At 48.8% G+C, this 121,896-nt stretch overlaps 1 protein-coding gene, 1 long non-coding RNA gene and 1 other non-coding gene across 4 annotated transcripts; 2 read left to right on the top strand and 1 right to left on the bottom strand.

Annotated features, from left to right (window-relative positions):
- Nucleotides 1–286: 286 nt before the first annotated feature.
- On the bottom strand, nt 287–64,759 carry FAM53B (family with sequence similarity 53 member B). Of its 2 annotated transcripts, none has more exons than XM_074232222.1 (4): nt 64,669–64,759; nt 56,563–56,617; nt 43,675–44,465; nt 287–5,070 (listed from the first exon to the last, which is right to left on the bottom strand). In XM_074232222.1, the coding sequence occupies exons 1-4, from the start codon at nt 64,747–64,749 to the stop codon at nt 4,723–4,725; spliced, it is 1,275 nt and encodes a 424-aa protein (XP_074088323.1). In that variant the 5' UTR covers nt 64,750–64,759; the 3' UTR covers nt 287–4,722. The 2 variants fall into 2 exon arrangements, with proteins under 2 accessions (XP_074088323.1, XP_074088324.1); XM_074232223.1 differs by lacking the exon at nt 64,669–64,759 and adding an exon at nt 59,650–63,220.
- Nucleotides 49,025–51,975, top strand: LOC141520589 (uncharacterized). Its single transcript, XR_012477671.1, has 3 exons — nt 49,025–49,072; nt 50,294–50,375; nt 51,737–51,975. It is a non-coding gene; the product is annotated as an uncharacterized LOC141520589 (long non-coding RNA).
- A 5,140-nt stretch (nt 64,760–69,899) lies between the features above and the next one.
- LOC141523265 (U6 spliceosomal RNA) lies at nt 69,900–70,005 on the top strand. The gene has a single exon (XR_012478447.1). It is a non-coding gene; the product is annotated as a U6 spliceosomal RNA (small nuclear RNA).
- Nucleotides 70,006–121,896: the final 51,891 nt, after the last annotated feature.

The raw sequence follows: 121,896 nt of genomic DNA, 5'->3' as shown, positions 1-121,896 counted from the left end.
CAGGTCCTGACTCTCCCACCTGGTCAGTAGTTTGCGTTTCCGAGGCCTTCTCAGTCTCACCTAGGGTTCATGGAAGCCTAATATATAGGGACTCATAGGTCTCTCATCACAGGAAATTTGCAGCTTGGCCTTTGTGGGAGCAAGCCCACCCCAGACTATTGGACCTGGTGATGTCTTCCGAGTCATCTCCCCCACCTTCTTCCCCCCAAATCCCCCCCCCCAGCAGCCCACTATCTTTGGAGACAGACGAAATGAAGCTTGTAGGCTTGGCGAGGGTCATCTTGTCTGGAGGAAGAGAGCACCCTGGCCTCGGTGCCTCCTGGAGATGACCACCCAATCCCCAGACACACAGAACCAGGACAGGGCCTTGCGGGATTGAACCAGGAGGCTTTATTTACATAGTAAAAGTAACAAGCAAATTCCTGAGAGAGGGGCTGCTCTAGTGCAAGTCAACTGGGAGAGCATGAGGCAGCCTTGGCGACCTGCAGGCGAGATGACCAAGAGCCATCCCAGCCCTCCCACGTGGGCCCGACTGGACCTTGGGCTCTGGTTTCTGTGGTTCTGAGTTTCCCCCAAGGGCTTTGTGACCATCACACCTCTCACTGTTCTCAAACATCAGAAACACGATTTGGCAAGGCACCGCTACAGCGCCAAGAAAAGCCGCTCTGGTCCGCCATGCTGCTCCTTGGGATGTGAAACCCCTGTGCCAAACAGACTTGGCCAGAATGTGAAGAACTACAAATACTTGACTTTGGGGTGGATTTTTTTCCATTTCTTTTCCTTTTAAAAAAAACAAAAGGATGCACTGGTGACTGATGCCAACACCAGCTCGAGGAGCCAGGTCACACCAGAGACCGGACAAACTGTGCATGTGAACATGTGGGTGTCCACCCTCTAGAGCTAGTCTGAGGTGCTGGGGCTCCAGACCCCAACTGAGCCGAGTGAAGCAGGGCTTTTGATTTATTTGGGAATGGTTAGCAACTGTCTTAAATATAAAACAATTTGCCACGCCCATACCTGCAACGTCCTCAAGTCAGAAAGTATTCCCAGAGGATGAGTAAAATGCAATAATACCTCACCGGGGTGGGGGATGTCAAATGGTGGTGCCCCCCAACTTTCTTTGTGCAAGTGGGGGATCTCAACATAACGCTCAATTTCTAACACAGTGTTTCCCAAAGCTGAGACCCATTGGCAACTTCAGGGTGGATTTTTTTATTCTTTATTATTATTTTCTTTTTTTATTTATATATACAAATTCACAAAAGTTTACCAACTACAAAAAATTTGTTTGAAAAGTAAGGCTTTTGAAAACTGAAAATTGGTACACAAATCCCAGACCAGGAATGCCCCAATGGCCCTGAAATCTCCGTTTCTGTCACTGTGGTTTGGATTCAAGATGGCAGACCCTCGGGTCGATGACCACGGCACCGGCTTTTTGAGTAAGGCAAAAGGGTTGTTGTCGTGTAAACTGGACGTGTATGTGATCTCCTGTGGCAGGCCTGGGGTCAGCCCCCTGGGGGAAAGAAACCCTTCTTCAGGTGTAGGGGGTGTATGTATATGAGCGTGTGTGTGAGTATGTGGGTAAGAAGCCCTTTGGAATTCCAAGTAGAGGATGCATAAAGGAGATGATGCCTCTTTAGCAGGGACCTCCCCCCAAAACCCACCAAGTTGTCTTGAGGTCTGCTTCTCCCAAGCTCCCTTAGGTGTTTGGAGGTGGGTTCGCCAAATTCCAGCTCTCTACCTTGACCAGGAGCTCTGGCTGGTGGTATTTGGGATAGTGGAGAACTGGTGTCCTTCAGAGAGAAGCCTTATCCCCCCATCTGAAATCCAAATTCCTCCCTCTGTTGGGAAGGAAAGGGAAAGGAAGATTTCACTAGCCATGGCCCTGCGACATCGCCACTGGTGACCAGGCAGGACAAGGACTTGCTGACGGGCTGTGTTCTAGAGGGTTCCTGGAAGGGCAGGGAAGGGACAGAGCGGCTGGGCTCAGGCCCAGGGGAGAGTGTCCCCGCTGGTACTGGGGGACACATGTAAGCCCAGCTGAGAGCTCTGAAAGGGGAGGGAGGGACAAGGGTGTTCTGGCAAATCCCTGGCCCTGGAGCTGGGGGTGGGGGTTGCTGCCCGGGTGGGACAGGCCAAGAGCTCCTTCCCCTTGCTTTGGAGGAAACCCTTTCATCAGCAGAGAACAAAAGAGCCCGGGCCATCGGCACCAGGGCATGCTCCGCTTCCTCGGGTTGGGTCTTTGATAAAACAGAAGGTGAGGCCCAGCACCAAGCCCCCGGCCGGGCAGGCACCCACACCTCCCCAGCCCTTCACCTGGGATATCCATCAGCCCAACGAGGGGCTTGTGGCAAGGTTCGTCTCGCCACTGTCCCATCCCCATCAGGGTCTCCAGCAGCTGAGGCTTTGCCAGGGCTTGGAGACAGCTTCCTGATTGCCATCGGACCTGAACACCCCAAAGGCAGAGCTGGGAGACCCTGAGAAGTGGCTTCTGGCAGAAGCTGACCTTTCTTCCGAACAGGGGAGGCCTTGTCCCAGCCCCGCCAGGCGGACCTCGATCCTTTGGCTTCCCCAGCATCTCTCCGGGTCCTTTTATAAAAATAACAATCCTCTGGACTTGCATTGCACTAATCCTTCACAAACAACCTTAAAGATGCCCAGATGCTCCCTAACATTGGAAAAGGGGACACTGGTTCTCACTTCCCAAAGACTAAGAAGGAAGAGGGAAGGGGAAAGGAGGCATGGGGGGGGGGGGGGTCCTGGGGCCAGTCCACCATCACCAGCCCACTGGCTCTCTGTACCTCCCTGGGCACAGCTAGGACCACCACCCTGGGACCCACTCAACCAAAGTGCCGCCAGAGGTACCGACATGAGTCAAAAAACTGGTCTCAATCTCTGCATGTTCCCCAGGTTTGAGAGGAAGACCCCTGGCACTTAACTGGGGAAAGGAGCTGGTCAGCCTCCAGTGGAAAGAGAGGAGCAGCAGAATGGCCCCCACGGTCCCTTCATCCTGGGGGAACAGGAGATTGGGGTGCGGTCAGCTGGGGATTCATGAAGAGAAAAGCCCCCACCTTCGGGGGTCTCACCTGCTGAATACTGAGAAGAAGGAAGGAGGGAGAGCAGACAGCATGAAGAGGGAGGGAGGAGGCAGAGGGGGGGAGGGCGAGCAAGGAGAAAAGCAGGAAGAAAAAGGGGGATGAAGAGGGGGAGGAGGAGGAGGAGGGAGGATGAAGAGGGGGAGAAAGAGGACCAGAGAAGAACTTGAGGATTTGAAAGACTGAGGCGGGGTGGAGTCTCCCCCCATCATTTCCTAACTGGATGGCCTTGGGCACGTGCTCCGGTCCCTGGGACCGGGGTCTCATTGCATCCAGGCCAGAACCTCTAGGGATCTCAGCGTTGCCATTTGTAAAATGGGAATAATAGCTGTATTTGTGTGCTGCCTCCACGATGCCAGGGCTGCAGGGCAGACAAGGGGGAGGCAGGCTCTGGAGTCCTGGCCTGACTAGCGGATGGGTCCAGTGTGAGAGAGCCAAGGAGACAAGAGGAGGGAAGAGGGCAGGGGAGAGAGGCAGAGACGAGAGCAGGGAGCGGTGCTTCCTATGGTGCGACCAGAGTGGGGGGCAGGTGGGGGGCGGCCGGCCGTGCGTGTGCAGGGGAGGACCAGAACTGGACAGCACTCCCCCAGCCAGATGCTCCCAGTCCTGGCTCCTGGGGCCAGCAGGGAAGGAGCACTGGTCCACCCCCAAGCTAGAATTCTCCCAGTTTTCTGGCTGAAGGGGGGCCTCCACCGAGTCTGGGGGCAGCCACACATGAAGGGAAATGTTTTGGGGTTCCCCCGGATGCTTGAATTTCCTGCCTGGCCTGGTCACCGCAGTCACCCCCGTGCAGGCTGGGAGTCACGGCAAGGCACAGTTGTTCAAGTCAGGACCCTCCTGCACCGCCGGCTCCTACGCTGGCTGGGGGGGGGGGGGCTCCCATCTGGCACCCCCTCCCAGCCTGAAGCAGCCAATTGCTTAAGGCTGTGACCAGCCCCCCCAGAATCCTGGAGGCCGGGCCATCTGCTGCCAGCACTGGGACAACTCGGGCATGGGGTGAATGGGCCCCCCCAGGACCTGCACAGCATCGAGGAACGTGCCAGGGACCCTCTGAAGACCCAGCCAGGGGCTTCCGAGAGCTTCTTGCCATGGCTGCCTAACGAGGGTCCGGGGCCTCTGACGGCCCTCCCTGACCCCGTGTGGCCCATTCTGAGACAAGAGCTGGGAGACTTGTTACAGACTGGACATCCCCAGGAGAAGAGCGGGGCTGGGCCCCACCCAGCCCCCCACCTTCCCCTTCAGATCCCTGCATGCATCCCAAAAGGGGCCTTCCTCCAGGGCCTGAGAGAGACCCCCAAGCCTGCGGGGCTGGGGATATCCGGTCACTCTTGTTTTCAAGTCCCAGGAGGATATGAAGAGGAAAATGAGCTGCTCTATGGCTACAGTAGTCGGCCAGGACTCCAAGGGAGGAGATGCCAGGCATACCTGAAGACGTTTGGCGAGAGGTTCCCCGCTCTGGGGGCTGCTGGTCAAGGAGAGACCTGGCGTGGCCAGGACGGGAGGGGCCACTCCGGAGTAAGGCCACCCCCCATCGAAGCCCAGGGCCATCAAAGCCCAGGGGCATAGGAGCCCAGGGCCACGGCCGGCTCCCATGCAGATGGGAGGTGAGTCACGTCTTTGTCCTCCCCTAGTTGTTCTCTATCTGTTCAATGTCCAATTCGCCGTCCAAGGGGAAGATGCCAGCCCCAGCCAGGTCCCCGCTCCGCCAGGCCGAGGCCCGCTCCTCTTCCCGCCGGCCGCCGCTCTCCGACTCCTCAAAGGCCAGCTCTTCTTTGCCACTTGGACACTCTTCAGCCACGGGAGGAGGGTCCGGCCCAGGGGTCCCCGCAGGCCCCCCGCCCTCTGTGCTGGTGGAGGCAGAGAGCAAGGCTGTCCAGGACTTGGGGTCATTCACCCCGGCAGCAAAGGGGCTCTGCCGGCAGCAGTCATCCCCCGGGGTGCTAAGGCAGCTGAGGCTGTTGAAGGTTTGACAGTTCTGCAAGACAAGAACAAAGAAATGGGGGGTGCTGCAGAGGCAACACCCCGACCCCACCCCACTCCCCACCGTGGAAGGGAGCTGGCCAGTGTGCCATGAGCCACTGGGCCCACTGGGGAGGGGGCACCATGGATGACAGCCATGTCTGGGCCTGAACACACACCAACAGATGGTATCAGGGACACTGGCCCTTCTCAAACCCTTCTCCACCCCATAGCCATGTCTGCTCCTCAGAGGCCCCATCAAGGCCCCACTGTCATCCAGGATGGCTCCGAATTTCAGGCTGGATTAACCCAGTGGTAAAGCTAGCTTCCAGGCCTGCCTTGGAGACCAATCAATCAATCCATCAACTCATCAATCAACACGCATTTAGTATTCTCCCTGGGTCTGGTGATGGGTTGGGGGGGGGCAGTTGGGGAGACAACGGATCCACAGACACATAATAGAGACACAAGTTGCCGTGGGCCGGGAAAGGCCTCACTCCCCACCACTGACCCTCAGTCCTCATCTGTGAAACGGGGGCCTCTCATTCTAGTGAGGACCAAATGAGCTTGCCCATGGGAAGACACTTGCCACAGAGGACACGTGACCTCCAGATGACAGGGGACAGACAACATGAACTTCCTGCTCAGGACAGATGCGTTAGATTATCACTTTGCAAATTATATGACCAAAGGATGATGGTCCAGGCTTTGAGTTTCCTGCTGAGAACAATTTTCCCATCGGCCTGTATAGGAGGCCACTGGCCCCTCTCTTAAATACCCCAATGTTGGGAGCCACCAGCGCCATCTCTTCTTTGGCAGGAGATGCTCCCTGGTCTCTTGCTGCCATCCATGGGGAGGTCTTGCCAGCCACTTTCCTTGAGAACAAAACGTCTTTGTCCCCCTTGAGCCCAGAGCCTGGGGGTCTTTGAAGCCCCAGAGGTCCAGAGGGAAAGGCCAGAGCTCTTTCACCTCTGACCTCCATCATCTCACTGTCCCTCTAGGGGAAACCCCAGGTTTCTCTCAGAAGCTGGGGTGAACTAGGGAATTCCAACAGCTCCTGACCCTCTGGGAGCCCCACTCCTCCTCCAGGATGGAGGCAGAGCCCCACTTTGTAGACAGGACCTCACCGGAACCTCCCCCAACCCCTAGAGGCAGAGCTGAGAAGGCAAGAGGAGGGTGAGTGACTCCCCCAGGGTCACACAGCTCCAAGTGTAAGAGGCTAAATTTGAACCTGGGTCTTCCTGACTGCAGGTCCAGGGATGATGTACATGGCCCGGGGCCTCTAATGCAGAGAAGTCAGAGCCACAACCCAGCCAGGCCTCGAAACCTGGTCAGGTCACTGGAAACACACAGAAATGGGGTCTTGTGGGCCTGAGCATGTGGAGGGCTGCCTGCTTCTTGGTCTGTCCCAGATCCCCAACCTCCAGCCCCACTTCTCCTACCTGGGGCCCCCAAATTCAGAAGTCATCCCCATGGACTGACCTCACTTAGGAGTTTTTCAATCCCAAGTCTCCTGAGTAGTATAACTTTGCAATATTCCTACAACACCAAATGGTGTATGTATCTTTGTATGAGGGAATAGTATTTAAATAAGAGATTAATAGAGTTGTACCCATCTCCTAGAAAAAGACAATGCAGGGAGAAATGCCCTTTACCTCCAGAGTTTGCAGAAATCAACCCTTCATCTGGGGAACCTCAAGATTTCATTCTGCTAACCAAATAATCTCTAAAGACACCAGAATTGAGGAAGCGTTAGAACTGCCTCCTAGCAGGCTGGCATCCCCAGAACCTAATGCCTAGAAAACTTCTGAGAAGCATCCACTGAAACAGATCTCCTCCACGTGAGTGTTCTGACGCACAGTCCTGTTCTACTTTGCATATGCTAACAAAGAGCATCATAAATTTTTTTAAATTTATTATATTGGAGATGTGGGAAAACCGGGACACCTATACATTATTGGTGGAGCTGCGACCTCATCCAGCCTTTCTGGAGAGCAGTCTGGAACTATGCCCAAAGGACACAAAACTGTGCATACCTTTGACCCAGCAATACCACCACTGGGTCTGTATCCTGAAGAGAGCATGAAAAAGGGGAGAAGACCCACACGTACAAGAATTGGGAATTGAGGGGGTGCCCACCTATGTGGGGATGACTGAGCAGCTGTGGTATAGGAATGCGATGGAATATTAGTGTTCCATAAGAAATGATGATTTTCATGAACTGATACCAAGGGAAGCCGGCAGAACCAGGAGGATGTCGTAGACAGCCGCACTGAGATATTTCAGCAATATGACGACCAAAGACAATTTCAAGACTCATGGTGGAAAATCCCATTCACATCCAGAGAAAGAACTATGGAGTCTGAATGCAGATCCAAGTACACTTTTTTTCACTTTGGGGTTTTTTTTTTGTATTTTTTTAACTGGGGTTTTCCCCTTTTGTTCCAATTCTTCTTGCATAATATGATCAGTATGGAAATATGTTTAACAAGGTTATGCATGTGTAAGCTCTATTCCATTGCTTGATGCCTTGGGAATGGGGAGAAGGGGAGAAAAAAATTGGAACTCAAAACCTTGTGAAAGTGAACGTTGAAAACTATCTTTAGATGTAATTCAAAAAAAAATAGTATTAATTGGGGAAAAAATAAAAGAAATAAAAGAACATTACTGAATCGAGTGGCCCTTGGTTTCCCCCAGGGGAATGTAAGGTCCATGAAGGCAGGGCCTGCTCTCATCTCTGTATACACATAACTGCTTCATAAATCAGTTCATCTATGGGCATTTATCAATCATTTACTGGGTACCAGATACTATGGGGGCTCAAATAAAGTCAAAACCGTTCTCTTGAGGAGTTGCTTTTTTTTAAATGGAGGAACAACTTGGCACTGACCCGACTCAATCAGAAGAGAGAGATGGTGATCTGAAGGGGCAGGGGGAGGAGGAGTGAGAATGCCAAACAGGAGAAAGAGCCTGGCAAGGCGGAAGGGCGCTCCATGCCAATCAGGATTGGGCACTTGAGCCTAGAAGTAATGAGGTAATGGGGGGATCAGAAGTCCATCAATAAATGCCAATTAAGGACCTACTGTGTGCCAGCTAGGCAACAGGCAGCCCCTGCCCTCAGGAAGCCCAATTGGAAGACGGTCCCAATGAGTCAGCTCCCAGGAAGTCAGTCTTATGGCTCCCAGTGGTTTGGGGCCATGCCAGTGGATGACGTGGCTTTTTCCATTTTCCCAATGGGAAGAAGAAACTTTGTTCTTGTCCCCTTTCCTCAGAGACTGGTTTGGAGCCCTAGACTTAGCACCTGAGTGGCTCTGGTTCTCCCATCTTTTTCTAGATTCTTCCCACAGAGGCTCCAGAGCCTGATCCAGCAGACCCCTGGCTCCTCCCCACCCCCACCACTTCTGATAGCCTTGAGGGTGTCTGCAAGCCTGCCATCTGACCTCCTGTACTCTGAACTTCTCCCAAGAACTCTGCTGTCCAAGCCCAGGTCATAAAAGTAGATTGATCTTGTCAGCCCAAGCGGAGGAATGGTCTGATAGACCCTTATCAACCAAGGTTCAGCCAAGGAAGAAATGCAACAACCGCACATGGCTGAACCCTGACCTTGATTGAGAAAGCAAATCGACAGAGGCCTGAAAGCTGAAATAAGATGTTCCTTATCCAGGCTCCCTGACCTTGGCTTGGGATTGCTGGGGAGACCGCCCCGAGTCCCATGAGCGTTCTGAGTCTGCCAGCCTGACTCTGTGGCTCCTGTCTTCATCACAAGAGACTGAAATGAAGCACAATGCCCGCCTGGTTATCTTTCTACAGGGCAAAGGATATCTCTGCGAGACAAACTGAAGGAATTACTGGGTAGTCAGTGCCCCATAGTCATCTGATGGGGCTGCTCAAGCATATGGTTATCTGGGTGTGGGAGCAGAGGCCAATCCAAAGGCGCCCCAACAAGCCCTCGCCTCTGGTCTCTGGCACCAGAATGTCTAATGACACCAATGAGCCTAACGGTCACTATAGGCCAAAGAAGGGAGATCTCCTACCTACCGGAGGCCAGACCCCAAGCCAAGCCCTGGCCAGACTTCCCAGTCCAGGCTTCCCAGGCGGTCCGGGAAGGCTTTGTTCTCTGCAGTGTCGTACTCAGGCAGGTATCACCGCTGAGCCGACCATTAACAGGACATACCACGATGCCCAGCAACCAAAGGTGTGTCCACTGACTCCAAAGGCCTCTTTTGCCCTTTCACAATCGATAAACAAACACCAGCTCTCTGTGGTTGGCATTCCAGCATGAATGCCAGCCCAAAAGGGGTGAGGAAGGGACGGCACCTCTCCTTTCCTCTCCCATGAATGGAATTCTTCACGTCACCAAAGCCAAGATACACAACCTGCTGGCCCAAAGCCAGGATGGACCCAGGAGACCCAGCAGAGCCAGAATGCCCCACGGGAAGGTCCTGGGTCACACGGCCAGTGAAGGATGTCTACTCCACCCATTCCAACCTGTGGCTCTGCTGCTGTTATTGTGGAGGGTGATGGGGTTGGGGAGGAACTGAGGCCGAAGCCAAAGCTGACAGTGCGTGGGCCGCTGGTGCCCATCAAGACTGTCAGGGCATGCAATTCATATGGTCCTCCAAGTTCTAGCCAGAATCCCCCCTACAGAGTTGGGGGTGCGCCGTCTGAAGACAGGGAAGGTCGCCCGCCTCATGCATCTGGAGGCAGCTCACTCTCTTTTTGTGACAATACTGCGTATTTATGAGTGAGGAAATGCATCTACAGGTCACTGAAACTGAAGCCAGGGGGACCCAGAGGCCAGACCATTTATCTAATGCTCACTTGCATTTCTTTTAAAGGAGGGGACCCCCCCAACTTCTATCATAAAGGCTCCTCTTCAACCAGTTCTCCCTGTCTGACTTTCCTTTTGGATTCATTAGTGGAATGGAGTGAATGTAGCTCTAAAAAGAACATTACAGTTTATTGGGGCTTTATAAAGAAATGGGGACAACCACCCCGCCCTACCCCACCCCCACCCCAGCCTGGAGCCCCTGCACTTAATAATCACCAAATGAAGGCCGAGGTTTGTTAGCACCGAAGGAGAAGCCATCGGGCAAGGCAAACCACCCAAAATGGCAAATGGCATCCACATCTGCCAAGCATCTGGAGGTGGGACGCAAAAACAGTCTGGCCTTTTTATATGGCTCTATTAGGCCTTTTACAGAACCCGAAGGGGGCGGGAAATTCCCTGGAAAACATTTCCCTTATTGTGAGATGGTTGGAATGGCCGTGTCAGGGTTTGATTTAGGGACTTGAGTTTAAAGAGAATACTAGCCTGCTTTCTAGGGGTCCCAAAACAGAATGGAATGACCCCCCCAAACACAGCTGCTCCTCCAACCTGGGCCCAAGAGCAGCCCAAGGAAGGATGTGGCCCAGACCGGTGTCTGCCAGGCTCCTCGGGGCCAAGCTTCACAGACTAGTCAGGGAGGAATGTCCATGTGTGTGTGTGTGTGTGTGTGTGTGTGTGTGTGTGTGTGTGTGTAAGTGTGAGCGAGTCTATTTGGTCTCAGATGACTTCCAGGACCCTCATGGCAGCTCCGTTAGGTTCCCTGCACCCCTTGAGTCCTTGGGCCATGCCAGGAGGTCCTTTGGGTGAGTCCTGAGAACTCCCAGAGCCTTCATTTCCTCCTGTCACCAAGGGCCCAGGTCTGGCCTCCAAAGGAGAGGCCCTGGGACTCCGGGGGAGGTCCGTGAGGCCCAAGGCCTAGCCTGTTTTAGCATCCTTGCTGCTGCATAGGAAACTAAAGCCCTGCATCTTCCCTTCTATTCCCACAGTCCAAGAGGAGGCTCTGCCCCAAACCCAGGGGCCAGACGTCAGACTCGGGGAGAGGCCTCCCTCTTGAACCAGCTCAATGACAACTCAAGAGTGGAAGGTTGCCGAGCCAGGCTGGCAAAACTCCCCCTTGAATCTGACTGTGATGGTCCAGAGAAGAATCCCAGGTCTGAAAAGACTGGCCTGGGGAGCCCCAAGTTCGAGCCCTGAGCCAGCCGTGCTTCCTGTCCAGTGACCAGCTGACCTCTTTCTCTCTGGGGGGGTCCTGTGCCCTTGGGAGTGACCCTAGGTGCCAAGGATGGGGGCAGAGTCAGCCAGGCCCAGCCGCCTAGCCCCAGCTTCCCCTGAAGATCCGGTCAGCTGGCCGGGGGCTCGCCCAGATAGCAAGCAACAGCTGCAGGCGAACGTGCTGCTATCCCACGGAGGACAAGGGTGACTGGAAGATGAACCTCAAACCAGGCACGCTGAGCCAGCAGAGATGTCCTTCTTTCCATCTTTAACTCCCTGGCGTGCCCAGGCAGGCCTGGCCACCCCAACTGGCCACAGCTATTCTGTGCCCATTTGTTTGTCACCGCATTCTTGGGCAGGGATGGTGTCAGTTGGCCTGGGCACCATCCCCACTCCACCCAGGTCACAATCCCACTGGAATGTCACCCAAGAAGAGCCCAGAGGCTGTGCAGGGTCCACCATGAGACCCCAGAGCTGAGTGGGAATGAAAGGGGGAAGAAAGCCGGCCCAGCCTGGCCCCATACAGTCTGGGGGTGGGGGACCAGACCAAGTGCTCCTGGGGTGAATCCTACCCAGGCCTGTGTCTTGGAGCTTGGAGAAGCTGGGTTTGTAGAGGTTCCCCCACAGCTCCTGTCCAACCTCCTCTTTGCCCAACTCAGCTCTTTGGTATGTGAGCTGAACCCTTCCATAGTCATGACTTGTGGCTCCTCGGTGAGACTGGATGTGCCCTGAAGTAGGGCCCAGGTTGTGGCCTCCTGGCTCACTCCTCCAGTGCCAACCACAGCCATCACCAAATTCAGTCCCTTTGCTTTGGTGGATGCCCTTGGCCCAGACTTCAGAGGCCAAGAACCTAAGATGAGGAACCTGGGACCCCAAGAGGACTCCCCCAAGGGCAGCCAGGGACTAAAGGGTAGATTTAAACCAGGGGTGGGGAACCTCCAGCCTGCAGGTGGTATTGTTTGGCATTGTCATGGCAACAAAGACGGGACTTGAAATTCAATAAATCTAGGAGCTTTTTAGAGGTGAATTAAGTGGTTGACTCAGTACAGGCCGTGAAGCTCTACAAATGGAGGCCCTTGGCAGAAAAAAAGGCTCCCCATTCTGATAAACTCACCCGCCTTCGATGATGCCCACTCTCCTGGACAGTGTCCCTGCCTTAGAAGGTAGGTTAGTCCTTCTGCAGAAGGCAGGGCCCCATGCCTGAACATGTTGGGAGGTCCCTCTTTCTGCATCTAGGTGAGTATTCTGTTAAGCCCCTGCCCGACAGGTCTTCCCTGACCCCAACATTGATTCCAGAAGCCTCTAAAGCCTGGGTAGATGGACAGCTGGTTCTAACTCACTTCGGGCAGCTGGGGGGCAGGATCAGGTCTTGGTTACCCCAGCTCTCCTAGTCTAGAACACACCTCAACACCTGGGGACATCCTGCCAGGTCCTTGGGCTTTCCTTTTACCCTTTCTGTTTATTGCTGGGCTATACTGACCCAGCCCCCACATTCTCAGCCCCCGCAGAGCCAGAGGGCCCTAGCTTGGTGTACTAACTGGACTGCCTTCAGCTTCCATCTGGTCAAGCACCCAGAACCTTTGGCTAACCGAAGGAGGCCTGATAGTGCTTGGAATGGCTTCAGGCAGACCCGGCCATGCTGTGCCATGCCATTCAGAGAATGGACCCCAGGAGCCCCTATGCCCAGGTGGATGCCTGAGGTCTCTCCTGCAATGCTCAGAGCGCTTTGGTGCACATCCCCAAACGTACCCTCTGTCTCCCCCACAGTGGGTGCTGTGTTTGCTGATGGAAGATGTGCCACCACACAACAGTCCCTCTGCCCCCTCTTCACTATCAGTACCTCCTGGTGGCACTTAGCACCATCGATCCAAATCACCAAAAATGACTCGGTGTGAGAAGAAAGCTGGGAACAAAGGACAGGGTGAGGAAGGTGTCTGATGTCGTGGCTGGCAGATGATCCTGCTCAGGGTTCTAGCCTGAAGGGCCATTACTGTCATTGGTTCTTTGTCATCAAAGAAGACCAAGTCATCAGGGAGGTGATGCCAGGACAAGCATGTGAACTGGACTGGAGTGAGGGGTGCTGGGCTAAGTCCCTAGCCTCACTTTTCCCTCAGTCCGGTAGCTAGATATGGACAGGATGACTGGAGATGGCCTTGGATGTGAGGCAATCCAGGTTAAGTGACTTGCCTAAGATCACACAGCTAGTATGTGTCTGAGGCTGGATTTGAACTCAGGTCCTCCTAACTTCAGGGATGGTGCTCTACTCACTGTACCATCTAGACTAGGGAGAGGCCCCTGTTACATGGGCACCTGAAGGTCCCAAGTGACTGCCCACCTCAGCCCACACTCACTAATACCTTCATTTCATCCAGTGTCTCACCTGTCACAAGGCAATTCAATCTGCCCCCCAAGGGGAAGAAAAGGAAAGAAGGTCAATGAAAGAAATGGGGCCCCGAGACCCCACAGGGCCCTTGACCATCTGTCTAAATATGGGGCGCAGCGTCTCTCTCTATTGGAGCCCATGGGCCATGGGTCAGCTGTGGAGCCGGACAGGGAGATGCTAAAAGACAGACCCGGGAGCTCCTGCCCAGAGCCCCCAGATAGTTCCCAGCCAAAGTCAACCCGGCTATTTGGGGGAGAAGATACAACGGTGGTCCTGGCCTGGGAGCCAGCTTCTGGGGTGACTCCTGAGGGTGGCAAGGAGCCCCGCTGCCCCAGGAGTGGTCAGCAAGTGTGGCGGGCAGCCATCGATGGTGGATGATGAAGCTCCCCCCCGCCTTGAGCCCATATGCATATGATACACATGTTCTCATACACACGCCCATTTACAACACGTGCACGCATGTTCACACACAGATACACTGTGACATGCGGAGACACGCAAGTGCACACACGCACATATCCTTACACAATCCACACCTGGTGCGCGCGCACACACACACACACACACACACACACACACGCGCCCTCCACCTTTTCCTTGCCCCACGTGAATCATTCCAAGATGCCGTACATTCCTCTGCTGATGTGTGATAATAGGGTCGCCACTGCACCCTGACCTCCACGCAGCCCTCCCAGTTCCAGATGTGCGCTGCGTCTGCAGGTCAATGAGGAAGGGGCAGAAATGGAGCCGCGAGGCCTTCAAGGAAACAGGGCAGGGGTCGGGGGTGGAGGGGGGTCAATGTGGGCACCTAACAACTACTCGGGGCCTAAATCTGCCAACAAAGGTCATTTCTCTTTTCGCAAGATTTCCAACAATAGCCAGAAAATTTGGAAGCAGGGATGCTGACAGAGGTGCAGCTGAAGATGAGGCCGTGGAGGGTCTCCACCACCATGGGGGGGGGTGCTCTGCTAGCACCTGGGAGGAAATCAGGAGGGTCGAGACCCCTCCCTCCCATGACCGGGTCAAGGAGTCACAGCCCCAGCTAGGGGCTGGAAAACCCAAGGACTTCTCTAATCACCATCGGGTGCCAGGCCCTTAGATGACACTGGCCTCTGGGAGTCAGTTGGCCCTCTGTTAGCAGAGAATGGCCAGTCCGGGGAGCCAGGGGAGGGGTCAGGGGCATTTACACTCCTGTGCAAGCACAACAACTGGCCCCCCACCCCCACATCCAAAGTGCCCTTCCTACAAACTGATGATGAAGCCACGTCCCCGGAAGGGATGAAGGGCCTCCAGTCCTAGAACGTCTGGCCCTAAGAAGAGGGGCAACCACTACTCATGCCCCAAGACCTGAAGACACAGCGGGCACCCCCTTTCTTTTTTTTTTTTTAGTTTTTGCAAGGCAAATGGGGTTAAGTGACTTGCCCAAGGCCACATGGCTAGGTAATTACTAAGTGTCTGAAGCCGGATTTGAACCCAGGTATTCCTGACTCCAGGGCCAGGGCTCTATCCACTGTGCCACCTAGCTGCCACCTAGCCACCCCCTTTCTTTCAACCACTGCAAAGAGGAAAGCAATCTGTCATGCAACAGCTTGGAGACGTTAATGAGCCCCCCACCCCACAAGGAAATGAGGGCCAAAGCTCGCCCAACACAGGTCAATCATTGTCCACTGCTCCAGTGTCCCTTGGGATAGGGCACCTTAGGAAGAAGTCTACAGGTTCAGGACAAAGAGGCCAGGCTGTGGGCATGTGCAGATGGTGTTAGAATCCTTAGCCTTCTCTTCCTGCCCCCCCCCCCCCGGCCCCAGGTCTAGGGATGGGCCTGAACTTGGCCTTTGGCAATTAAGAAAAGAATTTATTTCCTGGGCCTCACCTGCCCAGGTAGGGAGACCTCCACCCCAACAAGGATGAGAAGGCCGCAGCCTTAGAGTGAGTGAGGCTCCTATACCCCAGGGACCAAAAACTGAGGCTTTTGGAGTCACCATCACTTTGAACAACAGAAACCATGTCAGGGAAAGGCAGGGTGGCGCAACAGCCAGTGACGGACCCAACGTCGGAACAACCAGACCGCTCCTGACTGCATGACCTGGGCACAGTCACCGAACCTCTCAGCACCTTAGGTAACTCTGTGATGATCAATGAGGGGACAGGGGAGTCCCCTCATCAGCGAGCTCAAGAGACTGGTGGGTTCAGACCCACCTGGTGACAGTGTTAAGAGTGACGGTGAAGCAGGGCAGTGGGGTTGGGGTGGCTTGCATGTCACACGGCTGGGTGATTATTGGGTGTATGGGGCCAGATATGGGCTCGGGTGCTCCTGGCTCCAGGGTTGGGGCTCCATCCATTGCGCCACCTGGCCATACCTACAATTATTACTATTTTTTATTTTAATTTTTTTTCTCCCCTTTATCACTCAAGCGAGTCTGTATTTTGAGGGGGGAGGGGTATTCTGTTTACTCTTAAACAAGAATATTTTATTAATGTATAAAAAAACATTATTTGTACAAAAAGAGAATAAATAAATATCAAAAATCAAAAATAAAAACATAAGAAGTGGCGGGGAAGAGGTGGCAGTCCTGTCTTGCTAAGGAGGGTCACAGTCGCCAGGCTCAAGACCTCTACTCTTGGAGGCTGAAGCAGAGAGAGGCCTTGAGAGATCAGTTGCTCCCACTGAACAGAGACGTAAACTGAGGCCCAGGGAAAAGCCCCCAGGTAGGGGTGTCTGAGTCTCGAACCCAAGTCCCTAGACTCCAACACTAACCCTCTGTTCATGGCATCAGATGACTTTGTTACAACAAAGACTTAAACCAAGTATAAAAGGATGGTGGTCTGGCTGGCTCTGTCTCTTCCCTCTCCCCCCACCCCGGTCTCTCCCCACTCCAGATCTCCCCTTCCCCAAGTATCTCAGTCTCTTCTCTCCCTCTCTTGGTCTCTTTCTCTTCCCGTCTTCTCTTTGGAGGCTTGTCTCCATCTTTCTCACCATTGCTTGGGGTCCAAGGATTCTAGGGAGCTCAGAGCCACACCACCATGAATCTATTGTGAGGATCATGTCCAATGATATATGAAGGTGCTGTAATGCTTGTTCCCCAGCCCCCCTTGTGGTCAGTGAGTGTCCTGGGGATAGGGACCCAAACTGTAGGGAAAGCTTTTCCCCAGTTCACAGAGATAGGCTCCTGGACAAGTCACTTCAACCTGTCTCATATCCATCTCCAGTCCTCCTGATTCATATCTGGTCACTGGACCCAGATGACTCTGGAGGAGAAAGTGAGGCTGGGGACTTAGCCCAGCCCTCCTCACTCCAATCTAATTCATGAGCTTGTCATGGTGTCACCTCCCTGATGTCATGATCTTCTTCAAAAAAACAAAAGACAAACAGTGTGAAAGCCCGGCATGTGGCTCATGGGAGGCCAGCAGAGGCTGGTCATTTCAATAAGAGTGACCAGAAATTAGGGGAAAGTTGTAAAATTCAAAATAAATAAATTTTTTAAAAGGGAAAAACCTAAGAGTGACCAGACCCAATCAGAGCATGGTGGGCAGGGAAGGTTCTCCTTTACCAACCTCATCTTCCTGTGCTTTATTAACTCATTTTATCCTGAGGAGGAGCTATTGTGATTATCCCCATTTTACATATAAAGACAATGAAGCAGACTCAGGTTGGGTGACTTGTCCAAGGTCAGACACCACTACGTGTCACCTGAGGCCACATTTGAGTCCAGACCTTCCTGATTCCAGGCTGAGCACCCTGTGCACCATGAGCACCCTTTAGCAGAAAATCTTGCCATTTCCCCCACTCTCATCACTGAGGCCTTGACCACTCTTCCAGGACCAGAACTCTGGTGATCGGCATTCCTAAATCTCAGACTGCCCACAGAAAGAGAGACGCCAGATCCTAAGATGGCCAGGCTCCAAACCTGCTAAGCCTTGGGAACATGAAGGAGGCACAATGGAAGAGCACATCGAGGTCCCCCAGCTTGCCAGCCTCACTTCCAGGGCTCCAGGTGCTGCCCAATGATGAATGAAGGGTGGTCTGGGATTGAGAATCCCACCCTAAGCTCTTCCATGAAATGCACATTCCTTCCAGCTGACCTGCTCCCATTAAACTACTCTGCAAATTAACAGTGTCCAAGGTTGGGCCACTCTGACTAATCACTGTCAACCCTTCTACCGGCATTGCTTGGCACCCCAACAGTTGTTTCCCAAAGGCTCACAACTGGCTAATGGAAGCTCCCCAAGCCACTTTGGATGATTTGCTCCCCAGTAGATGCTCAGATCATAGTGAGTTGATGCCCTCTTGATCCTTGGCTAGGTATTGGAGGGAGAAGGAGATGCAGAGATTGCATTAGGCTCATTAGCCCCATCTTCTTTTCCATCTCTTGAGGAAGGGGAGGGAACCCCTACAGAAAGAGTCAGACCTCTGTCTCTCCATGCCCAGTCTCTGGCTTCCCCTCCAGAGATGCCTGTTCCCTTCAGGGTAGGCAGAAGGTGGCACCTCAACAATGGGAGGAGGCAGTACCTCTCTTTCCCCCTGGAATGCCCAAGGGAGCTGGTGGTGTTCAGAGAAGGTCCAAAAATAAGAAAAAGTAGGGGGGGAGAGGGCATATCTCTCTCTCCCATGCATTTGGTTTTTTTTTTTTTCTTTTAGGTTTTTTTGCAAGGTAATGGGGCTCTGTGCCTCTTCTCTGATCAGGAGAGAAGGATTTTCTTAGATTTTTTTTGCAAGGCAATGGGGTTAAGTGGCTTGCCCAAGGCCACACAGCTATTTAATTATTAAGTGTCTGAGGTCAGATTTGAACTCAGGTGCTCCCGACTCCAGGGCTGGTGCTCTATCCACTGCACCACCTAGCCACCCCCCCATGCATTTGTGAATGTCCAGGCTGCCCAACTGGTATTTCTGAGAAGGGTAGTGAGTCAGCAGGGATAATAATGGTTCCCTTCGCTGACAAAGGATAAAGGCCCATCTGGATGTTCCTGGGAGGGCAGAAATATCCACCATAGCTGCCCCCCTCAGTCCTTCCATACCCTTACCCTTACATGAAAGGTACCAAGGAGTAATGATCTAAACAATGAAAAAGAATGAAAATCGTTTCCAGGAACCCCAGAGAAACCCAAGGCTTTATCCCTGAAACATTCTCCAGAAACCATAAATTTGGCCTGGTCGGAAAGGGGACAATCCCCCAGATTCCACTAAAACTTTCCCAGCCTTGAAGGAGACAGGTCCTGAAGGAAGACCGACGGTGCTAAATTAAATCTGACTTTTGAAGGGGGTTGCTAAGATCTCTCCAAGAATCTCAAACTCCTGATTAATGAGCAAGATGGCTTTCCTGCTTTGGCAAAGAGGCTCAGGCATCCTTTTTCTCATGCAAAATAACAAGGTGTGCCCTTCTCAGTGCTTCTGGCAAGCCTCCTGTTGGCCCAGGATCCCAAAGGTACTCAAGAGGGATCCAAGAATGTGACCAAAGAATGTGCTACAGAATTGGCCCATGAAGTCATCCAAGCTTCAGCTCCCCTCCATGTCTTTCATGGAGCCTTTGACCTAATCATTCTCCTCCAAATCTGTGCTTAAAAATCCATTTTCTTTCAGGTACTTTCAAAGGTCCACCAGACGGGGCTTCCACAAGGATCTGCTGGTGAGACTCAAGGCATCCGTCCCATTGTCCGCTGGCCAGGCCGGACCTCCCACAGAACTCTTGTAAAACTTTAAGATGAATGGCAAAACCCTGGGTCCACTCTTCCAAACCCTCCAAAACCCAAAGCTCCAAAGCTTTCTGAAACTTCACAGAAAGACAATTTCATCCTCTAACAGATCCTTCCATTTCCTTCCTCTTACCTTATGTCTAGCCCCCAGAAATCCTCTCTGATCACTAATATCCTGGCTAGGCAGACCACTCAAGGGTGCCATTTTCCTATAGGCAGTATGGGAACCATCAGTCCCAGAGCAAGAAGGGGCCCTCCCAAGAATAGTGTTCCCAAGTCCAAGGGCCCCTGGGTTATCATGGAGGGCTCATCACCCAAATATTCAGTAAAATAAGTGTGTTCGTATTGGGCTAAATGGACTTCCTTTCTGGATCAAGGAGACCTTCAAATTCCTAAAGCAATGATCTCATTTCCTAAAGAATCTAGACCCAGGAAAATAAGGCTGGCTTGCCTAGGGTCACACAAAACCTAACCAGAGGGGGGGGGGCAGCACTGCCCAGGCATAGTCTGGGGGTGGGGTTCCCTGGAGACCCCCTCAGCATGCCTAAGGAATACTGATGGTGTAGTAGAGGAGCTCTCCTCCAAAGGAGGCCCTGTTACCCAAAGCATCCTCTGCCCCAGCAGGGAGAGCTTGTGTTGGTTGCCTAGCACCATCACCAATTATCCCTTTCAAGTTTCTTAGGGGATGAGTACAAATAAAGTTTCCATTTCGGTTCTCCATCTTCTTAGGACAAAGCATTCACCAGTTATGGGGGCATGTCAGCCTATCACCGATAACATGGTGCCCTCACAGAGCCACTGGTGACAATACTGAGGGAGGGGATTTCATGACTCCCACACAAGGTAGGGAGGACAAAGAGCCCTGCGCAGTCTCAGGAAGGAGACCAAAGTAATCACCCAAGTCAAGTCACTGGCTTCAGGGGCGCAACCTGTGTTGATGCTGAGTGTAGCTGCCTGAAGGGGCCCTGAAACCCAGCCCAGGGAGCAGAGAAGGGTTGTTCCAAAGTGGCCATGAGCTCCATCGGAGCTCACAGTGATCACCTGCAGATCCCTCTCCTGGATGCCCAGGTTTGGTCCACTGAGGACAGAGCACACACAGTTCCTGTCCTTTCAGACCTAGCATCCTCTATTCCACCCTCACACGTTTCTGCCACCTACAATAATTTTGAACAAATAACGTCGCTTCCCTGAGACTCAGTTTCCTCACTTGTAAATGAGGTAGAAGAGCTCCAGGTTCCCAATTCCCTCTTGAGGTTCAAGGGTTCCGAAAGGGTTTTCTTCAAACCCTGTCCCAAGCTGTACTAGCCATCTGTCCAGGGTCTGGCCAGGAGGAAGGACTCAGCAATGGATTTTACATTTGTCCATCCCTTCAGCATTGTTAGAGCAATGGCGAGAAGCACTTTCTGCTGACAAATCTAGGAAGGTTGGAAGGTTGGCGCCCTGCCTGGTAAATCCAACATGCACCTCATGCTAAAAAGAGGTGCTCCCATCGCCTCCTGTAGGAATTCACAATCCAAAGTCCCAATGTAGGTTCCCCATCACCCATCAGCAGCCACCAGAAGGTGACACATGATGGCATCAGCCGTGTCTAATCAAAGCCCCTACCAACAATGGCTAATGGTAGTTTGCCTTCCTCATCCCCTGAGGGAGTCAGCCCTGGGAAGTCAAGCTGGACTACCCCCAGTCCCCAGGGATTCCTCCCTTCTCTGGGCAGGCTATGCACAGATTGCCATCTGGCACCTGAGGATATCCAGGATCCCTCTTTTCTCCAAGTGGGGTTAGTAGGGTTCCCTGGGCAGAATAGAAGCTCCTGGAGGACAGGGCCCATTAGCTGCTTCTGTTTGGTCCTCCCAGAACCTTGGACAGCTCTAACCAAAGAGTAGACACTTGATAAAATCTCTACCACTGACAAATGGGAGATTGGGTGATGAACTGAATATATGCATGTTCCTTGAAAATACCCAAGATACTGATACAGGAACCACAGACAAAATTCACATCAATATTATATCAATGAAAACAGGAGGGGAAACAGGCATTTCAGTATATTTATGGTCCACCATTTATGGACATACCTCACTTTGTTGTATATCATAGAATATTTTTGTTGGGTTTTTTTTTTTTTTGCAAATTGACATAGGGTTGCCATGAATTTCAATTTTGTGGCAAATTAAAGCTTGTGACATCAAGTAAGTTGAACAGCATCAATTTTCCATCATGTCCCCATGTGACATTTTGGTAATTTTCACAATATTTCCAACTTTTTATATCTGTAATGGTGAGCAGTGGTCTTTGAGGGAACTATTGGCATTGTCTTGGGGTTCCACAAGCCACCCCACATAAAATGACCACTCAGTCAATGTTGTTTGTGTTCTGACTGTCCCACCCCTTGGCCATTCCCCTATCTCTCTCTCTTTGCCATCACCTCCCTATTTCCTGAATCACAATATCAAAGAATCTGATATAAACTAACTTGCCAAGGCAGCAGCAGCAGGGTTTGAGAGGATTGACTACAATTTTGAAGGCGTTCTACTGTAGGTAAAAATTCTATCAAACAGCACTGCATTCTGCAGAGAAATCTTTCCTGAAAAGTTCATCGATGCAGCCAACGTCATGGTTATCTTATTATAAGAAATTGCCATAGCCACCCCAATCATTAGCAGCCAGCCCCTGCCCCGATCAGTCAGCAGCCATCAACATCGAGGTGAGACTCTAGATCAGCAAATGATGAAGAATTACCAAAGGTTCAGAAGATGGCTTGCATTTGGGGGGGAGGGGAATAAAGTCTTTTTATAGGTGAGTGAATTCGGTGTTTAGACATAGAATCATTGTATTCTTAATAGACATAATAAAATAAATATAGCTTGGGCATGCACTGGGAAGCCAAAAAACTGGCGGTGACTTGCTTTAACTACAATATTCGCAGTGATCTGGAACCAAACCCACATCATCTCCGCGGTATGCCTGTATTTAGCCATTCCACTCCCCACTCAGAAGTCACCTGCCCTGTTTGAATTCTATGCTACCACAAGAAGTGATGATGCTATGCATATATCCTCATCAATGACCATTTTAGTCACCTAATAGGCCTCATTCCAAACTGTTCTCCAAAATGCTGATCCTGGATCACTGCTCTAACCACCTGGTGCTAATGGTCCTGGACACAAATAGAAAGGGCAGGCCAGTGAGAATGGAAATGCCACTTCTTCCTCTGCCAATCATTTGCCCCATGTTGGTCCTGCTCATCATTTCATTTAGCGGATGTCTGAAGACTTCTTCCCTGAAAGGTGCCTGGCCTAGAAGCTGTGGGGAAATAGGAGCAGAGACAAGCCTATCCAAGCCCCCGACGTGATGTGGCCCCACTGTCCTCAGCAAGCGCCCATCACTGGCAAGGTCTGCAGCCAACAGGTTGGTGTGGGCATCACATGGGCCATTTACTAGGCTCTACTCCTCTCGCTGGGCCTGAGGCACCACCAGCCATGATCACATTCACACAGAAATTGTCCATGATCAGTTCTGCTTGGAACTTTTCATTTTTCTTTTTTAAATGCTCCTTACTATATGCTGTGGCTCTTTGGAAGAGAGAAATATTGAGACACATTTTGCTGATGTAAAAACACTAAAAATTCATTTTTTTCAAAGAGAAGATGAAAGTTGGGAATTACAAACAAGCTCAGCCGCAAAGGAGAGAAGAGCAGGCAGCATCTCTGTTCCTTTGCAGAGGTGGGGGTCCACAGGCAGGAAGCAGTGCATATAACAATATGTTGAGTGGTTTTATTGAATGTTTTTTCTCTTCCTCCTCTGAAAGTTAATGCAGTGGTTGCAGTCCTGGAGACCTGAGATCCAATTCAGCTTTCCCAGTTGCGTGATCTAGGCAAGTCTCTTCATGTTGGTGTGTCCCCATTTCCTCTTCTATCACAATCAGAATAGCATCAACTTTCCAGGGGTGCGGCAGGGAAAGATGAGATCTCATTTGCAAAATGCTTTGCTAGGTAAATAAGAGACAGGATGCTAGGAAGAAGGGGAAGGGGTGGGGGGGGATGTAAATGAGAGTATCACAAAAGAGATCAATAAACGCTTTTTTTCAGCAATGGGCCTTTCTGCCCCTGGTCTTCAGATGCCTCTTCTTCATCAGGAAGAGGGTCACCCAGGAGGCAGAACAGCCATGGGCATCCCAGGAGGCTTTGCTCCTGACGTGCCAGGTGACTGGGGTAGGTCCTCTGAACTCCTCATCCTTCTGTAGTCTCATCTGTGAACAAGGTTCTCAGCCTCCCTACCTCACATAGTTGAGACAGAAGGGGGGACCCAAGGGAAGATGGCATCACAAGCTACAAGAGGTCACGGCAGCGACAGGTCTCATTTATGGATTACCTTCTCTGCCAATACCCTGGGGGAGGGGAGTAAACTGAGGCCCAGGGAGGGAAGTGACTTGCTTCAGGTGTCACGGGTAAGTTTCAAGCAGCAGGGATTTGAACTCAGCTCCCCTGCCTCCAAATCCACTCTGCCCCGGGACCAAAAGGAGACCTCTTCCCGGAGCCTGGAGGAGCTGATGGGGTCACACCCAAAAGGTCCTCTCAAAGCATCAAGTCAGGAGGTATGTGACTGACCCTCTAGGAGCAGATCCCCCCAAGCGAAGGAAGGTTGCCATGCCCTTAAATCCTCCAGGCCATTTATAGATAGCTCTGCTTGAGGAAAGTCTCCCGCTGCCCAAGGCGTTAGCCTGGAGGACTCAGGGCTGTGATGAGGTCGGACAGCCTAGGAAGCCTCCCCATCTCCCCGGGGCAGATGGCCCGGCTCTCTCATGAAGCTGGGAGCTGCCTCCTCCCCCATGATCTGAGTTCTTAGAAAATATTATCAACTGGCCCATCTGCGCAGCCCTGGTAGAAGCCGCAGCAGTGGGGCCTCCACTAGCTGCTATGGGAATGGAACCACACACACACACACACACACACACACTCTCACACAGACACACACACTCACACACACACACACACACACACACACACACACACACACACACACACACACACACACACACACACACTCACACTCACACACACTCACTCACACACACACTCACACACACTCACACACACACACACACACACACACACACACACTCACACACACACTCACACACACTCACACTCACACACTCACACACACACTCACACACACACACACACACACACTCACACACACACTCACACACACACTCACACACACACTCACACACACTCACACACACACACTCACACACACACACACACACACACACACACACACTCACACACACTCACACACACTCACACACACTCACACACACACACACACACACACACACACACACACACACACTCACACACTCACACACACTCACACACACTCACACACACACTCACACACTCACACACACACTCACACACACACACACACACACACACACACACACACACACTCACACACCTACTCTCACACATCAGTGAGTGGTGACCGCATGCTTCTGGTGACCGCATGCTTCGGGTGAAGCTGTCCAGGCCAAGGGAGGCCCCTGCTCCTGGGATGAGAAAGAAGAAAATGAATGCTGGGCTGTGAACCGTCTTCCCAAGGTGTCAAGACAGATTCCCATCCTGCTCTTTGGTTGCCACAGGCTAAGCTTGCTTGCCAGATACAAAGAATGAGTAGAAGAGGTTCAAAACAGAGAGACCTAGACAAGTAAGAGGATGGCGAGGAGGAGTGGGGGCAACAGTGCCTAGCACACCAGATACGGAGTTGGAAGAACTGGTCTTCCCAAGTTCAAATCTAGCCTCAGACACTTACTAGTTCTGTGACCCTGGGCAAGTCACTTAACCCCATTGGCCTCAGTTTCCTCATCTGTAAAGTGGGCAAGAAGGAAGCGACTAAACCACTCCAGTGTCTTTGCCAAGAAATCCCCAAAGGAGATCAAGAAGAGTCAGACACAACTGAAGTGACTGAACAACACATAGGAAGCAAGTGCAAGCTGGACATCCTACTGCGATGTCCAGATGAAGACTCTGGAATCCAAGGCCCAGGTTCTCCCAAGTGACCTCCCTGGGTCTGAAGGAATTGAGAGGCAACTGCCTCTAAATCTGTGGCTGTCTAATGGGTTCATGAATGTTCATGGCCAGAACAGAATGAGGCAAACAGTTCAGAATCAGTGACCTCACCAGTCCCCAGGACAAAAGTTCCCAGAGATGCGTCCTGGGGAGCCAGCCTTCACACTCCATTTGCTTCATCCATAAGCTGCTGAGACACGGGGAGCTTTAGCAGCTCAACCCAGAATCAGAGGATCACAGGGCAGGGGTAGTCTGGATAATTAACCGCCAGATGACTCTTTTCCTGATGGCTGAAGAATATTTGAGAATTGTGGGCATAATTCACTGTTGCCTTATTAAAGGAGCCTCTCCATGATACAATGAATGGAGGCAGGGGGAGGATGGCTGCCCCCCCAGACTATATTAGGGGACCATTACCCCAGGCCTGAAATCCTTCCTTGGGTGGGTGATTTCATTCCTTTCAGAAGCTCCATCTCCCCAGAGCTTGTGCCCCTCATTGGAGCCCCACATTAGAGCCCCCATGATCCCCGGGACATTAGAGAGGTGCCTCTTTATTGAAGCAGCCGAGTTAATCCCCTGAGTTGAGTTACTATGGTGGGAGCTCTGAAATCCAGTCCATTCCCTCTCTGCTTGGCTTCTCTTCAGACAATAGAAGCTGAAACCAAATCCTTTAGGAGCCAGTGAGGTCAAGGCCTGATGAACAATTCAGAGCATTGACAGAGGCTGGCGACAGCCAGAGAGAGGCATGGTGTGCCTTCCGAGAACATGGCTCTCAGTGTGCCCCTTGTAGGACGGCCACAGGCACAGATGACCACTCTCCAAAGTCTTCAGCAAACCAAGGGTCATGGGTTATAGCAAATTCCCAGTGTCTATATAGCTCTCCCCAAACCTCCCCAAAGCCAAACACTATAGGACATTTGAAGAGAATTTACTATGGGGAAAAACCTGGACCTGCATGACTCAAGTTCTGGCTTGGTTTCTGCTTGAGTTTCCTCCTCTGAAATGGAAGATCATCAAGGTCCTTCCAGTTCCAGAATCCTTTGATGTCATGATCCAACCCAGTGTTTCCAGATGTGACATCAATTATTCTTGTCCTGTGTTCTCTAGTCCCATGTGGGCACCAAAGGGTTTCCACGGTCTGGTTGCCATCTTGCTCAGTCCTATGGTCTAACACTGCCCAGACATGACTCAACAGGAGAGACAAGGTGTTTTCCTGGAACTCCTAAAGGAATCACCCTCTTTCCACAACCCCATCCACCCTAGGGCAGCAGTGTCTAAGTGACTCTGAAGGGATTAAACTCAAGGAAAATGGTGGCTTTGGCTTTCTCACCAGAGCCACCATTGCTATTATTACTCATGTTCATGGAGGAGCAGCGTGGGGATTCCTTTCTGGAATACCTAATATGAGTGTTAGCTATCCAAGATGGGCTAAAGCCCTCTGGGTGCTTACAACACAGCAAATTAGAAAGTAGGGTGTAAAAGTGTGTCAGAACCCCACCCCACTCCATTTCTATGGCACTCTAGGATTCACAAAGTATGACACCAGGAGGTGTTTTACAGATGAGGAAACAGAGTCTCAGAGAACCAGGATCATACAGAATTAGAAGCCAAGCCTCTCAACTCAAGCCTAACACAGCTTCCATCATCTAACCATAAATGCTCCAAGAAGAGGGCATAAAAGGATAAAGGGTGGAGAAAGGAAAGCATAAAAAAACCCGCCATCCTTGAGTCTGGTTGGTGGATGGATGGCACATTCTTTCTCTCATTGGAAGGTAGGAAATGCATGCCTTTATCTGTAAAGCAATTTTTACTATCAAAAAACCAGAAGCTCAGAAGGGTCAAGAGATTTGATGTCACCCTGGTGCTTATGTTTTTGTTAAGTCTTTGCAAGGCAAATGGGGTTAAGTGGCTTGCCCAAGGCCACACAACTGGGTTGTTATCAAGTGTCTGAGACCAGATTTGAATTCAGGTACTCCTGACTCCAGGGCCGGTGCTCTATCCATTGAGGCGCATAGCTGCCCCTACCCTGGTGCTTTTGATTTCAAATACCAAGCATCTTCTCCTTGGAAAGACAAGACTGGGATAGAAGGTAGCCTGGAGACCACTGGGTCCAACCACCTCACTGACAGAATTAGAAACTGAGGTTTTAGGAAATTATGTGACTATGATTACCAGGTCAAGGAATTCAGACTTCATCTCAGTCTCCAAGTGCACATGTCATGACCAGGCAAACTTCAGGAAGATTCCTTACTGACTGATGGGGGGGGGGCAGTGATGCTGAAGAGAGAAGCCAGAATGAGCAGGGATGAGGGAATGGGCCACCCAAGCTGGAAACAGTAGGGCCCATGCTAAAATGGCCACAGTCAGGATAAAAAAGAAGGAATGACCAACTGTAAGAGGTCATGCAAAGGAAGGACAAAGGGAAGGTCTCATTGGCCACTCATTCAAAGATAGGGAGAGAAGAGCCCTAGGAAATGGAGGTTTGTAACACAAGTGACCTGAGGGAGCACGTGGTGGGATGTGGGGACAACAGTGTTTACAGAGGACTTTGAACTAGACCCAGCCCTTCATATACATTATCTTCAAACCAATTCCACAAGCTTTCCTTCTTAATCACCTCTAATGTGCCAGGAAGTGGGGTCACATCTCCTGCCTCTGCTATCTAGTCACACCCTGTGTGACTTTGGGCAAGTCCCCCAACTTTCCTGAGGCTGTTTCCTCCACTGAAATATGAGGGGCTTTGGCTGTATGGTCACTGAGGTCCTTGCTGATTTAGAAGCCAATAGTCTTTGAAAACTTGTCCTTGTCTTCAAGAACCACATAGCCTCCTGGAGAATCATTCATGCTTTCATATAATTCTGGAAGAGATAAGAAACTCATGTCTCCATCCATCTCAAGGATCTTATGGGTCAGCGTCCAAGTTGGTGGCAGGTCTTCCAAGAAGCTGCATTGGGGTGCTCCAGCAGAAGAGTCCATGGGAAGACCAATAGAGGGTATGGAAGTCTGGGCCACCCCTGCCTGAATCCCCATGGACAGCTAAGGAAGAATCTTCCATCTTGCCTTTGGATGAGAGAACCACCTACCACCCAGAGAAGCTTTCAGGAGGTTCTAACCTGACCCTGGGGAATTCAACAGCCTCAGTTTTGCCTTGTTCTCCTATTGCTGGGCCAATCAGCCTTACGAAAGGACCATACCCCAAGACAATTAGGATCCCAGGTTGGTTTATGAAAGTGTACCTTCCAACTTCTTGGGCACCAAGGGAGGGGCCCTGGCCTTGGGAGGAGAGCTGTCAACAGGCACTGGAGGCAAAAGCCCACTCATTCTGATAAACTGGGTCAGATCTGTTTCACAGACTTAAGCAAAGGATATTTTTTAATTGCCAAACAGGAGTTAATTAGTAACCTGAACTAAAGTTTAGTGGGTGGGAAGAGAATAACCACATTCATGCATAAGGGAAAGGCACAGTTAATCCAAACCTTGCTAACCAGTTCACCCCCTCACCAGTTCATTAATCGCAGTGCTTCCCATGAAACAGATAAGAATAATATTAGGCTTAGGAATCATAGATTACAGACCCAAATGATGCCTAAGATCCCTGGGAAAGAAACAGGGCAGGGATGATTCTCTCCATTTTATGGAGAGAGAAACTGAGGCTGAGAGCAAGGTCTTTCCAGGTCTTTTTTCAGATTCTTGAGTTTGCTGCCTGTCTCTGACACCTGGGTCCAGCAGAGGTTCCCAAGTCGAACCATGTGCCCACCCTCTTCCCTCTCTGAATGATGTGGGAGTCACCAAAATAAAAAAGAAGAGGAGGTGGGATGGTCTGGATCTTCAGCCCCAGTACAATTCCCTACCTCACAAGACAAAAGGCAAAGAGTCCTTGGAGTCAGCTCTTTTGGGTGACCGGAGGTGAGGAGGAGAGCTGGAGAGAGATTGGGAGGAGTCAACATAGAGAATCGCTCCAAAAGATGGAAGCCTCAGTATAACCTGAGCTGCCACTGAATGGGATGGAGAAGAGCACAGTCTGTCTTGGCTCCTGTCCCAAGGGGTTCCGTTACTAGGAAAGAGTTCACTGGGTCAGTCTCACCGACAGCCTGCTCCAAAGACAAGAATCAGGTTATCTCTATTCAAAAGAATCAGGCAATAAAATCTGCCTGGGCCCCATGTGCACGGGTCCAAGGGCATATTACACAAGGCCTCCCTCCTATGAGAGGAGAAAGGAAAAGAGGAACGAAAAGCAACGTCTGAAGTCCTGATAGGCTGGTAATTTCAAAATATAGCCAATATCTGACCCCCAATTACAGCAAAGTATAATCACCACATGATGGCTTCAGGGAGAGGGTGAAGAAGAAGGTGAAGGGAATAAGGCGTGCTGAGGTCACAGACCCGTACACAGTTATACCAGCTCTTTGTTTTTTTAAATTTCAGAACAAAGTACAGCTTGGTTGCCTCTGCCCACCTGGTCACAAACTAACCATGACTGCCTCTTATTTGCATTTATCTTAAAAAGCTGAACCCCATGGAGTTGTGAACTGATCCAACTTTACTGAAGAGTAATTTGGAATTATGCCCAAGGGGCAATAAAAATATGCAGACCCTTTGATCCAGCCAAACCACTACTGGGTCTGTATCCTGAAGAGATCATTTAAAAAAGGATAAAAATATCGCATGTACAAAAATATTCAGAGCAGCTCTGTTTGTGGTGGCAAAGAACTGGAAATTGAGGGGATGCCCATCCACTGGGAAATGGCTCAAGAAACTATGATATATGTATGTGATGGAACACCATTGTTCTATTAGAAACCAGGAGGGATGGAAATTCAGAAAAGCCTGGAAGGACTTCCATGAACTGATGCTGAGAAAGATGAGCAGAACCAGAAGAATATTGTACACATTAACAACAGCATGAGGTGATGGTCAACCCTGATGGATTTGTTCACCCCATCAGTACAATAATCAAGGACAATTTTAGGGGATCTCAGATGGAGAACATCATTTATATCTAGAGAAGGAACTACAGAGTTTAAAAGAAGGTCCAAGATTATTATCTTCAATTTTTAAAAATTGTCATTTTTTCCTGTTTTCTTCCTTTTTGGATTTGATTCTTCTCACAACACATTCCATTTCAATCTATGCTTATCATGGATGCACATGTAAAGGCTATATCCAATTGCCTACTGTTGGGGGGGGAGGGAAGCAAGGAAGGGAGAAAAATTAGAAAATTCAAATCTTTGCAAAAAATGATTGGTAGAAACTACCATTGTATGTAATTGGAAAAGAAATGAGATATTTGTATAATAGGAAAAAAAGCTGAACCCCCAACTTGCAGAAGGTATTAGAAGCAAAGCCATTCCTTGGAATCCTTCTGGAATTAAAACTGTGATTTTTCCTGCTTTGCTAGTGATCTGAGGTGGGGCATTCCAGAAGGTGGAGGTTTTGGAAACCGACCATCACCCCCGACTCAAGTTGCAAAAAACTGAAGATCAGAGCTGTGAAGATTCCCAGTGAAAAACAGGGCTGAAATCCCCCCCATGGACACAGGGGTCTGGTCTCTGTGTAGAAGGGACTTCTACCTAGGAAGAGATCCATTGGTAGAGAATGAAAGAAGCTCTAGGTTCTTTATAAAAATAGGATCAAGGGGTGGCTAGGTGGTACAGTGGATAGAGCACCAGTGGAGTCAGGAGGACCTGAGTTCAAATCCAGCATCAGACACTTAATAATGACCTAGCTGTGTGGCCTTGGGCAAGCCCCATTTGCCTTGCAAAAAAACTAAAAAAAATAGGATCAAAACAGTTTTCATGGCTCCTTATGACATTCTTGTAAACTGAGAGACAAAAAATCAGGACTTTCTAGAGTCAGATCTTCCGTGGACACTAGTTGTATAACCCTAACCAAGTCACTTACATGTATGTAAGATGAACTGACTGGTCTAAGAGTTCCTCCAGGGTTTGATCCAGTTCTACATCACTGATCTTGGGTTGGGAACCATGCCATAGACATTTGAGTCTCTTTGAAATCTCTGCTCTTCACCTTGTTCTTTGCTTCCCTTTTAGTTTTTCTTGATTTCAAAATGGTGGCCAAAAAGCCAAGCCCACATGGTTCTTATCCATGTGAATGCCCAACCTCTATTCCAATTGGGAGATTAAAACTTAGCTTGACTTACTAAATGGTAATCCTCTAGATCTCTCAAATGTAAGGTCCAAGAAAATCCACATTCAACTGATCAATTTATTGTCCCATTAATCAATCAAGAGGCATTTCTTAAGCATCTACTATGGCCCAGGACAATAAGAGATTCTGTGGCCACCAACACACAGGATTCAGAGCCAGGGCAAGGAAAAATAGCAACCACTACCAATGGGTACCCGAGAGCTTTCATGATTTTAACAAAATGTTTCCTCCTTCAGTTCCCAAGGAGAGGCTGATTCCCCTTTCTGGAGCTGGGAGCTGTGGATTTTTCTTGTAGCCACTTTCAATGTAGAACAAGACTCAAGGTGGGGCTCAGGGGGAAATGCTCTGGGTTCCAGCCAGGCTCAATTCTGGGAGATTTGTCCCACACTAAAGGAGATCCCAGATGTGTCCTAGTGTTAGCCTTGAATTTTGACCTTGGACACTGGGTGGGATTGCAGCAAGGTAGCAGCCACTATGGAATGCACAAAAGAGAAGATAAGGTAAAGACAAAGGACACTCGAGTACGGGGGCTTCCACAGGAAATGTGGCAAAGAATGTCATGATCCACAAGTTCATCACACTTGAGCACAAGTTGCCTTGCGGCATTTCCAATGCAATATCCCGATGACAAAGAGGTTTCCATCATCAAAAGCTTCAACCTATGTGGTCTGAGATGGGCTAGGGCTCCCCCTCAGAGGAGCCAACATTCCCCCTCAGACTGCCTCTTCTTGGACCCCAGACCCAAGACCAAAAATAAGAGGCTGTTCTGGGCCAAAGTCCCAATGACTGGGTGACCCTTCACAGAAACAATGCTCCACTGGATGATGTCCACATCGTGGCCAAAATTCTCTCCTTGACAGGCAAATGAGGAAACAGGATCTTAAGCTTAGAGCTGGGAAGGACCTTTGACGTCATTGAGTCCAAATGAAAACTCTGGATCCCCTCATTTCAGAGAAGGAAACTGAAGCAGAGAAGTTACCTGAGTTATCCAATGTGGCATAGTCAAATATGGTCTAATGCGGGATTCTAACCTAGCTCTTCCCAATTTCTAGTACAGCCTTTGGTGAGTGTGACAATGATGAAGATGAGGATGAAGATGGCAATGATGAAGGTGATGAGGAGGAAGGGGAGGATCATGATTAACACTGAGGATGATGATAAGGATAGGAAGAGGACAATGAGGAGGAAGATGATGATGAAAAGAAAAATGATGAAGGTGATAAAGATCACAAGAACAAGGAAGAAAATGATGAAGAGGAAGAGGATGACAAGGCTGAGGAAGGCACTGTTAAAACTATTGAAGGCTTGCAAAGCACTTTACACAGTATTTTCTCATTGGACCCACAACCCAACCCTGTAAAGTAAGTGTCCCTGTGTTCATCACCCTTGGACAGAGAAGGAAACTTAACAGTCCCAGGCTGTGTGGACCCCCCAGAGTCAGCTAGCCAATTAAAGGCTACAGGGGCAGCTAGGTGGCATAGTGGATAAAGCACCAGCCTTGGAGTCAGGAATGCCTGGGTTCAAATCCAGTCTCAGACACTTAATAATTACCTAGCTGTGTGGCCTTGGGCAAGCCACTTAACCCCATTTGCCTTGCAAAAACCCCCCCAAAAAAAACCCAACAAAAAGAGTTAACATTCCTAGTGAAGTCCTCTCAGGGTCAAAAATCATTAAAACAAAGACGGACTATAGGGGGTGGCTAGGTGGCGCAGTGGATAAAGCATCAGCCCTGGAGTCAGGAGTACCTGGGTTCAAATCTGGTCTCATACACTTATTACCTAGCTGTGTGGCCTTGGGCAAGCCATTTAACCCCATCTGCCTTGCAAGAAAAAAAAATTAAAGGATACAGAAAGGGCCTGAGGCTCTCCCCAAAGGTGTCCCACCTTTTTACCTTAGAGATTCATTTGTATCACACTTCATATTTAATTCCATAACCTTCACACTCCAGTGAACCGTAAGTGCCTGAGGATAGAAATTGTTTCCTTTTTCTTTTTGATGACATAAAAATGAGCAATTCTGACCTTGCTCATTAGTAGAATCACAACTGGGGAAGGGGGAAAGAGGAAGAGGGAAAATGGGGTGGAGGAAGAAGAAGGAAGAAGAGGAAAAAGGAGGAAGGGGAAGAAGAGAAGGAGGCAGAGAAGAAGACATGGAAGAGAGCTGCTGCTTTCAGCAAAGCTGGGTTTCCTCATTTTCACAGCTCCTTTCCATCTGCATAGCAGACCAGGAGGGCAGAGAGAAAAGAATCCAGCACCCAGGAATCATCAGAAGCTTCACACCAACACTAAAAACATTTGAAAATAAAGGTGAGGACAGAACTAAGACTCTCATGTTGGGTTTGTCTGCGTCTGACCCAAGGGCACCTGAGGGCTCCACAATGCTTGCTGTCCACTTATGCCTGGGGACCAAGGTCAGGAGAACCTCCTTGGCCACCCCCGCTCCAAGGCTGCTCGGGTCCATTTCAGATGTCACACACACCTGGGGTCCATGTGTCCAGGTTACTGTAATTTCATCAAGCTGCTGTGGGCCCTGCTCCACGAACTCTGTGGAGTCCAGTTTCAGATTTCAGCTGAAGCCCAAATAGACCTGGCATCCCCCAGGAAAAGGGACAGACCATCACCTCAGCCTGTCTAGACAGCTCAGTGACTTCTAGCTGAACCCAGACCAGATCATCTGTACCAATGTAATGCCACATGAGATGCCCATCGGGGTCTTGTGATTGGGCATTAATCACCCAGACTGATGCTTGGCTGCCATTCATTCTAAGCTGAACCACCACAACATGGGTCAGACAGAAGCTGAAGAAGCCTGGGGACCTGTAGTGTGGGACTGTGGTCTGGAGAAGGACAGGGTCAGGTGCTGGCTCTGTGTGCCTGCAGTCTAGACCCTCTCTTCTGTGAGCCTCAGTTTCCTCCCCTGTTCAAAAAGAGACCAATCACCAGTCTCTTTCCCTAGGTCTAGCTATGCCTCTAGACATTTTTTGTTTCTAGTAAATTCTGGTCTCCCTGGGGCAATTTTTCAGAGTTGTGCTGGCTCCCACCTCAATCGGCAGCCACCATGTTCATCAGCCCACTCTGTCAGTGGCTGCTCATGTGCTGTCCCTGTCCTGGAGAGTGGTCAGCCTAGGACAATTCTGAAAACCAATGTCTTCCATCTCACAACATCACTACATTTAAAGTTTTCCCCATTTTACATATAATAAGGAAACTGAGGCCCACAGAGCTTGACCAATGATGCTTTGTGTTACATTCTCAACTGGTCACTCACCGAAGCAAGGCAATCCTTCTCCCCTCCCTAACTGCTGACCTCATTCTTCCATTCACCATGATGATTTTTCCAGTCCCTTGATGGCTCCTCCAACTTTCCTTGACTTCCCTTCACTCTCTAGTTACTGACCTGATAGAGTGTAAGCTGCTTGAGGACAGGCCCACTCCCCTCTTGTCTTGGTATGTCACACACTTATTAAATGTTTGTAGATTTGAATTCAATAAAAATACAATATTTTTGGGGGGGGTGAGCACCAGCTCCCTGTGCCTCAGTGTATTGTGTGATGGTCCAACTGAGGCATTATGTGTGCACAAGTCCCCGAGTTTTCATTAAGTGTCTGGCACTATGGGGGAAGTTTAAGGACAAAATCCACCCTCAGGTTCATGTGTCTATTCATCTGCCAACATCCAGGAACAGGCAGGAGAATCCAGGAGAAGATGGAGAGCCTCCTCTCCTAGGGAGGCCTCAGCCTGGGGGGCCCCCTCCACCCCACCCATGACCCTCCAGGGTTCTGCCCCTCTTCTTCTGCTCATCAAATGCTCTCCCATCCTCAGAAACGGCCCCACCAAAACCAAGAATGTTTGCTGAAGCTTGCCTCATCTTGCTGTTGCCTGGTGCCAGCTCCCAAACCCCTCCCATGAGACATGATACCACACTTGAGTCTGAAACCTGGCAAGCCTCACTCCTCTGAGAGGAGCGCCAATAATGGGGGTGCAGCCCAGACACGTGCGGTGTGTGGACAGACCAATGTGATGGCCAGTCTCTCCACTGCAGCCACTCCTGGACCTGGCCTTGGACCTTGGGAAGCCTGGCTAGTGTTTCTTCATCTCAAAGGTGAAGGGACTGGCTACCCTGGGAGGACCAGGTGTCCCAACATCTCCTTCCCATATCTAGGATTGTGTTTCTAGATGAGGATCTTGACTTGAGATCTCAGTGTGGGGAGTCCCAAATCACCCCAAAGCTCAGAATAGTTTTCCTGGGAGATGGGGTAGGGGTCCTGTCTGGGACAAAAGGGAGATCTTGCTGGAGCGGGAGAGAAGGTGGGGGTGACCAGTCTCCTCTTGGTGGGGAGACGGCAAAGGGGATGTAGGAATAAGCTTGAAGGAAGACCTGAGTTTGAATCTAGTCTCAGATACTTCCTTAGCAGAGTGACCCTGGGTATGTCACTGAACTTCTCAATCTCAGTTTTCTCATCTATATAATGAGATAAAAAGGGATGCTAAAAAAGATGTAAGTGTCTGAAAGATGGGGAGAGGGAATCAAGGCTGACTCCACTTCTCTAGAAACCTCAGGATCCTGACCCTCCACACATGGAATGTTTACTAAGGCTGATAGCAGCCCAAATATAGATTGCCTGAAAGATGTAACCTTGACCTGGCTTAATGAAGGGGCAGGGGGGTGAGCCTACCACACTGCAACCAGGTTCACCTCTGGTTGCTGTGTTGGGATATATTTAGAAGCCAGTTATCTCTTTTTAAAAACAGCCCCCTCCCCCAAATCATGGAAGAGTTCAACTCTAACTTTCAAAAGCTGCATTATTCATTTTTTGGCCATAAATAGGTCATTAACACCCACTTTGAGTCTAATCAAAGGAAGGTCTTGACTGCCAGGAAATTTCAGCAAAGGGTTTGTTCTGCACAGAATTTATGTCTGCAGTTCTTAACTGTTGCTTCTCATGGCAGGGAAAGGGTGTCATTGAGGAAGGCCATAGGCTTTGTTGAACCTGCCTCTGCCTAGGCTATGAATAGGGCAAAGACAGAGGGGAGCAGCCCCATGGGGAGCCAGGGTTTGGCTTCATGGCGAGAAGGGGTCATTAGGAGTCGACCAATTCATCCTTGGCTGACTCATTCATTCTTCTCTCTCTCTCTCCTCTGTGACAACTATCTGTATTTCCCTTTCTCCAACCATGCAAAAATGAATAGTCATTAATGAATTAAATGTTTTGGGGGAACTGAATAGTACCTGCCTAGCTCAAACCAAAACCCATGTTTAACACCAACATTCTGGGATTACCACAGTCTTTGACAAATTAAAACTAAACATTTTCTTGCCAAATTTAAATTAGGGTGAGGTCAATATGGTGGGGATAGATAGGCTGCTGCATATCACCAACAAAGAATTTCATACAAGAAGATGAGACTAGAAAAGAAACTGGGTTGGTCCTGTACGGAGGGTAAGGTCTAGATAGATGTTCAGTGGGTTGGTCTCACTGGTAGCCACAACACGTTGGGAAGACCCTTCCCTCCCTGGTCCCCAACCATGAGGTATTTTTACAGGAAGCCATGGGCAAGAGTTGTACAAAATGGGCCAGTATGGACAGGTCATGGTTCAGGTGCCTCCATTAGTGAGCTCAAAATCTAATCAACTAAAGAATATAGCAATGCTTAAAAAATTATATCATTTCAACCTGGATGGGAGCTCAGAAGTTACCCAATCTAAGTGTGACCTTAACAGGATCCCTGTAAATCTGTCTCCTTCTAACATCCATCTTTCTGTCCCTGGTTGTGACCTCTAAGGTCAAGGCCAATTCATCTTCTGAAAAATATATCCTAGCCAGACGCCAAATGAAGGTGAAAAATTCTTATCCTCCATACTGCTAAGGGACTAGAAATCCAAAAGGGAAAAGCTTCTGACCGGGTCCACCAAAGTTTAGTGTGGAAGAGTGTGGCTAGGCATCATTCAACTTCATTAGTGGAGCCCATTCACTCAGCATTGCCAATCTCCTCACACCCTATCTCCAGCTGTTATAAACTGACCAGATGTGGCCCAGCTGTACAAAGAGCTCTAGTGGGATCTAGAACATATTGGAACTGTGAAAGAAGCCAGCTAGGCTACCCAGACATCCAAAGCTTCCCACAGCACCAGGGTCCTAGCTGAGCTTGGAGAAGCTCCAGAGAATAGGGAGTAGAAATCCCTGATTCTTGTCAGGGAAGGTAAGAAGAGGACAAGGTGTATGGGCAGAGCTGGGGGGGATGACATGGACAATCTACCATATCTGGCAGCACAGAGTCCTGGTTCCATGGCTGAGCTAGCTGGGGGCAAGCTGCCAGGATGCTCTGAACACAAATTTATTGCCTACAAAATGGTAGTGGGAGAAGCCCTGAAGGTTCCTTCTGGCTCTAACATCTAAAATACAGGATCCATTCTCAAACGATGAGCCATTCCTTCCACCAACCCAGATTAAAAACTATCTATACTTAGGCAGAGGACTCTTTGGGAGTGATTGAAGTCATAAAGGGTCATCCATGATAGTCAACATCAGAACTCAACGAGGCTGAGAAGTTGTGAAGTCAGACAGGTCCAGTCTCTCAGTCTGCCCTCAGAACTGTACATACAATCTCCAGCTGGTAGAACCTGCCCAAGCTTCTGCCTGGTCGTTAGGAGCCCAAGATCACCTCTACAACCCCTCATTTGGCACCAGTCAGGAGGGGCCTTTGGTGGAAGCTCTCCATTCAAGAGCTACACACTTTTGAAGCTCCCCACATCCTCAGAACTAGCACAGATTCAACATGGCACAAGCTGATGCTGCTCTAGTCTCTCAAATAAAAGATCAGTCTCCACTATTCATAACTAGAAGTCAGGTCGGTGCTGGGCTACACCTGGCAGATTCAAGTTCCAATGTTCTTGCAAGTAATTAAATTGTTCCATTGAAAACAGTGAGCAATTCAGACCCCTTCCTAATTTAAACTTGGGGGCTCTTCCTCATTGCCAAGATCCATCGTAAAGAAAATGAATTCTCAGGGGCAGCTAGGTGGTGCAGTGGATAAAGCACTGGCCCTGGAGTCAGGAGGACCTGGGTTCAAATCCGGTCTCAGACACTTGATAATTACCTAGCTGTGTGGCCTTGGGCAAGTCATTTAACCCCATTTGCCTTGCAACAAAAATGAATTCTCATGTCACTGTGACAAGACTCATCTGCCTTTGATCTTCTCAAAAGGAATGCCCTCTAACTGGCTTGTTTGACCTCGATAAGTCCAAGTCTGGTGATACTGAAAAGGGGAAAATTGGTAGGCAGCTTCCTGGTCACTTCAAGAAAGGAAGAAGCTGGGTTAGCTAGGTGGCACAGTGGATAGAGTACCGGCCTGCAGTCAAGAGGACCAAATGCAGCCTCAGACACTTAATAATTGCCTAGCTGTGTGGCCTTGGGCAAGTCACTTAACTCCACTGCCTTGCAAAAACCAAAAATAAATAAATAAATGGATTTTTTTTTTAATTACTCCCATTGGCTCTGTCTACACTGCAAACATGTCCCCAAATACTGACTTTGGAAACTGGGTCTCAGGGATGTTGATTTAGGCCTTGGTGGCACTTCCTCCAGTTTGGGAGTTAGCCACCCTTAATGAGAGAGAAGATGAAGAAGGGTCGAGGGCTGAGAGGTCACATCTAGTCCAGCAAAATGGCACCTGACCATATGAGTCCACTCCACTCGATTCAGTTCCCCAAGCACCTACAAAATGGTGCAGCACCAGAGTCTGAGGTCCAACTGGCCCCACTCCCAGCTCTGCACTTTCTTCTTCCCTGACCGGAGATCTTGGGGAAGTCATTCAACACTTTGAACCTTAATGAGAGGGTCGAACCAAAAGAAAGCTCAGCCAGTGGTTTGGACTAAAGGGCATTTTCAGCTCTGTCTTGGCCTTGTCAGAAAGACCCCATGAATTCCAGGATTGGGACATTGCCCCTAAGTTATAGTGAAATGTTATTCTCTACCTCATGGGGTTATTTTGTGGGGGGGGAGTGAACGTGACTTTGCTTTTTCAAAAAATGCCCCCTGGTTAGCTTTTGAAGGGTCCTTTAGGCATCTACAAACACCCCAGTCTGTGTTTTAGGCCAGGCAGCTGCAACCAATTACCCTTCGGGTGGGGTGTTTTCTTTTCCCCCTGAAATGTCTTGCTCCTTTCTGATGGACTGCTGAGAAATCCAATTTGTTGCTCTTTGAGCTGTCCCACTCCAAGTCAGAAATACAGCCAGGGCCACGATACCCAGGGACATGGTCATGAGCGGGTAATATTTATAATTGTCACTTTTTCCAAAGTTGAGGCGAGACATGTATCATCTGTCTCTGAATCCCTGTGATGGCTGAAGGCGTCCAGGAAGCTGAATGATGTACGGCGGTCAGAGGCGCAACCACCAAAGAATACAAAATAAATAAAGTCACTGACAGAACCATCCGGAGGCCTGTTGACAATGAGCGTGCCCAAGATCAGCCACTGGAAAGGCAGCAGGATTGTTTGGCAAGAAGCAGGGTGCAACTGTCAAACCTCATAAAAGAGGACCAAGCTTGAACAGCCTTCCAAAGAGTGGGTCAAAGAGGAAAGTTGCTCCAGGGTCACTGAGTCAGGAGGATATGGGCACCAAGGCAACCCAAGCTTGGCCGGGCACAGAAGCCCAGCCTGGGCAAACAAGTAGTTCTGATTGCAATAACAGGGCAAGGCAGCTATCTCATGAATGAGTCCCTGGTTGGTCCACCATGTTAGGATTACACATTGGAATCATCCCTGTTTCTAAAAACATTTGTTCATTCTCTCCCCAGATGGCTCCTATCACCTGACTTCTTCCTCTGTGTCCCAGATTGAGATTTTGGCAGTTAGAGAGATAGACAGACAGAGAGTGAGTGAGTGTGTACACGTGTGTGTGTGTGTGTGTGTGTGTGTGTGTGTGTGTGTGTGTGTGTTTAATGAAGGTAATGTAGAGCCAAACCTATCCATCATATCATCATGTTCCCCTGGATCTTGGCACAGATAGGCAACTGGTGGGCAGGGGAGGTGAGGGGTTGGGGTTTGTAGGACAAATCTCCCCAACACTTGAAGAGACTATGTTTTGACATGTGGATATCTTCCTTTAGAACTGGAAGGGACCTCAGAGGTCACTGAGTCCAAGTGAGCTCTGAGGCCCAAGGACAGCAGTGACTGGCTCAAGACTATACAGGCTGGGAGGGGGCAGACCAGGCACCCACTGCCCCATGGAAAGCACCCATTAAGCACCCACCCCCTTTTTCCTTTAAGCAGCAAATTTCATCCTGGGTCCTCACACATTCTCAGAGAGCCAGCTTACCAACATTTCCTCTTCCATCTTAAAAGAGGAAGAAAAATAAAATTAAGAGAAGGAGGCAGAAGAACAGAAAGGAGGAGGAAAAAAGAAGAAAAATAAAGGAGATTCTCCTTGCTTGGGGCAGGCAAAAACATCCTGACTGGGTTGATATTCAGCCCTGGAAGCTCATTGCCTGGGTGACCTTTGACAAGTCCCTTCCCCTCCCCTTCCTTCTATTTTCTGAGTTCAATATAACAGCCATCCACCCCCAAAACAAAGACACTAGAAGGGAGCCTGGGGGCCCCTCATTTACTCTGCAAGATGAAGAGCTCTGCCCTATCCTCCCCAGGGCCTACCTCCCCCCCCCACCTGTATCTCCCATTTCTCCCTTCTAGAGCTTGTCCCCCATTCGACTGTAAGCCTCCTGAGGGCAGGAACCATTTTTGCATTTCTTTGTGTTCCCAGAACATGATGATGGACTATCAGCAGATTGGTCTCTTCCATGCTGACCTCAAAGACTTCACCAGGCCCTTCTCACAGAAGTGGGATCTGCCCATGTTTCCTGGCCAACATTTCCCAGATTCCACCAAGAAATGAAGGTCTATCCATCATTTCATCACAAATTCAGGAGGATCACAGCCATGTGGAGAAAAGTTGTGGCTGGAGGTCTGGGGAATGGCTTGGTGATCCTCATGTCTTGGGGTCCTCAAGTGTCTCTTGAAAGGATCCAGAAGTCAATTCTAGAGCAGTTCCCTTGGGCAGTAGCTTGTTGTGGAAGTGGCAAAGGGGCTGAGGCCTTCTCTCCTCTACCTTGTAGTGTCTTTGACCAACCCAGGGCCTGGCTGGTGAGGATACACCCTTGGCCATGAGACACCTGTTTACATTCATGGCAGCCTCCTTTGGCCTTCTCCCAAAACCACCCTCCTCTCACCCACCCACTCCCCTTCGGAGAGGCCTGCTTGGAGCCAATGAAGCAATCTTCCTCTAGACCTGGGCCTGGTGAGGCTCACCAATATGTGTTAAAAATCATCCTCATTCCACACCTCCAAGGACGCCAGTGGTGTTAGTTCAATTTGTGGCCAATAAAACATCATCACGTGTGTGAGAATCATCTTTGCTGCCTCTCTAGCCTAACAACTAGTAAAGAAGCGTGGCATTTAAGATGACGCAGAACCATGCAGAGAAGGCCAGACCCTGGGTTTCTTCAGAAGTCATCATAAGGAGGTTCTCCAGCCTTTGGCTGATGACAGTCTAGACTGCCCTGGGAAAGGGGAAGATGACTCCCTCATTTCTGCCCCAGTGAATGGATTCAATCACCATTTGGTTAGATGGTCAGAAATGGAGAAAGTAAAAACAGAAACAAGGACGATGAGACACCAGCTCCCAGGAAAGCAAGCTGGCCTCTTGGCTTAGCTGGCCCAGTGGACTTTAGAGGCAAGCATCAATGGAGCCGGCATCGCCTTGCAAGGACAAGCTTCTCAGATGGGCCAACCTCAACCCAGCCTGGCCTAAGAACTTGGGGCTACCATCAAGACAATTCCTCCCATCCCTAAGAGCCAGACCAAGATGGGGGGGGGCACCTGAAAGAATGGACTGGCCCAAACCAAAGCATTCAGCAACAAAAACAGCTTCCACATTCAGGACTGAAATGCAGTCACCCTACAGCCTAAAAGCATTTTCCAGAGACCCCTCCCAAACAGTGAGGAAGGGAGGAAGGTGGTACAATTCGCCTGAAACAGGGGCATTGAGGGAAGGAGGGAAGATCTTCCCATTCTGGAATTCAGCTCCCCAGAATGAGTGGGCAACCCCCCCCCTCTCCAGAAGGTCTTCTAGGAACTTTAAATTCAAGATGATGTCAAAGTTGTCCAAACTACAATTATCTATTACACCTTCCCAAAACTGGAAACACAGAACTGTCTAAAGGAGGCCCTGAGAAATGTGATTTGGGCAGGTCTTTGGGCAGGGCCCTCTGATGGTCGCCCTTTCCTTCTCCCGAAGTTCCCTCCAGATCCTGGCTCCCACCACCAGGCTTTCAATCTACTTGAACATTACAGAACCCTCAAGAAACAGTCGCCACATAGCCTTGGGTTCCAACTCCCTAAAAAATTAACATGGTGGTCTTTGTGCAGGTAATTATTTTGAGGCTAGAATATCATTCAAGGCTCCCATTATTCCATCACTAGTCTAAAGTACCCATCAGTGATGACAATGGCAGGACACCTAGACAAAAGAGTCAGCTAAGGAAGATGCTTAGGTCTACAAGGATTTTGTTTCAAGGTCACTGTTAAACAATTCTAGGAGGTGAGGATAGTCATCAGACTTTCTTGTCATAGAGAATAACCCAAGGAATCATGGGGCTTCCTCTCTCCCACCTTGATTGCTGAGCCCCCACAATCACACTCAACAGAATGTGGGGGGCGCCCACCCAAGTCTCACTGATCTGGAGCCTTTCCATAGCTAAAGACTGAATTTCCTAGGGAAGACTTGCTGAAGGGAGGGTGACTCAAAGACATTTTAAGAGTCCTGTTGGTTGCCATCTCCCTCCTGGCTCAGTGTCCTTCACTGCCAGGCCATTCTGGTCGGCAAAGCAAGGTTCTTAAAGGGCAATGGTGTTTCAGATTTCGAGTGATCAGGGCTGACTTGGAGGAGGCTGGGAATCCCCAAGCTGCCACAATGGCCCTAGATGGAATTTCACTTTTCAAAGGAATTCTAGGCTTATTTTAAGAACATAAACAAGCTAGGTTTTGGGAAATCAGCTTCCCTGGAAGAGAGTCTCCCTCACCCAGCATCACCACCTCTGCCCAAGTTATGGCAACTTCTCTTGGGAGGGGCAGGGGGTAGGAGGTCATAAGGGAGCGAAGCTCTGGGCTCAGCCCCAGCAAAACAATGTGGCTTGGAAAAACAGGTGGCCACTAGCAGTCAGGTACCTGGGCTCCCACAGGTGACCACTCGGGGGAGAGAAGGCCTTACCTGTGTCATCTTGGCAAGGTCAAGGGAGGGCCTTAGCTCCTGAGGGTCTTCAGGCCGCCTTCGTTTAACTCCCACTTTCTTGTCATTGAGGACACATGGCTGGGATCGGCTTCGGGACAGGCCACTGGAGCGTCTCGCCAGCTCGGGGGTGGAGGCAGGTGTGCTGTTGGCAGAGGGGGGGCAATATTCCGAAAAGGAGAACTGCTCATGGGAACAGGAAAGGGAGCGCTGGATGTCCACCCTGTGCCTGTCAGCTGAACCTGAATCACTACCCCACGTGTCTCCAGCCCGTCTGTAGGTGGCCGACCCCAGGACCCCATGGCAGGGCTGTCCTCCAAATCTGCCATGAAAGCCAGTCTGATCAGAGAAGGAGGAAGAAGAGGAGGAAAGCGCGTTGGCACGGGAGGGTAGGCTGAAGCTGGAACTCCTCTGCATGGGGCAGGAGCTGCCAGAGTAGCGTTGCACGCTCCCACCACTGTAGCATCGCCTCTTCTCCACGGGAGTCCAGACCTTGGATCCCATGGGCTTCCAGGCTGTCCGGCAGCTGGACATCTCATCCGAAAAAGACAGGGAGCGACACTGCCGCTTGCTGGGGGGCGCCGACGGATTGCCGTTGTGATCACTAAGGCTGAGGTCTTTGATCAGGTTGGTCACCGAGCAGGTGGTGGCTGAGTCTCTTGACCAGAGGGCGCTATCCGGACCCTTCTCAGGCAGGCAGTCCCAGATACTAGGGCCAGGCTGGTCCAGCTGAAGGGGGCACTTCCTGTCCAGGTCTCTCCATCGGCCATTTTCTGGTTCACAAATAACAACAAATAAACAAGCATTAAGAAGACCTCCAGACCTAGCTCATCTTCCTAGTTAGCATTAAAACCCAAAGCCATCGCTGAGAATGTTACATCCGGAAAGTGGCTTGACCCAATTGGACTCAGATCCAGAACCTTTGGGGCCTAAAAAGGAGGTCCTCAGAGCATCACAGTAGTGGTTGTGGAAGAACTCCATGGCCACTGATCTAACCCCCTCCTTTGACAGACGAAAACACTGAGGCCCAGAGAGGGGAACATCTGCCCATGGGGATGCAGATGGCTCCCAGCAGCCAGAGACATCCAAGGGATCCCTTCCTCTGGGCTCGGCCTACCCTGCACCCCTCTATGCATGGGCTCGGGGCCCTCCTAGGCCAGCACAGGAGATGACTCACCCGGTCCAGGGCCGACATCAGACAGCTCCCAGCAAAGGATCCCCCTGAGGCTGCTGTGGCCCTCCCACCCCAGAAGGCCCTGTCAGGGGTATCAGTGGAGACCAGGACAGCCAGGGCCGGCAGGAGCAGAGGCCCCTAGACAAAACACCTGGGACCCTGGGCTGCCAGCACCCAGGCCTGCCCATGAGGACAGGGGTGGTGAGCTCCTGGGTGCTGGTGATGGAGAAGGGGCAGGAGAACCACCCGGAGTAGCAGCTGAGATCTACTCCAGGCCAGGAGCAGTCACTGGAAAGTGGACATTACCGGAATGGTGGCCACTCTTTCTAAGACTCCCTCCCAGAAGCTCTCTCCTCCTGGCCCTGGGGTAGTGGGGTACTCGAAAGGACGAGGGAGCCAGAGGCTCACAGACCCCAATGAATCTGGACCAGAACCCATTAAAAACCAAGTCAAAATAACTTCCTTTAGGCCATTCTAAGGACCTCCCTGCACCATCTCACCTGATTCCTAGAACAACCCAAGGTGTCTGTGAAATTGTCTGCCTCCCTGAGAGAATCAGCTGGGCCAGGGGGCAGCTGAGCCCACTCACTCCCTCCCAAGGATGCCTTGCTTTGCTCAGTATCTGTCTGCCCCCCCATACACACACATACACACACACACACACACACACACACACACACACACACACACACACATTCTACAGGCTTCCTGAGGGCAGACCCTGTGCTTCAGATATGTTTGCAGAAATTCTTCCCACTTTACAGATGAGGAGAACAAAGGCTCTGCCAGACATTTGCCCACGAGATGTCAGAGGATGCCTGGCCTGGCCAGCTCATCATGGTAGAGCTGATCCTATAGCTGGGTCCTCAGACTGAAACCAAAAGTCATCTCTTCTTTCCCTGTTTTATGGTTTCTGGAACCCAGGCCAAGGATGTGTAGGGGACTAGCCCAAGGTCACCTAGCTCTTCAGTGAAAGAACCCAGATCACCAAGTTTGGAGCTAGGAGGGACCAAAGAGGGCATTGCTTATCAATTCACATTTTACAGAGGAGGAAACTGAGGCCAAAGATTCAGGGCCTTGCCTGTAATCACAAAGGTAGTCAGTGACAGAGGCAGGACCTGGGTCTTTGGGTTCCAAGTACCATCTCCTTCCCATTCCACCTCCCAAGATTCCCAGAGACAAGACCTGCCCAGGACAAGCCAGTGGTGTGGTGGGGGTGACTCCTACTCATTGACTTCCTTGGGTAAAGGATCAGACCCTCCATTGAAGGGTGGGGGACACTCCAGACCCCTCCAGATCCATACAGAAGGGTTGGGATCATTCTCCCAGACCCCAACTCATCCTGAAAGAAGAGCGCAGCAGAGGTGGCAGAGAGAGCACGGCAGGGCTGGGGCAGTGACCATCTGCGGGAAAGGCAGCAAGAGGGAACTCCTGGCCAAAGTGCATGTCTGAGGACAAGCCAGCCAAGTGCAGGAGGCTTATCACCTGAGACATGGAACATAGAGTCAGGAGGGTCCTCAGATGTCATCTCTCTCGTCGAATCCCTTCAAATGACAGAGCAGGAAACAGGCTAAGGGAAGCGAGTACCCCAGGTCAGAGAGAGAGAGAGAGAGAGAGAGAGAGAGAGAGAGACTGTGCCAAGTCATCCAGACCCTGCATCCTGGACTGAGGCAAAGACCAGCCCTCTGCCCCTCTGGTGGTTAAGAACACCAGACAAGGAAAGGTCCACGAGGAAACAACGTGGATCTCAGACACGCTGCCACACACCAGTAACAAATGGGCAGCACCCATGAGTGGACTCTCCAATCCCTCCCCCAGATCCTTTCTGAGGCGAGACTGGAATTCAAATCTTCCCACCTGCATGTCCAGGACCCTACAGCCAAGGCCAGGCCTTGAGCAGATTAGCTTGCTTGTGTCAGGAACAGTACTTATTAAGGCAATTGCTCCACTGGCCTTTGAAAATGCACGTGGCTGCTGTGGGCCGGCCCCAGCAGCTGCGTTTCTGTCTGAAGCTAGATAACATTGTCGTTGTTTCTACCTTTATCTTGGTAGAGCGCCCAATATAAGAAGAATTAAGTCAGTTTTAGACTCCGGCTCCCCCCTCACTTTAGTGAACACAGAGATCCCTTGGGTCAGGTCGCCAGACAAAAGAAACAAAAATAGTCACTAATGGGGAATGGCCAACTGCCTGCCCTCAGGCCCAGATCCACAGTCTACAAAGGGCCTCGGTGGGGCCTGGAGAGGATGGGAGCCACCTCTGCCCTGCCCCCAGTCCCTCACCCACCCGCTGCCCAAGCAGACCCCCCAGGGCAGGGGCTCTGAACTCCTGGGCCAGCTGTAGCCTGTACTACAATAACAAGGACTAACATTTATACTTCACCTATGAGCCACATCTCACACTTTATAGAGCACCAACTATACAACCCTCACAGCATCCAGGGCTTTTTATCCATCAGCTGAGAATAAAAAGGAGCTGACAGATGCTAGACGAGGAATTTGGGGTCCTGGGTGGCTCCACCTTGGGTCCTCAGCACGCCCCTTCCCCTTCTCAGCTCACTTTCCTCATCTGTAAACTAGAAGGTCCAACCCAATGACACCCCAGAATCCAATCAGGCCCATAATTCTGGTGTGCTGGTTTCTGCCTTTAGTTTTCCCCACATGCAAAATGGGAGAGCTCTTTTGGGGTCATCTAGAAAAGTTCAGGTAGAAACAGGGCTCTCCAGAGCAAGGGCCACACGGTTCTCCAGGAATTTCCTTTTCAAAGGGCCCAGCTAGGGTCCAAGAGCAGGGGAGGTCCTCACAAGACTCCAATGAGACAGACCTGTTGTCTTCTCACAGATGAGGAAATTGAGGATCAGAAAATTTCAGTGATTTCTCCAGTAACCAGAAAGTTGGTCCTATAGAGGGTAGGATTTGAATCCAGCTCTTTCTAATGATCAGTTAGTCAAGGTCTATGGTGATCCCTTGGGCAAGTCACTGAACCCTGACTGCCCCACATCCAGGGCCATCTCCAGTCGTCCTGATCTATATCTAGCCACTGGATCAGAGGAGGAGAAAGTGAACCTGATGACAGAGCCCAGACCCCTCCACTCTCCCTCCCCCCACCCCCACCTCACTCAAATCCAATTCATGTGTTTGTCATGGCATCACCTCCCTGATGTCATGGCTTTCTTCAAGACCAAGAAACAAATATCATCCTCCTCCTCCTCCTCCCCCTCCTGGTGAGGAACACAACAATTAATCACAAAACATTTCAATGGCCTTTTAAGGTTTGTAAGGTACTTTCCATTATTATCTCATTTGATCCTCCCAAGATTCAAAATGAGTGTCACAGATATTCATGTCTTCCACAAAAGTAACCCATGGTTACTGAGATTTGATAAAATTCAGTCATTTCCCAACTTCCTGGTCAGCGCCAGGTCTTGCTGCCCACACTCTGGCACTCTGGGTGCTTGGACACCCCGGGGATGCTGGGCTTGGACTGGTCAGTGGGGGGGGGCTTTATTTCTTCCGCTCAGGTCTCTCATGCCTCTTCGCGGTCATCTCGACACGGGGCTCCCCAATGGGAAACCCTTTCCCTCTGGTTCTCCATTTCTTACTCCCTTCTTTGTATCTTCTTTCTTGATTAGAATGTTATTCTTCAAAGGCAGGAGCATCCAAAAGTCTTGTTGCTTGTATCATCGATGGCCATTTCATCCCTTGATTCATTCAATTTGATTTCATTTCTGGGAGATGCTATTGTGCTGTTTGGTCCAGAGAGACACCTGTGGGGCCTGATCACTTAAGGGCGCAATATGGGATCACCCTTCAGCTGAGTCCGAGGCTGTCGGATCTGGCAAAGAACCCAAGGCCCTTTGTTAGCCACTCCTTATCATGAACTTGCAGAAGTGACCCAAAGGGGTCCACTGTCTTTGGTGGATCTATATGTGTAGCCATATCTATATATGTGTATATGGTTATATAGATTTACATACACACATGGAGAAAGGCACAAAGAGAGAAACAAAGAAAGAGGGGGGGAGGGAGGGAGAAGAAACAAGCAGATACAGTAGGAATTCCATTCTGAAGGTCGAGTCCTGAGCCTGGCATCTCCCACCATTGTGACCAACTGTGGGCTAGCCACTTACCCTGCATTGCCTCAATGACCTCATCTGGACAATAAGGAGGCCCATTGAGATGACCCCAAAGGGCTCTTCCTTCTCTAGGGTAGGATCCTAAGCATCTGGCTTACCTCTCAGGGCCTCAGTTTCCTCACCTGTAAAAATGAGAGGGCTGGTCTAGATGGCCTGTGGCCCTTCCTTCTCCCTTTAGGATTTGAATAACTTACTTCTCTCCTTGGGTGGGTTATGACTCCTACTCATTGACTTCCTTGGGTAAAGGACCAGACCCTCCATTGAACAGTGAGAAAGTACAAGGACTAGAGAATTTAAAAGCAATTAGAAAAGATTTTTAAAGTATGTCAACCTTTGCAAGATTTAAGACTTCCTCATGGTTCTTTGTATCCCAAATGTAAAGCCAATCTGGAAGGGATTTGGAGGAGATGGCAAGTCTCTCATCCACAAGCCTGAGGAAGGTCCCAGAATCCAGTCAAGATGACCTGCAATGGCCCAATGATGGGTGGCTTTGGTGTCTGACCAAGCTCTCCGCGTGCCTACATCAGTTGCTGGAATACAGCATCTTTATATAACTGCAGGGCAAGTCTTCACATGCTTGGAGTAGACAAGGGAAAGAAGAGGGGCCAGGCTAGAACCCTCTGTACTGAGAGGGTGTGATGTGAAGGAGATTGAGGACACGGTTCAGAGAGGAAGGGGAACTGGGGAGGGGCAGCCCAATAACCTAGAGAGCAGAGAGGATCAAGGAAGAGACGGACTCACCATGTCCAAGGCTGCAGAGAGGTCCAGGAGACTGGAGACAGACTAAAGGACCTGGATTTATCAGTTAAAAGATCATTAGTGTCTTTGGAGAGAGTGGGTTTGGTGGAATGAGAAGAATAGAAGCCAGACTGTAAAGGGTTAAGGAGAGAGAGAGAGAGAGAGAGAGAGAGAGAGAGAGAGAGAGAGAGAAGTGAGATGCCTTTTTTGAAGAGATTCTTCAGAAAAGGCAGAAGAGACACAGATGCTAGTTAGTGGGGATGGAAGGATCAAGTAAGAGCTTTGTGAAGATGGGGGAGCCATGGATTTGTTTGTAGAGACTAAGGAATGAGCCAGTAGAGAAGAGATTGAAAACAAATGAGTGAGTGGGATGACCACGGAGTCAGTTCCTTGAGGGCCCAGGCTGGAATGGGATCAGTTGAGTAGGCATAGGGATAGCCTTGGTGAGGAGTAAGGCTGCCTCTTCATGTGAGATGAGGTGAAGGAAGAGAGGGGCAGAAGGTCCCAAGTGATGGGAGATTGGTGAACAAGAGCCTTCCGTTCTTCTGTAAACTAGGAGGTAGAGTCCTCAGCTGAGAGAGTGGAGGGGAAGAGGAGAGACATGAAGTTGGATGAGATGATCTGGATGAACTGCTATGGTGAGTGGGAAAGAAAGCTGCTAAGGGAGGTAGAATAAGGTCACCAAGCAGCAGGGAGGGCCCAGGTGAGGCTGGGGAACAGATGTGTTTAGTGGACCCAGGAGCAGGTGTGTGGGAGCAAAGGTAGGAGATGGTTCAGCAGGGCGTAATTAGTGATGATATGAGACACAATATGATGTGTGCTATGCATGACCGACATGACATAGCAGTTTTACAACCTCCGCCACCCCACCCCTTTCCAAAAGATATCTAGGGAAAGAAAAGAGGGATTTGAAGTCCAGTGTCAACTTTCCATCATACCTCAAATTCTTATTGCAAAACTCAGAAAGGACAAACTCCCGAGAATGCTGTGCCTCTTGGGAGGGCTAGTTCTTATAAACACCTTTGATTGAGCAAGAGAGTCCCCTGCACTGGTCCCCTCCCTCCTGAGTCTGGGGGAGGGGGTATAGTATGGCATTGTGAGGCCATTTTACAGATGAAGGAACAGAGCCAGTTGAGCACACAGAGAGGTGGAGAGGTTCCCTAAGCCAATTCCAAGGGGCCCCAAGAGGATCTCTGATGGGAATCTCCTCTAAAGGACCGGCCGCCTCACTTCCAACCGTCTTGGGTTCCATGCCTCCAAGCCCACGAGCACTGAGTCATAGCTGGCCTCAGCTGCCCTTCCAGGCCTTTTTGAGGGCCTGCCATGAGCTCATTCTACTCCCTTCCCCCCTTCTGTTTCCAGGCTTCCTCTAAGGCAGGAGGCCTCCCCCCCACCACCTTCCCTCCCTGGGGCTTGCCTAGTCATTTGGAGGTGGTCTGGGCCCCAGGACAAAGGGATCTGGGAAAGGTGGGGGCTGTTTCTGCCTTTTTCTGTTATTTCCCATCCCCCACCCTCACTCCCACCTCCCCTACAATAAAAGCTGGCTGGTTGACCCCCCCCCCCCCCCAGTCAGCCCATTCCTCCCTGGGAAGGCTCCAAGGCCTAGGAGGAGGCTGCTTCTAGCTCTGCCCTCTCCAGCCAACTACCCCAAACCCGGTCTTCTTCCAGCCAAAGGTGTAAATCAAGTTTGATAATGGCCATCATGGAATCTTTTATTAGGAAACAATTTAACTAAATCCCTTTAAATTGGATTCCCTCCACCTTAGGAAAGACCAGGAGAAATAATAACCAAGTGGGATGCTCCCCTTTAATTTCTCTTTGCAAACAGCAATTATGTGTGATTTTCATTTTAATTGTTTCCATTTCTGTCTGCAATGCATGGGGGGAGGCTTAAAATAGAGAAATCCTCCCAGAAGACTGGGTAAAGATAAATGCAGAATTGTTTTAAAGACACATTATTTATATTCTTTTGAAAATGAAGTTCATTTTATTGTTTCAGTAAAAAAGGAACAAATCTGATCTCAGAGGCTTTCTTAACCGAGTTCTACGTTCACACTGAAATAGCCACCTGAGTGCCAAGGAAGATTCATTCAATTGTTCACTCCCAGAAGCCGCCGAAACCTGAAGACACAGAGAGGCCAGAAACTTGTTTTGGGAAAGACCTCAGAAGTTACAAACAGGCGGGTGCTGAGTGGTGGCCCCCAAGTTGGGCCTGGGTCTTCTCTACCCACTCCTAACTAGAGCTGCATAGTAGCCCTCAAACCAGCCTGGACCCCTCTCTACCCACTCCCAGCTAGAGCTGCGTGGTGGTCCCCAAGTTGGGCCTGGGCCTTCTCTACCCACTCCCAGAGAGAGCTGCATGGTAGCCCCCAAGTTGGGCCTTGGCCTTCTCTACCCACTCCCAGAGAGAGCTGCATGGTGGCCCCCAAGTTGGGCCTGGGCCTTCTCTACCCACTCCCAGCTAGAGCTGCATGGTGGCCCCCAAGTTGGGCCTGGGCCTTCTCTACCCACTCCCAGAGAGCTGCATGGTGGCCCCCAAGTTGGGCCTGGGCCTTCTCTACCCACTCCCAGCTACAGCTGCGTGGTGGTCCCCAAGTTGGGCCTGGGCCTTCTCTACCCACTCCCAGAGAGCTGCATGGTGGCCCCCAAGTTGGGTCTGGGCCTTCTCTACCCACTCCCAGAGAGAGCTGCATGGTGGCCCCCAAGTTGGGCCTTGGCCTTCTCTACCCACTCCCAGCTACAGCTGCGTGGTGGTCCCCAAGTTGGGCCTGGGCCTTCTCTACCCACTCCCAGAGAGCTGCATGGTGGCCCCCAAGTTGGGCTAGGTCTTTTCTACCCACTCCCACCTACAGCTGTGTGGCAATCCCCAAGTCAGCCTGGGCCCCTCTCTACCCACTCTCAGCTGATGCTGAATGGTGGCCCCCAAGTTAGGCCTGGGCCCTTCTCTTCCCATGAGTTCCCAGTTGCCTTCCCTTCTAGAAATTAATCCAGAAAATGCCCCCAGCCGCAACCCCTTTTATACATGGAGAGTAGGCTTTAAGGACAAAGTAATTAAACACTGAAAACAAGGGTTTATAATTAAAATGCTGACACCAACTGAACCACGAATGGACTGCCGTAATATTTTTACAGTCCCTTTTATACATAATGTATGATCCTTCTGCTCAAGTTTCCTCCATGTTCTTTTCCTGTGAAATAATTTACAATAATAAATAATTTATTACAGCAACTGCAAAAGGTAATTATGGTTTTCCATCCTCCCCCTAACCTTTTTTTAAAAAATATGAATTCTATTTTGTCCTCAGTCCTCTGACTCTCCAGGGCAAGTTGATGGGACTTAATTGGTTTTCTTGGGCATCCCTTCATTTCCAGGTCTTCTCAAGAGGTTGGACCAAAGGGGAAACAGAGCCCAACACACCCCTTGTCCTCAGTGGCTGTGCACGATAGGACACAACTCCCAGGGTGGCAGAGGTCTGAGGGCTGCGGCTCCTCCCTTTCACCAAAAAGATTTGACTATCATGGATGTGGCCATGCTCCAGGGCCAGGTAAAAGAAGATCAGCCCAGGGTCTCCACCATCAATGGGCCTGGAAACCGAGGAATTCCCCCCAATCTCATCCATTTTTCTACAGCTTGAAAAACTAAAGAGAAGCTGTTTTCAGAACAATATTTCCTGTTGCAAGAACACAATAATTAGTCATGTAAATGGAAGTGTGTAGAGGAAATTCCAGTTCAGAAATAGAAGGTTTGCTGAGGATGGGCCAGGAGAGAGAATGGGAAATGGAGCACAGAAAAAAAAATGGAGCATCTCTCCTTCAAAGGATGGCAGCAGATTTTCCATCCCCTCTGGAAAGCTCTGGGGGAGAGAGCCTTGGCCAGATCTTCTCCAGTCTTCCCTCGATTTAGGAAAGTTTCCCTTCTGCCTCTGATTGGAGCAGGGTCCACATAAGGTTCCCAAGTGGGGTCCTCCCCAATGGGACTCTGGGAAGCAAGCTATTCATTATCAAAGCTCCGAATACCTTTGTCTTTCATTGTTCTGAGCACTCACAAGTTCTGGTCTAGTGTGTCCAGGGGAGGCCAGGGGCTTGAAAGGGGCCGTCCGATGAAGAATCCAGCATACCCCAACAATCTTTATCCTAACTCCATGGCAGGACATTCTTGGGGTTTGGGGGGGGGTTGTATTTTTTTAGATTTTTTTCAAGGCAATGGGGTTAAGTGGCTTGCCCAAGGCCACACAGCTAGAAAATTATTAAGTGTCTGAGACCGGATTTGAACCCAGGTACTCCTGACTCCAAGGCCGGTGCTTTATCCACTGCACCACCTAGCCACCCCTATGGCAGGACATTCTTAAAGGTGTTTATGTGAGTCAGACTCTTTTTCACTCCCTGCTGGATCATCCATTTGGAGCCTTCAGAGGAGACCCAAGGGGCCAAGCTGACCCTGAGTCTCACAGGAAGATTCCAGTGATTATGGACAGAATGCTAGCTCTCTCTCTCTCCCCAAGAGACAAGCAGGGCTTTGGAGGTGCTTATAACGGGAAGGCCAAGCATCGTCACCTTGTAAAGACCTAAATGCCTCTTGTAAAGCTGAAGCATTGGCTTCCAAGTCCTGAAACACAGGCATCTAAGGGGGAGGTGACCACACTGCCAGGACCTGACCTTGATTCTCCTTGGATGCTCCAGGCCTGGGCCTGGAGAGCCTGGCCACATCTACCTTGACCTGACACCCAACACCCGGGTCTCTGGGCAATGAATCCCTGATTCTACCCTCTACTTTCTTGAGACTTGCCCTCTTCCCCCCTGAAGACAAGTGGAGAAAGAGATTGAGTCTGAATAACTGAGGTCTAGGAGACCTGGGCTCTGTTTAATTGAGTTCTTCCTGAATTAAGTCAGCACAATTTCCTCCCACCCCAGGGAAGCCAAGAGAACATGCACATGCTCAGGCAGACAAAATACCTCCCATGGACTCTTGGTTCTGTTGTGGAGAGATAAAAAAAGAAGGTGATCGGGCCAGGCAGGAAGGGCAAGGAAAGGATGACTCAACAGACTCCCTGGCCTTACTTCCTCCCTCCTTCCTCACTGGGCAGCCCCTCCAAAAGGGTAGCTCTAGTTGACTCCCTGGGAAGTCAGTGCCAAGGAGACTGGGATAAAAATGATTTCGTCCTCAGGCAGAAGGGCCTGTGGCCTGCCTCCCCCACCTCCCAAGCTTCAAGGCAGAAGAGCTTCCCCTGCTAGGGCCGTCTTCCTCAAAATCTGAGACCAGGATGCAGAGGGAGAAGTGGTGATTCTCCCACTTCCCTTTCCAATGGAAACCCAGGCTACCCTTTGTGTTTCGTCATGGCGGCCTCTTGTAAGACAGCCAAAACCCAGGGGAGCTGGGTTACCCCCAGATTCGGCTGGTTGAGATGCTCTGATGGGGCAATTTATGGACACTGGGGCCTGACCATTGCCAAGGAGCTCAGCACCTTCCACCTCCCTCTAGGAGGGAAAGACGTGGCCAATTTAAAATTCTGATAATAACTGGTCTTCCTAAAATAAAGAAGCTATTGGATACTAAGTAGGCTGAATACCAAGTAGGCTGATGATCAGGCCCAAACCGAAGTTAGCAAAACAAAACAAAAAACCTCCCAACACATCAATAAACAAAAAAAGAAAGGAAAAAACCCAAGCCCAGTTGGCAATGCCAAGAAGACTGGGGATGACAAAGACAATTATGGAGGGAAGGATTCCCTTACAAGCAGCTCCTGGGCAGCAGCAGAGAGGCTCGGTGGCCTCCCAGAAGCCCAGTCTCACCGACTGGGTACTTTTTGCAGAGGGAGCACCAGAGTCCCTGGGAACACCCTCCTTCGGGACTCTGGAACTGAACTTACATCAGATCACACAACAAGGGAAGTAAGGTAGGGAAGAAGGCCCCTCTGAATGCATGTGTCTTTGCTAATTAAAGGAGAAACTGAGGCTACCAAAGAGCCAAGACAGTTGCGTCTAGATGACTATATGATCAGAGACCATGGGATCTTGAACCAAGAGCAGGAAGGGACCTTAGGGATCATCTGGTCCAACCCTCTCAATTCACAGAAGAGGAAAATGAGTTCCAGAGAATTGCTAAAACTGGTCCAAGGGGACTTGGTAGCAAGTCGCATAGTGGGAAATTAAGTCCGGGCCCCATGGGGGTCCAATGGGTCACTGGTCTAGATACAGCAGCTAGAGTGGAAGGGAGTCCAGTCAACTAACTCCTTATGGAACAAGAGAGGAAACTGAAGACCGCCAAGGGTGGGTGATTCGTCCAAGGTCACACAGGTGATAAGGATCAGACTCTACACTGGGGCTCTTGGCAGCATACTGCCCCCCTCTACAGAAGGGTCTTCTCAAAGCCAAGGAGCCTTCATGAAGACTAAATAAAACCAGTCCCAGTGCTTCCTTCCCCCAAGCTTTTGTCCAGTCCAGGAAGTCCCAAGGATCACCCGTTCCTGACCCAGTTCCCCCAATAGAGTACTTGCCACCTCTGGCAAGACAGGGACCCCCCACATCCACAGGAGTGAGACCTTCTCATGGGCATAGAAGCAAGCCAACAGAAGGCATGCCCCCAGGAGCCCCTGACTCCCTACACCTTGAAGGAAACTGAACTTCTCAAGAAGGTCCTCTTGAAACCTCTCATCCCATCTCTTCGGCTTCATCTTCCCAGCCACCCATGGGGCAGGAAGCTAACCCCCCCCAGGTATATGGCCAGCAGCTGTCCCCACAAGCCATGGGCCTCTGTGGAATCCCTGGGGACACACACCTGCCCGGCAGCAAACGGGGACGGATGGCCAGACAGCCCCGGTCACTTACCCATCATTCCGCAGGAGAAAAGTGTGGGTCCTTGACTCATCTTCTTGGGAGTGTGCTGAAAACAACCAGAGAAGCGGATGATGTCTCGCGGTCTTAGTGCGGAGGCCGTCTCCCTGAGCCCTCCCCAACACCACCCCCAAAGGGGTGATGGCCTTCTGCAACTTCAGCTGGGGGAAAGGGACAGCCCCTCCGGGTGCGGAGCAGAGGGCAGGGCACTTTGTCCACCACCTCCCAGGAGTTGTGGATCCCATCATTTTAATGGGCTTAACAACAGCAACAACAAAAAAAACCAAAAAGGCACGACATCTGACATGAAGGGATTTTTCCATGTGAGGATGTGGAGGAGGTGTCATCGGAAACAGTTGAACAAATTCCACCAGGAGCTCTGAAATGGCACCCTGGGCCAGCAGAGGGAGGCCAGGGCCAGTGGGGCAAGGGGACCCAGCTGGGCATGGGGTCCCAGCAGGAGCCTCTGACCACAGCCAAGGGACCCCTTGATTGCCTCTGAGGAAACAACAGACACAACGTTTTAAAGTCGGCCCCAGCCGGGCTATGCTGTTTCCTGTTCTTCTTCAGGCCACTGCTCTAGGGACGGAGCCAGGAAAACAAAGGCTGCATGGAGAAGCAACCTGCCCCCGACTGGCACCTCTGGGCACCCCATTGCCACCATGCTTCCCTTTCTGCTTCACTGTTCCTGTCATCCATCGCCCAGTCTGAAGGCTCCTAAGACGGGAGGGCCACACCAAGGGCAGCCCGACCTCATTCCACCTCACCCCCCCCATTTTCCAGATGAGGAAGCTCTGGAGCCCCTCACTCTGAGTGGGTTTGCTCCAGGTCCCACAGGAAGCATCTGAGCCAGATTAGAACTCCGTTCCCTCTGACTCTCCAGACAGTTGGAATCAGGAGAGCCCCGCATCATCTAGCATCCGACACTCTCCCCTGCCCAGGCCGGACACTCCCCCTTTCTGAGCCTCAGTTTCTTCATTTGCAAAACAGGAGCAGGAGACCCCAAGGACCCACTGCTCAGAGTTGTAGAAGGGGTGTAAACCTCCAAAGACCAAACCAAGGGGAAGGGCTATCATTAAGCTTTCTTATTATCCCTCCTTCCTCCTTCCTCTCATTCTTTTGGATGGAGTTCAGAGAGAAATGGTTCTGGGGCAGATTCTGGACATCTAATATTGTGGTTTCTGGGCAGGGGATAAAAAGGCAATAATAATAACTGATGAAAATTCTGAGGGTCTGAGTCGGCTTCTGCTGGCTCCCAGTGCTCTCCGGGCCACCCCTTCTCCCTGGAGGATGGATCCCCTCATCGCTCTGACTCTTGCACCACCATCACCAGCTATTGTCCCTCCCCAGACTCAGAAAGCTGGCCCAGGTCTCGACTGGGCTCCAAGTTCACTGTCCAGAACCTCTAGTCCATACGAGGCCAGAGGACCCAGATCGAACCCAGAACTGACTGGGAGACTTGAGGACTAAACCTTCCCAGTCTTCTCCGAGCCCTCTCCCACCTTACAAGGCACTCCCCTTCCCCCACCTTACAAGAAGGTGGTGCTCCCCCAAAGCCGGGGGCTCCATTGACAGGCAGACATGGCTGGGCCTCCCCAAGCCTATCTGCACCTGCCCACCCCTCTCCTGGTCCCCATTCTGGGGCTGCCCACTTAGGGAACAATAGCGGGCTGCCTGCTGACAACCACTAGTCACCTAATGAGACCGATGCTGATAAATATGCATCGGGTCCATAAACGTCTCTGGAAGGGGGCCAGGGCGGCCCGGGCAGCTGCACTGAGAAAGGAGGCTGCCAGGGAAACCCACCTGCCCGGCCGGGCCGGGCACAGCCAGCGCTGCGGGCCTTGGTTTCCCTAGAAGCACCCGAGGGAGGAGGGCCACTGAGATCAGAGCTGGCAGGGGAAAGGTCCTGCAAAGTCAACTCCTTCGTGAGGAGAGGCTAAATAAATGACTCACTCAAGGTCACACAGCAAGACAAGGAGCAAAGAAAGCAGACTGGGGGGGGGGGGCTCTCCTCGCAGCTGCCGGGCACAGGACAAAGCCAGGAAGCCGAGCCGGGAACTCACCCACTATTCTGATAAGTGAAACTCACCCAGCTAAAATTGTCCACTTTTCCTCAAACCCAAGGACTCTGCGTCTGAAGGAAGCCTTGGTTCAAACCAGGAGTCGGAGCCTCTACTGGATGTCCAACCCTCTCTGCCGGGAGGCCCCTCACTGCTTCTAAGAGGGGGGCTAGCCCAGAGAGCAAGCCCAGGTGTGGGCAGGCCCTGGAGGGACCGTTGACCTATGTTCCCAAACCATTTTCACAAGCTTCCCCCATACACCCTACATGCCAGACAGACTGGCAGGCCACCCCATCTCCCACCTCCGGGCCTTGGTGCGGGCTGTGACCCATGCCAGGGATGCTGTTCCTCTCAGGTCTCCTCTCCAAGGCCTCCACACGGTCTCTCCTGATCCCCTAGGTGCTAATGCTCCTGCCTCTGAAATTATTTGCTCCTTCCTTTGTATTTGGGATTCCCCATGCCAGAATGTTCTCCCTCTCATCTCCATCTGCTTCGGGTCCCAGCCCCCCTTCATGCTGGAGCCTCCCTGTCTTGGTTATTCTCCTTAGCCTGTGGGCAGCTGGTCTGCAGCTGCTGGCTTCTAGGCCGTCTCCCCATCACACCGTGCACTCTCGGAGGTCGGGTCTGGCTTCAGGGGCTACCCTACCAGCCCTTTCAAATGTGCTGGGCAGACAGACAGAGAGCCCAGTTTTGCTCTGGACCAGCTCGGGGATTCATGCCATGCCACCTCAGGAAACCAGTCCCATTCAGTGGGTCCCCAAAGCCTGAGGGTCGACGAACATGGAATAAGAGTCTCCAGAGCTGGGGGAGGGGTCATCCTGATGCTAAGAGAGTCACTTTTAGGGCCCCAGAGCAAAGTCACCTCTTCCTGCCAGTTATCTCTACAGCCCCTTCAATTTACCAAAGACTTTCTAAGTGTCAGCTGCCAAGCCTCACAGCAAGTTCATGAGGTAGGTCCTGTTATTATTCTCATTTTAGAAATGAGGAAACTGACACTGAGAATGGCTAAGGGACTCACCCAGGACAATACAGCTGGCAAGTATCCCGGGCAGGATTTGAACTCAGGTCTTCCTGATTCCACACCTAGTCATCTGTCTCCTGCTCCTCCTGGGTGCCTCGTAAGGTAGAGAGCTCCCTGTGACGGAGGGAATCCAAGCCCCATCAGCCTCACTTTCCAGGTAAGGATGTGTTTAATTCAAGCCTTGTGGGATGGAGGGCCAGAAGTGGACCCCTGGACTCTGCCCACCTCACCAAGTTCATTGCCTCTGGGACCTATTCCCAGAGTGTTATAATGAGGTGGGGTGGGGGGAGTCAGGGAATAGTGAGAAAAATCCATTTGCTGAACGTTTCTCCCCAGAACTGATGGTCTATTTAAGTAAGGTCTTCTTTCTTACCCCAAGGCCACTCTGGCACAAGTTTATTTGTTCTGAAACACCGAGGCCGTTGAGTCTGGCTCCATGATGCGAACAGCAGGACTTGGGGGTGCTCACCAGCCCCACCGGGAAAGAAGCTGGATGGGGTTTATGAACTGTCTGTCCTCCAGAGCAGCCGCTACCCGGGACCACCATATAGGACTTTTCATAACTGGTTTCCTGGAGGCCAATTCCTCCAACCATAATGTAATCTTTCTACTCACCTAAGTCTGCAGGGAAGCCTTCCCGAAGCAAAAGGGAGAAAATGAGAATCTCACATTTTCAGGCTGACAGACAAGAGCATGAGAACAGAAAATAATGAATTCATAGTACCTAAAAGAAGGAAGACCCTGGACTCTGGGGAAGAGCAGAAGTGGCTGAAAGCCAAAAAGAGTGAGGGGCTCAGGGGCTTTTAAGAGAAGTCTCATCTGGGAGAGGGAGAGCAGGTTGGGGGAAGAAGGGAATGGGAGGGGGAGAGCAGATTGGAAGAAGGGGAATGGAAGGGAGGGGAAGGATGGGAGAGAATGGATTGGGAGGAGAGGGCTTCCTGACAGCCCAGGAAATGCACAGGGTCCTCTGCACACTATTGAAAAGGCCTCTCTCCTTGGTCTTAGGGCTGAGTCCTTTGGACTTCACTGTGAACCTGGGTTCTAGGTTCAACTCAGAGCAGAGACCTTTCATCTCTCATTGCAGGGGTTGTTTTCATTCACAGAATTGTCACACTGAAGGGGCGGCTAGGTGGCGCAGTAGATAAAGCACAGGCCCTGGAGCCAGGAGGACTTGAGTTCAAATCCAGCCTCAGACACTCAATAATGACCTAGCTGTGTGGCCTTGGGCAAATCACTTAATCCCACTGCCTTGCAAAAACTAAAAAAAAAAAAAAAAAAAATTGTCACACCGGGCTAATGAAAGGTAGACTGGAACTAAGAGACCCAGGATCTCAGTCCTGGCTCCAGGCCAACCAGCTGTAGGAGGATCTACCAACCCTATAAGAGGCTTGTGCCTCAGTTTCCTTGTGCATCCCCTGGAGATATTGATACCCGCTCAGCCTACACTCAGGAGAGATCTGAACAAGACAAGTGATCGACAGGGAACACTTCTCTGGAGGAAGCACCCCAATCTTGTGGTTGGCTCTCAGTGTTTGGTAGTTGAGGAATGAGGCAAATAAGAAATAAGAAGAGTCTGAGAAGTGAACGTTGCTCCAAACGTGAATGAAGGATTTATTTGATGTGCTTGCTCTCTGCACGGGGTGGGCTCTGCCCTTGAGAAGTTCCCACTCTAAAGGGGGTGGGGGATAGAGCTAGCCACTAGGGGAGGTTTCAGCTTCAGATCCCATGGGAAGATCCCAAAGCAGAGGGTCTGATCACTTCATTCACATCATTTCCACTGATAAAAATCCCACTGGTTTCTGATGTTGAGCCCTGCAATAGGGTCAAAGGCTTTGATGAGGAGACGTTTCTTTTCTGGGTCTTCTGGGCAGATAGGAAGCCTGGCTGTTCCTAGTACTCTTGGGCTCAGGGTCCATCTGGGTCAAGATAGTGGGGGGGGGGGGTCTGATTGCTGGGCCTTTCTGCCTCCTCTCCCACTTCAAGTGCCTCACCATGTCAACCAAGTTGGCTGCCCATGGGCGGCGGGTGGTTGGCAGTTGGTGTGGATGGCTGGTTCCCTCTCCCCTGGAGTTGCTTCCCCAGATAATGCTGTCAGGGCTGAGCTAGCCACAAGGCTAGGGATCCAGGGACAGCTCCCGGTGGTAGGGATGATGAAAGTGGGCTCCTCTCAGTTTGGTAGTTTGGGGGCATTGCCATTCCCCAGACTCTGAGGCTAAGAGTCCCGGGGAAGATGGTGGCCAAAGCGTCAGTGGTGATAGGCTGACAAGTGAGACTAAGTAAAAAAAGACCCATCCAGGGAAAGGGGCAGGGGTCCCACGCCCAGCCGGGGAAGCAGTCAGCTCCCAGCTCGCTCTGCTCTCAGGACAGGAGCTAGCCTGGCACTAGATGGAAGCCTTGCCTGGGACAGGCTCCTGAAGCCGGCCCGAGGAAGGCAGTCACTATGGAAATGAGAGAACAGGCCCTTGAACTCAGCGTGGGCGGCAGAAAGAAGATGGCGGGAAGCAGGCCCTCCAAGGTCAAATGTCTGGGCCGCCTTCCAAGTGCAGCAGTTCAAGTGAGAATACTTGGAAGAAAGAGGGAGAGGGAGAAGAGCCGGGCAGAGGTGGGGCAGGGCAGGAAAGGGCCTGTCACTGGTCACTGCTAGGATGGGCAAGGGAAGGACCGGGGTTCGGTCTTAGGCCACCAAGGACAAAGACAGCCAGATATCCATGTGGTCAGCGGCCATCCCCTCAAGAAGACTGCCCCTCCTTGGGACTGCCATGGGCCGGGGAGGGAAATCAAATCAATGGCCATCCAAGGCTGATCAAAGGCTAGGGAATGAGAGAGTCAATGGCAAATCACAGGACACGAGGAACCAAAGCCAGGCGAAGCCTCCTCCAGAACCCCCAAATCCACGCCTTCCACAAGATCGAGACCATCCTCCGGGGCCTCACAATTCCTCAAAGGGCTTAGAACAAGGAAGGACTTGTCATTATTTCTGTAATTGTCCTCATGCTGTTCCCACAAAAGATCTCATCTGTTCCTAAAGACAAGCAGGGTGCACGGCCACGTGGGCCGCCACGGGAGGACGACTCGGCCAAAGATGGGGGTGGGGTGGGGGCTGGAGTCTAAGAAAAGAAAAATGACCTTTCCCCATTACTGTTACTTTGATGGTATTTCTGGGCAGGATAATCTTACCACCCCCCCCCCTTGACTTCCTCCACCTCTGGGCACCTCTAGGGGTCTGGCGCAGCTGTTTGCCTTCTCAGCTGTGTGGTTGGGGGGGGAGGAAGAGGAGAAGGAGAAGGAGAAGGATGGGTGGGCCCAGCAAGAAAAGGCTGGGGCCCAAAGCCCAGTGTTTGGGTGGTACAGTCTGGGAGGAACAGATAAGCGGCCAAGATCAAGGTCGCAGTGGGGCTGATGCTGCCCTAGGGAAGGGAGGAAGGGACCCCGGCAGGGAGGAAAGAATCCCCAGCAGGCACCCAATGCCCCCTATTTCTGCCTTCCTTTTTTGGGTCTCTTCCCTAAAATTCCTTCTCTGAGTCAATGAGGAAACGGCCCTGCCCTTCTCCCCCAGGAAAGGGACGCACCCCACCTGGCCCCTCTGTCTTCCCCCCGACTCGTCTGCCCCAGAACCTGCTCTGAGTCACTGCAAGCACATGGGCCATTTAAAAGCCAGGACTGATGACCCTGACACCTTTCCTCCCAGGGGGCGCAGTGGGAGGAGGGGAAGGGGAGGCCAAGAGGACAATCCTCGTGGCCTTAGGAAGTACCCCCTAGGAAGGCCAGCCGGACACCCAAGCAATGTAAGGCAGGAACAGGCCAAAGAGGTCATCTCCTGCTGCCACCCCCCTTGTTTTACAGATGAGGAAACTGAGGGATGGAGAAGTGAAGTATCTAACTCAGCCTCTCCCAGGTAATTAAGCTTCAGAGGGGGGATCTGAACCCAGGTCCTCTGGCACCAGAGCCAGCACACTTTCCAGGGTGCACAATGTTCAGAAATTCCCTTTCAGTTTCAAACTGAGAAGGAAAAAGTTTGCAATGGAGAGCAGCAGGGATCTAGACGAGCCTCTAACAACAGGGTGGGGGGACTGGGGGTTGGAGTCCTCCAAGGTGAGTGGAGGGGGAGGCTCCCCCCATTCTGGAGCAAGCCCCACCTGGGCAGTCACCTCATCTGTAAAATGAGAAGGCTGAACTCCAGTGGCCTCTAGTTCCCCCCATCACCCAGTCAAAGTCCCTCACTGCACATCAGACAGAACCAAGATCTGGGGGCAGAGGCCCCGGTTCAAGTCCTGGCTCTGCCAGTTATCACCTCTCTGCAGCTAGCTGTCTCCTGGGCCCCAGCTTCCTCCTCGATATAAGGATGGGGTGGCCCTTGGAGAGGTTGGACGCTTCCAATCAGTCCACAAACATTTCACAGAGAAGGAAGCAGCCTCTGGGGAGCAGAGACTTGAAGCCAGGACTCCAGACACCTTGTCCCGGGCACTCCCTCTACCCTAGGCCAACCAGGCTGACCACATCTAAGTCCCAGGTCTTTCTTGTCCTTTTGCAAACCAGTAACTGCCCCTCCTCTGCAACCAATGGTGCCCCGTGACTTTCTCCAGAGGAAGCCAGGGTCTGGTCCCAGTCTGGACAGGCCACCTGGGTTCCCTCTGGCCTCAGGACTCTCCTCAGCTTCACAGAAACCTTGAGGCAGGCCTACCTACCCAGCCCCAATCATGGCTAGTGCCACATCCTAGCCCCTCTCTGGTGGTGGCCGGCCCATCTCCCCCCATCTCCCCGGGAGGCCCGAGTCTCCGCCGGCTCTGCCCCAGGCATACATCTCCGGAATCCCACTTCTTCTATTTACCCTCCTTGTCTCTGGCCAAACAAGTCCTAATCTGGGCCCAGTTGTTTACATCTCCTTTGTGTTTACCCAAACTTCTGGAAAGTTTGTGCTATGGCCCAGTTTGGAATTCCTGGCCAGGCTCAGTGGACACGACCCTCTGTGGGCTCCTGCTCTCCCCTCGGCCGGGCAGGGCCCGCCCAGGCTCTTACCAGCTCAGGATGGAGAGTCTTGCATGCTATGGAGTCAGCGGCACCTTTGTTTTCGAGAGGCCGGGTCAGGATCATCGCCATGGCAATGCAGTCAGGCGCTGGGCTCCATCACAGGGCAGAGCAACTTTCTAGCGCCAGGGCATCTTGGGGGACCAGCTCTCCATCAACAGCCACCCTCAGGGTGCTCGGCATGGAATGTGGGCCAAGCGAGGTTAGGGACCTACAACAACAAAGAAGAGAGAGCCCCCGCTGAATACGTGTGCTCCTCACCAGAGTCCAAGCCCAAATGACCCTGCTTAAGGCCAAGGGTCATTCTGAAGCCTAGACACATCTGGCCCAAGGTCCTCAAGATAGGGCAGCAGGGTCCCATTGTCGGGGTCCCCACCCCCACCTCCCATCTCCACCTTGGGGAATCACATCCATGACCAGCACAGGAATGAACACAGGTACAGCTGATGAATATATATTCTGCCTCGACCATCTACCAAAATCTGGATTCCAGACCATCTGATGTCCTTAGGCACCTACTCCATGGGGGGACTCTCCATTCAGCCTTGGTATAGACCGTGCCAATCCCATGGAGGCGAGATCCCAATGTTGGGCACCTTCCCTAGCGCAGCCCTTTGACAGTGACCTGGTCAAATTCCCTCTGGATGGATGGAGTTGGGGGTAGGCACTGCCCCAGAGAGAAGGACAGCTTTTTTATTAATCCTCATAGAACCAAACCATGCCAAGCCCCACTGACTTTGAGATCACAGAGCTTTCTGCAACGTCGGCCCATCCACACACAAGCCTCAAGGCCCTCGAGGCCCAGTCCATAGCCAGCCCAGGGTCCCATCCAGCTCCATGGTCTAGGGTCCTCTGACCCGGTTCTCTATTCCTATTGGCCTCTTTGTTCTGCCCCCTGCCCTGACTGCAGACATCAGGTCTGATTTGAACAGGACCATTTTCAAAGTCATTGCCCTAGAGCTGGTCCCCTCCACCCTGGGGGCTCCACCAGTCACCTCCACCCAGTGCAAGGGCATCTCCCAATCCATCAATAAGGCAAATTTCTGGATGGGAGATGGGGGATGGTTGGAAAGCTTGAGGATCCCTGCCCCGGGAGTCAAGGCCAACAGCAAACTTCTTTATTTGTGTTCTGCAGATGTAAATCGTTTTCCTGTTTACTCGTGTAGCCTCTACAGCGGGTGATCCTGGGATTGCGCAGTTGTGGGCCAGCTGGCTAACGGGGAAATTACCTTCTACTGTTCTTGAAAAATCAGGTTCATCCAAAGTGCAGAATGGGGAAGGGAAATAGGCTCATTTCTCCAGGATCTTCCACTGATGGAGGATGGGACGAAGGAAGGGACAGAGGAAAGGATGGAGGCTGGTGGAGCCAGCAGGACTGACATCATATTTGGAGACAAACCACCACTGACCAGAACAGACGGATGCCCCCAAAGGTGCCAGGGCTGGAAGTCCTCGAACCCACCCCTCCTCCTCCTTCTGGATGAATTCATGCTCAAGTCTCATGGAAGGCCGACAATGGTCATGATTCCAAAAGAGGCCATGGAAGGAAAGGAGATGAGAAAGAGCATCCCTCCTTTTTGGGCAGGGGGGGAGGAAGGGATATATATAGTCAGGAAATCCCTGGGTTCAAATCCCTGATTTGCCACTAATATAGGGTCTCTGACCTGAGCAAACCTGGCCCCTTTTCTGGGCCACTTTCCTGTGTTTAACAAACTGAAGATATCAGAGCAAGGGTCAACAGCAGTCCCCCACCTCCTCCACTGACTTCCCAAAGACCCAGAAACCATCATGTTCCATATAGAGGGAACTGAAGCCCAGAGAGAAGGCAGTTTGTAGGATCCTAGGTCCTGGGCCGGAAGGAATCGTTGGCAGTCATGGAGTCCAACCCCATTTAACAGATGGGGAAACTGAGACTCAGACAGGCACCATGACTGGATCACCACAGCTACCCAGCTGGGAGTTGTCAAAAGAAACACTTGAACCCAAGTCTTTCTGCCTCTCAATCTGACACTCCATCCTCTCTATGTGACTCCTTTCTCAGAGGGAAAAGCAGCATTTGAATCCAGATCTTATGACTCCAGATCACAGCTTTTTCCTATATATTCCCTGGTCCAGTGTGCCCTGGATATTCTCCTACAGAGCATCAGGGCAGTCACAGGCACGTCTAATCAATTTATTAGAAACAGGGCAACACCTCACCTGAAAGGCCATTGCAGCCATAAAGGGACCTGACTTCCCATTACCAAAATCTTCTTTTCTCAGAGAAGGAAGGACACTAGGCAAGCAGGCAACATTCCCTAATGAATACACTTTCCCATGAGAAGGGCACCACCCTCATCTTGAGGAATACCCTCTGGGTGCTAGATAATGGGGGCCCCTTCTCCAAGCAGCACCTTCCCCAAGTCCTTCCCCCACTGGCTGACCTGGGCCCTCTTCTCTCCTCCCACCATACTCCTTCCCTTAGCCTCCCTTAGGGAGGCTCATCAGCCCTGAGCAGATGGTTCTTGAAGGAAATCCATCCATCTGATCTCACCTCTCCAACTTTCTGATGGACATTTCAGACCCACACCTGAAGGCATGACCTCTTCCCCAACATCCTGTTCTCTTCCTGCCTTTCTCATCCCCCCAGAACCTCCACTGCCTCCTCATGTTCTCCTTTCCCTCCACATCTTGTTTCCCTCTCAGACCCACCTCTCCTCTCCTAAGAAGATGCCACCACCAGGCCCCTATCACTTCCCACCCCCCATTGCCTCCTGCTGGACTCTAGCTGGGGCTGCTGGTCTCTGGGCTCTCCACTCAGCTATCAAACTGTCCTTCCTAAAACACATCACCTCCCAATTAATCAATTCCAATGGCTTCCGATCTGCTCCAGATTCAAAAGTAAAATCTTGGGCTTTTCAAGGTTTTCAAGTACTCCTGAACCCGGCCCCTTCCTATCCTTCCATTCTTCTTACTCCTTTCCTGACTCCCTGCCATGTTCAGGATGCAGGGCCATCGGCCTCCTGCTTGTTCCTGACACTAGATACTCCAGTTTCCCAACCCAGGCATTTCCACAGGCAGGTCCCCCTGCCTGGGATGCTTTCCTTTCTCATCTCCACCTCTTCGCTTCCCTGGCTTCCTCCAAGATTCAGCTAAAATCTGACCTTCAGCAAGGAGCCTTTCTGAATCCTCAATCCCAGGCCCTTCCCCTGTCGATTATTTCCAACATATCCACAACCATGGTTTCTCTCCTTAGACTGCGAACTCCCCAAAAGCTTCTCTTTCTCAAGTTTTTGGAATCACACTTAGCACACAGTAGGTACTAAATAAAGTTGGCATTCCCTTAATCCCATGAACTATTCCTTTTCACAGAAAACCAGAAAGCTCACGGGCCCAGAGACCTAGGTTCAGATCTTCTCTCTGCCCTACTACTTGGGTAACTTCTGGCACGTTGCTCAGCTTCTGTGAGCCTCAGTTTCCTCATCTGTAAGATGATGGGGTCTTTCCTAATGCAATCTAGAAGCTGGAAGGGCAGGTAATGCAGACTACCATGGGCAGAGGGGAGATCCTGGATCTTGGCCCACCTTCCTGCATAAACCCCAAGGCCTAGAGCAGAAAGTCTGGGGCTGGGGCTGAGCACAACAGGCATCTGTCCCAGTGGCTTTTGGAGGATTCCCTGGCACTGCCCCCCAGACTTTCTAAAGGCTCTCCAGTTTTCGGACTCCGGGGCAAATCCGCAAGAAACAACTATCTCTAAGGAAGGATATCCCCGGGGCAGGCACTCCTTGAGACCCCATTGGTGGCCGAGAGCCACAAACAGTCAGCTCCTGGGTCAGAGCAAGGCAGAGCCATGCTCCCGGCCTCGGCCAACTAGCCTCTTGGGACAGATGAGCCTCAGCTCTTCTCTAGGTAGAGTCCTGACAGAGAAGAAAATGAGGCCATGGTTACAGGATGCTCTTCTTCTATGCATGAAGATGAAAGAAGGGCCCAGAGGAGCAAAAGGAGCATGCCAGAGTCTCTACGGCTAGGAGCAAAGCAAGAGTTTAGGAGGTCAAGGAGAGAAGTGGGGGCCACGTGGGTTCTTCTTCGGTCCTACCATCCTAGTGAATGTGGCATGGTAGGCCCACCCTCAGCAGAGGATGCCTTGTCAGGCTCTGACCCATCACACTAGGAAAAAGATCTCAGGCTCATACATCCTGTGCCTTGGAGGCACAGAGCCACAAACGTGGAAGACTCATTTTTATTAAAAGATCCCAAATACTCCGAACTCCAAACTTCTTGGAATCTGGTAATGGGGCAGCCATTCTCCCTGTTTTCCTCCATCCCCAGATGGGGACATTTACAAAGAGCTGTCATCCATCTACCAGCAAACTATTTGACAGGTGACTTGTCCTGGGATCCATTTTCTCTGAGCTCTATACAACATCCAAAGAAGAACAAAAGCTAAATAATAGCAGCAGTAATTATGACGACAGCAAAAGCAATGAGGTCTGTGCTCACAGCACCAAGGGAGGAAAGGAAGGCAACGGCTCACTGGTCAGGGCCAATCATTGGAGTCTGCCATCTAGTCAAAGGACAACAAAAGCCGCCATGCCAAACTCACCAAGGGTAGATGCTAGCTTCGAGAAAGCTCCATCTGAGGCTCATGGTGTGCCAGCCTCTAATAAGCAATGGAGATAAAAAATAAAAAGGAAGCCAGGCTGTCTCTGCCCTCAAGTACTTATACTCTAAGGAGGGAATAGTTACCATATAGAGGACTCAGAGAAGGTCGCTGCGGGGCCAGGGCCACAGAAGTAGCCAGAAGTGGCCGAGGATCAGGCCAAAGCTCACTTCTAAGATGGATCGAACCTAGAGATGGAGTCCAAATCTCCAGGGAGGCGGGAAGAAGGAGACATGAAGATGCTGGCCAGAATGAAGGCAACATGACTGGATGACCTTCCCAAGCTGAAGTTTGGGGTACTCCTACCCCTATTTGTCCCTCCAAGTGTCTAGATGTCACATTCTCTTTGGCTTCAGCTTTGAAGACATGCCAGTGCACGACTCGCCTTCCCAAAAGTCCAACTTTTCCCTTTGAAATATAACCCATTGACCATTGTAGCTGGGGTGCTAATACAAACTCTGGCCCTTCACATCCAATTGTCCAAACAAATCCTGCAATCACCTAAGAAATAGTAAGTTCTCCAGACCATCTGAAGAATGTCTTGGAATGCTGTCCTTCCTTGTTGGTTTAGAGTGGTGAAGGGGTGTTCGCTTCGGCAGCACATATACTAAAATTGGAATGATACAGAGAAGATAGCATGGCCCCTGCGCAAGGATGACACGCAAATTCGTGAAGCATAGAGTGGTGAGGGGGCACAGTGATGCAGGGCAGTATCCAAATTCTCAACTCTTTGGCAGAGGGCACCATGGAAAATACCTTGGACTTGCAGGCTTGAGTTTGCTTCCTGCCTAGGGCAGTACCAACTGGGAGAATGTGGGCAGGTGACTCTGTTGGACGAGACTGCCTCCTAAGGTCCCTTTGGGCTGGAATATTATGTGCCTCTCCACTACCTTGATTTCCTAGTTTGTACTTTCTTGCCATCCTATCTAGACAACATTAGGCAACAATCCTCACTGTCTCCTTCCTCTAATCTGCCTACCCACGCCTGGAAAGTCTTCTCACAAGCCACACCCTGGAGCTGGAATGCCCGTCCCCCCACCCCCTCCCCCTGCCTCTCTTATTCACCAGGTCTGGAGCCAGGCCTCTCCCAGGAAGCCTCCTGGGGCTAAGGGGAAGAGGACTCCGCCTGATCCTGCACCACCACACCAACTTCTTGTGAGATTGCCGCAGGTCCAGGTCAATGCTAGATCTAAGGCAGGTGCCCAGAATAATGCCTCCTGGTAATCCAAGCTTGGAGGTATTCTGGGGTAGGGGGAAGAAGACTGGACTGGACTGTACCAGCATTGGTAAGTCAAGTCATGGAGCCTCAGCTTCTTTCATAATAACAATTTAGAATCAAAGGATCCCAAAGCATTTTGTGTATCTCATCTCATTGGAACCTTACAACAACCCTGAGAAAGACCTCTTAAGGATGAGGAAACTAAGGAACAGGAAAGATCACCCAACAAGTAAGACACAGAGGCAAACTGCCAACCATAGTTCACCTCTCAGTCTCCAGTGCCACTGACCATTCTCATGGTATCTCTCCAGCCATGAGGGTCTCTACCCCTGCCTGTGTCAGAGCCAAGGTGGAATTAAACACAAGATTGCATGAAAAAGCCCCCAGAAAACTAAAATGCCTGTGGAGGTTTTATTAGACTTTGAAAGTCAAAATTCATTTTTAAAAATCAAATCCATCTTTGTGAGGAATTCATTATTTATCCATTCCACTTTACTTCTGGAAAAAGTTAGTCTTGGGTCTCCCTAGGAGGGCAATCATGGGCTATACTTCCATCAGTTTCCCCTCTGTAAACTATGGAGGTTGAAGGCAAGGCCCCAGAGTGCCAGCTGTCCAGCTGGTCTTCCTCATATGGAGGAGAGAAGTGTTACTTAATGGCTACTCCATGCAAGGCCACCTTGTGCCCTCTGAAGCCCCCCCAATGTCCCAGCAATCTTCCTGAATCTCTAATGCCCAAAAATGTGGGTGAAAGCCAGAATAAAACCCTTGACACTGACCAATAACAGATTCCTGATTTGTGATAGTTTGTGACAAAGGCAGAGGGAGTTAAGCAACTCTGGCCATGAATTTTCATAAAACCTGGGATAGATAACTCGGACAAACAGCATGCTGGAAATAATTCACAAATTTCATCCAAATCTCTCATGGGGTTTTGTCCACTAGGTCACTGTTGCCTCTGGGGGACCACAGGCCTTCACAATTACCTGAGGGCTCACTAGGGAGCTTTTCACCAAGTAGTCCATGGACATCGGTAACTGTCATTTGGGTGATGGAGTTAGAGCCCCAATCAACAGAGACCCCAAAATTCTTATCTTGCCCATAAATGCCACTAACGACCTGTTTCCACCATCTCTACAACCTAAACCAAAACCTATAAATATGACCAAAGGACTTTGTCAAGACCTGGGATGTTTGTAAATGAGGTAGATTCTTATTAGAGAAAGGATATAAAAGTTTGAAATATGGGATGTTCAGGCATGTTCAATGGGAAGAGCATTGGAATCAGCTCCTGATTCTGAATTCTGGCTGGAACTGATTCATTCTATCACAGAGGCGAGTCCTACTGTGCCTCAGTTTCCTCATGTGTAATGGGAAAGTCAAATTCTGAGATCAGCAAAGCCCAGACTATCTCCTCATTGAGAATCCCAAGATCCCAGATTACCTGTAGTACAGAAGACTAGAGAAATCATTTCCATAAACCAACTAGATTCATAAAATCCATTCCTGAACAAAAACCCAACTGGATTCACAAAATCCATTCATAAGCAAAATCCTTCAGAATTAGAACAGGCAAAAAGAAGGAGGCAAAAATATTTCCATATCTAGATAATCCAGAGATTGAATGGAAAAAGAAATATTTAAAACAGTAACTTCAGTAAAGTAGCAGGATGTTAAATAAGCCAGGAAAATACTATTAGCCAAAACCAGTGACAAATAAACAGCAAGAAGAGATAGAACCAATCAATCAATCAACATTTCAGTACTGTGCTAAGTGCTGGGGTCACAAAAAGGGCCAAAAGACGATCTCTGTCCTCAAAGATCGAAAAATAGATTCCATTTTTAAAAAATTGTCATAAATATCTAAGAATGAACAACCTAAGACATACTTAAAACTTATGTGATCAAGGTTAAGGCAGCTAACGATAATCTAGAATTTATATAGAACTTTCAGGTTTACGAGACACAATCCATCTGTTATCTCATCTGCACCTTTAAACAACTCTATGATATAAATATTATTGTTATCTCCAACTGACAGATGAGGAAACAGAGGTAAAGTGGCTCATCCAGGTCCTCCAACTCATAAATATAAGGTAGAATTTGAACTCATGTCTTCCTGAAGGTTCAATACTATCTCTATAATGTCACTTAGCTGCCTCTACAAAACATTCTCCAGAGAAATAATGAAATAATAGGGAAAATATTCATTGTTCATGGTTAGACTGTGCCAATATAAATAATATTAACACAGTAAGTTATAAATTTATGGCCTCATTATGTAAGTCCCTTCAAACTTCACACAGGATCTTGAACATAATACTAAGAATAATGGCAGCAAGGTGGCACAGTGGATAGAACTTGGAACTTGGAGTCAAGAAAACCCAAGTTCAAATCCCACCTCAGACACTTACTGGCTAGGTGACCCTCATCAAGTCATTCCATTTCTGTCAGCCTCAGTTTCCTCATCTGGAAAAAAGGGATAATCATAATACCTATGACCCAGGGTTGTCATGAGGATAAAAATGACATATTTGTAAGTACTTTGGAAACCTTTAAATGCTACATAAATGCTATTGTTAATATTTTTATGTCGAACAACTAGGGATTTATTTTATCAACCTAAACTAAATAATAACTTTTTTCTTAAGGAACAAAAGGACAAGAAAGAATTACAAAGTAAAAAAAAAATCTGAACAGGGTGGCTCGCACCTGTAGCTTCTTTGAGGAAAGGTTGAGGTTGGTAGCTGGCTGGAATTTGGAGGTGTTTGAGCAACAATAGAACTCAAGATGTTTGAGCTAAGTGTAGTATGTGAAGTAGGAAGAGCACCAAAGCAAGGGTGAGCTGGCCCAAAGCGGACAAATAGATTAAGGTAAAGTATTGAGATCAGTTTAAGAGTGGCTGCTGTACTTTCAGCCTGGAGAGACTCAGTCTCTAAAAGAAAAAAAAATGTAGGATTGAAAGGAGGCTGCCCTTACTAGATCTGAAATGATTTGATATTGTACTAGTTATCAAACTATTTTGTAATGACTGAAAACTAGGCAAGGTGATCAATAGAAATGAAGAGTAAGCCAATCCTAGAGGCAATCAGAACAGTCTTGTGTTCAAAACTCAAGAACACATTTCTAAGTCAGATAGCCCATTCAGCAATAACTACTGGGAAAATAGAAGTTTGCCAGAAATTTGGATGAGAAACATCTTATTTTCTATGCAAAAATAATTCCCAAATGGATCCACAACCTCCAGATAAAAGGTCACAGCTTTTTAAAAAAATCAAAGGACAATAGAAGGAGGTGTCTTTCACCACTAGAGTTAGGGAGGGAATAATTAAACAAACAATTTTGTTGGTTTAAACAAAGAATTGTTTTGTTTTCAAAATGGACCCATGATTTCATTTTTATGGGGAGCTCCAGTGAGGAAACACCCTCTGTTGATGCAGATTGTAGCCTGCTCTAGAGTCTAAAAGACTTGGTGATCAGAAAAGATAAAAGAGGCAATTCCTGATGGATAAAGTTAAACAAGCTTAGCAAAAACAAAATAAACTCAGCTAGAATAGGAAGAGAAGGAATCTTCCATCAATTATGACTGCTAAAGATTTGATAACCAAGATCTGTGGGAAACTGAGATAAATGTCCAAGAACAAAAGCCATTTCCCAAGAGATAAGGACATAAACAAATGTAAGGTATAAAAAAAGTCATATAAGGAATGCTTTCAATCATGAACCAAGAAGAGAAATTCAGATTCAAGCAAGTGTGAGGTTCCATCTCACACATGTCACCTTGGTGAAGATGACAAAGGACAAAAATGATCAATGTTGGAGGGGTTGCGGGAAACAGATCCTCTAATAACCTGCTGGTGGAGCTGTGAACGGGTCCCAATCTAGTTGAAATTAGACACACTCAGCATCCTCGCCACATCACTGATGGGCATACATCCATGGAGGCCAATGACAGAAGGAAAAGGCCCAAAGGCACCAAGATATTCAAAAATATTTTTTTCATAGGAAAAAAAGAAAGCAAGAAAAGAATCATATCTCAGGGAGGACAGTAACTATGATACAAATAACTATGGTACAAAGGGAAATGAAGGAAACACAAAGAATTTAGGCAGAAGAGAATAAGAAATTTCAGCTAGAAGTGCTAAGTGTACTTCTAAGTGCTAGAAGTGCAAAGAGACATAAGGTGATATAAAGGACAGAGCATCACCTTTGGAGCCAGAGAATTCCAAGCTCAGCTCTACTCTCACTACTGTGTCCTTGACTGAGTCATTGCCCCTGACCAGACCTCAGTATCCCCCTCTCCACAGCAAGCAGACTGAAAGAGCTTTAAATCCTATGATCTTGTTGAGATATAGAGTCCCTTGCTGGCCTCCAAGAGCTTAGTCTACTGGAGACGAAGAAGGAAGATAAACATGGCAGCCACCATCTGGGAGTGAGTACCCATACATTCACATACCCGTTCATCATTCATGTGTGGTTTGAAGTGAATCAGCTCTGCATTGCTCTCTGAGTTGCTTTTCAATAGCAGGGAGGGAAGCATCTGCCTTGATTCATCCATACTCCTTAGGCCCGTCAAGACCTCAAAAGGATGGTTAGGTTAGGAGTTCGAGTTTCTTTGTGAAAGGATAACTGAGCAGTCAGTGATCTGGCCCACTAGAGTCATTTTTTTTCCTATGTTCTAAGTAAACCAACTCAAATTCACATAGGAGAAAGAGAAGAGAGAAAAAGGGGCTGGTGAATCAAATGGACCTTTTCCACAATAACCAAGTGTTGGTTGGTTTTTTTTTAAGCAAATAGCATTGCAAGGGGAAGAAAATGACTGGGATAGGAAGCCAAAATAAATCTGATCAATGAGTACAGAGACAGACCATGTTGTTTCTTGCAACTGATGCCAACTTCATGCATGGCTTGTGAAAAGCTTATCAATGAAAAGCAATGGACCCAAGAGTCCTCCAGTAGAGACTGGGTGTTTCTGCTTTTTGCTGATCTCAACCCCTGAGCCATCACCATTAGGAACAGGAGACAATAACAACCCTTCACACTCCACAGAGTGGGATGGGGCTTAAGGCACTTCGATTTCCCTCCTTCCCCTGCCCCTCCCCATCCTATGATGCCCCTTCTCCATACTCAGCTTGGTCCCAGACACCACTGATGATCACCTGCTCTCTCCAGTACAAGAGGCCTGTGATACTTCTGCAAGCTGGCCAAGACTTGGATAACCCAGAAATCCTTCCACATCACATTGGAGGAGGTCATACGTCCAGAAAATGGTCATAGTACTAATAATAGCATTACTGCCCTTTATTAATGTAGCTCAGTAAGATTCTCCATCAGAATGAATGAATTAAGAGCCACTGTCTGCCTTTTGATATCTTTAAGGAAAGGGGGTTAACTTAGATCATTTCTAAGGTTTCTTCCAGTCCTGGATCCCATGAACCTACCAGGTCTTGAAAAAATAGTTTTGCCCAAGTAAAAAAAAATCTCAGTTACTCTGTTTTGTTGTATGACTCTCTGAGAGGACTTCATGAAGAACCTTCCTAGACCCCCTACTACCACTTAGATATATCTTATCATAACCAAGTTATTTAATATAACAACCAGTGAAGGAAGAGGGAAAGAGGTGTTTATCCCCATTTTACAGATGAGTAAATGGATCCTCAGTGAAGCACTGTGACTAGTCTAAGTATACAACAGCCTACAAGTGAAAGATGGTGGAGCAGAGAAGATCTGCCTCATTCATCATCATCAAGAATTTGTTTTTGATGAAAACAGGAGCCATGTTCCATGGCTAGATCTTTCTCCTCCAAAATGGAGCAAGTGAGTGAAGGGAGAGGTGCTACTGGGGAAAAGCAGAAGATAATGAGAAGGGCAGTCCCAGGCCCTGGCAAGGGAACTGTGGTCAGTGTTAAGGAGACAGTACCTAGATTCCAGGGAGGTGTTTCCCAGGGAAGAAAGCTTAATACTACCATAATACCATCATTTAAAACTGAACCAGAGAAGAATGCAGAGTAAAGACAGATGGCAGGAAAGTTAAGTAGGTCTGGGTCTCCCAACCCAGCCATCAGAAGAATGCCAGAATCTTAGACATGGAAGGGACTCCAGAGGCCATCTCAGACTAGTGCAATCTGCACCAGAACATAAACCTCCCAAGACTTCAGAGTCCTGTGCTTCCTGGCACTGTGGGAGCTCCCTCACCTACAAAGGTCAGAAACTCTGTCATTTCTTCGTGGAGATGTCCTGTCCTTCTGTCAGCTAGTGGTCCCCCGAGAAGGTCCTGCCTGTCTCTGGTGGGTACCTATTCACCAACATGCTGCCTCCCCCATTCGTCTGGGAGTTCCCTGAAGGCAGGCTCTATTCTGCTCTCTCTCTGCAGCCCTTGGCACAGTGCCTACCTAATAAGTGCTTGTAAATTGACTGATTGAATGGAAAATGATCTGGACTTTGGAAAGGCTGAGTGACCAATCCACCAATCAGTTATACCATTAGTAAAAGGTTCAGAGATGAAAGCGGAAGCTGAACCTTCTGGACTCTATCCGCTACATTCTCTCCCTCTTGAACCTGCTACAATTTTGAATACCTGTTACAAAACTCCAGATATTACTAAAGTCATCAGCCCGGTTTCACTTGAATACTTCAAGTGACAAGAAGCTCACTACATTATGAGGCAACCCAATATCCCTTGGAATAGTGACATGGGATCTGTCTCTCTGAATCCCCCCCACCCCACCCCTCCACCCAGCTCTGGAACTAATCAAAGGTCTAAAAATCCCCAAGGCTTCCCTTCTCCCAGGTGAGCACTCCTCCTTTGTTCAGCCAATTCTCTTCCTCACCTCCACACCTCCAAGGCTCAAATGGTGCCGTCAACTGTTCGTTTTCCTGGATCAAGTGTGAGATCCTTGAGGGCAGGGCCTAAATATCTGTTGACTATGTCATCTCATATGGCTTCAGTTTGCTCGGCTGTAAAATAATGAGGCTAGGTTCTGCTTCTTAGGACAAATGGAGCACATGCCACCCTCCTTCCAAAGTCTCAAGGACAGGCAGCTCCATTCTGGCAAGACTGGGCACAGCAGCACTTACTGAAGGTGGTGCATTGAATAGAAGGGAAGGAATAAGCAATCTTAGGGCACCAGACACTGTGTTCAGTATTTTACAAAAATTATCTCAATGTAGGGAGGTAGGAGCTCCTACTATCCCAACTTTACAGCAAGGAAACTGAGGCAAATAGAAATGACTCGCCCAGGGTCACATGGCGAATAAGTATCTGAGGTTGGATTTGAACTCTGGCCTTCTGACTCCAGGCCCAGAGTCCTATCTGCTGCCACCACCCAGATGCTTGGCAGTTCTCTCCCTCACCTACCAGAGAGCTGCAAGCAGCAGAAACATGAATCCAGACCAGCTCGTGCTTGTATGAACTCACCATCACGCCCAGAAGCAAGGCCGAGACAAGCCTCCCTCCAAAGCTGATTTTGCCGGCACTTGCCGAGTAGCAGGTGTCTTCCCTATAAGAGGGCTGGGTGGGACTGATCACTCTTGTATTTGCATCAACTTGGCTTAGGCACAAGGAAGGCATGTGGATGCAAAGGCTTGGTGGTTGGTTATTGACGGGTGGACTGATGGATAAGAACTGCCCTCGGAGCCTACTGAAATGTCTGTGAAGGACTGAACCCAAAGGGAATCTCACCGGAACTTCCTGACAACAAACTGTAAGGAAGCTACCAGAAGTATTGTTAGTCCTATTTTCCACATGAGGAAGTAGAGGCTTCCCTACGTCACAAGGCTACCAAATAGGCCTCAAACCTGATTCCCCATACTGTATCCTGAATCCAGGAAGCTCATAGTCTACGAGAAGAGATGAAGCACACTCACAGAAGTCAAGAAGACATGGGTTCAAATCCTGATTCCACCACGAACCCACCACATGGCCTTTATCGACCTCAGTTTTCCTCATCTATACTAAAATAGAATTATTAGTGGATCTCAAAGGTCTGACCCAGCTCCAAATCCTAAATCCTTATGAATTAAACTTTAAATTACTGGCTTCTAGGATCTCAAGTGGTTGGAGCACTGGGCCTGGAGTCAGGGAGACCTGAGTTCAAATCTGTCCCCAGACACTTGGGCAAGTCACTTAACCTCTTAATCCCCTGGAACAGGAAGTGGCAAACCACTCCAGTATATTTACCAAGAAAGTTCCATGGACAGTATTGGTGTGCTCTGGTCCCTGGGACACAACTGAACAAACCAACAGGATTGTCAATCTGAAGGGGTCTCAGAAGCCCCCTAATCCAAGCCCCTCCTTTAACAGAAGAGGAAACCAAGGCCCAGAGTAAGGAAAAGTTACCCAAAGTCACACAGGCAGGAACAGAAACTGCATTTGAACCCAGGGCTGCACCTTGCAGGGAGGAAATCTAATCTATTTGCAGAAGACAAAGCCCAGACAGACACATTTTAGGGGGACAGTTTTGTAACTAAAGTGTGTATTTTGTTAAAAGCTGAATATAATAGAGATGCCCAATTTCACATGTTCTATTTGTGGGCTCATGGATCACTACAGACAGCGACCATAGCCTTGTGGAAGGCAAATCAGGACAGGGTCCCAAAAAAAGTGGAGGCATCACCTCGCCAACAAAGGTCTTCACAGGCAAAACTCTGGTTCTTCCATTCACAATGAAGGGTTACAAGAGGTGAACCAATTGTGGTGCTCAAGAAGACTTCTGAATGACCCCTGGGCAGCAAGGAGATCAAATCAGTCAATACTTACAAAATTGAATGCAAAGTATTTATGGGAAGGTCAAATACTGAGACTGAAGCTTAAATACTTTGGCTACATAATGAAGTAGAAGGAAAAGCCCCTAATGTTGGGAAAGATTGAAGTCAAAAAGAGAAGGGGATGGCAGAGGATGAGATAAAGAGTTTCATAGAAGCCATGTGCATGAGCTTGGACAGACTAGGAGAGATGGTGGAGGACATAAGGCATTCTATCCTTCATTAAATGCCCTCCACGTGACATAGACTCAAGGTAGCCCAGGATCCCACCAGCTTTACAGGTCATTACACCATATTCCATTGCTGATGCTTCCATCTCCAAAAGGCTCCAGCTAGGCCCTGCATCACCAAGGGGTTCTCCTGCCTTGGCCACCATCACCGCCAAAGATGTTGCAGACACTCAGGAAGGCCTTATCAGGGAAACAGAATTAGCTCATCTTAGGTCAGCTGCTACATTCTACCCAAGATTGTCCATCTAAAAGAAAACCCACTTGAGATAAGATATTCCTAACACTATAGCTAATGACCAGAGCCACAGTTGGAAGAGAGGGAGGGATCTGAGGTAATCACACATGGCTGGCTATTAAAGAGACACCTAATCAACATAGATTCATTCAGTTTCGACACTAATTTCAACACTACTAATAATCCAAGGCTACCTGCCTTGATGGGGGCCATAGCAGATGTTGAACCAGAAGCTAGGATGGAAGTAGGTTCTTCTCCAAAACTGTTCTGGTTTTCCAAGTGTGTCCAACCTGATCCCAGTCCCAAGAATAAATAGAAAACATTTGGAAGATCAAGAGATTCATCTCGGGGTCTCCTAAAAGTCTGATCACACACATGCATACACACATATACACACCCCTGGAGTGAGTCCCCAATTCTCCATTCTAATCGTGGGGAGGAGGCAGGCATCCCAGGCAGACAGAAAGGTAATTTGTCTACAGCTTTTTCTTGCACTTGGCCCCCGTGTCTCAGATCTACACATCTCTCCATTGCCTTTGTGACTGGCTCCTGGCCAGACTCTGGGTGTGCTGACTCACAGTCCAATTAGATAGTGAGCTCCAGCTGGTGAAGGCCTCAGGTCATCCCAGAGAAGCAAATTATCAATTTGGTTACCCAGCACAACTGGGAACTGGACATGTGTCTGTGTCTATATATAGAACCCCTTCTCAGTCCTCCAACCCTTCAATTATGGATGTGTGTGTATGTAGCATTGTCCTTTGTATTCAAAGATCAGTTTGTTAAGGGGACTGGGTGTCCTGGGATATGGTCAAAGGGGCCTTAAAAAGTTTTATGTATTGTGGCTGAACAAAGCCTCCTCCTTTAGTGCCTCAGCATGGAGATAAGCTTAGATCTCCTGTGGCAAACCAGAATGCCAGGCCCAAGACGTAAGTTTGGGCCCAAGTGACTGGGTCTCACTGAACCAGTCTAGCTAAGTCTGAAGAGCCAGCTCACCAAGCTGACCACAAGGGAAAGATCCCCTTAAATCCAGTAGCCCTTCTGAGCCAGAAAGGGGCTAGGACTCATGGTTATACACATGGATGAAGTTGTGAGGTCTTGAGGGCCATGCTTGGGTTGGCACCCAGTGCTCTTCTCGAGCTGTTCTAGGGGCCAGGGGACAGCGAGACAATGAACCAAGCAGAATCCTCCTGCTCCCTTTCCCAGACTTAGGCTAGACAAGCATCTTCTGCCTTTACTTCCAGGGGCCATACAGCACAGGCTTTACTGACCACTGTCCCTCTTAATCCCCATTCTTCTCGATGGTAGAGGAATAACATTCCAGGATCCCTCACTTTACCACTGGGGTAACAATCAATTGCTAGATGGGACTGTCACATGTTGCTCCTGGGTCACACCCCCCAAAATCATTCAAAGAAGTGACTAGTCCAAGCCTCATTGCCCCAAAAAACTACCCTTGACCTGGTCCAGAGCTTTGATCTGTCTATCAGGTCTGAGATTGCATTTTCTATTTCTGCCTTGCCAACTTGAGATGAGAAGTAGTTTGCCAGTCACCAATGGGACTTGGTAACAATTACTGGTAATAGAACTTGGTAAGAGTTTTCACATGATATCAGGAGTACAGAATATTGGGGCAAGAAAGAAAGCCCCCTAAATAGGAGTCCTTAGTCTTTCCATGTGTCAGAGTCTCTCTGGTGAAGTCCCTGAACCAATTCTCAGAAAGAGGTTTTTAAATAATTGAAGGAAATGCTAAGTTTCGGTTCGAATCTGGGAAAATAAGGATATAATTTTTTTCCCATGCAACATGGGAAAAAGACTCCCCTGAAATCTATCCACAGACCCCAAATTGAACTATACCAATCCCTTCATGGATGGAAAAAGGAAAGCTCATTGAAATTGGGAGGATTTCTTAAGGTTACACAGCTAGTGAGTTAGCTAGATGGTACAACAGATAAGAGAGCTGGACCTGGAATCAGGAAGACCCTTATGAACTAGGGCAAGTCACTTAATTTCTGTAAAATGGCGATAATAACACGTACCTCCTGGGGCTGTTAGGAGGATCAAATGAGATATCATGCCTGAGCCTAGTCGATAGTTAATAAATTTATGTTTCCTTCCTTTCTGTCTTCTTTCCTTCCTTCCAGAAGACCTGGGATTTGAATTCATCTGTCAGTGATTTTTCTTCTACTAGGCCTAAAACTCAGGTTTCCTGACTCATCATTCCACTCCCTCACGAATTGCTGAGTCTAGAAGGAATTTCTTTTCCTGAAGGGTGGAGGAGACTCCTTCATGCTTATCCCACCAACCCCAAGCATCATACTGGCACAACAAAACGTCCTATCTGCAGCCTAGGGCACAACATTGCACCTCCAGATGAACTTCCTGCACCCACTCAGTCATCAGGACACTGAGGGGACCCCGCCTCAGTCAGACACTTTCTGGTAAACTCCACCTGATGAAAATTTTTACCCGGACACACCTCATACAAGGATACTCTTTCCAGATGATTAACTCATTCTAACTTCTTCATCCAATCTGACACCTGAACTTCCAGGGATCCAGGCTAAGGGCGTTCATCTTCTTGATTCCGATGACTGCCAACATGCTTCACAGAACTGTCCTAAATTCTCAGGCGGCAGGAAAAGTGCCATCCAGGGTATAAGGAGTGACTAGAAGAACAAGGCCAATCCTTTCTGAAGTCACTGATGGCATGCTCCAACAAAGACGTCAGAATTAGAGCCATTTCCAAGCTTGACTAACTCACCAAATAAATATCACTCTCCAACTTGGCTGGGACCACTCCCAAGCTTTTCAGTGATCAAGGAGTAACTTGCTCCAATGTGCTAAGACCACCAAGCCTTGCCTACTGCCCTGCTGCAAAGTCCCCCAAACATCCTGAGGTTTTCTATACACCCTGAAACAGAATTCTTCTCCAGGAGTTGTTTCCCCCAATGAGAAGTGAAGCTGTGTGGGGAGTTTTTCTATTTGTATCCCCAGAGTTGAGCTCAATGGAACCCCAATCTATTCCTATGGGCTCTCTGGAATTCAGTTTCCTCACTCAGTAAATGTAAAGATTGTGACCTTGAAGAGTCTCTTCCACAACTCTCTGACAATGGAGATAGGAAGGGTCCTGGAAGATTCTAGAGTATCCTCAACCTTAGCACAATGACTTAGATAGAGCTTGAGCTTAATAAATGTTTATTGAATGAAGTGAATCAATTAGCAAGTATTTATTAAGTGTCCATTTTTGGCCAGCTAGGGATACAAAGACAAAATGAAAGTAGACCTGTCCTCGAGGGGCTTACACTCTATCAGAGGTCAAGGAAATGGAAATAGAAGGCAGGGGTGAGACAGGAGTGCACTTAAGAGCCAGAAAGGACTTTAGAGGCAGAGATTATCCCTTCACTTAACAGTTGGGGAAACTGAGGTCCCTAGAAGTGGAAATGACTTGTCCATGGTCTTTATATGGGAACAAACCATAACTAGAGTAACAATCAAAGGAATCAGCAATGACCATAGCCTTAACCTGGCAGAATCCCAAGGCGAATCCACCTGCCCCAACCCAACAGAGAAGCACATAGTCTAAGCTCTAAAGTCAACAGTGAATTTCTTAGTTTGGTTTAGCGATCATATCTGCAAACAGTCTTTTTCAAACTCAGTGCACACAAATGATTTTCACCTGTTACCCATGAAATCACAGACTCTCAAGGTAGAAGGAGCTGGTGTCTAAGTAGGAAACCCCTTTAGGATATCGGTGACAAGTGGGTATCCAGGGAAGGGGACCTCACTCTCCCTGGAGATAACCCATTATCCTTCCAGAAGGTTCTCTTTGTTATAAAGTCTTTCCCTACATTGAATAGTCATCTTGTCTCTCTTCAAATTCCAACCCATCTGCCACAATCTGGAGTCAAGTAAAAGATACTGAAGCCCATTCCCATGGGGCAGTCCTTCAAATACTTGAAGGATAAGATTGGATTTCCCCTAAACCTTGGCTTCTTCAGAGAACAGTTTCTTTTGTTTTTTTAAATAAATTTATTTATTTAAATGTTCCAATTGTATGTAAAGATAATTTTCAATATTCATTTTTGTAAATAAATAGTAAAGAATTTGATATAGGTCATTCATGCACAATCAGGTTATACATATTTCCATATTATTGACTAGTTCTTATAAGCCTCTTTGGGGTCCCTTCTCCAACTGGTTGCTCTCCACTGTTTATGCTCCAGTTTATCTACCTCCTTCCTAAACATGGAGCACCCACCAGGACTCAAGTAAAGACATTTGGGTCACTATGCTTTTTATTCATGAAGACAAAGATTGCTCCACTCCTTTTGGCTCCTATAAACACTGTCGTCTGCCTCATCTTGAACTTGCAGTTCAATCAAATCTCATTTTACAGAGTGCTGTATCCACACATCCCTTATTCCCTATGTTTTTATACCATTGATTTTTTGAACCTTAGCTTTACATTTACCTCCATTAATTAATCCCATCATTCTATCTAATTAGTTCATATAATTTTAGATCACAATTCCGTCAACTATCACAAAAACAAACTAAGGGTTATTTGAAAATTTAAGGAGGATGATATCTATGTTTTTCATTCAGGTTCCTGATGAGACTATTTAAAAGAAGACAAACAAAGAGAGATTTCGGAGATGCTCTAAAATCCTTCCAGGCTGACATTAATTAATCACCAGTTTCTGACTGTTGGCCAATGTGGTCTGAATCTACCAAACTGTACTGCTATTCAACCACATCTTTCGATCTTGTCTACAAGAACATCATGGGAGATTTTTCAACAAATGCCTTCAGCAACCCTCTCATCTCCCATATTAGTAGCTCTGTCGAAAAGGGATTTAGCCTTGTTCTACAATTTAGTGTACTTCATGGAAGGGGGGAGGGGAAGCATAGGGGGAACATGGTCATGAGTCAATAAAAAACAAAAAGAGATGGGATGACCCACCGGGATTTGAGAAATCCAGCCGAGTCCCAAGTCACCTTTCAAACCCAGATGATAGAGAAATCCAAATTGAAGGTATCAAGAGGAATGGTGCTTTCAAAGGTGGTCTGAAAGATCTAAAGAGGAACATCTGACCTTGGACATCAGCTGCAGTACCATTTTTTTTTAAGCAATGGTATTTGTAACAAGAGCCATCTGTCTACAGAAGGATCAAAATACTGGCAGCCTGCTGTCTACCCATCTAAAGACATTGTGCCAAAGTCATCTTTAAGGTTGTGTTTCAACATTTCTTTCATTAATTTTTCCAAAGCTAGAGAAAAAATATCGACAGAAAAAGTGAATAGGATAAGGATATAATTGTCGGGTATACTGGAAAGAGCTTGTATTTGAAGTCAGCAGACCTGGGTTCAGATGAAATGTCCTAGCTGGGTAACCTTGGTCAAGCTATTTAGTCTATCTGCCCCAGTTTCATCCTCTATGAAATATAATGGCAATATTTGAACTTCTATGTCAGCTGGGGGAAAATCTTTTGTGAATCTTAAAACTACGTAGAGATAGGGATTATCTTGACTTGGTTTGGTTTGGTTTTAATTTGCAATGGTTCTAATATTTCAATATTCTCTTAACCATCTACCAAGTGCTGGGGTCTCCCTGCTGCCCAGATTCCCCCGGTCAAGCTAGCCACCAAACTGACATTCAGAAAATAGAAACACGGCCATCTTGCTCCCTTCAGTGGCTCCTCCTGGTTCTAGGATCAACCAGAAATTCTCCCCTGGGCCTCATGAGCCCTCTGCACTCTGCCTTCCTCCACTTCAAGTCTTCTTTCTTCTCACCCCCCCAGCTCATACACTATGCCCATTCTCCTCATCCTCCTCTCCCATATACAACAGCCCATCCCCCAGCTCACTACCATATCTGAAATGAACTCCCTTCTCATCTCATCTCAACAACAGTTGGATGCATCGGGCCTGGAATCAGGAAGACCCAAGTTCAAATCCAGATTCAGTTACTTCCTCACCACGTGATCCTGAGTGAGTCCCCTCTGTTTGCCTAAGTTTCCTCAGGTTGTCATGAAGATCAAATGAAATCACATTGCAAAGCCCTTAACCTAGCACATATTAATCTTATTGTCTTCCTTTCCCATCTTAGAGAGTCCTTGACTTCTTTAAAGTATAACTTATTGGCCACCTCCTCCAGGAAGTCCTCCCTGATCACAGGGTACTTTGCTTTCTCTGGGTTAAAATTTCTTGGCCCAACTTGATTCATATAACGCTCTTTCCTAGTGTACACTGTGCATCTTCCTGCCCATCGCACTTCCAACCAACTGTAAACTCACTGAGGACAAGTTTGCCTGAACAAACCATGTCAGACATTTGCATTCCAGGGTCTAGGCGGGGGTAATATGACAAAAAGTCGGGGGGGGGGGTGGCTAAGAAAGGAATAAGATTCCCTTTCTTCCAAGATTCAGCCCGTTTTGTTCAGCTGTTTTAAGTTGCATCTGATTCCTTGTGACCCCATTTGGGGTTTTCTTGGCAGAGACACTAGAGGGGTTTTTGCCATTTCCTTCTCGGACTCATTTTTTAGGCAAACAGGGTAAAGTGACTTGGCCAGGGTCTCACAGTTAGCTAAGTGTCAGAGGTTGATTCAAACCCACATCCTGACAGAAGCTCACACTCCCTAAACTTAATGTGCCTATTAGCCATTAGCAAACACCAGGAAAAATGCTTTCCCCCTAAAGTCCAAAGGCAGAGAGGACTGATTCTCATTCCAGATTCAATCACTGTTGTGTAGAATGCTTACTGGGGTTTCTTGATTTCTGGAAGTCCTAATCATATACAGGGACCCTTGAAAAGGGAACAGCTAAGAGAGAGTTGGTAAAGTCATGATTGTCCTTGTAGGGACCTGCTGGCAGCTAGGTGATGCTACAGGGGACAGAGCGCTAGGCCTGGAGTCAGGGAGGTTCAGAATCCTGAGTTCAAATCCAGACTCCAACACTTACTAGCTGGGTGACTCTCGGCAAGTCTCTTCACTCTATTTGCCTCTGTTTTTCTCATCTGTAAAATGAGCTGCAGAAGGAAACGGCAAACCTCTGAAACTGTGCAGTGTCTGTGCCCAGAAAACCCTAAATGGGGTCACAACGAATCAGACACAGCTGAACAACAAGACCCCAGCTGGCATTTCTCCCTCCTGCAATACAGTTCCCATCCATCCCAGCCCCACTGCCATCACCCTCACTCAGGTCTTCACCCAGCCTTCTGCCATGGCTTCCTATCGGGTTCCCCATTCCCAGCCAGCATGGGCACGGGAGTCTCCCTCGTGTTAAACAGATCTACTCATGGCATGTCACTGCTCAAAAACCCTCAGGGGCTCCCCTGCACCCCACAAGTAAAAGACAAATTCCTCAGGCTTGGCGATCAAGGCCCTTCCCAATGTGGTCCCAAGCCACGGTTTCGGCCTCATCTGACACTCACCCCCTCCCACACTCTGCCCCCAGCCCAAACCCACTTCCTCCAGCAAGCGCTGCCTGTCCCCTCCAGCAGGAAGCGGCCCCTCCCTCGTCTCAACCCAGAGCAATTTGCTGGGGCCTCCGATGCACTCACCACCTACTATTTAGTCATCCTGCGAATTAGTGTAAGGCTCCTATCCAGCCTCAGTTATTTGGGGAGCACCCCCAGCACTGGCACCCTGCCAGATACCAAGTCTGCTACCTTAGATGTTTACAGACTGAACGTGATGATGGGGGAACGGGGCCCGCCCCACCGAGTCGGATCTGCCCAAAATGGCAGCTCTTCTCCCCAAGGGCATCCTGCCCCAGCAGCTGGACTTCTGGGCCCCAGACCGTAGGGAACAGAGAGCTGATGAAAGGCTGGTGGAACAGTTACAAGGAAAAGATGCTAGAAAAAACCTAGTAAAGTGTCACTTGATCTTCAAGCAAAGAGCAAATTGGTTTTTAATGGTGAAAACCAAGATATAATTTGTTTTGCTGAATGACAGAACCATAGAGAGAGGGAAGGAGGGAAGCAGATAGAATAGGGAGAAAGAGAAAAAGGTGGGGGAAGGAAAGAGGGAAAGAGAAAGAGGAGAAAAGAAAAAGAAAGAAGGGGGGAAGGGAGAGAGGAGAAAAGAGAATGAGGAGACGGACAGAGAGAGGAGAGAGTGAGCAAGGAGAGGAAGGAAAGAGAAGAGATAAAGAAAGGAGAGGAGGAAAAGGGAAGAGGAGAGGGGCAGCTAGGTGATGCAATGGATAGAGCACACCAGGCCTGAAGTCAGGAGTCCCTGAGTTCAAATCCGGTCTCAGATACTTAATAATTGCCTAGCTGTGTGGCCTTGGGCAAACCACTTAATCCCATTGCCTTGCAAAAAACTTAAAAAAAAAATGGGAAGAGGAGAGAGACAGAGACAGAGAGAGAAGAGAAGAGAAGAAAATATCCTGATTTGGGGGTGTTTGATGATGGGACATCTGGAGCCCCTTTTGCTGAAGCTGAGGTTTCACACTCATTCCGAAGCAGAAGTCTGAATATTGCAAGCGGTAAAACCATTGACTCGCCAGCACTCTGGTCTACCCAGGATTCCTGCTTCTGACAACAGGAATCCTTTGCCCTGTTCTCACTTCTCTAATGTGAATCCTCCAAGCTTGGAACTGTGATGGCAGTAGCCATTCTGACTTGGGATCACAGGAAAACCTCTATCACAGGAAACGTCCAATAAATAAACAGATTCAAAACAAACTAACAAACACCGATCTCAGTTTGTCTGCTTCCTATTTACCTGTTTCTATTAAAGTCAATACTGAGGGGGAAGAGAGAGGAATGACTTCAAAACACAGCTTCCCATGGGCATTCTAGGGTCCAGATATGTTTGGCCTGTCCAACAATGACACAGTCAGGTGGCACAAAGCATTTAGAGGCAGGAAAACCTGAAATTTGAGTTCTGACTCAAATAATTATTAGTTGTATGACCCTGGGCAAGTCACTTAACCTCTGTCTGTCTCAGTTCCTCATCTATCAAATGGAAATAACAAAATCCCTCCCCTCCCAGGGCTGTTGGGAGGATCAAATGAGATAATATTTGTAAAGAGCTTTCCAAACCTTGAACTATGTTCTAATGATTGTTGCCTATTAATCATTTTGTCTCAACATCCCTCTATTGGTCCTGCTTCTCCCCTCAGGGGCCAAGCAGAACTGATCGATTCAACTGTCCTCATTTCCAACATTATATTTCCTAAGTAAGGTAAGTAGTGGAGAAATGAAATTGAGAATGCTTTTCCACAAGAAAGATCGACTCTATTCGCTGGGACATATCCCCCAGGGAAGGTATTTCCACATTAGCAGCTGGATGAATACAGGGCCAAAGAAGGAGTCTTTGGTTCATTCAGAATTAGAAAACTCAATGAGAGCGAGGACATCTTATTGCTGAAGCATTCTGGTTCGCCACAGTTCTACTATATGATCCAAGTCATTACTCAATAAGACCGACTGTCCCTCTCCCCACCCCCTCCATCTTCACTGTCCTACCCCATGATCCAAGACTCACAGGACCACAGATCAGGAGCTAGAAGAAACCTCAGAGACCGCCCAACCCCAACATTTTACAGATGAAGAGGCTGAGACATTCATTGATTTAGCCAGAGTCACACAGTCAGTAAGTGTCTGAGGCTGAATCTGAACTCACACCATCCTGACTCCAACTCTCTACTGCGCTTTCTAGTTGCTAAAAGACTCGGAAACACAGAAGCCAATGTCTTCAATGTAGAAAGGCATAAGAACCAAGATGCTACTTGGGGTCGAGTCAAGAACAGAATTCTTCCAGGTCGGCTCCTGGTGGTCCACAGCCTGCCCATCACTCCTACCCCCATCCCCCAGACAGTTCTACATGACACATGCAATCTGGATGCAGATCATAGACTGAGCCCTCAAGCCTGGGGGGTGGGGACCCCAGCTCTGACTCACCTTTCAGATAACCCCAAAATCTCTCTCTCTCTCTCTCTCTCTCTCTCTCTCTCTCTCTCTCTCTCTCTCTCTCTCTCTCTCTTCCCCCTAGTCAAACGTTCAAGTCCCTGCTCATGATACTCAACTCCTTCATCTCAAAACTCTGCCCCCAACATCTCCTGGGGCCAAAGTCAATGGACAAACCAAGTTGTTTTGGTTTGGAGGGGTGGAGGAGTGACCTGCGTATATTCAATCCAACTCCTCCAACCCATCCTCACCTCACAAACTCAAGGCCCTTCACTAGACTGGTTGCCCCCTTTAGAGTCTCTCCAGTTTATCTTTGGTCTTCCTAAAGTAAAGAATCTATAATAGACACGACCCCACAGAAGCCATCTGACCAAGCCTGAAGTCCACAAAGGCACTGTCCCTTCTCTTCAGGAGCCTCAACGTCACCTCTCTTTTCTGGAATGCCATCTCCATTGTGGGCTCAGCACTGAACTTGGTGGCTCCGAAGTCTGGGATAACTACAACCACCATCCACCCATCTAAGCCTCAGTTTCCTCATCTATCCAAGGTAGGATGTGGGTGGGAAGGAAGACAAACTATTCCAAATGCTCAAATATGGAATGGCTGCTTGCTTCCCAGGGCTCCCTCCAGGCTTTACTCTACTCACTTGCAGGTGTCAAACAGGTTCAATGGAGTTTTTGAGAAAAGAAGAAAGAGGTCCAAACTGACCCGGGCAGCAACAGGACAGATGAGTTATCTCTGGGACACACCTAACAATGGCTTTTTGTGCCCCTAAGAAACTTTACCAACATGGGAGAACTCCTCTGGCTGTGATGAGGGTCCCTTGGGGGCCTGAAGAGGGAGGGCACCATCAGGACATTCCTTGATAACCTTGACCTTGTCTTAGGGAGGAGGCCACACTGGGGAGCCTGGGGGACAGAGAAGGGTGGGACACCCAAAAGGAATGAACTTCCCAGAGACAGAAGGATAAGCAGCCCTTGGACCGGGGTGATGGGATGGCCAAGAGACCTGGCTAGCCAAGTCCAAATTTTTAAACTGAGGGTGACATAGAGACACAGTGCAGCATTTCAGGGGCAGGGGTGGGTGGGAAGGCTTCCAGCCATGTCTGCTTCAGTGAGTCTTTCCTTCAACCCAACCCACAAGAAGCCTCAGTGTGTAATCTTCTACCTTCTCCAAAATCTGGCCTTGCTGCCTTGGATATACTTTGAGATTGAAAAACACAGAATCTTTGTGCAGGCTTCAGATTTTGGCTTCACCAACCTACTCATTCTGCAGATATGGAAACTGAGGCCAGGGGAAGAGACTAGGTCAAGTTTACACAAGGGTCAGAGCTGAGGCTACAAGAGGTAAATGTCTTGAACCCCCTATTTCTGCTGTTCCTAGAACCTAAAATCTTCCACAACCCAAAAGATAGGCCTGTAGCTTAATGTGGTGCCCATCAAGAAAGGTCCTGTGGTCCCTAAGGCAGAGAGGGGTATGCTTTATTGGGGGGTGGGAGAATGGGGAAGGAACATTGCTCACATGCTTCAATCTCAAGAAACAAATGAGCATGACCCCAAGAAGCTCCCAGGCATGGGGTGGGGCCCAGTCTACTTCCTCAAAGATTTCTTTAAAGTCTCTTTTTTTAGAAAAGTCTCCACTTAAGAAAAATCAGAATGATCAGCTTAAAAGGAAACTGATAAGGAGCCTGTCTGCCCTTTGGTGGGGAGAGGGGAGAGAGAGAGACTTCTTAATACAAATTGGCATTCAAGTTTCCTTTTTCCATCCTGCCTTCCCTCAAGCAATCTCCAGCTAAGAGGATGAGTAGAGAAACTCTGCCCTTAGCTCCTTATTTCCTGGGAGAAATGGGATTCTCTCTTTGAGCAATAGCAGGAGTCTAAAACATGGCAGCCAATGACCTGCCAACCCAACATAGAGATTACATCTTCATTTAAAACCATCCCTGACATCTATCAAAATGATGAGAAGATTAAGACAGAATGGGGCATCTGGCCAAGGGGTCTGCTGCCTTCCGGCTTGGTTGGGGGCTCAAAACCAGACTGCAGGGATTCCTAAGACATTGGCATTCAGATTATTTCACTCAAATCATCATTTGTAATTGCCCACTGGTAGATCATAGTCACCCTTATTTCAATTATCTTGCCAGCAGGCTCACTACCTAGCAGAGTCACTCACTTAGGGTGACTGTGATGGCCAGAAATGAAGTCATGAAATCACTTGGACATTTGTACTGGTAAGTGGCCTCTAAGACTGAATCTACAACAATCCCAGCACATCTGGATAAAGGTGGGGAGGGGAGGTAGTAAGTCTATATGTTAGCTAAGGAGTCAGGAGTCCAGGCTTCATGACTCCTAGACCCATCACTTCACTGGGACTCAGTTTCTCCATTTTTAAGATAAACAACTACCTACTTCAGGGAGTTCTTGAGGAAAGTGCATTGTAAACTAACTAAAAATACTCAAGAAAGTTCTCCTGCCATCTCCATCCTGCAAGTATATCAAACATTTAAATGACTGACTCTGATCCCATGTCATATCACAACCCTGGTTTTTGGAGGGTCTCCACATTTACATAACCCTTTACCCCCCAACTTGTACAAAAGTCATGCACTTTGGCAGGGCTCAGAAAGCCCTATGATGAACAGAACTGAGATGCTGCCTAGAAGTCTACCAGGAAACTCCCAAGGAGACCTGTACATACCAATCATGAAGGTTCAACTGCCCCAGCAAGGCAGAAATATCCATTCCATTGGATGAAGAAGGGTCTTATCCATAGAAGAAGGGGGCAATTGAGGTGACACCCTCACTTGTAGAAGGTCAATCAATCCAAGTGTGTCCTACATGCTAAAGGAGATTCATTGTTTCAGGCTTCATGCACATACATACCCATGTGGCAGATGGATCCTTACACACTGACATGGCCCTTCATCCTTGGATGAGTGCCATGGCTGCTTCCCTAATTGACCCAGAAGGCTTTCTGGGGGAGCCGAGTACAAAAAGGATTCCTTCACAAGAGGAAATGATCACTGAGGAAGTTACACTCACTTCACCCCTACCTACAAGCCATCACAAAAAATAAAATCAGAGTTCCCATACTGATAAGTCAAAGAGCCCTTCTCATGAGTGACTGGACCAGCTATTTGGCAAATGGATGACTTTTGATTAAAATATTCCCAATTTTTTTCAAATTAAAATAATTCTAACACCTATCAGAATGACTAAAAAAAAAAAAAGGAAAATGACCATGTTGGGGGGCATGTGGAAAAACTAATGCACTTTTGGTAAAGTTGTGAACTGATTCAACCATATGGAACTGTGCTCAAAGGGCAATAAAGCAGGGCATGCCCTTTGATCCAGCAATACTGCTACCAGGTCTTTATACCAAAGAGATCACACAAAAAGACTCAGATACACAAAAATATTTATAGCAGTTCTTTCTGTAGTGGCAAAAAATTAGAAACTGAGGAAATGTTCATCAATTGGGGAATGCCTGAGCAAGTTATGGTATATGAATGTAATGGAACACATTGTTATATATGAAATCATGAGATTTCTTATCGCTTCAGAAAAGCCTGGAAAGACTTGCATGAACTGATGCTGAGTGAAGTGAGCAGAACCAGGAGAACATTGTACACATTAACAGCAACACTGTGAGATGATCTACTATGACGGATGCAGCTCCTCTCAACAGTTCAGAGAACTAAGGCAACCTTGAGAGATCTGCTAAGGAAAATGCCATCCACTATCCAGAGGAAAAACTATGGCATCTGATTGCAGACTATGTTCACTTTTTAAAACTTCCTTTATGCTTTTCTTTCTCATTTTTTCTTTTAGTCTTATTTTTTCTTTCACAACATGACTAATATGGAAATATGTTAAGCATAATCGAACATATACCACCTCTATCAGATTACTCACTGTCATGTGGGGAGGGGAAGGGGAGGTGTGGAGGGGAAGGAAGATAGTGAAAAATATGGAGCTCAAAAGCTTACAAAAAGACAAATGTTGAAAACTTACTTCGCATGTAACTGGAAAAAATAAAATAACATATAAAATGTAAAAAAAAATTTAATGCTTTTAATTTTTTTTAAGTTAAGAGATGGAAGGAAGCCTAAACTAAACTCACCCTAGTTCAATCCCTCATTATATAAATGAACAAGAAAGGAAGAACCTTGGTCAGTCACCCAGCTTGAGAGTGTCAGAGGCAGGTCCTGTCTGCAAGCCCAATACTCTTTTCCACCAAGCCCTGTTAGGAATTTTCAAGACATGGGATCTGAGGTCAATTATTAGATTATTTGGGATGGCTTGGTTTGGGTTGTGTTGGTTTTGGTTTTTGGTTTTGTTTTGTTTTTTTTTTAAGATTTTTTTTGAACTCTCTCCATCAGGTTCCAATTTCTACTTTGCAAATTTGGTCACCCTAATTGTAACAGGAATGAAAATGTCACCAGATATTTATTTAACCACAGGGTTTGCCCCAATGTGGTAAATACCTGAGTTTCTAAGAAAAAATTAATTCAAACAGTCACCTCAATATCGCCAAGAAGACAGCGAATAAGAATGTTTGCATACACTGGCCTTCCTGAGACTGGCTGGGATTTCCACCCAGAAAACCATCTCCCTAGAGGCTGCCATGCTTGTCCACCGAGAACAAGAGTTAATAAAATAGCTTTTCCCCCCCTTCTCAAAAGCCTTCGTCTACTGCCTAACTGACCTTAGGTATTTCTGACCAGTCACTAAAGTGAAAGCCTGCCTTCTCCATTTATACCCTCCATCTACAAGACAACTTGGATCCATCTGCCAATAAAGAATTGTTCCTTTATAGCATTCAAAGTAATCACCAAAATGTATTTGTCCCAAGTAATAGTATAGTTCACATTCATTCCTAAGTTTCATTTGAGCCAACATGTTGCTTCACTATGAAAAGCTGATAGTATTTTAAGGAAAAAACAACATGAACGGAGTGAGCCAGGAGGCCTGGGCCTTGTTTCACTTCCTCCTGGCCTGTAACAAGCACTATTTTGGATGAACAAAGTAGTTTCTTGTTCACAGTCCTTCCATCAGATAGAAAATTCTCTCATCAGTCCTAGGGAGGATGAAGGTCTAGCAATTCAGTACGACCCCACCCATCTGAACTACTGAGAAAAAGGATGACTGGAACCCTGGAAGATATGGAAAGGGGAGCAAAGCTCTTCTATACCAGTAAGGATGGCAAAAGAGCCTAGATAATTCAAGGTGGAATTGAATAAAGACCATAATCCGATGAATCATGGAAAGCCCTAGAAGCCACTTTAAAATATTATCTTGAAGAGGAGGAAAAAGATTTGAGAGATGGCAATTTATCTAAGACAACTCAAATAGTGACAGATCTGGGCCCTGAACCCATGTCTCCTGACTTCCAAGAGTGGGGTCTTGTCATGGAGCTCCTAAATCAACACTGGTTTAAAGGATTCATTTTTAATGGTGCTTCCTGAAGGCAGGGAATTGAATTGTGATTCATAACTTATGAAAATCCTTTTCTATAGAGGACTTGCTCCATAACCAACTTTAAATAATATTCTGGGGGTGGCTAGGTGGCACAGAGGGGCAGCTAGGTGGTGCAGGGGCAGCTAGGTGGCTCAGTGGAGGGGAGGCTAGGTGACACTGTGGATAAAGCACCGGCCTTGGAGTCAGGAGTACCTGGGTTCAAATCCAGTCTCAGACACTTAATAATTACCTAGCTAGCCACTTAACCCCATTTGCCTTGCAAAAAAAACCTAAAAAAATAATAATAATATTCTGAACATGGTGGATCTTTACATTTCATTTTATTTCATGCAAAATCTTTGGAATTTATATTTCGGGTCTGTATAAAAGGAGGAAGTCACTTAACACGATTTGCCTCAATTTCTCATTTGTAAAATGATCTGCAAAAGAAAATGGCAAACCACTCCAGTATCTTTGTCATGGAAATTTCAAATAGGGTCATGAAGAATTGGACCCGACTGAAAACAACTTACCAACAACACAATTAAAGGGGACTTCATTTTGTTTTTTTAAAAGGTACTTTACTAGGAGAAGGAAACTCAATATCTTGGGTTATTCCTTAGGGATAAAAGACTCGTGTCAATGGTAAGTACTCTAGATCCTTGAGAGAGCACATTTTATTCCAGTCTACAATGAATAGGAGATGACACAGAGGATGATAGAAGAAAGAATAAAACACAACACATCCAGTCAGTGGCCTTGAATGGATCAGAGGATGCTGGGTCATAGGAGTAGAGATCTCAAGATAGAAGGGACTTTCCCACTCTACCCCACTCATTTGACAGAGAGCTGTCCAAGGTCACCCAGATGCTTACAATTCCAATGCCATATTAAGACTCTAATTTACATATTATAATTCATCAAAGGGAGAGTAATATAATTCTTAAGCAGATTTTATGTATAAAAGACAGCATCTGTGAAACCCAAGTATCTGGAGCTTCCAACTGGTCTAGCATCCTTCCGATGAGCTCTTCCCTACCACAGCCCCACGGTGCTACATGTATTGAGAAGACCAACAATTTCTTGGATGTATGACCCTGGATAAATCATTAAATAAGGAGACCTGCCCTGACAGGTGCTTGTCAGGAAATCACCAAGCACTCCTTAAGTAGCTACATAAGCATGGGTCACTGAGGTATCTTTGACTCATTTATTTCAATGATCCCGAGACAATCTTAATGGGGCATCATCCTCAATGGTGTGACTCAGAATCCTATTCTTTTCCCCTAATCCCCTAAGTCCTCCCTTGAGGAGGTCCCTTGGGCACTGGTCATGCCTTCCACTAAGCAGCACCCAGGTAATAAATGCTTACCATGGTCCAATCAATCTATAAACATTTATTAAACACCTTCTGTTTTCCAGACTCAGAGTTAAGCATTAAAGATGCAGAAAGAAAGTTCAAAGCACAAGCTCTTCTCCCAAGAAGCTCATTTTCTAAAGCTGGAGGCAAGGCATAAAGAAGCAGGTTTGCAGCCAATGCAGAGTCAACAAACTGAGTAAATCAGCATTTATTAAATGCTGACTGTATGTCAGATACTATGCTAAGAGCTAGATTCACAAAGAAGGCAAGAAATCAGCCCCTGTCCTTTCTCTTGGGGAGTCCAACTTGCCAATAGTTGTGTAAAAAGAGTCTACATGTGAGATCCACTAGAGGCCATTTTAGAGGGAGGCCCCAGCATCAGGGGCACCAAAAAAGGCTTTGTGGAGAGAAGGGAGGGTTTGACTGAATGAAGTCAGAAGGTGGAGAAGACGAGGGAGAGTGGTCCAGGGATAGGGCAATGTCAATGAAAAGCCAAGAGATAGAGGGTCTTGTTTGTAGACTGGCCAAGAGGACAAAGTCAAGGTCTTTGGATCACAGGGGCGACTGAGGGGCAAGAGGGCTGGGAAAGTGAGCAGGGGGCTGACTAGGAAGGACTTTGGCATGCCAAACAGAGCACTAGGGATTGGATCCAGAAGGCAATAGGGAGCCACTGGCAATTACTGAATAGGGGGTAGGGATAACCGGTCAGAACTGTGCTTTAGAAAGTTCAATCTGATGACTAAGAATGGACTGAAATGGGGAAAGACTTGAGGAAGCTTGAGCCACAGCAGCCTGCTGGAATAGCCCAGCTATGAGGTAAGGAGGATGGCACCAGCTGGGGGGAAAGAAGGGGCAGATCTGAGACATGTTACAAAAGGTCAAATCAACAGGTCTTGGCAACAGGTTGGATATGGAAGGTGAGAGTTCAGAGACAAGGCTGATGCCTAGGTTGTGATTGGGAGGACGGTGATGTCCTAGATAGTAATAGGAAAGACTGGAATGGGAAAGGGTTTGGGGAAAAGATAACAGAATCAGGAATTAGATACATAGAGTTTGAGGTATCTATTCAGGTCAAGTTGACCACTGGGCACATAGAAATGCAAGACCGGACGTCAGAAAAGAGAAGGTTGGCCAATGGATCAGAGCAGATGGAAGGCCATGGCAGGGTGAGTGGGGGAAGGGAGGGAGGCAGGGAAAAGGGAAGAGACAAGATTATCTTTTACTCTTCATCCTTGAGGCTCAAAAAGCCATATTAAAAATCTAATTAACAAATTATAATTTATCCAATTCAAACCAATCCCAATCCAGCATCATTTTGTCTCTAGGGGACAGAGTCCACAGTGAGGTTCCAGACTTGAGTCATTTGATGGCTGCATCTCTAGAATCCTTTTGGTAAGTTTTTCCCCCACACCATCCAAGTAAATCCACATTCTTAGCCATGTCTTAAAGATGTGGTGGCAAACACACAAAATAGGGAATTTCTACCCTCTTTTACTTCAGGTTACGCCAGCCCCAAAGCCCACATGTGAGCCTCCCAGAGGCACAAGTGGACTTGGCAGCTTTTCCATTCAGTTTAAATGGAGTTTAGCTGCTCAAAAGTGGCATGGGGGAGATGAGGAGAGCCAGGTTCATCTCTTTTCCCCACTTTTTTTATAAGATATTTTTGCCTCCATCTAAACCAAAATAAGCAGCAATGGCTGACAGGGCCAACACCAGGCACTCTTCTACTGGGAGGCAAAGCTATGACAATCCCTGTGAATCAGACCACATGTTGTGGGAATCTTCCGAGTGGCAAAACTGCCGATCCACAGAGACAGAAGCAGATAAAGCAGAGCTTTTAAATGAGGTCCCCAAGAAGAAAAGGCAGGAGGCCACCTGAAGGCCCAGGTCTGCCCTGCCCAAGGGATCCGAAGCAGCCCGGGACATGCAGGGGCTCTCGGCAGGACCAGCCGAGCAATGGTGCATCCTCCCCAAATGCTCCCCCCTTGGCTCTGGCACAGGGGATGGCCTCAAGGCTATCGGCGTGGCATGCCATTTACCCATTCATGGATATATTTTGGCAGGCTTCCTTTTACCACCCAGAAAGGGAGAGGCTTTTTCCTTACAATCAAGAGAGCTCAGGGCTCCAGAACAGAACACAGGAAGGAGAAAGGTGATATCTGGCTGAATGTCCTTGGCAATGAATAAACTGCTCACACTGGCTGGTTTCTAAAAGGGTCGCTACTTTGGTGGGTCTCTGTGACTCTGGCTGAGTATTGTGGAATGGGGCCTGAGAGCGAGGGGGCCATCATGGTGAGCTACCTTCTACCCCCACACCAGCTGGGTGGGCCATTAGCTGGTACTAAAGGCTTTCCCAGGGGGCTGAAAGTTACCTGGGAGGCAGGGCAGTGTAATTCTGAGAATCCTAGACTCCTGGAGATGAAAGAGATCTCCAAGAGGGTCTAATTCCTCATCTGTAAAAAAGAAGAGGTTGGACTATGTGAGCGTGAGTCTCTTTGAACCGCAAAACTGTACGGCCTGAGAAAAGCAGGCATTTCTGTTGTACCTGAAGGTTTCTGCCCACCCACCTCTGCTCTCCTCTGATGCCCAATGGACTGAGCTAGTTCCAACTTCTAGCATATCCTGATAACTTCAGCAACCCTGTTCCTAAGTCAGGACTATAGAACATACTAAGGGAATGAAGATAAGAAAACAGAGTCCCTGCCCTCAGAGAGCTTGCATTCTCCCAGGGCACCTCACAGTATCACAAAGAGACAGAATACAAGGCAGAGTTGCATGGGGTCTATAAAGGAAAGAACCCAAGGGCTCAAAAATATTTTGGGGGGACCTCAGTCCTTTGAGAGTCAATGGCTGTGTCCTTTCAGTCTATCATTCCTATGGCATGGAATCCACATAAAATGAAAGGTTCCAAAGTTGGCTATTGGCTCTTTTTTTTTTTTAGATTTTTCAAGGCAATGGGGTTAAGTGGTTTGCCCAAGGCCACACGGCTAGGTAATTATTAAGTGTCTGAGGTCAGATTTGAACCCAGGTACTCCTGACTCCAGGGCCGGTGCTTTATCCACTGCGCCACCTAGCCGTCCCGACTATTGGCTCTTGTGGGGGTAGTGTGGTGACACTCACCTGACTTTGACATTGTCCACCTACAAATAATGAGGGGGTGGATGAGAAACAGATTGCAATATGTGAGCCCATTTAAGGTTTTCTTGGCAAAGATACTGGCCATTTCCTTCTACAGCTCATTTTAGAGTGGGGAAACTGAGGCAAACAGTGACTTGAATAGCTAGATTTGAACTCACTAGTTCTCTCTCCACTGAGCCACCTAGCTACCCCAAAAGAAGACAAGAAGCCCTGGAACTGGGTCTTCAGTGGCCATGGTGAGCTACCTTCTACCACCAGTGGCCTTCCCTCTGGAACTCCCCTGACAGCAAAAGGACTAAATCACATCCTTAAATGAAGGTACTCCAACACCTACAAGATCCATGCACTTGAGGGGAAGATGGCCTGTCTGGTGAGTGGTGAACAGGAGCAATGGGCTTATAGAATCCTCCAGTAGGGGTTGTACCTCCAACACCCCTCTGCTGCCCAGGAAGAAGCAAAAACCTCCAGTGTCAACCTCCCTTCCATTTATACAGCATCACCAATGGCACCTTGGAGCCTATGCTAACCATTGGTCACAGACATGGTCAGGGAGCCGTGCTATGCTGGATAGCATACTCACACCTGGTTATGCATACACATGTATATGATCACTCATACACTTATGTGTGGACATCCATACATATGCATAGGGCCAGATATACCCACAATCATGTGTCACACATGTGGCCATGTATGCACACGAGGCTGTGTGTGCACACTGTCACACATACACACAGTCATACACACATGCCACCCGTGCCACACAGTTAGCTGCCCACTCTAAGGTGGCTCACAAAGGACTAAGATGACTAAAGAGCTATTCAGCCACTGAACCAATGCCAACAGAGCCATTGTTCATCTTAAGGTTCTTCCAACACAAGGCAGAGTCAGTGTGGTTTAGACCACAGCAGCTATAAATGACTAAAGTTTCTGACTGAGTGGTCAGGTTGTCTGAAGAGAATGACCGCTCCAGGCTCAGGCCTCAACCCTGCCCTGGCCATTCCAGGCCACCAGGCTTCCCATTCCTCATCAGCATGCCCAGAGCTCACTCTACCAAGTGTTCATAATAATTTTTCCATACTGCATTCTTGAAGAAGACCATAACATCAGGGGAGGGGATATCAGGACAAGCACATGAGTTTGATTGGGGGGGGGGGGTGCTAAGTCACCGGCCTCACTTTCTCCTCCACAGTCATTTAGATCCAGAAGCCAGATATGAATGAGGACAACTGGAGATGACTCTGAATGTGAAACAATCGGGGTTAAATGATTCGCCCAAGGTCACACAGCTAGTAAATGTCTGAGGCTGGATTTGAATTCCCATCTTCCTGACTGCAAGGCTCTATCACTGAGCTGCTTCATTACTAAATGAAGGATGAGTGAACTCTAGATTGAAAGTCAGTAATCCCCTGCCATGGTCTCTACCAGTGAATCTGTTCTACCAAGAACCCTTGGATTTTTCAGGGGCTCCCATTCTCTATCCGTGGAATAGAGACAACACAATGGTCAGGGACTTCTCTTCCGTACAAATGCAGGGCGAAGATGAAGAACCCAAAATCGGCTCTAAGGAAACCAGAGAGGCCTGAGGTGGTGGGAGCTCCTTGGGTGCAATGGAAGGCCAGTTAGGATGCTGCTGCTGGGTTGATGGCAGGGAGAAGGAGCTCCAGGTTTCCAGCATCCTAGGATAATGCATTCTAGGACAACCGAGAACATGCTAAAGTCTCTGACACGTGGGGAAACTGATTTTTTAAAAGGCAAGTTAGAACCCATTTATCAGAGTATCACACACCAGCAGCACCCACAGCCCCTGATTCATGGGGGCATCTCAGCTCACATTTCTGGCCTTTTCTTAGTTCGTGTCGACTTCCCAGGTCACTTTTCAACCTGTTAAGATTTGGTGAGTCCAGTTTTTTTTTCCTTCCAAGTCAGTGAGGGCAGTTGCTAAACTGCTAAACTTCTAGAGAATTCGATCTATCATATAGACAAGAGACATTTTGCCAAAGCCAAGACTATTTACCTTGAATCATCGCCACTCTTCCTCTAAGCAAAAGGCTGATGGGCAAAAGCAGCTGAGCCAAGCCAACCCTTATAGCATGTGGGAGCTGACTAACTTTCCCTCTTCTTTCTTCCTCCTTAGACAATCCTGGCTCCCAAGTCTGGTGTCACTGGATCCCTGACTCTTAAGAATCCAAGGTCTCCATTGGCAAAGCAGATGGGGGCTAGCAACACTTTCCTACGGTAGTCAAAGGATTTGGGGAAGGGGCAGTGAGAGGGAAGGATCGATGTTTCGGTCACCCTCTAAATCAGACCAGGGGAACTGCAACAAAGCCCTTCGTCAGCTTGTAAGAAGACTTCAAAGGGACTGGCCCATCTTTTGGGACCTCTGGCAAACCCTTTGTGGTTGTGGGTACTTCTCAGGAATCCCAAGTCTTACCAAGGAGAATGGGAGGGCTTCAGAAACCAGCCAAACCCATATCCATTAGGCCAAATTCACTTCAAAACTCCACTAAACTGGGAAAGATTATGCAATCTTTACTCTTAGAAGAATACTCTAAGGGCAGCTAGGTGGCACAGTGGATAGAGCACCGGCTCTGGAGTCAGAAGGACCCAAGTTCAAATCCGACCTCAGATACTTAATAATTACTTGGCTGTGTGGCCTTGGGCAAGTCATTTAACCCCAATGCCTTGAAAGGGAAAAAAAAAAAAGAATACTCTAGAGCCTGGAACTGGAAGGCCCCTTGAACTAATCTAATCTAACCCCTTCATGTTACAAAGCGGGAAAGGGAGGCCCAGAAAGCAAAAACAACGTTCCCAAAACCACAATGCAAATAACCAAGCAGGACTCATAACCACTTTCACAGTTCTTTCCATTAAATCCTATTAACCTGCTAGGCAGCTGGGGAATGGAAGTAGATAGAATACCGGTCTGGGAGTCAGGAAGACCCTGAGTTCAAACTGAACCTCAGATAATTTCTAGTAGAGCAAGTCACTCAACTTTTCTGTCTCAGTTTCCTCTTCTGGAAAATGTGGATAATAATAACACCTACATCCCAGAATTGCTATAAGGATAAGATGAGATGTTTGCAAAACAATTTGAAAGCTCTAAAGAAATGTTAGGTAGTCTTACTATGCAATGGAATTCAACAAAGATTAGTAAGAACCTACTGTGTGGCAGACAGTGACCACAAAAACACAAAAATCTAACTTCAAGGAGCTTGTTTCTCTAGCAGCCCATTTGTCACAGAAGGAAATGGGGCATACATCAAGGGAATTCAATTTGGACTCCTTCCAAGAAATGGAAGGGAGGGAGGGAGGGAGGAAGAGAGGGAAGAAGGAAGAGAGGGAGGGAGGGAGGGAGGGAGGGAGGAAGGAAGGAAGGAAGGAAGGAAGGAAGGAAGGAAGGAAGGAAGGAAGGAAGGAAGGAAGAGAGGGAGGGAGGGAGGGAGGAAGGGAGGGAAGAAGGAAGAGAGGGAGGGAGGGAGGGAGGGAGGGAGGAAGGAAGGAAGGAAGGAAGGAAGGAAGGAAAGAAGGAAGGAAGGAAGGGAGGGAGAGAAAAAAGGCTTCATTATAGAGCAATACCATCAAAGAGACCCAAAGGGTTGAAGTCCAGTGCAGGCCTCAGGGACTCCTCACCATTTGGCATCTCTGAAAGGAGGGATTTGAGTCAACTTTGTACAAGGAACTCCACAGCATGAACCTTCTAGAATCCTGTGGTCTTGTGAATCTACAAGTCACTTATCTCTCTGGGTCTCTTTCTGTAAAACAGAGGAACAAAACCCGCTTCCCATGCACTAAGATCCACAAAGCATTTTGAACCATAAAGCTAATGTCACTACAAGTCAGGTGACTTTGCCTAAGAAATGTCTGCAAAGGATGGCAAGAGGCTGGGGACTGGATAGAACCTTCCTTATTCCTAGCAAATAAACAGGACAATGCCCCCCCCACCCCACTCTGGATGCTCTTAGGTCAGTCCTTTCACCTCAGAATTAAGACCACAGTGGAAGTGAAGGCCAAAATCACCCCAGTCCAACGGCTCAGGCAGATACGTCAAGGAGGAGCCTCTCATGGACACATCACCCTATTCAGAATTCCTCTCAGAGAAGCTTCAGGCTGGTTGCCTTCCACCAATCAAGAGCTCCAGATACCACAATATTAATAAAAACTCCTCTTCCCCAATATTAACCAAAGGCAAAGGCTGCCTTCCCTCATCACAAAACCCCCAAATCTACTTGAGTGTCTGACTATATGATCCCATGCCTGAGAACCAGACTGCCATGAATCAGGGAGCCACAGGTCACAAGAGGCTGCCGCATGCTGGGGGCAGGGTACCCATACTGGTCCCAGGATCCTTCAGCGACACTTGAATGGGTACCGCCAGGGCTTTGGATGCAGAGCCCACATCATTCACATGGCTTTCCATGGCAGGGGGGCAACTGGACCCAAGAGGGAGGCCTCCAGCTGTTCCCAGGTGACCTGCAGATTCTAGGAATGAAAGGAGGGTTCTAACTTCAATGAGTTTTTTAATTGGGGCTGCAAATAAAAAGAAAGATTTGCTATGCAAACATATAAAGGAATGTGATTTTCAAAGCCTTGCAAGTAGAACCTTTATTATTAGCCCAAGCAAGCAGGAGAGCAAAAATCCTGCCAAAGAATTTGTTGATGGGAGAAGGCAAAATTCCGAGTGACCTCATTAAACTTACCTGCATTTAATTTCCTACGTTTATGGCCAGACTCCGTTTCTTTTGGTACACAGAGATCCAATTTCTCCAAGTGAAAGCTCAAAAGATTTAACCAACTCTCCCTCTTCTAACTTAAAACATGAGCTTTCGATTCTTCCCCCTGGAAAAATAACAAGACACCGGAGACTGCTAACCACCCGAGTGGGGGAGGTCCCTGGCCGACAATTCATGAGGTGATTGGACTCACCCCGAGTTCTGGGCACCTTGATGATGCTACAATGGTTCTGATTTTCCTTGCTCTGGTTGGTGTCTCCAAAGCTCTGTGAGGAATCCTATGTAGATCAATGAAATTCTTACTATAGGGCCATTTGCAAGAGAGCAGAATTATTTTTGTTATTGCTATTAAACATATCATTGCCTCCAAAGTCTATTTGACAGGAGGACAAACTCCCTAAGAGAGCAGGAGGTCTGAGCAGGGGGTTGCCTCTGGAGGTCATGGGGTCCCCAGCCCCCGAGGCCCAGCTGGAGAGCCACTTGGCAGTAGGATGGTGGCAGTGGAATTTTTCTAATTCAGACAAAAGTTGAACTCCATGACCAACGCCAAGGTGCCACTAGTCAGTATTTAAAGTGGGTTTTCTGCTTCTGCAGCTGTTTGGAATTAAGCAAATAAGTGACTCACATGTCAGTACCTTCTTGCCTCAGAGATTCCACTACCAGTCTTGGGCACCAAGGAGATCACTGATAAGAAAAAAGCCAAAATAGTTGTGGCAACAGAGAACTGGAAGCAAAGCCTTGGCCCATCAGCTGGGGAATAGCTAAACAAATTACAGTACATGAAGGTAATGGAATATCATGGAGCCTTTTTTATTGTTCAGTAATTTCAGCCCAATTTGAGGCTTTCCTAGGAAAGATACTGGAGTGGTTTGCCATTTCCTTCTCATTTTACAGATGAGGCAAACAGGGTTAAGTGACTTGCCTAGGTTCACATAGTCAGTGTCTGAGGGTTAGATTTGAACTCATGAAGACCAGTCTTCCTGACTCCAGGTCCAACATTGTATTCACTGCACCACCTAATTTCTTTCTTTTTTTTAAGGTTTTTGCAAGGCAATGGGTTTAAGTGACTTGCCCAAGGTCACACAGCTAGGTAATTATTAAGTGTCTGAGGTCAAATTTGAACTCAGGTACTCCTGACTCCAGGGCCAGTGCTCTACCCACGGTGCCACCTAGCCTTCCCATGCACCACCTAATTTCTAAAACCCGAGCTTAAAGAAATGATAAATATGAGGAGTACAGAGAAGCATGAAAAGGTTTAAAGAACCTGATGCAAAATGAAGAAAGTGGAACCAAAAAAAAATCCACATAAGGAACACAATAGAAATAATGATCTCTTCTTTGCTGATAATTCTCAACTTTACTCTCCTGCCCCAAACACTCTGCTGACCTTGAAACTCCAATAGCCTTTTGAACATCTCAAGACATCTTAAATTCAACATGTACAAAACCAAACTCATCATCTTTTCCCCTAAACCTTCCCTTCCTATTCCCCTCCTCTATAATTGTAGAAAGCAACATCATCCTCTCGGGTCCTCAGGCTCCAAACCTAGGTCATTCTCAAGCCCTCACTCACCACTTCTCCTCTCCCATAACCAATCTGTTGCTAGATCTCACCAATATCACCTTTGCAACAACTCTCAAATACATTTCCTTTCTTTCCTCTTTCCCACCCTGGTATAGGCACTCATCGCCATATATGATTGCTACAATAACCTACATGGGTCTGCCTGCCTCAAGTCTGTCCCCACTTCAATCCATCTTCCATTCAGCCATTAAAATGATTTTCTGAAAGCCCAGGTCTGCTCATGTCACTCTCCTACTCATTAAACTCCAGTGGCTCCCTATCACCCCCAGAATCCAAAACAAAATGCTCTGCTTGGTGTTCCAAGTCCTTCGTAAACTGGCCTCCTCCTACCTTCACAGTGTTCTTTCGCCTTAGAAATCACACTGTGATTCAATATCCCCACTCTCCCTGCTGTTTCTCCTGCAACACCCCACAGCTCACAACCTCCAGGATTTCCACTTGCTGTCCCCCTCATGCCTGGATACTCTCTTCATCTTGGCTTCTTCAGCTTCCTCCAGGTCTCCATTACAGCTCCACCTTCTCCAAGAAGCCATTCCTACCCCCACCCCCACCTCCGTTCAGTGCTAGGGTACTTTCCAATTCATCCTAAATAGATGTTGTTCTATATTTGCATGCTGTCGACCCACTGGACTGACACTCAGAAGGAGCTTCATCAATGCTAACTGACCCACTGACTGTAGCCAAAAGTAAATAAATAATAAACAAACAAACGAATGGATAAAAAAATCAATCAGCCTCACGAGGAGCTTTTCGACCTACCAGGGCTTGTCCTAGGATGAGCACCCTGGTCCCAAAGGTTCATATTATTTAGTGGTTCCATCCAGGCTAATTATAACTTGAACTCCAATTACAAGACAGTGTTCTCTCCACCCCAAATCTAATTCTACTCATCCTGCCCCCAAAATGGTTGATTCTCCTGATCCACAGTATCAAGGCAAAAGCCTGGCAGAAACTATCTTATTTACATTTTTCTACCTTGAAGGGGTCTTTTCAGACCAACTAAGGTCAAAGACACTTTGAGTAGACTGGTTTCCCACCTCTTCATAGGACCATGAACAGCATGACCAACATCATCATTCATCATCAAACAAACAAGCAACAGTCAACATTCCTCAAGCTCTACTCTATGCAGGGAAGGGCATCTAGGTGACATAGTGGATAGAGCACTGGTCTTGGAGGCAGGAGGATGGGAGTTCAAATCCAGCCTCAGACAACAGACACTTATTAGCTGTGTGACCTTGGGCATGTCACTTAATCCTGACAGCCTCACATCCAGGGCTATCTCCAGTCATCTTGATTCCTATCTGGCCACTGGACCCAGATGATTCTGGAGAAGAAAATGAGGTTGGTGACTAAGCACAGCTCTCCTCACTCAAATTCATATGCTTGTCATGGCATCACCTCCCTGAGGTCATGGTCTTCTTTGAGAACAAAGGACAAACATCATCATGCAGGGACAACATAAGATCCAAGGGACGCCCTCCTCTCTATGACTGTGCTATTTAGCCGGACTCTCTTGACTTGGGCAGAGAGCCTCTTTGGAAAGCCAGAAAGAAACTGCTGCGGTAATAATGACTGATCTGTGGCTAGCCACTTCCAAGGCGGATTTCCATATAAAGAGAGATCCATCAACAAGAGTTTATACAGCCCTACTATGTGTCAGTCAGTGATTCAATGAATACCAATATCCACATCAATTGCTGAACAGACAATACAAAATAATCTCTCTTAAAGTCCCCTCCCAGTCTCCCCCCCCGCCCGCCCCAGCAGACACAGGCCCCTCTGAACCTTGGATCCTGAAGGCTGTGCCAGTGAGGCACGAGCACTGGCAGATCCCAATTGGGCAGAGAGGCTCAAAGAATGGAACTGACGCAGCTAAGAAGCAAACAGCTCGTTCATCATTCATCACTGGAGACTCTGATCTCAATCCCTTATTAAACTATCCACTAAAGCACAGAGGAGCTGCAATCTGCCCCAGGGAAATCACTCACACTGTCAAAGTTATGTTGTTCTTGTTCAGTCAGGTCCTACGTTCAGGACCTTGTGGACTGCAGCATGCCAATACTGGCCATAGTATTTTCCTGGCAAAGACACTAGAGCAGTGTGCCATTTCCTCTCCAGTGGATTAAAGCAAACAGAGGTTAAGTGACTTACCCAGGGTCACATAGTCAGTGAATATCTGAGGTTGGATTTGAACACAGGTCTTCCTGACTCCCGACCCAGCACTCTACCCACTGAGCCACAGAGCTGCCTCTGACAAAATCATAGATGTATCAGAGAAGAAGCAGAACTGGTATCCACACTCAGGGCTGGGACAGGCCAGCAGAGAGAGGAAAAAAAAGGAACAGGGTCAAGTTACTGCCCTAAACCTGTTGCTGCCCTTCCTGTCCCCATGAGGAATCAACGCCAGCACTGAAGGCAAGGGGCCCAAGATCAAAGTGAGAAGCAAAGTCAACATCAGAGTCAAGGGCCTGCCTCGAGTCTAGCCTCAGACTTTAACTACTACCCAATCAAGACCAGGTTCTTTCCAGAAAGAATTGATTTTCTTAATCTTTGTGAACTTAACCAACTCCCAGACCCATAATCTGAAAACAAAAAGGGATGACTTCCGAGAAAACTTGCCTTTAGCAGGCCTACAAGTTTATTTAAAAAAATTTAAAAATTCAAAAATTAAAACCACCAATACTGAAATTCCCATTAAGGGCTAAATAGGCGACATTCAAAGTACCTGCTAAAAAGGCCTTTGTGGGAAAACCATGTACACATTTGCTATGCAAATAGGATGACATCTTTTTAAAATTACCCCATGGCTTGATCTCTGCAGCTGAGTTTTATTTTGAAACCAGCAACAATTTTCCTATTGAACAGATAAGCTAGCTGCCAACCACACGCCATGTTTAAATCAGAAAAGGTCCTCATATATCCAAGAAGAGAAAATGCCAGCTCAGCCAGCTGCCCCTTCAGCTCATGGGATGTCCTCCTGCCAAGATTGTGACTCATCTACTTCACCTATCCCAGAGCAAAGACATAATCACACAGGGCCACTCCACCAAAAATGGCCCATCTCTACCGAGGTGCTAGCAACACCCATGTAGACTCAAACTTTGTGGAAGAGGGGACCCACACAGCAATGGAGTCTGGCTTGCCAATCTTTTCCCTCAGGCTAACCTTCCCAAATCCTTTCCACATTCAACTGAATAGGGTGGGACTTTCAAATGGGGGGAATTGAGGCATGGGGAGAATAAATGGATTGTACAAGTCAGACAAAACAAAAGAATTTTTTTAACTGCTGAACCCCAGTTTCTGATAATAATTATGGATCAGAGATAACTAACCAGAACTGATGCCACTCCTCCATTTCCCAGGTACTTTTGGCCCCAGAATGTTGAAATCATCCTGATTTTTAAATGTTAATGGGAGGGGGCAATCTATTAAAAAAAAAAAAAACCTTCACTTGCTTCCAGAAGGCTTGATGAACATGAAGGACGGACCCCTCCCCAACCCCATCCAGGCTAAGAGGTTTCAAGGCTAGGTTACAATTGAGGCCCTGCCCTCAAGGAGCCAAGTTTTCTACTCCTGGAGTGACACACTACTGAGTCAACTAAGAAGTGGGTGAATATAAACGAACCTCCAGAGGCTGAGCAGACCAATTCCGGGGGGCAACTTGGGGCAGAGCCCACCTGCACCAGGCCAGGAAGGAAGTAGAGCAAGAGGACCTTCCAGACTGGGGGAAACAAGTCTTTCCCAGGCTGTTCCCTTGCTCCCAGAGATCTTTCTCTCTGCTATTACCATCCCTCCTCCCCTTAGACACTGGCAAAGGACCGTCCAGTGGATAGGACCTCATTGGAGAGGGTACTGGGCTCTAAGAGCAAAGCAGAATTGCAGTAGCTCAAAAAAAAAAAACCAACCACAAGATGAGAAAATTTAGAGAATCCACCCCAGGTGTTCCCATCTGTACCCACCTGTGATAGAACTTTCTGAGCTTGAATTGACAGATCAGCCACAGTTGGACCCACTGGTACTTGATTCTAACATGGTGATGATATTTTGATTCTCTCTGAGAACCAAAGTCAACAGCCAACCCTATCACCATCATCATCATTTACACCAGAGATGACTCCCTCATACCGAGCTATTTCCATCTTGTCTCCCCCTTAGATTATGAGCTCCCTGAGAGCAAGGGCCATTTTTTGTCTTTCTTTGAATCCCTGTGCCCAAGTATTTGATGGCTCTGCCAATGGACCAGAAGCTGCTTAGCAGGGAGGGCCCATGGGTGCCTGTTCACCCTTCACCCAAGGGTTGCTCTGGTTCAGTCTGGAGAAACCATGCTGTCCAAGCCTACAAAGCTCTCCCCACCTCTACTCTACAAGTGCAGAGTCACGGTTATCGGTCTGCCCAAACAAGAAGCATTATCTCAGGCTTAGAGAATGAGGTGCTTGGGGATCAGCAGTTAAAAAATAACTGAGGCTCAGCAGCTAAAAAAAATTATTTTGGTTTGTCTGACTTGTACAATAATTACAACCATAATAATGGCAATAAGTCATTATTAAACACCTACTATTTGCAGATCATTATGGTTCACAAGGCTGATAGCTGCCCTGTGACAATTACTGTCAGGGAAGAGAAGGGTCCAAGGGACCTAGCCAGACCGATCGAAAAGCAAGGTGCTGGGTGGGGGCAGAGTAGGTCACCCTAGGAGGGACCATAAGATTTCCTGTGAAAGCTGGTCTTGGTCCAGTGTGTTAGCCTGGAAATTGGTAACAAGACCAGGACTAACCAAAGATAACCAAAAGGAAATACAAGACTCTGCCCTTCTGGTGGGCACCGTCCTACTCCCCTGACCACAAAATGGGTCAAGGAATGAATTGAGTACACATAGATTCAAGGGATCAGCACATTCTTTCAAGAGCCTCCAGGAGTCGTAAGTCCATCCCTGAGGGCTCCTACAGGCAGCCATCCTGGGCCTTCTCTCTTTCACTCTCTCCCTTGATGACTTCAACAGCTCCCATGGCCTCAGTTACAATCTCTCTGTAAGCAGTTCACAGACTCTACAGCCAACCCCAAGCTTTCCCCAGAGCTCCAGGCTGCCATGTCACCCTGGATGTCCTAGAACCATCTCACACTCAATGTGCCTCAAAAAAAACTTATCTTCCCCCATCCCCCCTTCACCCAAATCTTTCCCTCCTCTGAATTTTCCATTTCCTAGTGAAGGGCCCATTGGTTGTTCCAGTTTTTCCTGCTTCTAATCTCAGCCCCATCTTCTAATTCCTGACCACTTTCACCGACCTGTCCAATCAGTGACCCAATCTTGCTGATCCTATCTGTATCTTAGCTGATGTATCAGCTGTCCTGCCTAATGACCTCTCTCTATTCACATGGCTATGACCTTAGTTCAAGCCCTTAGCACCTCTCTCACCGGGACTATTGCAAAGCCCTCCTGAATGACCCCCCCCCCCCATTTCCAAGGCTCCTCCTACACCAGTCCATCCTCCAAATGGCTTCATACTGATTCTCTTGATTTGATCCTGGGACTCTCCTAATCAATATCAACTCAAGTATGACTCCAAGATCAATTATAAACTTTGGTTTAGTTTCTAAAACCCTTCCCAATTTGGCCAAGACCTACCTTTCCAAATTTATTATACACTGGTGTCTCTATCCTCTCAACCTCCAACATTCTGTAAAATTAATCTTCCTTCTTTTCTTCCTACAAAGTTCCATCTCCCATTTCATTGTCCATGTCTAGGATGCATGCATTCCTTCAGCGAAGCCATCTTCCTTCAAGGCAAGGCCCAAACACCTTATCCTGCTAGTGCTCCCCCAACTGGTCTATATTGAACTATTTTAAACTTATTTGCATCTATTCTTTCTGTTCATTCTATAGATACATACACAGGTATATATGAGTCTGTGTGTGTGTCCACATTGTGTGTATAGATACATACATGCATGTATGTCTAGTTGTCTCTGTTTGAACTTAAGTTTCTTTGGAGTGGGACTGTGTCCCTTGCACTCTAGGACCCCTACCTTGGCTGACACCCAGTTGGTGCTTATAAAAGGCTGGGCCATTGCATTCATGGCCAGGTAGCCAGCTTGGTGTCTCAATACTCTGCTCACTGCAGAGGCTTAGGGGCTCTACCTAGGTCAGACCTGGCAGAACTCCTGATGACCCAGAGTGGTCATGCAAATATGATTCTGAACTGAAATGCATGCAAATATGACTCAACTTAAAACAACTAAGAAGTAAGGTTCAATGCTAACCATGAGCACATCTCTCCTCTATACCCAACTCTCTTGGACTATCAAAAGGAGAAGCTTGAGCAACCAGGCTGCTCCACTGGTCTCTGGGACCTTCATTGGACACCTGGGAACTTGCTCCCCCAGGCCCTTTCACTTTGGCCTCCTCCTTCTTCCCTTGGGCACACTCCTTCCACAAACTGGGGCTTACTCCTTGGTACAGCCCAGAGCTGCTGAACTGTACAATTGGGTCTGATCATTAGATTACTTTGAACATCAGAAGACAATTAACTTTACAAAACAGGAATGATGACTAACAACCAAAGAGCAGAAAAATAGATTTTTAATCTTTTTGAATGGAGACTTGGATGTGACTAAGGATCAGGGACCTGGGGGTGAGGAGGCCACACTAGCCTGCCAGACTTTTCTCCCTGTGGGTCAGAAGGTAATGAAGAAGCAGCATTTTTTCTTAGAATCTGGGTTTTTTTTTTCATTTTAAAAAAAAGATGCAACAAAACTCTGAATGAGCGAAACTTTTCAAATGAATTACCCCATCTTCCAAAAAACTAGCGACAGACACCAATTTCTCCATCTGAGCCGAATGTCAACAAGACTAAACAAAATTCCCCTTTGAGATAAAACAGGACCCAGGCAGGGCCTCTATCTAGTAAACACACCATCTCCACTTCAGGGCATACTAATGAAAAATCTAGAATAACCACTGGCAACCATTTGGGCTTTTCGGTCCTCCACCAACAGATCCCAGGGAGGAGGAGGGAGAAGTATCAAACTGGGCTCCCATTTTCTTTGGAAACCTTTATTTTTTTTTTTAAGGAAAGGAGAAAAGAAATCTCCAAAGTGAGCTAGCAATTTACTCTTGGGTCAAACGAGTCATTTATTAACCTACCATGCTTTCAATTTCAGAAGAGCTTGGATGGAAACCTTCCCTCCATTCAACCTGACTCACTTACACTCAAGGTCCCTGGGGCCTAGACAGAAGTGCCTTAGGGGAGCTCCAGTTTCCAGGCTATTTCTTACTGAGCCACAAGGCCCCTGGTGACGTGAGCTGCAGCTTCCCCAGTGCAGGCCAGGCAGAGAACAGGAAAGCAGTCCAGAATAGGCTCTATCCCATCTATCCATCTCTGCCTTTTTTCTTTAACCCTTAGGAAATGATGGGAAATTCTTACAAGGTACAACCTTTGAAATGTGAAATCCCCAAAGGTCCTTCACCTGCATCTTCTTCTTCGCCAGTCCCAACTATCCCTCAGACATCCAGAATGGCTTCTCTCTCTCTCTCTCTCTCTCTCTCTCTCTCTCTCTCTCTCTCTCTCTCTCTCTCCTCTCCTCTCTAACTCTCTTCTTTTCTCTCTTCCATCTCTCTCCTCATCTATCTCTCTCTTCCCTGTCTCTCTCTTCCTTCTGTCTCTGCCTCTTTCTCTTTTCTTTCTCTCTCTCTTCTCTGCTCTGTCTCCCTCTCTCTCTCTCCCCCACTCTGGAGTCATTTCCATGCCCCGCCAATACATAGCCACAGCCTTCAAAGTTTTTCTAACAAGTGAACCATTTCACTTTCTCCAGTTGCTGAAGAAAAAAAAAAAAACAACCATGTCCCCCTTGTCTGGGTTTCCTTATCACTCCCCCACATCAAGAAGATATGTTTTCTAAGGGGCCTTTCTTCTCAGCAGAATGCTGCTTGGCACTTGTTGCTCCACATTCAATTGTAGATCTCAAAGCACCTTTTAGAGAAGAACTAGTATTCCCTTTGACAGAGTTCCAGCAAAGTGAAGACTGGGAAGAGCAGCAAGAAATGGACCCAAAACATGCGGAAGTCAAACCTAGATCCATCCAAATCGTCACCATTTTATAGATGGGGAAACTGAGGCTCCAAAAAGAGAAGTCATTTGTATCAGGTCACCAGAGAGTAAGAGGCCAAGTTGGGTGGAACCCCAGGCAGGCCTCAATTTCCAAATCTAGAACAAAATGCTTTAGAATCCAGACACGTAAGCAGTAATATCAGTAGTCAGAGTGAGGTAAAGCACACTGCCCACTCTGGAAGGGAAGTCTCTGGTCCCAGAAGATATCTGGCTCAGGCCCAAACTCTGACCTGCCGAGATGAGGCCGGCCAGGTTAGCATAGCCACATGGGATGCAAGGACCCTCTGCCTGCATATGGTCATGAGGAAGAAAGAAGAAAAGGTGGGAGAGATGAGGACAGTGAGCGGAGAGTGGGCAGCTTTTTCAGAAGTACCACAGTACCTAGAAGCCCAGGCAGCAGCAGGGCAAGGAAGAAATGGAGCTGGGCAGAGCAAGATGGGACAAACCAAGATGACAGAGCCAGGCCTTTGAGCTGGGCCAGGTTAGGTCAAGCCAGACCAAGCCGAGCTGGGCTAAGTGATCTGGGCCATACTGGGTCTGACTGAGTCAAACAGAGTCAGACTGAGCTGGGCTGAGTAAGGTGGGCTCAACTGACCTAAGCCAAGCTACCACAGACTGAGCCAAGCTGGGCCAGACCCAGCTGAGCTGAGGAAGGTGGGCCAGCTGAGCTAAGCCAAAGTGGGCCAGATCGAGCTAGGCTAAGTAAGCTGGGCCAAACTGAGCCCAGCCAAGTTGCCCAGACTGAGGCACACTGGGCCAGACCAAGCTGGGCTGAGGAAGGTGGGCCAGCTGAGCTAAACCAAACTGGGCCGGACTGTGCCAAACTGAACCAGACCAAGCTGGGCTGGGCTGAGTAAATTGGGCCCAATCAGTCCAAACTGAGTTGGGTCAAGCTGAACCAGGCCATAGACCAAGCTGAACCAGGTTGAGCAAACCAGGCCAATTGAGCTGGGCTGAGCCAGGCTGGTCCAGGCTGGTCCAAACTAGGCCAAGTCATTCCAAGCTGAGCCAGGCTAAGCCGACCCTGGCCATGTCAAGCCAGATCAGACCAAGCAAGGCCGAGTCACACTAAACTGGGCTAAACCGAGCCAAGTTGGTCTGAGTCAGGTTGAGCCGGGCTAGGCTGGCCTAGTGGAGCCAGGCCATGGGCAGGCAATAATGTTGGCGAGGAAAGGGCTTTTTCAATAGAGATGAAGAATGTGAGTGGAAGTGTAGACAAAGCAAAACCAGCAGAAATACAAAACACTCTAAATTGCAGATTTCTCCCCCAGCCCAGTTCAAAATAACATCACCTCTGCGGTCTGCAAGTGCTAGTGATTTTACCAAAATACCTCTTGTTGGAACAATTAAAGAGACTTTCTCGACATCTGGTTTCCATCTAAACCTAGAACTTCTTTTATCAGCTTATTACATAACAAATGATACCGACAGGTTTCTTTTGTTACACACTAGAAAGGTGTGTGGTGGTGGTTTGTTTTCTTTGGCCATTTTTACTTGTTTAAGCTCTGGTTTCTGCTTTATAGAAAAGATATTTTTAGGTTGCAGCAAAAACCCATTTATTGAGCTTGAATTGATCACTAGCCACCCTCCCTTCTACCTTCAGCTGGAGACACAATTAAGGATGAAGTAAAATCTTTTTCATCTGGATTTCAAGTCAGAGAACCCAAGTTCAGATCTTGGTTCTGTCGTTTCAGAATTTAGTGACCTTCAGGGCCTCAGTTTCCCTAACTTTAACAACAGAGGGTGAGACTCGATGACCTCTAAAATTTCTTTTCAGTTCCAAAGCTTCATGTGAATCTCCCACTGACTGCTCTCCAGCATCCTCTGCTGCTTAATCCCAGAATGGTTTCCAAAGAAGGCCCACCTACCTGCTGCCTCTCGAAAGGAAGTTCAGCCCACTAGCATGGCTTCCCCAGACTGAAACAGATGGCACGGCAATACCAGAAGTACTGGCGTCTGAGCTTCAAGTACCCACGCTCTCAAAAGCACCAGAGGCAAGGTTTCAAAGGGACTCTAGGTTTTCTTGGTTGGGGGGATCGGTTTGTTTTTCCTATAAGTCCCAGGATGAGCCACTTTGTTAAAACCTGATTCTGTGTTGAAGGGACATAGGAGAAACTGAGTCACTAATCTCTTGGCGAAGCCAGTGTCATACATGGATGAGCTACTGTTTGAATGGACAGGCTTGGCCTATCCAAGGGCACACCAGTTTCAGCCAGCAGTTACAACTGTGATCACCAAATTGTTTTGCTTTATGATAGAGATAAAATATTACTCCAACCTCCCAGGCAGGAAGAAACAGTCCTCGGGCAAAGGTAGTCCAGCCTTCAACCTTAAGATCACTCTGTTGCAAGGATGCCCACCACCATCATCAAAATAGAGACCTGTGATTATTATGAACAGCATTCACTCTCTTCCTCACTTTGCTTCAGAGAGGTCGACTTAGAGCCCTAAGTTTTACAGACCTGGCCACAAGCACCCACCTCAGAATGGGGATGAAAGACTGAAAAAGTACTGGCCCAAAGATGCCCATTGTTTCCAATCAAAAAAGAGATGCTCAGATGGAAAACTGTCGCAGGTTTCTATTGTCCTGACCAAACCGGAGGGGGAAAGGGGGGAGAGAGGTTCCTTAGGGAAGAGCAGTTCAGTAGCACTTCTCTTACTACTGCACGTTACCTCAGTAGCACTTCTCTTACCACTGCAAGTTACCGTTAAAAGTGTTCCATAGAAAAGAAAACAGAAGCTGACCCATTGGGCATCCATTCTTTTCACTCAATCTCTCTCAACTTTGGTCCATGTGCAAAATGGTCTGTGAAAGGCTTTCTGAGAACAGGGCCAAAGCCCTGTGGTCCCTGTGGCCAGGGCCGGGTCTGGTTATTAGCAGGTAGCTGGTCCCTTGGCCGTCTGTCCCTCCAGCAGAAGGGGTGCCCCCCCAGGAACACAATGGCATTCATGCCACCCAACATTCCATTCAACATGGCACATTTTTATAACTCCCCTACCTCAGAGGAGGGGCAAGGAGGGGGTTCTGGGCCGCAAGGCCTGGGCACACAGACAGGTCGCCAGGTGGGCGGCGTGGGGCTCCCGTGCACTGCCAGGGCCACTTCTCCAGACTCACAAAGAATGTCATGTAAGGTAGGGAACACTGGCAGCGTAGCCTATAGGAGGCAGAATACCATCCATGGGATGCGGCAAGGAGCCTTCCTTTGTTCCCATCGAAGTACAGTGTGTGCTAACTGGCCCGGCTCCACTCGGGGGGCACCCGGCAAGTGCCCCCCAGCCGCCGGCTGAAGGGGCCCGGCCCCCACCCCCGCCGCGGCATCCCCCCCAGCCCGCAGCCTCGTCCGCCGGCCTTGGCACCCAGAGGACCCCGCCGTCCTGGGGACCCCGACGCCGCCCCCCGCGCCCCCCACGGCCCGCGGCCACAGCCGGGAGGCGGCCCCCGCGGCTCCCCGCCAGGCAGGGGGGTCCCCGCCCGCCCCGCGTGGGCCAGGGGGCGAGCACGCCCCGGGGTGCCCCCCGCCCGCCCGGGCACCCGGAAACTTGGCCGAACAAAAGAGTTGTCTCCCGGGCGGTCGGCAACTTTGGGGAGGGCTCCCCGCCGCCCCCGGCCCCCGCGCCCGGATACCTCGCAGCCCCGGCTGTCGGGGGGTCCTCGCTCGGGCTCGGGCCGGGCCGATCCCCTCGGGAAGCTGGCGGCGGCGGCGGCGGCGGCGCGGGGGGCGCGGGGCGCGGGGCGCGGGGGGGCGCAGCGCTCGGAGCCCGCGGCCGCCCGGGAGGAAATAGGCTTGTCACTTCCTGAAGTCTGGGCGACGAGTCCCTTTAAAAGGCGCCCCCCCCCCGGAGGGCAGGGCCGGGCCGGGCCGGGCCGGGCCGGGCAGGGCCAGGCCGGGCAGGGCCGCCCCGCCGGCCCCGGCCCGCCCCGCCGCCCGCGCTGCCGCCGGCCCGGGCGCGGGGGGCGCGGGGGGCGCGGGGGGTGCGTGCGTGCGAGCCCCGGCCCCGGCGGGCGGGCCGAGCGGGGCTCTGGCCGGAGGGAAGGCCGGCCCCTGCCCAGGTAGCGCGGGCACCGCGGCGGCCCGGGCAGCCAGCTGGCCGCCACGCCCCCGGCCGGCCGCCGGGCTGAGCCCCGAGTTTGTTTCCGCTGGGGAGGGGGAAGGGGAGGGAGAGGAGTGGGAGCGGGGCGGCATTGTTCCCCTCCCAACCTAGAGGGTGGAACCCAAGCCAAGAATGTGCCCCCAGGAGCCACATCCCGCAGCCAGGCGCTGCCGAAGGAGGGCCTTGCGGCTGCCAGGCGGGAGCCCAGGGTGCCGGGCTGGCAGCCGGGCTGGAGCCGGGTCTGCTTGGGCCGCTCACCTGTGGGCCACCGGCGGCCCCGCCCGGACCAGGACTCCGCAGCCCTCCTCCCCGCCGGGGCAGGTCACCCCCTTTCCCTCTGACTACCCCCCCAAAAAAGATTTCACCATTCGGGAGCCTAGGACTGCCCAGGAGTGAAAGGTCTGTCCGTGGTCCGCCCGTGCCCTCCCCGGCCCGCTCTGTTCTCTCACCAAAATCCAAACCGTGGCACCGGAGCCCTCCGAACGGGCTCCTCCATAATGCAGGAGCAAGAACCTTGGCGGCTGCTCCTAGGAACACTGCATTGGTTTTAATCCAGTATTTCCATCCCCGGCATCACAGACACGAACAATTAACTTCTCGAGTTTGTGCGCTCAGAAAACGCCCCCACTTCACAGCTAGTGCCCAGAGAGTTCGGTTTTTGATCACACGCCCATGGGGCTGAGCTGAGGTCCCCTTTCCCAGAGGAGGGCTCGCTCCAAGGGGCTTCCGTAGGGAGATCCGGATGGACAACAGTCTCTGCGAAGTCCGGGCTCTCTTCAATTCGAGAGAACGGCCATGTGGCCTATGGCCTACCCATCTTAAGAAAGCAGAGCCCATGAACAGATTTCATCTTAAGATCTTGGCCCGGCCAAGACGGAAAGATAGTCCTTTGCAATAACAATTGCAATAGAATACAACCTTTAGTGCTTTTCAGGGGCTTCGGTGTGTGAAGCCAAAAACCAGTCAGTTCGAGGCGAATTCACAGAGACACAATTGCTTATTGCCAAACAGCAGAACTTCTCTTCTGATAGCCAGGCTCCTCACCTCTCTGCCACTCACTGCTGGAAGGAGCCAAGGAGCCTTTCATCAGGCTGACAGTGACTCCTGCTGGCAAACCCTCGGTTCCCTTGCAAGGGCTCCTCCACTCATCAGTCCCACCAAAAGGTACTGCCTTGGGAGGCGAGTTTGGTTCCCTCGGCCTGGAAACAAGTCTATTATTCTTCCTTCTTGTTTCCTTTCTTCAAATCAGATTTTGTTTCCACATAACTGCAAAGGCTGATGGGCCACAGAGACGGCCATGCAGAACCCTGTTGTTCTGGTTCTGAGACCTGGAGAAGAGCTCACCAGTCTCCCCGTTCTGGCTAACAGCTATGCAAAAGGCCCACGGGCCAGACCGAGAAGGGTTAATTCTGACTTCTGCGTTCTGCCAACCGATGTTCCCATGTAACACAACCTCTTGTGGTCGCCTTATCGAACACTTCAGTCATCTGTCATTTCCTTCCTTTTCATCCCAGTAGCCCAGGCCACCTCCTCTGAGGTCCTGCTTGGATGCATCACTCAGGATCAGAGGTGGCCTGGGCTCATGAAAGGCAAATGGAAACCCTGAGAACACCCTGGGATGAACTAGAAAGCTTCTGAAATGGGTGGTCTGAGCAGTAGCCCAGCCCCAGGCAAAGGGCTCATCACCAGGATGTGAGGCAATCCACAAAAGTCCAGCAAAATAAAGTTACAAAAGCCCAGGGTCCAGATGGGTTTTCAGTCAAAGTCTAGATTGAGAGGCATTAGAAATTGGATCAGGATGCTTTTGCAGGACACCGCCATCTGGTCCACAGCTCCATCAAAAACTTGAGAAGCAGGGCTAAGGTAGGGCAAGTTTATGGGAGGTATTTTTTTATAGGAAGTATTTTCGTGGCAATGTTCCCTTTTTTTTTCTGTGAAAAAAGGATTCCTGTGGATCACCCTAAAGCACACTTTCCCAATACAGTAAAACAAGGTTCATTCAATCATCAAATACCATCCAACCCCCACCCAAGGGGGGGAGATGAAGAAAGAGACATTAAAAGCCCCAGAACAGCTTCAGAATACCATCTAGTTGTTGTGGAAGGGGAAAAAAAGAACAGAAAACATCCAGAGAAACTGAGAAAGCAGACAAGGAAGGAAGGAGGGGGGATTTTTAAAAGAGTTCCCTATATTAATGAAATCACAGGTCTAGACCAATAATACTATTTCTATATGTCACAAGATTTGCAATGTGAGTGATCCATTCTGGATGACAGTCTAAACTGAACAGAGGGGAGCCCAGGGCAGGCACTACAAGGCAGCAAAGGAGGCCTTTTATAGCTGACATGCCATTGTTTCTGGTTCTTATAACCAAATTGTCCCCATTATTCAAACCTAGACTGGTCCTGAGCAAAACTTAGCATGAGGAAACCCTGCCCAAGACTGCCCAACCAGGGTAGCATCCCCCAGAACTGAACCCCAAAGCCAGGAACCAGCAGATGACTTTGATGTGCACACTAAGGGCATGCAGGTGCCTGGGTATTAATTAACCCTTTAGCCTTTGCCTCTATCACTGCCACTGTCAGTCACATTCCACATTCCTCTTTTTACAACCGAAAGGGCTCTTTTTCAAAAGTAGAACCTTTTAAATGGCTCATAATGGATTATGAGATGACAGACGCTACCCAATCCTTCCAAGACTTTTTTTGCAAAAACCAGCTACTGAAAACAAAGTTAACTTCATGAAAGGAAATTGGAAGCTCCCTTGTAGAGACAGAAGACAAACTTGGAAATCAATCTTCCAGGGAAAACTCTTTTTTGGGAGCTTGCTCCAGGAAGGAAATGTTCCTGGTCTGGTCTCCCTACTGCTATGTTCCCTGCCCTGCCCCACTCAAGTGCTCAAATTTGTCATGAGGCATCGACCCTTGTTTCCCGAGCCCTATTTAACTTGTGGCTTTTGACTACAGAGAATGAAATATAACCAATATACAATTCTGTCACATTTTCTCGTCATTGTGCTGATCCTTATAACTCACTTCCAATACACACAAAAGCCATACATTTTTACAAGGTGCTATTTTATTTTGAGAGAAGGGGGAAGGAAGGAAGGAAGGAAGGAAGGAAGGAAGGAAGGAAGGAAGGAAGGAAGGAAGGAAGGAAGGAAGGAAGGAAGGAAGGAGGGAGGGAGGGAGGGAGGGAGGGAGGGAGAATTTTTAAAAAGAGCTCCCTAAATCAATGAAATCACAGACCAATAATAACATTTCTATATGTCACAAGATTTGCAAAGTGAGTGATCCTCACAACCACTCAGTGAGGAAAATAGTATTACCATTCCTAGCTAGGAAAAGTTTGATGTAGGATTTGAATCAAGGTTTCCCGTCTAGGACACTATTCACTAGGCAACATTTCGTTTGTTTTAAAAATGTTCCCTATTTTACTTTGCAGTAGTTCCTAACCTGCACAAGGGGCAGAAAAGAAAAAACTTTCATCAAAACCTAGTTATTAACTTTTTTTAGAAATAATCTGCTAGGGCAGCTAGGTGATGCTGGTTAGAGCACCAGCTCAAGAGGACCTGAGTTCCAATCCTATCTCAGACCCCTAATAATTAGCTAGCTGTGTTGACCTTGGGCACTTAACACCACTGCCTTACAAAAAACTTGAAGATGTATATGGTTTATTAGTAACTTTTCAGAATGTTCTTGAGATGGTTAGGTTGAAAGCCCTTTGGAGTGTGGCCCAGCATC

Source organism: Macrotis lagotis, chromosome 4, assembly GCF_037893015.1.
Source record: "Macrotis lagotis isolate mMagLag1 chromosome 4, bilby.v1.9.chrom.fasta, whole genome shotgun sequence".
Taxonomy (NCBI): domain Eukaryota; kingdom Metazoa; phylum Chordata; class Mammalia; order Peramelemorphia; family Peramelidae; genus Macrotis; species Macrotis lagotis.
The sequence above is the reverse complement of the archived record's forward strand: the minus strand, read 5'-3'. Positions and strand labels throughout refer to the sequence as shown.

Bases quoted from the DNA above. Each gene is read 5' to 3' on its own strand.
- FAM53B (XM_074232222.1), bottom strand. From the start codon at position 64,749: ATGGCGATGATCCTGACCCGGCCTCTCGAAAACAAAGGTGCCGCTGAC. The intron at 44,466-56,562 runs GTAAGTGACCGG...TTTGTGAACCAG, and splicing joins TTTCTCCTGCGGAATGATGG to AAAATGGCCGATGGAGAGAC. The intron at 5,071-43,674 runs GTAAGGCCTTCT...CTTGTCTTGCAG, and splicing joins ACCTTGCCAAGATGACACAG to AACTGTCAAACCTTCAACAG.